The sequence below is a fragment of the Xyrauchen texanus genome, chromosome 6 (genome assembly GCF_025860055.1).
Source record: "Xyrauchen texanus isolate HMW12.3.18 chromosome 6, RBS_HiC_50CHRs, whole genome shotgun sequence".
NCBI classification, from domain to species: domain Eukaryota; kingdom Metazoa; phylum Chordata; class Actinopteri; order Cypriniformes; family Catostomidae; genus Xyrauchen; species Xyrauchen texanus.
In genome coordinates, this window is record NC_068281.1 from 32419653 (window position 1) to 32563831 (window position 144179).

Here is a 144179-nt window from a genome sequence, read left to right on the forward strand (position 1 = left end):
ATTAACCTAACATAGATAAATGTAATGAAGCCCACCTGCTCACATCACTCAAAAAACTTTTATTAAGGGGTCAAAATTAACTCTTTAAATCACACAAATTTGCTGGAAATAAAATGCCCAAATATTTAATGCCCTGCTTGGAAAGCCGTTACTAGGTAGTACACTGTCAGAGCCAAAGCTTCGGAGTGGCATATAAGCGGCCATGCCATCAGCGGAGGGGGAGAGAGAGTCATAGATCAAGAGTCCCGCTGAGTAGCTATCGTGGAGCTAATGAGTTATTGAGAAGCTGTAAGCCCAGAAAATAGGACTATTAAAAAGCCTTACCTGTGACTGGAAAAACCCGGTTCCCTGCTTCCTCCTACCCTCCAACTGTGAAGTTCGTTACAGATGCGTTTCTTGAAGAAACAACGCTATATCATATTTCTGTGTGGCTTCATTACATTTATCTATGCTTGGGAAGGTTATTAAATTATGGTATTAGAATTAATTATATTCCAAATTTCAACTACCTGCTACAGTCTCTCCCTGTAAATGTCCAAGCAATTAGTTAGCATAGAGAAGTCTACCCAAGATTATGTTTTATTATTATTCGACATTTCGCTCATCAGTTGCATAATTTTGATATTGATAATTCAGACACTTCTTTAAATGTTGCCTCAAGCATATGGCTGAACCCAAAATTACGTATTATTAAGTCCACTTTCTGCTGGTCAGAGTGGATTGTGATGGAGGTTAATACGCTTTGTGACCTACAGTACGAGTGGAGTGTTGAGATCTTTTGAAAATATGGTTCAGTATTTTAGGATTCCCAGATCTCAGTTCTTTAGGCATTTACAGCTGCGCCACCTGCTCTGTACTATTTTTGGGAGTAGCATACACCCCCCTAAAGCAGAAGATACTCTGAAAGTGGTGATTACTGCTTTTGGAAAAAGTCATGAGGCATCAGTGTGTTACTCCCTGCTAAATCAGAGTCTGGGGGACAGAACTTCAACTTCTCATGAGATTATGGGAGAAAGATTTAAACTTGTTATTGGAGGAGGGAGTGTGGGCTATGATTCAAAAAAATGTCAGGTCTACATCTAGAGATTCAAGGAAACAGCTGATGTATTTTAAGATTTTGCATCGATTCTATTGGAACCCCTCTAGATTGTATAGGCTTGGTCGTAAAGACACACCCACCTTGAGTGATGCCAGTCAGATGTTGGAGACACAACCCATGTTTTTTGGTGGTTTGATAAGATCCAAGAATTTTGGTTGACGGTTCAGAAAATTTCATTTTGCCCCAGACTCTGTATTTTGGGCAATCGGGTGGTCATCAGTATGGGGGATAAATTATAAAATGGGGTTCTGACCAGTGTGATGATGTGATGTTCCCGGCCAAATTAAGAATAGATACTAAGGATGGCTGCAAAATATGTATGCCCACAACAAGCATTGTCCTTCATAAAGTCAATGACTGAGTAAGTTATTTGTGGTTCTCATGTTGCAGCTGAGTAGGCCTGACTCACTGAACTTTCACTTGACTGTTCGAGGAACTGAGCACCTTTTTTGATTCTTTTTGTGCTGGTTCAGCCTAGCAGCTGGATATTTTTTGTGGAATAACACTCCTTCGGGACAGTTTCTGGATGAATCTGCATGTTCTTTGTGCTTATGCCTCCAATTGCCTGGAGTTTGTTTTGTGGAATATTTCTTTCAGAACATTGGAGAGATTAGGTCAGTTGTTGCACTCATGTAACAGCCGAATGGGCCTGACTCACTGAACATTCACGAGGAAGCTGAGCACCTTTTTCGTTTCTATTTTTGCTGGTTCCACCTAGCGGATGGAGTTTGTTTTGTGGAATAACACACCTTCAGGACAATTATGTGGATGAATCTGCAAAATGTCAAATATTAATATGAGTGGATTGTCTCTCTCCATGTGGAATGTGAATGGTTGGGGCACCCCCATAAAAAGAAGGAAGGTGTGGCGGAATGATCCACCCCGCCGGCTCGTCATCATCGCCCCGCCTCTTAGGGCTGCCCTTCAGCCAGGCTCATGATGGGAGTTGGCTGGGAGAGCGAGAAGAGGTGCATAATTAATAAGCCTCATTTAGTCAGCGGTGAATGAAGCACACCTGATGGAATAATGCTTCATCACCGCTGTCTTTAAAATGTAGAGTGTGCCTTTTCTCGGGGAGCCAGCTTCAAATCTCCATATGTGCACATACTGGCATCCTCGCACACCCAAACCAGAGCTGGAAAGGTTCGGAGCGGACGAGATGGTGTGCTGCCGGACCCTTTCCCCAGACCCCCGGACGCATTGATGTGTCGCCGGGGTTGAACCGCTCATGTCACCACCGAAGGGCTAGATGCCGGGTCGCCTTCCCCTCACGCTTGGCGCAGGCCTGGGAAGACAGGCCGCCAGTGATACTGCCGCCCCTCGCACAGTGGACTTTCGAGGGGAGTATGAGAGGCCGACTGGCCCAGCCCGTGCCTGGGCTATCCGATGGACACTACCCTGCCCTTTCACGGATCCCCGTTCACCATGAGAATGCCAGATTCCCTTTATTGTGAACACTATTCCCCCTTGGACATTTTATGTTTATTATTATTTAAATGCCAATAAATGCCTCTCCAAGGCTTGACGCCACACCCACTGTGTCTGTCTTTTGCTCACCCTGCCACAAATGGATATTTCTTTTCTTAAACGTAAGAAATATGATATAGTGTTTCTTCAAGAAATGCATTTTTCCCCGCAGGAAGCTGAAACATTTGGGAAGATATGGGGTGGACATGTTTTATTTAGTGCTGGCTCAAGTAAGAGCATGGGAGTCAATACATTGATAAGTAAACATCTACAATTCAAATGTCTAAAACATATTAAAGATAAATTAGTCATTATAGTTTTAGCAGACATTCAGGGGCTAAGGTTGATTTTGGCTAATATTTACGCACCTAACACTGATGATCAGGGCTTTTTTATAGATCTTGAAGGGATGTTGCAAGCCACTGGCACATCTCATGATATAATATTGGGAGGAGACTTTAATCTTTTGATGGACTCAGTACTTGATCATAGTGAAGCAAACGTTTGTAAGCCCCCTAAAGCAACACTGACGCTTCACAGGATGTGTAAACATCTTGGTCTTACAGATATTTGGAGACTTTTGAACCCATCTGGTAGGAACTATAATTTTTTTTCATCAGCCCATAAGATTTATTTTAGACTAGATTTTTTTTTATATCTAAGTCCCTCATTTCATCAGTTGTTGATCGTTCAATTGGAAACATTTTAGTCTCAGATCATGCCCTGATGAGTTTAGAGGTATTGATATATACGGAGAAAAGGAAATCATATGGTTGGCGCTTTAATATATCCCTTTTGCTAAATCCTGAATTCCAACAAATGCTAAAGTTTGAAGTCAATGTCTTGTATCTTGATCTCTATAGTTCAATGTCGTCATCTACTGATGAAGATATTAGAAACTTTGTGGAACCATTAGAACTTCCTAAACTGACGACTGAGCAAAAAAATCTATTGATTCTGAGACAACCTTGGAGGCGCTTTGCGAGGTAATTAAGGCCTTCCTTACAGGCAAGGCTCTGGGGCAAGACGGCTTTACTGCTGAATTGTTTAGATCTTATGCTACAGAACTGGCTCCACTTTTGTTAGAAGTTTATAAAGAATCATTAAAGAATGGAAAGCTTCCATCAACCATGCCGACAGAAGCGCGGATCAGACTGATTCTTAAAAAGGACAAAGATCCAAGCGAGTGTAAGAGCTGCCATCCAATTCAACTGATTCAGCTAGACGTAAAAATATTGTCAAAAATACTGGCTAACTTATTAAGTAAAGTTATGACATCTCTTATACATATAGATCAGGTCATGTTTATTCAGGGCCGTAGCTCTTCTGATAACATTAGGTGTTTCATCAATATTATGTGGTCAGTGGCGAATGATCAGCCTCTGGTCTCGGCCATCTCACTTGATGCCAAATAGGCATTTGATATGGTAGAATGGGATTATCTTTTTAAGATTTTGGAAATATATGGGTTCGGGAATACTTTTATTGGATGGATTAAGTTACTTTATAGACACCGGTAGCAGCGGTTCAAACTAATTTATTAATTTTAGATTATTTTACTCTGTATATCTGGCAATCGGCAGGGTTGCCCTCTTTTACTATTCTACTTTAATCTACTCTACTATTACTATACATTGTTCTGTCTTGCTCTGGAACCAATAGCAGCCATGATAATTAGGGAAGAGGATTATCCAGGGGTGGTGGTGTGAGGTATGGCGCATAAGCTTTTTCTTTACACTGATGATATTTTATTATTATTTGTCATGATTTGCAGGCAAATTATTTTAATGGAATGGAAGTCGGAACGAGCACCCTCATTTCCGGAGTAGTGTGCGGAGATGGGGAGGGTGGCAGCTTTCGAGGAGGTGGCAAGTAGAAGGCTGGGGTTTTGGGACTTGTTTGTTAGGAAATGGGGCAATTATTTAGCATTTTTGGGGAGAGAGAAGTTCAGATTAATTATGTATGTTTATTTTCTTTCCTTTTTTTTTGTCTGTGTGTCTGTATTATATGCAGAGTTGGGAAGATTACTTTTGAAATGTATTCCACTACAGATTACAAAATACATGCCGTAAAATGTAATTTGTAACATATTCCATTAGATTATTCTATTCTAAATACTTTTGATTAGTTCTTCAGCACTGGTAGATTTTTTAACTTTTTTGACTATTACAAATCTGCCAGTACAGTAAGACAAAATAAACCTGTTAAAAATACATTCTCTGAAATAATGAAATATCATTTGCAGTGTTATTTCTAAAACAAGATAAAACAACATTTTTTTATATTTTTACAGGAAAACGATACAAAAATCAATATCAAGAATATGATTTTTGGCCTAATACTAAAGGTCTTACTTGAGAAAAGGAAATTATGATCCAACGTGTATTTTCTTACAGAAAAAAAATATTTATCGTGCCTGGTAATATGTGCATGTAAAATGAATAGAAATAGCATTTTAACTTGGCGTAAAGCTGATAATTTACACAAGGATTATTTCTGTTTCTTCTTCACCAAACTTACTTCAAACTTACTTCTCTATCTGCTAGTATGAATGTAACACATCATAAGAAAGTGTTTCACTGTTCAAATGCACTTTGGATCACATCATTTATATGTATGTATGTTTTCGATCTGAAAGGACTAAATATTAAATTAAACAAGTAATCAAAATACTTTTTGAATGTAACTGTATTTTAATTACCAATGATTTAAATGGTAACTGTAGTGGAATACAGTTACTTATATTTTGTATTTTATCCTATTACATGCATTCCGTTACTCCCCTACACTGTGACCACAGGGGTGTCCGTTGGGGGTCAGGGTGGGGTTGGTGATTAGGGAGGGATATTAGTGGAGGTTAAATGCTGATTCGATGTATCTTTGTTGTGTTTTATGAATCAATAAAAAATGTTTACTGGAAGAAAAGCATTGTTAACTTCAGTTTTGCATTTTGCAAGACATTTGTATATTATCCTCAGCAAAATCAAAGAGAAACATAATTTTGAATTGTGTTACTTAACTGGTTTTCAAGATGTTGGCAAAACTTATCACTTTGATATCACATGTAAGAAAAGAAAGACTCATTTAATTTCACCTGAGAAATGAAGTTGTAATTAAGCTACTGCTATACTACATTTACATACCTTAACCACTGTTGATTATCCTTTAAATGATCTATTCTGTTAAAGGTTATAGTGTCATTTTTCAATGTTAAAAAGAGTCACGTTACTATGCCTACATTTCTGCAAAAGGATTTTATGTGGTTTGTTGTATGTATTGCTGCAGTTTCCTGGTGAAATACACACTAGAGGCACTACAACAATAATACTTTTTATTCACTTTCACACAAATCGTGAGTAAAACAGTTTAATATCATATCAGTTCATAAATACTTAGAATACTTTTCACCCTGTGCCTCACACAATCTCATTATATCAAAACACTTTTACTATAGTGCATGACTTAATAAATATGACTGATACATAATTGTGATACATAACCAACTACATCCACAAGCTTCTTCAAATGTGATCGAATAGCACAGAAGCTCAACTGATAAAATATTGCATTTGTGACGCAAATACCACTGTACAAATCTTGATGAGCATGCGAGTTCACTTGTGAGCTAAATGTGTCATAGAAGCACAAAAATATTATGTGGTTTCTTCAGCAATTAAGTTTTTCATAAAAAATTAGCTTTTATGACACTATCGGTTAGGTTTAGGTTTAAAGTAGGGTGGTTTTGTTGATGCGATAGAGCATGAAAAAACAAATCGGTTTGGGAGAATATTTAACTCACTTTTAGTGCCACACAGAGGACATTTCACCCCGGATCTGCTGCAAACCGTGTAATGTACAGTCAGTACAATGTACTATAAATAAATGGCCTCCTTCCATGAGTTCAACTGCCAACAGAGCACTATCTAATAAAGATTGAGCTTCATATATCACACGGGAAGCCGGCATGCTGTTTCCAAAAGTTCGGTACACTTGGATCGGCAACAGTGCCAACTTCCCATGTGATATATGAAGCTCAATCTTTCTCTTTAAATATTCTAGTCTTGCAGACTAGACTGCAGAATGTGAACGTCCTCAAATATTATGCGTTTGCTGTCTCGGTTACAAAAAATACATAAAATTGTTTCCTATCATTTAGGTGTTACCTCAGTCCTCTTTTCTAAATGCTGCCCCTCCTTATAAGTAATGCAAGTTGCTTTACTCACACCCACAAAGTTAACAACCCTTCAAAAACTATGTTTTTTGTTTGATCTTAGTTCAAACATGCCAAACCTTTAACAGATTATTTACGGACCACACATACACTCCTGGATCAGACACAGTCACTGACTGCAGCATGTTTCTTGTAGGCAATGAAGGGCTATATTCAGAACAATGCTACATAGAAGACTGCTGACAGGACAATATAACTTATACAGTACATTGCATTAATGCCATGCATTCATGTCAATTGCATTAACAGTCATAAGTAACAATGGCAGAATGTTTGGACAAAAACATGAAAATTAGATCATTAATCAAAAAAGATAATGAGATTTTAATTACAGGCAATACCTGGCTGATTCAATATTTATCGTTTGGTTTACATCAAATAATCCAATAACCCCAATAAAACAATCTGACCGTTGTGTTTCAAGTGAATTGGTTTAATAAGGTATAAGAAAATATGTTTAATGTTGCTCGTTAGTAAAAGTATGTGCCAAGGCTTCATTACGACAATTAATTTTCCAGTTCTAGTTGAATATAACTTGGATTTGCTATAAACCTTAGTTAGGGTAGACACCATATCAACACAAATGTGCAAGACTGTTTTATGGACAGCAAAATTTCTCAAAATTAAATTAATTATTAAATACATAAATAAAAACATGATAAACTATTAAAGAATAAATTGAAATTGTTTTCCTACTTGATATCACGAGAAAAAGGCAAATAAGAAAAAAAATATTAACTTCATGTCATCATGTGCCCTTCTGGAATTACTGGTAATTAACAATACATTATAAAGGGAAAAGCAGATTTTTAGTTTCAGAAGGTTAATATATTAAGTTTATCATATACTAATAAAAACAATGGCACTGCAAAATATACCGTTAAAAACCACTGTTTTAAACTGTAACATTTGCAGGTTGTTCTGTAAAGTTTTAAATTAAGGGTAACAGTTGTCCAGCATCTGCAAAGAGCATCCAAACTAGCACTTGTGCAAGAAAATGCAGTATTTTCACGAAGTTTTGTTGCATACTTTAAATTTAAATATATACATTTACGTTTAGCAAGGAAATAAATTTACAGTGCAAATTATGGTTACTCAAGGGAAGCTTGTGCATCAGCATTAGACGCTGCACTGTGAAAAAAAAAAAGAAAATCCTGTTGTTTTTACAACATCATCAACAAAAAAATGGTAGCCATGGTTGCCAGAATAATTATGTAAAAAATACAGTACAAATGTAAACAACTTTACAGAACAACCTGTAAATGTTACAGTTTAAATCTGTTGATTTTACAGTATATTTTGCAGTGCAGTACCATTGTTTATATTAGTATGATAAACTTAATATATTAACCTTCTGAAACTAAAAATCTACTTTTCTCTTTATAATGTATTGTTAATTACCAGTAATTTCAGAAGGGCACATGATGACATGAAGTTCATCAATAGTGGCCCTTCAAGGAGCAATGACCAATAGACAATTGTAGACAGTGCTCAATGTCACTCACACAAACACTAAACACCATCAGGGTATCATTGCGATTAAAATTATGCAATACACATGAACTAATTTACATCAGATATAACACAGAACACCCCAAAGTACATAAAAAAATATAAAAAATAAGAAGATAACTATTCCCATAAAATATAATGAAATGTAAATGTAATGTAATGTAATTTCCCATAAAAAAGTACATGTACTCTCTTGTTAAACATAATATACATTTTAACCGTTAATTATATGGGAAATTTAGACTTTTTACATCTAAACAATGTCATTTTTACAATTATTGTATTTTTAAATATATAAAAAATGTTAACATGTATTTTACGGTAACTACTTGTTAACCGATTTATGATTTATTTACTGTCGCATTTTTACAGTGTTTTAACATTAAAATGACTAAAAAAAATGTATAGTGTGGAAATCGTCCACCCCCTACTGAAACGGAAAATATGATTGGTTAGCAAATATTCAATTGTGTTTGAAATGAACGTTCTGATTGGTGGATCAGGTTAGTTGGACTGTCTGTCTTGCCTGTGCCATCGGTTGTGCTCCCGCAGCTTTTTGCAGGTTTAGAGAGAATCTCTGTACACTTTTAAAGATACACTATTTAACATTTTTTTTTATAAAAAAATAAAAAATAACAAAATATTATGAATGAGAGAGTGCAACAAAAATCCATCTTCTAAACCATGTCTTCACCCAAATACACTTTGATAAATCTATAATAATGATTTATATTTTAGCGCTGTCGGGATGGATTTCGTGGGAAATTGCATTGTGGGGGAGTACCGTGAAGCTCAAAGTTTGTTGTCAGGACGAATGAAACAAATTGATTATGGATTGTTCAAAATGGCAAACCTCCGGGGAATCACCAGTTTTAAAAACAAAGAAACCACGAGGCATAGTCCACACTAATACATTTTCGTTTGAAAACACATCTTTTCCTCTCCGTTTTGGCCTTCCGTCTACACTGAGACAGAGTTTTTACTCCAAGAAAACTGAGCTTTTTGAAAATGCACTCCAAAACGTATAAATTTGAAAACGCCATTTTCGCATTGTGTGGACTGTAAAAACGGATATCTGAACATGATGATGGATTTTTTTAGAATGTGATGCAGTCATGTGATCTATCCAACCAAAACAATCAAGATGGCTGCGCGTTTAGCGGCGCTGTTGTACTTGATACTCACTTTGACAGCGTAGTTAAAAAAAAATATTTTAATTTGTATAACCATCATTGCGTTCCTTCAAATGCGAAGGGAAGTTTACTCGGAATTCGTGTCCGGCGACGGAACACGAGGACAATTGCGTTTCAGACCGTACATACTACGGGGATTTTCCGCATGCGCAGTAACGTCATTTCAGCGTTTTCATACGTTTCAGTGTGAACTTTTGGAAAACGCTAGATTGGACGGAGAGCGTTTTGAAAAGAAAAAGTAGTTTTCAAAATTATCAGGATTAATATAGAAATAGCCTGAACAGGGCAGAGTCTACAAGCAAAAATGGAAAGTGACAGAGTTCGTAATAAAACCCTAAATTTTCTTTCGTTCATTGTGACAACAAACTGTGTGCTTCACGCTACTCCCCCACAATGCAATTTCCCGCGAAATCCATCCCGACGGCGCTAAAGAGACTCAGAGATCTAGACGTAACAGTTTAAGAGTTGAACAATGTTTTAGCATTTAAAAAGAAAGGTGAGGCATTATAACTGACTTCAATTGAAATGTCTACATTCTGACTTTTAAAATGTCTACAATCCAAAGTTTATCATTACATTTCAACGATGCATGCCCACATACTTTTCAAACTGTTCTGGCTCTAAAGATTACTAATCCAAATCAATGTAGCTGTAACAAGTTTTATGAAATGCTTTTTGTTAGGGACTAAGGTGTTGTCCAGTTGCATATTTACAATTAGCTGTGTCTCAAAATCCAGTGAGCTGCCAAACTAGACAGCATTTTAAGGAATCATGGAAACGCAGCGTATTTCCAAGGTTCGCTTTAACCGGACACCGGTAAAAAACGTGCAGCTAGACTTAACAAAAAATTCAAATACGCGTTCGGTGTGAATGGCCCTTAAGTAGTCAGCTCACAAAAAATTGAGACACAGCCGCTGTGCTGGCTGTCTGTAAACCTCCCACTCAAACGGTGTCGATTGGGGAGGGTGATTCCCAAATAAACCGACGCACAGCTTCACTCTCGCGGTTGTGAGGAGGTGAATTTTTACGAAAAGAGATGGACTCTAACTGCGGGGGGAAAGAAAAATGTTCGAACGATAGCATTTTAACCCGAGGCTTTTAAAGACTGTTTGGGACGGGTAATGTGAATGAAAACCGGCGAAAGGGGGATTATGCGTTTTAACTGACGGTTGTTTTACCAGGGCTTCGTTCGACAAACTAACACGGCGGTGAGTCAAAAATTAAATATAAGAATGTATGAATGTTTTTAAAGGAATAACATTTATTATAGTGCGTGTGAATGAGTCTGTGGTCCGTCTGGACTGTGTTTGTGTATGGCTCCGCTAGCCAAATGAGCGCAACTAGGCTGCTTTGCTTTAGGCCCTGAGTCCATAATCCACTGCGTTTCATCATATTCTCCTCTGAATGTATTGTGGCTTGTTTTTTCCAAGCCTGTTTTTTTCTTTCGGATTCAGATGTGTGTGATGTGACGTGTCGAAATGTATCGGTTTTGTTGTGCTTAGGGAAATAAGTCTGCCCGTTTGTTTGCCTGCGTTAAGTAAAGGGGAGGGTATACAGTTAGCCTGCTGCGCTCCCAGCCAGGCTGAGAGAAATGCAAACATCCCAGTATTTTGACGAAACCGTGACATTATCAGGCAGAAGCCTGTCCACATGCTTTTAACCAGATAAAGCATTATCTAAGATGGTCACGCTCACTGATGTAAGGCAGCTGGAATTTGAGGATCTGAATAGCCAGTGATGCAACTGAGGAATGACGACGTAACTTTGGACTAATAGGTGATTTGTATATTTACAGTTTCAGCAAAAACAATATTTCTATAAATTACGAATTAATGTCTTTGCATTAGATAACAAAACATTGAGGTGCAATTCTTTAATTAAACATTGCACATATAGACATTACGAAGCAAAACTCTTTCTTGTTGTCAAGTTTAGTGAAACATTGGTACCGTGATGCACTACTCCCCTGTTTACTCTGCTAGGACACCTTTGGGAACTGACTGGTATTATGGACCTTGGAATTGCTTTTATACATCTACTAAAGTTACAATAGCACCAGCTTGTTAAAAGCTTTGAATGGTAAGTTGGTGCACATTTAGAGAAGGTCTAGTATAATTTGTTTGCAGATGCCACTTGATTTGAAATTTTGCTATCTACTGCTACAAAATAAAATAGTGTGAAATATTGAAGGAATAGTTCACCCCAATTCTCTCATATTTTACTCACCCTCATGTCATCCCAGATGTTTATGACTTCCTTTCATCTGCAGAACACAGATGAAGGTTTTTAGAATATTTCAGCTCTGTTGGTCCATTCAATGCAAATTAATGGGTGCCAAAACTTTGAAGCTGTAAAAAGCACAAAGGCAGCATAAATGTAATCCATACGTAGGGCTGGGTGATAAGGCAAAAAATATTATCACAATATTCTTTTTCATATTATTCGATATCGATATTTATCAGGATATTGATATTTATCAGGATATTGAATCACATTTGCAAATGTTTTTGAATTTCCAAAAAAAGACGAGAAAACAAAATCCTAAATAGTCTTTACAAAACTGCGTTGGGGGCCCAGACACCACCAATGCAGTGGTGTCTGAGGGATCTTCTATGAAAATATGACAATATTTTATAGAGTTTATCAATTGAGTGCAGTTGGATATGAATGTTATAAGACCATCTGTTCATTTTGAATCATAATGACAGTGTGTGTATGTGTGTGTGTGTATATATATATATATATATATATATATATATAATATTTGTTTTATTTTTATATTTCTTTACATACAGATATCCAAGTATGGGGGCATAGAAGTCTTTGTGACTGAGGAATGATACTGTATGGGGGTTTAGGGGTATCTACAGAGAGAACATTTAAAAAATTAGAACTGAAATCTATTTATTTATTATTAAAGGCTTGGAACATGCTGATGAAAAACAAAAAAACAGGCAGAGCGCCTGTAGTCTAAAAGCGCTCTGGAAACACAGACCTAATGTTTACGCACATATGGGGAAAAGAGGATGCGGGTGTGGCCCGGGAGAGGGCATCAGTGAAGCGTGTTTCAGTGCTAGAGAAAAATATTCAAGAATACAGTGCAGAAAGATCAGATATGATGTAACCGGCGCTGTTGTTTTGTTGCGCTGCTCACTAGAGACGAGGAGAGGGCGTAACCGTCGTCTTGATGTCTTTCAGTCAAGATGGAATCAATCTGGGGTCCAGATCTGGAATGTGGTGACCTGCGTATCGGGGGCAATTGCAACTTCATACAGTCTGAGGCTGCGTTTCCACTGAAGCGGAAGAAATCCGCACAAAGACACTCGCAATGCTAAGGAACTGCTTGCCCCGCGCTGCTGTCAATTTTACAATCCACCGCGCAAGCTTGATGCTCAGCTTCCATAGGAAGGAATTGAAAGCACTCACTCACATTCACTCAGCACGCGCCAGTGGAAACATGCGGCAAGAAAGCCAAACTGCTAGTGTTTTTAGCAACACGCATGTCTAGATGTAGAACACAGGCTGAATATCAAAAGCTTATCGTCAATATCGTGGAGTTTTTTTTATCGCGATAAATATTGATATTGTTTTATCACCCAGCCCTATCCATATGACTCCAGTGGTTTAACCCATGTCTTCTAAAGTGATACAGTTGTTTTTTTGGGGAGAACAGACCAAACAGACCATTGCAGTCTCTAGACATGATCATGATTTCAAGGTTGTTTCCACTTACTAGTGCTTGATGCATGTACAGAGTGCTAGTTAGCACTAGGAAGTGTAATCAAGCTTGAAATCATGATCTCCAAGGAGACTGTAGATGTCAAGATTTATAGTGGGAAAGGAGATATTTTGGTATGTTCTCACACAAAACTAATTGTATCGCTTCAGAAGACATTACTTAAACCACTGAAGTCTTATGGATTACTTTAATGCTGCCTTAATTTTTTGGAGATTCAAAGTTTTGGTCACCATTCACGTGCATTGTGTGGACTTCAAGAGCTGAAACTTTATTCTACAAATCTTCATTTGTGTTCTACACTAGAAAGAAAGTCATACACATCTGGGATGGCATGCGTGTGAGTAAATAATGAGATAGTTCACCCAAAAATGTAAATTATTTCTTTAATGGGACTTTTCCACTGCACAGTACGGCTCAACTCGACTCTGCTCGCTTTTTGGGTGTTTTCCACTGTGGATAGTACCTGGTACTTTTTTTAGTACCACCTCAGTCGAGGTACCAAGCGAGCTGAGCCAATACTAAATGTGACATCAAAACCCTGCAGATCACTGATTGCTCAGAGAGAATCTATAAGCTAGACGGCAGGTTATCTTACCCTCATGCGTCGTCGAGCTAACACAGTGATGTCCTCGTCTGCGCTTTGATGTTTGATTTCCCAAACTTCCCTGTATATTTTAGCAGTATTTTGTCTTGCTGCGGTCAGCCTCTTTTGAAACTTAGTTTGTTGTCTTGCTGTGAAAAACAGCCACATGCCAAGAATCAAGAACACCATTCCTTCGATTTCCTCCATTGCTCCTTTGTTGTGTTAGAGGCACTTGAGCTTTATAGTAACAGTCATTATTGTTGTATGTATGGTAGCAGTATTCCCAAATAGTAGTGGTAGTAGGCTGAACTCAGTGGTGAAGCAACTCCGATTATGAGCCCATTGGCAGTTCAAACAGGAGAACAACAAAATGTAACAGGATGCAAGATTTCAAAACACACTTTTCCAAATTGAACTCCCTGCCAAATCTTTTTAAAACCCATTGCTTGGTCTATGAAACAAGAGAACAAGAAGCAACAGCCAAAGACCTCCACCTAAAGGGCTGTTCACATCGAACACTTTTGCAACCATCTATGTAAACTAGAGATGCACCGATTGCAATTTTCTTGGCCGATTCCGATTTCCGATTTTTTGCAATTGTGACCTGCTGTTACCGATTTTTTTCCAATTTTCTTTCTAAGAACTATTATTGACCGCATATACAAACAAAATCTACATTTCTTCAATGCAACATTTTATTTTCATAATAAAATAAATTATTAAACATTACAATTTCCCCCAAACTGCACTAAGTTACAGGATCTTCTCTCACTTAAACAACTCTCAAAATAAAGTGCTCTGTGACTGGAAAGATGTAGAAATAACAATTAACTGCAAATGAGTTGCTTTATATAACAGATGTCATTTTCCACTATTTTTATAAATTGACCTTTTTCTCTTTATTACTCGTCTAACAAAACAGTTCCAAAGATCTGAAAAACTGAAGTGTCCAATAGGCTCAACTTAAGTTAGATGTCCAAATATCAGTTGTAAAACTGAGCACTGCTTCGGGAACGGCTTGCATACCTGTCAACACTCCCGTTTTTCCCGGGAGTCTCCCGTTTTGTTATTTCTCCCCAAAAGAAATCCAGTAATTTGTATGGCCCAAACCACGTTATATGAATAATCACATCAATATATTATTCCAAGGTGGTCCAGTTGCCAGATCTTGAACGAAACGCATCCTACTCACACAATCGACATCATACACATTACAAATCATTTGTGACCACAATCTGGCAACCTACAACCCATTTGCGCTGTTGATATCTGCGCAGGCAGTAGACGCGGGATGTTTAATCAAGCATCACTGGTAGCAAGGAGGAGAAGACTCAGCAGGTGCTCCGGTGAAAAAAACAAAATATACATGTACATTTAACAACAGCTGGATGGAAGAATTTAATTTCATATCCCGAAGCCATATCGACAGTGCCCACACCTTTTGCAATGTGTGTCGCACTGATTTTAATATCGGACACGGTGGGAAAAAATTCTTTGAATCACAATGGCACAATTTGTATGTATTTAGCCTGCCTCTGCCATCCAGCACCCCACTTCCCCTCTCCTGGATTTGTGTACCCAAATGTTGACAGATAACAGGCTGTGTGTGTTACATGACACGAGATTAAACAACTCAGGCAACGCGACGTCGGAAAGTACCTCCTACTCTGTATCGAGGAAATTTATCCGATTTCTGATCCCGCTGTCCTCAACTATGGAGAACGGCTGGTCATCCAGGGCCATGAATTCCATCATTTTCCTCGTAATTGCTTTGGTCTTTTCGCTGCTCATTCCAAGGTATGATAGGAGAGGCTGCTGACTTGTGACTGGCTCTGAGCTCTGGCTAGCTTTAGCCGCTTTTCCTAATGTCTAATTAGGTTTGTTGTTCCGAAAGTTATTGTGGTGGTTCCCCCACAGTTTACTTTCGAACTTTATGTATTCTTCACTCACAGTGAAGATCTTCCACGCCAATGACATGTTTACATGCGGCTGTGACGTTATTGCCTGTGCCGCTGGCAACAAAACGGACCGGCTTGGAATCGGAAAGACGTGAGGCTGACCGGCTGGTCACCGGTCCGGCCGAGCATGCGGAAAATCGGCTAATTCCGGTCCCTGGCCGGTCGATCGGTGCATCTCTAATGTAAACATTTGCTAATCCAGGGGTTGGCAACCTTTTTGGCAGACGCTCCAAAGTGATTTACAGTGCCCTTATTACAGGGAAAATCCCCCCGGAGCAACCTGGAGTTAGGTGCCTTGCTTAAGGACACAATGGTGGTGGCCGTGGGGATCGAACCAACAACCTTCTGCTTAACAGTTCAGTGCTTTAGTCCACTATGCCATTACCACTCCAGACTAAATACTATTAAAGTGTGACGAGACTCGTGCTGCACGTTCAAGCCATTTGCACATCACAAGCCGATTAACTATTTAGCCCCTTTTGGAGAATCACACCTGCAAAATCATAAAACTTTATTTCCAGGATTAATTTATATTTTGAATAGATTTGAAAAGATTTTTGAACCACACAATGTGGGTTTATGTTTTCTCTTTTAATCGTTTAATGTAATTTTGAGTGTGACAATGGCTTAAGGAGGGTGTAAGGACATCTTAATGCTGGGTTTGACATCTCAAGGATCAGTTGTGGTGTTTTCCATATTACATCACATGTTGTTCTGAAAGCAAAAAGAAACAAATGAAATGTGGATTGTAGGCTGTCATCTGCGCAGCCTGTCTGAAGCAAAGAGAGCATGTTTACTTGCGCGATTAACCAAAAGTGAAGTGCTGCCAGCTCGTGATGCGCAAATGGCTGCACGCGTGCCATAGGTTGCCAACCCCTGCGCTAGAAAAACATCTTTGATTGTTTCGCCATGTTTCATTCTTAATTCAGCACCTTGAGCAGGCAGCACCTTTATTGGATGCCATTTCAGGTTACCAACCTGATACCAATTTCAATACCACAGCAAGAATATATAATATTAAATTGAGCAGACTCCTTTTAGCCTATAGTTAAATAACAATGCTAATAATAAAGTCAAACAATACCTTTTTTCCAGAGATGCACCGATCGACCGGCCAGGGACCGGAATTAGCCGATTTTCCGCATGCCCGGACCGGTGACCGGCCGGTCAGCCTAACGTCTTACCTATTCCAAGCCGGTCCATTTTGTTTGCCAGCGGCGCAGGCAATAACATCACAGCCGCATGTAAACATGTCATTGGCATGGAAGATCTTCACTGTGAGTGAAGAATACATCAAGTTCGAAATGTGTAATAACTGTTAAGGCCAAAGTAAACTGGGGGAACCACCACAATAACTTTCGGATCAACAAACCTAATTAGACATTTAAACACCATCACCCAGCTGAAAATGCCCATTTTAAAAAAGAAGCTAAAAAGTGAAAGCGGCTAAAGCTAGCCAGAGCTCAGAGCCAGTCACAAGTCAGCAGCCTCTCCTATCATTCCTTGGTATGAGCAGCGAAAAGACCAAAGCAATTATGAGGAAAATGATGGAATTCATGGCCCTGGATGACCAGCTGTTCTCCATAGTTGAGGACAGCGGGATCAGAAATCGGATAAATTTCCTCGATACAGAGTATGAGGTACTTTCCGACGTCGCGTTGCCTGAGTTGTTTAATCTCGTGTCATGTAACACACACAGCCTGTTATCTGTCAACATTTGGGTACACAAATCCGGGAGAGGGGAAGTGGGGTGCTGGATGGCAGAGGCAGGCTAAATACATACAAATTGTGCCGTTGTGATTTTAAATAATTTTTTCCCACCGTGTCCGATATTAAAATCAGTGCGACACACACATTGCAAAAGGCGTGAGCATTGTCGATATGGCTTCGGGATATGAAATTAAATTCTTCCATCCAGCTGTTGTTAAATGTACATGTATATTTTGTTTTTTTCACCGGAGCACCAGCTGAGTCTTCTCCTCCCTGCTACCAGTGATGCTTGATTAAACATCCCGCGTCTACTGCCTGCGCAGATATCAACAGCGCAAATGGGTTGTAGGTTGCCAGATTGTGGTCATAAATGATTTGTAATGTGTATGATGTCGATTGTGTGAGTAGGATGCGTTTCATTCAAGATCTGGCGACTGGACCACCTTGGAATAATATATTGATTTGATTATTCATATTACGTGGTTTGGGCCATACAAATTACGGGAGTTTATTTGGGAGAAATAACAAAACGGGAGACTCCCAGGAAAAACGGGAGTGTTGACAGGTATGCAAGCCGTTCCCAAAGCATTTCTACCCCTTTCTAGTCACAGAGCACTTTATTTTGAGAGTTGTTTAAGTGAGAGAAGATCCTGTAACTTAGTGCCTTTTTGGGGAAATTGTAATGTTTAATAATTCATTTTATTATGAAAATAAAATTTAGCATTGAAGAAAGGTAGATTTTGTTTGTATATATGGTAAATAATAGTTCTTAGAAAGAAAATCGGAATCGGAAAAAATCGGTATCGGCAGGTCACACTTGCAAAAAATCGGAAATCGAAATCGGCCAAGAAAATTGCAATCGGAGCATCTCTAGTTTTTTCCTTGTTTATCAATATAGTAAACATTGCTTCAAGTTTGTTTCAAGTAATTATTCAGGTAAACAGATGTAAACTAAACAAATAAGTTGTTTTCTTTTTAACAAAGTGTTTTTTTCTTTTCAAAATCATTGTTTGATTAATATTAGCATCAATAGACAGCCACTGCAAGGTCTAATGCGCAGATCCATATTTTGACACACACCTGATTTTTGTTACGCCTGTTTGCAATCACTAGACTATTTATATTATTACATTTGTTATGGGTACCGAATTGAGTCGTTACTACCGATACTGCAGAAACACTGATATCGTTAAATCTTTTTTAATTTTATTGTTGACTTGATTCCAAAGTACTGGTTCTTTTGACAACCATAGAGTCGATTCATTTGGATGGTTCATGTAAATTACCTAGTTCACTTAAATGATTCACTAATTTACTTGAGTGCCTTTGCAGACTTAAAGGGACAATGCCTTAAGTCACTGTCTTTTTGAAGCAAAATATGTAGTTAATTGCCTCTGTTTATCACTATACTTCGAGTTAGTTATAAAAAATGGGGTGTTTCTTAAATTGTACTTGAAGTTATAATTAACTTATATGGGAAGCTGTAGTTTCGAAGTAGATTCCCCAGCAATACTAGTTACTGCTTCTCTTTAAAATGAATGCTTCGTTACTTCAGTCTTATACTATATATTAGGGCTGGGTGAAATAGCTAAAATATATACATCTAATTTATTATATAAATTAATATACACTCACCTAAAGGATTATTAGGAACACCTGTTCAATTTCTCATTAATGCAATTATCTAGTCAACCAATCACATGGCAGTTGCTTCAATGCATTTAGGGGTGTGGTCCTGGTCAAGACAATCTCCTGAACTCCAAACTGAATGTCAGAATGGGAAAGAAAGGTGATTTAAGCAATTTTGAGCGTGGCATGGTTGTTGGTGCCAGACGGGCCGGTCTGAGTATTTCACAATCTGCTCAGTTACTGGGATTTTCACGCACAACCATTTCTAGGGTTTACAAAGAATTGTGTGAAAAGGGAAAAACATCCAGTATGCGGCAGTCCTGTGGGCGAAAATGCCTTGTTGATGCTAGAGGTCAGAGGAGAATGGGCCGACTAATTCAAGCTGATAGAAGAGCAACTTTGCCTGAAATAACCACTCGTTACAACCGAGGTATGCAGCAAAGCATTTGTGAAGCCACAACACGCACAACCTTGAGGCGGATGGGCTACAACAGCAGAAGACCCCACCGGGTACCACTCATCTCCACTACAAATAGGAAAAAGAGGCTACAATTTGCAAGAGCTCACCAAAATTGGACAGTTGAAGACTGGAAAAATGTTGCCTGGTCTGATGAGTCTCGATTTCTGTTGAGACATTCAGATGGTAGAGTCCGAATTTGGCGTAAACAGAATGAGAACATGGATCCATCATGCCTTGTTACCACTGTGCAGGCTGGTGGTGGTGGTGTAATGGTGTGGGGGATGTTTTCTTGGCACACTTTAGGCCCCTTAGTGCCAATTGGGCATCGTTTAAATGCCACGGCCTACCTGAGCATTGTTTCTGACCATGTCCATCCCTTTATGGCCACCATGTACCCATCCTCTGATGGCTACTTCCAGCAGGATAATGCACCATGTCACAAAGCTCGAATCATTTCAAATTGGTTTCTTGAACATGACAATGAGTTCACTGTAATAAAATGGCCCCCACAGTCACCAGATCTCAACCCAATAGAGCATCTTTGGGATGTGTTGGAACGGGAGCTTCGTGCCCTGGATGTGCATCCCACAAATCTCCATCAACTGCAAGATGCTATCCTATCAATATGGGCCAACATTTCTAAAGAATGCTTTCAGCACCTTGTTGAATCAATGCAACGTAGAATTAAGACAGTTCTGAAGGCGAAAGGGGGTCAAACACAGTATTAGTATGGTGTTCCTAATAATCCTTTAGGTGAGTGTATATCTTGATATTTATACTTATTTGTTTTCAATGGGCTTCAAGGCATGGTTTTGTATTTTTTTTTTTAAACGAAGTAAAATACAGTAGGGATCTCATTTAAAACCTAGTTAAAAAAGGCCTGTTTTTTCACAAAATGATTGCAGGGATATTTATAATTTAATTTATATGCACAAATATAACAAAACATCATAAATAAATTTTTACCTACATATACTATTTTTACTAAAACATTTACAGTTGAAGTCAGAAGTTTACATACACTTGGGTTACATTTACATTTATGCATTTGGCAGATGCTTTTATCCAAAGCGACTTACAGTGCATTTATTACAGGGACAATCCCCCGGAGCAACCTGGCTGTGGGGATCGAACCAGCGACCTTCTGCTTAACAGTTTAGTGCTTTAGCCCACTATGCCACTGCCACTCCTTGTGGTTGAACTCATTTTTAACCACTCCACAGATTTTATATTAGCAAACTATAGTTTTGGCAAGTTGTTTAGGACATCTACTTTGTGCATGATATGAGTAATTTTGCCAACAATTGTTTACAGACAGATTGTTTCACTTTAATTGACTAATTCATTTATATCACAATTCTAGTGGGTCAGAAGTTTCCAGAAAATTATGTCAAGCCTTTAGACAATTAGCTTCTGATAGGAGGTGTACTGAATTGGAGGTTTACCTGTGGATGTATTTTTAGGGCTCTGGGACATTTTTCTTGACATCATGAGAAAATCAAAAGAAATCAGCCAACCTCCTTAAGTCTGGTTCATCCTTGGGAGCAATTTCCAAACGCCTGTAGGTAGAGGTCGACCGATATTGTTTTTTTTCAGGCCGATGCCGATCTTTTGAAATCCGGGTCGGCCGATGGCCGATTATTGCTGCCAATTTATTTTGGGCGATATGTGCTTGTTTTTAACCTCTTATTTGAACCTTTTATTTGAAAGATAAAATGTAACACAAATAATTACTTAAGACAGACAAAATTTCTCAACAAATACATTTATTGAACACTTGACCAATCTGCACTTGTAGACTTAAAATTTAAAATGTATAATGTAAAAACATATTTTATAAATAATGTATAACAAATATATTAAATAAACAAAGCAGGTGTTACGAACTGCTCCGAGACACGAAGGTTGAGATCCAAATGCAGCTTTAATTAAGGGGCAATCCAGACACGTAATCCAATATTCAGAGCATCCAAGAGAAGCACAGGCATAACTAGGGATGGGTATCATTAAGTTTTAATGGTATTACTACTCTTACAGATACTGCTTATCGATCCGGTACTTTAACGGTATTCTTAACAGTTCTTTTTGTTTTATATATATTACACAAAGATAAACGTTATATAGGCACAGTGATTTAATTTCAGTAAGGTCTACTAACATTACTGTTCAGGTGTGGTCTAAAAAGAAATCTAATAAAGTAATCAATTGTAAAATAACACTGCATAGTTTATCATAGATAGATAGATTAATGCTCATTAATGCAGAAGTTATTCATTCAAGAGCTGTAAGTGATTTTCCCCTTGCCTTTTGTTGTTTGATTCGCAGTAATGGCTCAATCGTCAGCATGTTTATTATTAGACAGCTTCCCCTTTAAGACCGAGTCTAATAGGCTCCTGATGCAGCATATTTTCTCCCAACTATTTCCATAACTACGTCCATTTAAGACATAAACTGTGTTTAAGTGAATCTCCAAGCCGGTCGTTTTGACATTTTTGTGTATATTTGATCGTTTAGACGCGCACATGAAACCCAAAGTAGCCTATAGTTTGCTTGTCTCTTTGCGGAGTGTTTTGGAGCGCGCGCCGCCTTGGGAACAGTATCTCTTGCGCTCTTTTGATTATTAAACGCGTCCTGCAATTTAGCAACAGTAGCATTTTACAACAATCGCCGATCGTGCTGATTCTGACATTAAGTTTGAGTTACCACATTCATGAGATGAACGTAGTTTTGAGCGAAAAGGGCAAATCAATCCCAGAACAACAGCAAAGGACCTTGTGAAGATGCTGGAGGAAATGGGTATACAAGTATCTATATCCACAGTAAAATTAGTCCTATATTACATAACCTGAAAGGCTGCTCAGTAAGGAAGAAACCAGATCTCCAAAACTGGCATTAAAAAAGACATATTATCAAGTGAACAAGGGGACAAAGATACCAGCCATGAAGCATGGGGGTGGCAGCATCATGTTGTGGGGATGCTTTGCTGCTGGAAGGACTGGTGCACTTCACAAAATGATGGCATAACGAGGAAGGAAAATTATGTGGATATATTGAAGCAGTATCTCAATGACCGAAGTTAAAACTCAGTCGTAAATGGGTCTTCCAGATGGACAATAACACCAAGCATACCTTCAAAGCTGTGGCAAAATGGCTTATGGAAAACATAGTCAAGGAATTGGAGTGGCCATCACAAAGCCCTGAACTAAATCTGATAGAAAATTGTGGGTAGAAATGAAAAAGCACGTGGGAGCAAGGAGGCCTACAAACCTGACTCTTTCACCAGTTCTGTCTGGAGGAATGGGCAAAAATTCCAGCAAATTATTATGAGAAGCTTGTGGAAGGCTACCCAAACCGTTTGACCCAAGTTAAACAAATCAAAGGCAATGCTACAAAATACTAACAAATTGTGTGTAAATTTGGACCCACTGGGAATGTGATGAAAGAAATAAAAGCTGAAATAAATTATTCTCTACTATTATTCTGACATTTCACATTATTAAAATAGTGATTTTATCTGACCTAAGACAGGGAATGTTTTCTATGAGTAAATGCCAGGAATTGTTAAAAAAAAACGAGTTTAAATGGATTTGGCTAAGGTTTATGATTTACTTCTGATTTCAACAGTGTATGAAAAATCAAATGCCACACGAGGACTTCCGTAAAAAATGTTTAGTTTAATGACGTGCTTTAGGAAACTTCATGGCCGTATTATACAGTCAAGAAAAAGTATGTGAACCCTTTGGAATTACCTGCATTTATGTATTTGTCTTAAAATCTGGTTTGATCTTCATATAAGTTACAATAATGAACAAACACAATCTGTTTTAACTAATAACACACATTATTGCATTTTTCTTGTACATATCGAATACATCATTCAAACATTCACACAGTGTAGCTTTGAAAAAGTATGTGAACCCCCTAAGCTAATGACGTCAACTAAAGCTCGTTAGAGTCAGGAGTTGGCAAATCTGGCATCCAATTAATGAAATGAGATTGGAGGTGTTGGTTAGAGCTACTTTGACTTATAAAAAGCACTCAAACGTTTTAATTTTAATTTCACAAGACGCATCTGCTAACGTGGACCATGCCTTGCTAAAAAGAGATATCTGAAGACCTATGATCAAGAATTGCTGCTTTGCATAAAGCTGGTAAGGGTTACAAAGTTATCTCAAAGGAGCTTAGATATTCATCTGTCCACAGTTAGGCAAATAGACTATTTGGTACTGTGGCTACTCTCCCTAGAAGTGAGAGATTTAGAAGTTTAAACCCTAGAAGTTTCAGAATGCTTAATGAGGTAAAAAAGAATCATAGAGTGACAGCTAAAGACTTGAAGGAATCATAGGAACTGGTTAACATCTCTGATTCATGAGTCTACTATACAGAACGCATTAAACAGGCATGGTGTCCATGGTAGGACACCATGAAGGAAGTCGCTACTTTCCAACAAAACATTGCTGTGCACCTGAAGTTTGCCAAAGACCACCTTGACTCTCCACAATGCTACTGGGAAAATATTTTGTTGACTGACGAAACTAAGTTTTAATTGTTTTGGAAGAATACGTGTTTTGGCACCACATACCAACATGAAAACATCATCCCAATGGGGATTTTGCTGCTTCAGGGCTGTACTGCTTGCCATCATTGAGGGAAAAATAAATTCCCAATTTATCAAGACTACAGGATAATGTCTGGGTGGCTGTGTGCCAGTAGAAGCTCAGTAGATGTTGGGTGACCCAGCAGGACAATGACCCTAAACATCAAAGTAAATCCACTACAGAATAGCTTCAAAAAAGTAAATCCATCTTTTGGAGTGGCCCAGTCATATCCACAACCTTAACCCAATAGAGATGCTGTGGAATGACCTCAAGAAAGCAGTTCACACCACATCCTAAGAATATGGCTGAAACAGTTCTGTAAGGAAGACTGGTCCAAAATTCCTTCTGAACGTTGTGCAGGTCTAATCTGCAGCTGCCGGAAAGGCTTGGTTGAGGTTATTGCTGCCAAAGGAGGATCGGCCAGTTATTAAATCCAAGGATTCACTTACTTTCCCCACAGCACTGTGAATGTTTAATGGTTTGTGTTAAATGAAGACATGAAAGATTATAATTGTTTGTGTTTTGTTAGCTTAAGCTATTGTTTGTCTGTTTGTCTATACTTGTGAAGATGAGATCACTTTTTTTTTTATGACCAATTAATGCAGAAAACCAGCTGATTCCAAATGGTTCACACACTTTTTCTTGCTACCGTGTATTATATGTATCATCTTACTATATATATTTCAAAAATACTTGTAATTCATCTATCAAACACACATTGCTTGTGTACTTGAAGTAATAAAAAGAGTCTGTCTGCTTAACAGTATGCTGTAAATATGTGATTCACCTTCCCTTGGTCTTTCTGCTCTGATCCTAGGTGATCTAAAACATGGTACCATGTGAATGATTGAGGAACATGAAGCCTGCACACAAACTTCTGTTTGTCCTGTGTCCCATGCTGGTTTTTGGATTCATCTACTACTCTTCTGGGAAGCTCCATTCGTACGTATGGGGCCAGAAGCCACGTGAGTAATTCTCAGGCTTTTGTTGCCATCTATGTTTTAATATGAGTCAGGTGGTGACGTCACTGTACTAGGGTGCCTTTTGGTCTGTCAATATGTATGTCTGACACCGTTTGTTTGTTAGAACCTGCTTTCAGTTGAAGTATTAAGCTTAACAGTCTGCTTGCTTGCTTGCTTAACCACTGGTTTAGATCAGATCATGTCTCTGTGTTTATTGTTGTGTGGGTTTCTCTTTCACAGGTTTTGCTTTACTGTTTTCAATGAGCTCACATTTTAAATTACTTTGCTGAAAGTGAATAATTCAGTTTGACCGAAAGGGCCATATAGATTTTAATAATTGCTGAAGGCAAGGTTTTCGGATATACTTCTTTTCACTTGTCGATTGTTTGGATATAGAAATTTGCATTTCTAAATATGCACTGTTCGAATGTTTGCACACATGAGGCATTTTACTTCTGAGAGATTGTCCCTCTCAATGTTACACCACACATGTTATTGAGGGACAATCAACATAAATTCGATCAGTACTCCTCTCATTGTCTCTTCTTTTTAGATTGGATAAAGGGGAGGTATTATAATGTGTGACTAATTGGCCTGTAAGAAGGTGTGTCTGCATTCATTCATGTAATTTTAGAGTGTCTTCTGTAATGAGTCTAGGTTGGGGGAAAAATACTTATTTCACAAAAATTCTGCATCAAGCCCCAAATATTATTTATTAAAAAATTGTATTATTATTATTAATTCTGTTTATTGAAAAAATCTTATGCAGGATCAAACATTATATTCGAAGCATTTTTGGGGGATATGGTTTTACAGTGCACAGAGCCATGTTAATTCTGCAAAGGTTTGTGCTCCTATGCTGTTGCTGTAAAATTGAAATGCTATGAGAATTGTCTTGTAATTGCATCATAAATTGTTAGGTGCCTAAACATCCCACCTGTAGAAGTGAATATCTATAATATAGTCTACATTAGTAAGAAGAATAAGCAGTAGCTTATATACTCTTACCTAATGATTGACAGATGAACTAGCTTCTCTCTCCGAACCTTTATTTAAAACTTCATTAAGATATCTATTTTTTGAACAGGGTATTTTTAATTGGATTCATTGAATTTGTAAAGAGAAATTTTAGGAATAAGGATTGGGCTAGGTGAAGTTTTTCTTGACAAAAGTAATGAATTGAAAATCTCATTGTCTTCCAAATTCTCTGCAACATTTCTTCAACCACTAGAGGGAGGGAGAGCACCACAGTGGGCTCTCTTCACATGGGTGAGCGTTTGCCTCACAATCAGAGGTTCGCACAAGAAGTGAGATCTTGGCTCTTTATTTACTTGTGCGTGATAAAGAATTGAGCCCTATATTTTAATGACCATGTTAAAAAAAAAATTATCACCCACATTGATGTATTGATGAGACTATAATATCTTTAATGGTAAATATTCCGGGTTCAATAGAAGTTAAGCTCAATCAACAGCATTTGTGGTATAATGTTGATTACCACAAAATTACATTTTAACACATCGCTCCTTTTCTTTAAAAAAAATAAAAATCAAAGTTACAGTGAGGCACTTACAATGGAAGTAAATTTTTGGAGGGTTTAAAGGCAGAATTGTGAAGCTTATAATTTCATTCAAACTCATGCTGTATTTGAGCTGTAAAGTTGTTTAAATCGTCATTTTAGGATTTGTTGACCATCATGGCAAAAAGTTGTAAAATTGGACATCACTTTACACAAGAATGTGTAAGCAAAATGATCACAATAAAATCATGTTAACACACATATTGTTTACATCTTGCGGCTATACTTTAGAAATAGTGAGTATTTAAAAGTTTATGGATTGTCACCATTCACTTCCATTGCAAGTGCCTCACTGGAACCCAGAGTTTTGCTTTTTTTTAAAGAGAAGGTTAGCCTATGTGGGATAGTGGTGTGCCGTAGAATATTTAAGTCATAAAAAGTGTGTTGCAGAAAAAATGTTGGGAAATACTGCTCTAAACAGTGGTTGCTGCTTTAGCATAAAATAATATCTTAGTGGCCTTAAAGAAACAGCTTACCTAAAAAATGAAAATTATGTCATCATTTACTCACCCTTATGTCATTCCAAACCTGAATGACTGTTTAAAGAATGTTGCGATTTAGCTGATTTTCATACAATGACACTGGACGTAGCCTCACTTTAAAGCTTATAAAGCACCCAACGTGATGTTTTTATTTAGATTGCGTATCGGTGTGATCACGATCACCAAAAATGACAAAAGTTCCATAAAAGCACCATTAAAGTTGTCCATATGACCAACGTTAGCTTAGAATCTCTGTGTTTGAAAATTAAATATATAGTCTGCATGCACAGCACATTATGTGAGCACTACTCACGAACAACATTAGTGATATAGATGCTCAATAGTTCGGTTCGCCTGAAACATGCATCGAGAACGGCATCAGAGGAGCCTTGCACTAGAATTTGAATAAGCATATTCAAATACAGTGAACTAGATGTTTAGGGTGAACTCAAAAAGGCTCAAATAGGCTAGACATAGGGATGGGCATTCATCAATAATTTGGTATTTGAATATTTATGCTCCTAAAAACGAACACTCAAATATTACATTTAAATGAAGGTAATTAATGAGACGTTGTAAAATAATTTTTTTAGTCAAAGTTTGCCGCACCATTTAAAAAAACAAGCCTCTAATTATAATCAAAACAAGCTTGTATCATGTCCTGTTTTTTATTTGTTGTTGTTGAAAACATTTAAGCAAGCAATGCGTGAAAACAAAAAAAGTATAGAATGAAAGCATTTAAGCTCATGCAAAGTGAAGAAAAAGAAACCGCTAATAAAATAGACTGATGCAGTTAAGGTACAGGATGAATATAAATACTCAACATAAAAAAGTTTTGTTAATATCGTATCTCATGTCATGTTTTTGTTGAGGAAAAACAAGCATATCCACGTGCTCAATAAACTTGACTCACTAGTTGATATGATGGAATGTCCCTTACCTCAGCTAGCATAGTCTTTCTCTGATGCCATGTTTGTTGTTTACAGAAGCGTCGGGATTAGGTTGTTACGGGGATGCTGCTTTCAATTAAGCTGCACATTTACAGGAGTAAAGAGTACACTGCTTATGCAGTACATTTAAACAACAACCCAGCTTCCTCGCAGTAAGCCACATCACAATAACCTACTTTTTCGTTTCGATCTAAACATACTGACTGAATGGTTTGCTCATCAAATGTAATCAACTTGTGTCCACACTCAACAGCACCACCCAGTGCATTCTGTTATAACTGTCAGTTTTATTTTGTGTGTTCAGGATTTAACATGCATCTCACTGTATATATGGATGGCAAAGTAAAACTTTGCGAAATGTTTTGTATTTTTACTTTTCAAATAATTATTGCAGAACGAATACTTGAGTATTCGACTAAATCGTGTACATCCCTAGTTAGAGGTTTGTGTTGCTTTACATACAGCTGAAGTCAGAAGTTTACAAACCCTTAGATTGAAGTCATTAAAACAAATTTTTTAACCAATCCAGAGATTTCAGATTAGCAAACTATAGTTTTGGCAAGTCGTTTAGGACATCTACTTTGTCCATAATATGAGTAATTTTTCCAAGAATTGTTTACAGACAGATTGTTTCACTTTTAATTGACTTTATCACAATTCTAGTGGGTCAGAAGTTTACAAACACTAAGTTAACTGTGAATTTAAGCAGCTTGGAAAATTCCAGAGAATGACATCAAGCCTTTAGGCAATTAGCTTCTGATAGGAGTCGATTGGAGGTGTACCTTTGGATGTATTTTAAGGTCTACATTCAAACTAGGTGCCTCTTTGCTTGACATCATGGGAAAATCAAAAGAAATCAGCCAAGACCTCAGAAAAAACATTGTGGACCTCCACAAGTCTGGTTCATCCTTGGGAGCAATTTCCAAATGTCTGAAGGTACCACATTCATCTGTACAAACAATAGTACACAAGTATAAACACCATGGGACCACGCAGCCATCATACTGCTCAGGAAGACCTACCGCTCATTCTGTCTCCTAGAGATGAACGTAGTTTGGTGCGAAACGTGCAAATCAATACCAGATAAACAGCAAAGAACTTTGTGAAGATGCTTGGGGATACAGGTAGACAAGGATCTATATCCACAGTAAAACTATTCCTATATCGACATAACCTGAAAGGCTGCTCACCAAGGAAGAATCCACTGCTCCAAAACCACCATTAAAAAGCCACACTGCATTTTGCAAGTGCACATGGGGACAAAGATCTTATGGTTCTGAGAAATTTCCTCTGGTCTGATGAAACAATTTAACTGTTTGGCCATAATGGCCAACGTTATGTTTGGAGGAAAAAGGGTTAGGCTGGCAAGCCTATGAACACCATCCCAACCGTGAAGCAAGGGGGTGGCAGCATCATGTTGTGGGGGAGCTTTGTTGCAGGAGGGTCTGGTGCACTTCACAAAATACATGACATCATGATAAAAGAAAATTATGTGGATATATTGAAGCAACATATCAAGTCATCAGCCAGGAAGTTAAAGCTCTGTTGCAAAGTGGTCTTCCAATTGGACAAATTCTTCAAGCATACCTGTAAAGTTGTGGCAAAATGGTTTATGGGATTGGAGTGGCCATCACAAAGCCCTGACCTCAATCCGATAGAAAAATTGTGGGCAGAACTGAAAACACGTGTGAGGGCAAGGAGGTCTACAAACCTGACTCAGTTACGCCAGTTCTGTCTGAAAGAATGGGCCAAAATTCCAGCAACCTAATTTGAGAAGTTTGTGGAAGGCTACCCAAAATGTTTGACCCAAGTTAAACAATTTAAAGGCAATGCTACCAAAAACTAACAAAGTGTCTGTAAACGTCTGACCCACTGGGAATGTGATGAAAGAAATAAAAGCTCAAATATATAATTCTCTCTACTATTATTCTGACATTTCACATTCTTAAAATAAAGTAGTGATCTTAACTGATCTAAGATATGGAATGTTTTCACAAGGAATTGTGGAAAAACTGAGTTTAAATGGATTTGGCTAAGGTGTATGTAAACTTTACACTGCAGCTGTATAAAAGAGTTTTCAGGTGTCAGAATCAGATCGGTAGAGAAAAAGTGGTATTGTGTGCCCCTATTTTTGAACAATTTATTTATGATAAAATGCTTTGTGAGGGCTCAGGGATGCATTGCCCACATTTATTTAAACAAGCTCACTGCTTTTGTCCAGTTCATAGGCAGTCTTGATGCATAGGCAAACCGTTGAACGCTGGTCCCACCCTGGTCTCACTGATGGACGTGTGAGTCTTCCATTACCTGTCAGTAAACTGTAAAGAGCCCTCCTGTGTTTCACTCACCAGTGTTCTGTGGAATATCAGTGCCCTGAGAGCAGGGCTGTACAGTCTAATCTCAGTCCACACACACCACCACAGCAGGATGTTTATCATGTACAACACTAACACTGAACATACTTTAGCATGCTGCTAGAAAACGGGTTGGCCCTGGTGCAGACAGGTCAGTGCGCTCCCCATGTTCTTGATCCGCAGAGGGGCCTGAAATGTGTAAATAGTGTAAAAATGATTGATATTCTACTTGATAAAACAGAAGAAAGTGTTTTCATTCTTTGTGGGGAAAAAAGTCAGTTTCTGTGCCATGGACTGATGATGAGGCAAATAACTATTTGGTTGCTGCAATTATTTAGAAGTTTTATTGATTAATGTGTTCTCATTGGCTCTCACAAACATGGCTGATGAAATTAATTTGGCAAGTTTAATTTGTCCCCCTCCCCTTGCACATACAGTTTCCGAGATTATTTTGTATTCAGCAAATACGTTTTTCTTGGTTGTTCAATTCATGTTTTCATTTGCTGACTTTGGTATCTTTAACCTCTGTGGAAAAAGTTAGATGAATTATAAACAGCACATTTCGACAGCTGCGCCCAGTTTATTTTGGAAAATTTCATGAACCTGGGATGGGTTCCTTTGAACCTAACCCCTGTTATGAAAGGCACTTTAGGACAAATTATAAAGAGGAATCACAATAAATGGCTCTGAAAGGGTACATGGGAAGGAAACACAACCTTTTGTGATGATAAATGAAAAAGGGAGGGCAAGCATACAGTATGGTGTGGGTATGAATGTGAAGACTACGCCATAAAAGATGGTTTTGATGGAATGTCACCTGAACACATAACCCTGTATGTGACTGAAAATGTTAGGAAATGTAGCAAATTAAAAGAGTAATCTCATAAATATTTGGATTGTCTTGTGTAATGTTCCGTTTAACTCTTCTTTGCCTGTAGTCTGCTTGTGGCAAATTCATATGTTTGTTAACTTCTTATTGAGCTTCAGAGGGTTTGCAGGGAGCAATGAGAGAAACGTAGCAGGGATACAGGGATACAGTGTCATCCCTTTTATGGGAAACATCTTGCACAAAGCTTTGCCTCTTCCTAAGACAAAAAGACAAAATATAATCAGACATATTTTAAGATGAAATTTATGAATGAACTTTAACCTATTGATACTATTCATCACCAAATGTAAGATTTAATCAGTGTAGGCCTAGTTAGGAAAGGTGTTGTTTACTACAGTCTGCCATTAATTACCGTGAATAGTGTTGAGTATGATTTACTTCAATGACTAGTGCCAACTGTAATCGGAAATGCACTTGTATTATTTATTTACAAAATATTGCTTAAGACTGACTTTGAGCGTAATGTTAATGTAAATCTACATCGTTTAGTTTCATAGGTGTATATGCGCATAACGGTTTACAACTTGCAAATGCGCTGGAAAGTGGCATTGCCATACTAGCATTAGCATCTTCTCTAGGGAGTCTTCATTGAGTTTTTGTGTGAAACATGACAGATAAGGAGGCAACGACTATTCCCAGGCACTGGCTACCAACCAACAATCCGATAAAACTCACTGTAATAGTCAAAGTACTTACACTGCTGTCTTGTCGTTTTGAGGTCTGAGAGCCCCAGGATGCTTTTTTTGTTTTTTTAGATGCTTGTGTATAGCACTTGTGCTGCTGTGATAGGCCATTTCACTTTTACAAAGCATACAGAGCTCCAATTTATTAGGTCTCTGTTTAAAGAATACCTTCACTTTGGATGAGGTTCGAGCTTTTTGGGATAAAGTCTCATTTTCCGAATGCCTGGGAACTGTAGCTGCCATCATTGGGGATGAATGTAAACGGTGTGACGCATTCCATGCAAATCGACGTATTTATGTAATCGACGTCATCGATTACGTCGTTCTGACGCTACTTGCAAAGTACTGAATAAAATGTATGTAAATGAAAAATGTAATGACTGTATTGTATTTAAAACGTTCATTTGTTATTATGGTGTGTTGATTGTGTGTTGAGAGGCAATACAATATTTTGTCCACTTTGAAACATGTCTGCAGCATGAAAACTGATCTGAATTCTTTCTGTAAGCACTGTATACTAAAGTGTATGTTTTTGCTTCCCACTTAAAATGTTTTCCTTATCATAAGCGGTTTGAGTGTTACTTTGCATAAATGAAGCAGCTTTGCTAATTTTAAACCCTTTGTTTCACAGATAAAGATGTGGAGCCCACAGTAAAAGTCATTAAAGTTACTAGCCATACATCCAAATCCACTGTGAGCCAAGGTAGAAACTCTGTAACTCTCTACCACTCCTCCTTTTTTGGCAATTCTTGGGAACTGGTGAAATAATCAATGGGCTCATTGATAGGAATTACTCCATTAACTCCCAATAACTTTATTTTTATTATTTTTTTTAATTTAATTTAATTGATAACCAAAACTTTACTGTACAAGCATCCAACTTTATTAGCTTGAAATTATGGTGATGGGGATTCTAAAATTTCTACAAATGCATGTAATGCTTAAAATTTAAAACACCTCAACTTTCTAGTTCGTATTGTTTGGAATAGGTTGGGCTTTGAGATTTTGGCCTGTGGGTAATTCAACGTGACCTTAAAGTTCCCAGAAGATTGTGTCTAGGATAGAACCAGTAGGCCTAACTGATGGTCTTGTGTTTCAGAGCCGGTGGTGGATGGTGCTGTCTCCGCTGGACGAATAGTAGGCTCAGGTACAGCCTCACTGCAAAGAGTGCACTCCGGTCAACACGCGAACCCCAGCAGTTATTTTGGGAGGCCTGGTAGTCCTGAGATAATGTCCTCCATTACATTACACATTGAGATAATGTGCATGGGTCATTCTTAGGAAACGGGGACATTTGTGCCAAAAAATTCACTTATGTACTGTATGTAGTCATTTTATGTGAAAAGGTTACTGCAGCACAATTTCCCATCTCGGGCCCAAACTACCAGGACTGCAACTTCCATAGACATTGGAGGACTACAATAGGTGGATGCATCCCCTCCAATATTCAGATTAGTCATCGACAAATATGTTTTTTTCAATGGCCAATATTATCCTCAATCCTAAATGTCACAATAAGTGTAGAATTTATATACTTGTAAATTGAATAGATAACTGCGCAAATTCTGGAGGTATTTAGTTTCTGTATCCCTTTTAATAAATCACACATTATGTTTGAAAACAACATTAATTACCCACAACATATTTGTTTCAAATTGTTTTGGGGTGGAATAATTCAGGGAAGAATATTGGTGCAAAAGTGCTTTGGCTAACACATCCCACATTATTTACAGTCAGTATTTTTGTGGTTTTTGCAAAGAACAATTTTTGTTAAATCTGAAATATTACATGGAATATGATTAAATAAAAATCACTTTTATTGTTGTCATTCAACAGTTGAACCTATTGGCCTTTATGAGGCCAGTACAAGTGTAAATATAATTAAACACTGATAAAGAATAAAAGAGAAACCTCTGTTTGAAATGTGGTAAATATGTGTCAGAAAAATCAAACCATTATTTGTAGAGGTGGAAATATTAAAACACAACAGGCTTTAAGAGAAAGTACAGGGATGAAAATTTGAATGTTAAAGAAATCTGTGTAGCCCATTAAAATTATGAATGGGTAAATGCAAATTAGCTTCCATCCTGATGTAAGAGATAAAAAAGGTAAATATGAGTTTTATTAAATTATGCACTAAAGGGTTAAATCTATCAAATAATGTGACTACATTCAGTTCACAAATGACAGTGTTTTGTGAGAATGACCCACATATAACACGCTTAATGAACCAAAAATAAAAACACATCTCAGCCTTTATATCTCAGAAAAAAAGTCTTGTAATATTTTCAGCAGATGCTGTTGGTTATAAATGCGTTTTCACAGTTCATTCCACAGAGCCTTGTGTATAAGATCAAATCAGATCATCAAAGTGATTTGTTGTTGTATTTTTGTTTCTAAATGCAGTGAATAAATCGTAGGTCTTGTTGTTTTTTTCTTACCAATTTTGATTTTATATGCCTTTGCAATGATAGTCTCTACAGCAAAGATTTGAGCCATGATCTGAAAGGGTTCAGGTCTGAATTTACGAGTATACTTGCCATTCATATGGGTTTACTGATGTCCAACACTTCCTCTACTGCTACTGTGCCCCGAAGCAAAGCAGTTAAACCTTAAGACACGCTTGGAGGTCTGGCACACCAATTAGCTGACCACAAGTTTGCTTTGATTTATAGCATCTGCTAAACAATCATTTTGGTTTCAGCAGTGGTCACTTTCTAACCAGTTCCTCCTCTCCATTCTGCAGCATCTGTCTGGAAACTTGAGCCATCACTGGAGTTTTCAAACGCTTCCTTTTCCATGCCTTAGTGCCATTTGATTAGCAATGCTGTCCTCACTGATGCCTTGTTTGTGCTTTGAATGTTACAAGTGTTGCTAATGAGAAAAAGTAGCAGCTGAATTAATGTAACATGTTTTGATTCACTTTTACCTGTTCATCTGTCATTTTAATGAGCTCATTATTTCAGTCTTCTTGGTATATAGTTGATCTTTTGTTTCTAGCTGCACTGCTCTGTCTACCACACGAAGCATGCTCAGAGTTTCAAACGTGTAACTTTTCATTTATTTATCACAATGGAAAGAAATTAAGTATATTATAAGTCTGTTTTGTTGACTGCTTTTATTTTTAATTTTTTCCTTATTAAACTATTTTCTTGTTTTAAAATGTAGCTTCATTGGCACCTCATAGACACCTATGAAGCAAAGGGGATTGCATAGGTGGACAACTGCTTTTTTAACACAATTTCCCAGCTGAACTGAGGAATGTTTGGCTGGCCTAACATTGCTGCTTCTACTACATTTACACTAAACTCCTCTAGATGACTATTTGTCTGGGATCTATAAGAAATTGAATGTGACATTCTTGGTAACATCCCTTCTTAAACAGTTTGGCTTATGATGGTCTGAAAGTATGGTGCTAATAGACATCTTTCTCTTTACAGTGTTTGATAAGCAAGGGTTCTTGGTGCATCTGGATGCAAAGCTGTAAGTATTCTGTACACTCTCACAGACACAAACACATAAATATGTAATGGAAAATGTAGAATTAACCCTGTCATTATTGCAATAATAAATCCAGACAGGGTGGTCAGGACACTGTTGTGGAGCAATATTTATCAAAATAACATGGACACGAAATTGTTTATGTGAATTATGTGAGGAGACCGCGGCAGGACCTTTAGAAACCACTGAATTGAACCTGTGCTTGTGTCAGTTTGTTTGGTGATTATTTGGCAAAATGGCCAACTGACTGCTCATTATACTGCTGAATGTTTCATGTCATTATGGACATGAAATATTGATTTGAGTTGAAATTATTTTATAAGCTTATTTAGAGATCTCAGAGCGATACATTAAGTATAAAAGATGAATCACAATACCCAGGATGACTGGTGAAGTGGTACTTTATCCTTGGATGATGTGCAGTCATCATTAAAGGGTTAATTCACCCAAAAATGAAAATTATTCCATATTTACTCCTAGTTGTATATGACTTTCTTCTTTCAGCCAAACACAATCTGAGTTATATTAAGAAATATCCTGGCTCATCCAAGTTTATAATGGGAGTGAATGGTACCCTAGATTTTGAAGCCCAAAATTCCATTCATCCATCAAAAAAGTAATCCATACGGCTCCAGGGGGTTAATAAAGGCCTTCTGAAGCTAAGCGATGTGTTTTTGTAAGAAAATATCCATATTTATAACTTTATAAACTATAATCACTGGCTTCCGGTATGGCCATCCTCACGTTCACTGGCTTCCTCTATCATCTGCGCTTTAGCGTTCGTCACTTGTCACCGGAGCATACACTACGCCTACATCTCGACTCTCTCGTGAACGTGTGGACGCCCGTTACCAGAAGCCAGAAAAGGGATGACTATAACCAGTATATTGCACCAGTATTTTCCTCAGTTCTTTTTTTCATTGCACAACTAACAGGAATTGTTGGTGAGACCCCCTTCAGGTACTATAGGATGCAGAGATATTCATAAACGTCAGTGCCTTTTAACAGAGTCATATACATTAGGGTCTCTTCACTCAAGATGTTTTTTGAAAACATCTTCTGCTTACAAACTGTTTTTGTTTTTAAATGTTGGTGTGTTTCTTTTACATAAATCTAGGGTACCACCAGAATTCTCTTAAAAGCAATAAAGACTTTTGACCCCCTTCATTGCTATCGGTGTATATTTAAGCAATCTATTGCAGAGCCCTTGTGTGAGGTGTTAGGGTGTGACAAATTGCAGGTCTGTGTTTAGCTGTATGTTTATATTTAATCTTTGAAGCGCCTGAATTCTCATACTCTCACCTCCTCCTAATCTCTCAGTGTTGAGCATCAGAGAAGACATGTCCATTCACACCACGCACACATACAATAAGCAAAGCCTTCGACAGGTTTAGATTTAATTGACTGCGAGCACAACTGTCTGCGTGGTTCACTTCGTCATTCTCCTGGCCTCAATCCACCATCCACTCTGCTGTTTAAAGACTCTGAGCTGTCACGGTGGCAAAATATAACACTGTCCCATTGGGCCAACCACTTCATCAAAATGAAGGCTTAAGCAAATAAGTGTCTTGTGGCTTTAATTTTGACTGGTGAAAAGGCATTTAGTATAGGACAATGTGTCATAATGATGCCCAGGATTGTTTTACTTCACAATGTGAGGTTTGCACCCTTTTTCTTTTTATATTACAAATCCCATGGTCTTGAAAAACCTGGAAATATCAGGGAATTTAAAAATTGTCATCATTTGCTCACACTCATGGCATCTCAGATGTGTATGACTTTCTTCTGCAGAACACAAATTAAGATTTTTAGAAGAATATCTAAGCTCTGTAGGTCCAGACAGTGCTAGTGAATGGTATCCAAAAAGCACATAAAGGCAGGGTAATCCATTCGATTTCAGTGGTTAAATACTGTACATATCTTCTGAAGCAACATGATAGGTGTGGGTGAGAAACAGATCAATATTTCAATCCTTTGGATTAATGGATTATTTGTTTGCTGCCTTTATGTGCTTTTTGGCATTTCAAAGTTTTGGCAACCATTCATTGCATTGTATGGACCTACAGAGCCGAGATATTCCTCTAAAAAATCTTTGTGTCCTGCAGAAGAAAGAAAGTCAAACACATCTGGGATGGCATGAGGGTGAGTAAATAATGAATTAATTTAAAATGTTTTGGCTAACTATCCCTTTAAGCCACATTTATATCTCAGGACATTTTTATTTCTTTATGTATGTATTTATTTTTATTTGTCTTTACATTTATTTTTTGTTTTACATGTCTTTACTTTGGTTGTACAAGTATTGATAATGTGTTTTAGTGATTCCACATACCTCAATCTCATAAATGGATTTTCAAATTTTCAAGTAATCATGAATGACTGTAAAAGTCATGGAAATGAATTGGTCAAAAGTTGTGGGATCACTTGGAGAATCTTCAAACAAAGCTAACAATTACTGTAGTTTTTGAGTCTGATGAGTGAGTGAATTGGACTATTATTCAGACTCACCATTTAACAAGGTGGTCCAGCCAACATGTGTCTGATCTCACCTGCTTCCAATCTTTGGTCTGTCTCTCTGCCTGCTGGCCTCTTAGATTCAGACATGTCTCCTTATCTGTTTATTTGAACTGTTCTCATTGCGTACTTCAGAAAATTAATGATGCTGTTCAGTTTTGGTGTTAATAGCATGTTAGCTGCCCCCATCCATTCAGAGGAATTCTGAATATTTCTATATTATTACAACCTCCTGGTATATTTAATGCAGGATTTCAAAGGAATACAGTTAATACCTTTTTTTTTTTTTTTAAATACCTTTGCTATTTTTTTAATGACAAGGGAATTATGTTACTATAATTTTGTTCATGCTGCAAATTGTTGTATTTAAATTGTTTGAGTATTTTACTTAAGACCACCGAAACTGAACAAAGATTTACATAGTAATCCATCACATCCCTCTCTAGAATTAATCCATCACGTCCCACTCTAGATTCATACTGCTGTGCTATATTGCTGTCAGTTCTAACGTTTACAGTTCTGTCTAGTTAAAATTAATGCCTCCTCTTACTTCTCTCTAACAGGCCTCCAGAGTTGCTGTACAAGTATGGGAACCTCAGTGAAGGAGCCTGCAAACCTGGCTATGCAGCTGCCAAAATGACTGCTATCTATCCAAAGTATGAACTACTTTTTATGTGTAAAGAATATTAGACTTGAATTAGGGACCTTTGCAGTTTCACTTGAATTGGCACACTGCTAGTTGTGGTTGGATTTACATTTCTAAATTCAAAGGAAGGATAATTGAAGATGGCTGATGTGATTGAAATTTGGGTGAAAGAAGATTTATGGGGCTTTTCCACTGCACGGTACAACTTGACTCTGCTCGTTTTTTGGGGTTTTCCGCTGTGGATAGTACCTGATACTTTTTTTTTAGTACCACCTCGGTCGAGGTTCCAAGTGAGCCGAGCCGATACTGTGACGTCAAAACCCTGCAGATCACTGATTGGACAGGGAAAATCGTCACTACCAGCATCACTGGATTTCCGACACGCGACATCAACCTGCTAGTTTTAAAGTTAGTAAAAGCGATAGCGGTATCATTGATCACACGACTTTGGAATTGTGAAAAAAGAAATGGCCACTCCCTGGTCAATAAACAAGGTGCAGACGGTCCACTCGTTAGTGATGAGCGAAACGATATAGTCTCTCAGGAAGTGCATCAGCTGTTGGCCGCACATGGCTACCACCAGACTTACTAACAGTGTAGGGAAAAGTAAAAAAAATAAATAATTAAAAGTGACTGCAGAACTATCAAGGAAAAGTAGAAGTGGTTTGATCAAATGGACGCTATCTAAACCAGTGCGCAATGGGAGGGAGAGTGCCCTGGACTGATCCACGATGGAGGATGTTATGTTTTGTTATGTTAACTCTATACTCTGCTTGAAAGCTTCACTTTATTTAGTTGAGCAGCTACTGGAAGCTTGCTTCTAAAACAACCAGGCCAAAATCCCCATGCAACAACTTTATGCAGCACAATGAGCTAGTAGCTAACAGCTAGCGGTCGTGTTATTGTTTTAGTCAGTTTGTGTCGGGTTTAAAATTATGTCACGGCAGTAGAGGTGGCGCAACTATGACAATCAGCCTATAATCTCACCCATGTTGAGGCGGCACTAAACTGCAATGGAAATGCAAGCTCAGAAAAGTAAAGCGAGTAGAGTCGAACTGCAACATGCAGTGGAAAAGTGCCATAAAAGGCCTTGGAAGTATGTGGTGTTTTATCTGACTTATGACTTGGCAACATTGCACACTATTATCGTCACCAGAATTAAGTGAAAACTTTTAATAGGAGAAAGCTTTGTTAGGAATTTACTGGTTTAACGCTGATATACCAACCACAGCTTCAAGTTCCTCATGTGTTTGGTTCAGAGCTTTGCTTTGCCCTGGTGTCCACTCCGTGCCTTTCACCATTCGAGAGACACTATGTCATTCCTCAGCTACGAAGCCCCTGAGGCTAATCCCATAATATCTCTGATTGACCAGAAAGCAGCTCTTCTGATCCTTTAAGTCTTTGTTAATTTGTGATCTACCACAACAAACAACCACTTCCTCATGCTTTTGGGCTTCACAATGCGCCTGTTGTAACCTTTTTTTTGGAAGTGAACAGTGGTTCTGTATTTGCAGCCAGAGGAAAAAGTCCTGTCAAATAGGCGACTGTGGTAATGAGTCAACTTCCATTTGACTAAATCCTCAGCGTTCAGCAACCCTCAATGATGTCACAGAACACTCAGTGACCCTCAGTGATGTCACACACCTTTGATGGATCTCTCTCTTTTTGCCAGCATCCATATTCCATCGTTCCCTCAACTTTAGGGTAATTCTCCTGGTGGCAAACAGCCATTGTTAGCATAAGGCATTTTTCCACTACAGCATGCCCAACAAGTGATGAACATTCTGAATCACGGTTTGGTTTGTTCATGGATATTTCTCTCATCGCCATAAGATTGTTTAGAAATAGCTTTTCCACCAATCAAGCGAGATTACTTTGGAAAGGACTTCAGCAAATATCATACAATGGCAAAAACAATATTTAGTCAAAGTCATATGGCTGTCCTGGATTGATTAAACAAATACTGACAAAACAAAAATTTTAATTTCAGAAGGGAGAATAAAGAACTTTCACAACAAGAATGACTTATTCAGGTTGCAGAAATTGTATGTTGCAAAGGGTTTTGTATGTTCTATATCTTTAGAGTCAGCACAAGCACCAAGAGACTTATAAAACAGAGTGGTGACTAAATTGGTACCCTAGACATTTTAACAGTCCTCCCAATTAACAGCATATGTGTTAGCCGTGTCTACAATGTGCCTCCAATTAACACATTTGACAGATCAGGGTTCTCAGGGACTATTGTTTAACTTTGGGTGCAATTGGCACTGCTGCCACAATCATTATACAGCACAAATATTTGAGCGGTTTTAATACTAGCTGAATTATTTGTAACTATGTTTAGGATACATTGATTCAGTTTAGATATTTCCAGAGCCATGGTGATTTAATAACTGTCACAACATTGCAAGATTGTGTAATTTTTTAATGTATTGAACATAGATACGAATAAGTAACATTCAATTTGGAAATTGAATCGAAATCAGTAATAATGCCTTTGTTTTTTAGTTGGGCATTTTACCTTTTTCTTAAATAAAGATTTGGAAATGATGTCATTTATTCACTCTCGTATTGTTCATAAACCTTGATGACTTAATTTCTGCCATGGAACGCAAAAGGAGATGTAAGGAAAAATGTAAGGCACTGACAGCTTCAGACGCCAATCAATTTCATTGTATGGAAAAAGAAGATGAAGTGAAAGTGGATGGCCTTAGTCCCTAACATTCTGCCTTACATCTCCTTTTTTGGCACATTGAAGAAAGTCTGACAAGTGTGGAAGAAGGTTTGGAACAATGCAAGGTTGAGTAAATGACAGAATTTTCACTTTTGGGCAAACTGTTCCTTTGAGATAGCATCTGAGAGCACATAATTGTGTCCTTATTTTTGGTTAAAGAACAAAATCAAGAGTATTGTGTGGAAAATTCAAATTTTACTCTTACCCTTGTGGCACAGGTGTATATTTTAAGAGAAATCTGAGCCCGTATTCACAAAGATTTGATTATTACCACTGGGAGTTCTCAAAAGAGTTCCTAGCTTAGAGTTTTTGCTAAAAAAAAAAACATTCACAAAGCTGTTAAGAGCAGTAGTTTACTTAGAAATAGGGGGAAATATTAAAGGGATAGTTCACCCAAAAATAAAAATTCTCTCATTATTCACTTACCCTGATGCCATCCCAGATGTGTATGACTGTCTTCAGCAGAACACTAATGAAGATTTTTAGAAGAAGATGGAGCTCTGTCAGGTCCTTATAATGCAATTAAATGGTGCCAGCACTTTGACGGTCCAAAAGTCACATTTAAGCAGCATAAAAGTAATCCATGCAACTCCAGTAGATCAATGAATGTCTAATGAAGCAAATCGATACTTTTGTGTAAAGAAAAATCGATAATTAAAATGTTATTAACTTTTAAAAAGTGCTTTCGTCCAGCAGTTGATGCATCACATAGCTATCGCATGACGCAGGCGTGTCGGCAAGTTCACGTGAGAATTCAGAAATGCCGCTTATTTTCAACAGAAAAATGAACGTTACGCAAGAGTCAGGCCATTTCAAACGGCATCAGAGACCTGGACAGAAGCACCGATTTAAAGTTAAAAACTTTTAATTATTAATTTTTTTTCTTACATATCGATTCGCTTCAGAAGTCATCCGTTGATTGACTGGAGTCATGTGGATTACTTTTATGATGCCTATATTTGACATTTAGACTGTCAGATTTCTGGCACCCGTGCACTTGCATTATAAGTACCTGACAGAGCTCTACCTTCTAAAAATCTAAAGATTCATAAAAAGAAACAGTGGGAAGTAAGCCTATATATTAAATTATTATTGTAATTATATTATATTATAGTGCTGATTTCTCCTATTTTTGTGTATTTTTCAATCTAAATTGTTTTAGATCTCATACAAGGTATAACATATAACAAAGGCAACCTAAGTAAACACAGAATACAGTTTTCATATATATATATATATATATATATATATATATATATATATATATATATATATATATATATATATTATTGAAGCAAAAAGTTATCCAACACCTATATCACCCATGTGAAAAACTAACTGCTCTCTTAAACTTGGCTGATTGTGCCGCCTTTAGCAGCTACAACTGCAACCAAACGCTTCCGATACCTGGAGGTCAGTCTTTCACAGCACTGTGGTGGAATTTTGACCCTCTCTTCTTTACGGAACTGCTTTTGTTCTGCCACATTGGAGGGTTTTTGAGCATGAACTGCCTGTTTAAGGTCCTGCCACTGCATCTCCATCAGGTTCAAGTCAGGATACTTTGACCAGGCCACTCCAAAACTATAATTGAGCTTTTTTTGAGCCATTCAGAGGTGGACTTACTCCTATGCTTTGGATAATTGTCTTGATGCATAATCCAGTTGCGCTTGAGCTCCAACTCATGGACTGATGACCGGACATTCTCCTTTAGGATTTTCTGGTAGAGAGCAGAATTTATATTTTCCTTAATTATTGCAAGTCACACTGGCTCTGAAGCAGCAAAGCATCCCCACACCATCACACTTCCACCAACATGCTTGACCGTAGGTATGAAGTTCTTTTTGTGGAATTCTGTGTTTGATTTATGCCAGATGTAACAGGACACCTGTCTTCCAAACAGTTCTACTTTCAACTTATTAGTCCACAGAACATTCTTCCAGAAGATTTGGGGATTATGAGTGTTTTGGCAAAATTCAGATGAGCCTTAATGATCCTCTTGGTTAGCAGTGGTTTTTGCCTTGCCACTCTTCCATGGATGGCGTTTTTGGCTAGTGTCTTTCTGATAGTGGAGTCGTGAACAGTGCCATTTATTGATGTGAGAGAGGCCTGCAGTTCCTTGGATGTTGTCCTTAGCTTTTTTGTGACTTCCTGGATGTGTTGTCGCTCTGCTCTTGAAGGAATTTTGGAAGGTCGCCACTTCTGGGAAGGTTCACTACTGTGCCAAGTTTTCTCCATTTGGAGATAATGGCTCTCACTGTGGTTCTTTGGAGTCCCAGAGCCTTTGAAATAGCTTTGCAACCCTTCCCAGACTTATGTATTTCAATCATCTTTTTCTTTTGACCTCGTCATAGTGTGCTACTGGGTGAGACCCTTTAGCCAACTTCATGCTGCTTAAAAAATTCTATTTAGGTGTTGATTTGATTGAACAGGCCTGGCAGTAATCAGGCCTGGGTCTGTCTAGTCCAGCTCAAACCCATTATGGTTTTAGTATGGGATTTAGTAAGGGCAAATACTTTTTCACACAGGTCCATTTGGTATTCGAAAACTTTTTTTCTTCAGTAACATTATCATTTAAAAACTGTATTTTGTGTTCACTCAGATTGCCTTTGTTTTATGTTAGATTTAGTTTGAATGTTTGAAAAAAATGTAGTATGAAATATACACAAAAATAGAAGAAATCAGGATAGGGGCAAATACTTTTTCACAACACTGCATATTTTATTATATCATATTATTAAAAAAAAAAAGGTTTAAAGATAATAGATTTGTTTTTATTGAAACACAAATTGTACCACTTCTTCAGGATGCAAGAGTCATGTTTGAATTTTGTTTTGTTTGTTGAACACATCTTAATCCTGTGTAAGTGCAATGATTCAAGCTTGTACCCTTTCTACTGCATCAATACACAAGTAGCACAGCAATGACCATAAGCGTTGCCTTATTTCTCTGCGAGCGTGCATACAAGTGGCGTAGCCAAGTGTGGGCCAGGCCCACCCAAATTAGACCCTGGCCCACCCAGAATATTAGAGATTATTCTTTGACTTTAAATATATATTTATAAAACAGTTTAAAAAATGTATATACATTGATGAAAACACCTTTGCGATACCTTTTTAAAAGGTCAGTGTCATAATGATATCCTAATTCACACTTCAAAAATATTTTGGCTTATTTTTAAGATTTACTCATTGAAATTCCATAACTAAATTCCATCAAACTGAATTGAGTTGTGTTGGGTCTCATGTGGCAGATCCCATCAAGCCTTGCTCACTTTACATCTAGGTGTGAAATTCTGAAGGATCAAACTCTCAACTCCTATTGGTCGAAACACACGACAGAACGTGTCCCTCATCCATGATATCATAGAGAGTATAAAACCCCAGATATTCCTCCGAAGTCTTGCTTCCAGCGACAGTATTTGCCACGGATAGTTGCAGCCCTACTGCTCCCAGGTGTAGCCTCGCTGACCAAGGAAGTAATGTACATACCTGAACTTTGGCCATACAATCTCCATCTTGCTGGACCAGCCGAGATTCTCCGTGTTCCACCGAGCATGCTAACGGATCCGAAGGAGACTGCTGAGCAATCCGCGTCTCACCCTTTTGCCTGCAGAAGTGAAAAATAGCATCGAATAGAAGAATTCTCTTCGTCAACAGAGTTGATTTTTCCGCCAACCCACCGAGAATCAGCCACTGTACCGCCTGCCGTCAGAGCGAGGAAACGGCCTTCACGAGCTTCAAGGAACTGAGTCGGAGTCAAACGACAGACGAACACACATTCTACCCATCTCCTCACTCATCTCAAGTAAGAGGTTTACATCTGGGCAGAGATAGATTATTTTAGCGTTATTCTTGTGTATCAAGGTTATTGCTTGTACAGTTTACGGACCGCCGAGTCTGCTCTTTGCTGCTAATAATACTCAAGGTATTACTGTAACTTACTGTTACCACAATTGATATTTGCTGTGTTGTTGTCCAATCACGTTGATCTGTTTGTGCATTTCCGCCATCGCGGGTGAGACTGGCACACTGAGTTTATCCATTAAAGAACCAACGACAGCGGCAGACGGAAATGAGCCGTTCACCGCATCTCTGAGTGATAAAACTAACGGTTGCCGTCTCTCCCACAATCGCTAAACCGGCTTTGGTGCCATCATCCTGTTCTCTCTCTCTCTCTCTCTCTCTCTCTCTCGTACTAACTGCACACATACACGAGCCCTCACAAACATATCCGCACACACGTTTGGCTAACAGATAACTGGGCTATTGAGCCCAGCTTTGTCCCTAAATTATTGTACCAGCGGAGACACGTGTTAAACGGCAGACACGACTAACCAGTTACTCCGCCCACATTCGCAGCCGTATTCTCTGGCCGGAAACCTCGTGTGACGCACTCTCCACGAGAGCTACACCCGCCATTTTGTGCACTCCTCCTCTCCTTACACACACACATACAAACATACACCCATTCACACACACATACACACTTCTACCCTCCTTTCATGTATTGTAGGCTTATCTGTTACCATATCTAAGCATGTTACTGTTTAGTTTGTAGTTGGAAGTCGGAAGTTTATTGACCGCATTGTATTGATTATTAATTGATATTACGGCATCAATAAAATTGGTTATACTGTAAAAAGAAGTGTTCTGGCATTGTTCTGCATGCACTTGTGCCAAGGGCTGACAGAAGATGTCAGTGCTTGGATTCAAGCCTTCATTGTTCTCCTTTTGAATGTCGATGTTCTCTTGATGTCGACTTTCCTAAGAGAAGAATCCTATATTGAGAGTGCTATACTGTCTAGTTATTAGACCCTGAATTTCAGGCTGGTGCCCATCAATATTCATTTTTATTAATATTTTATTGATTTTGATAATTGATAGTTACAGTATCTCACAAAAGTGAGTACACCCCTTACATTTTTGTAAATATTAGATTATATCTTTTCATGTGACAACACTGAAGAAATGACACTTTGCTACAATGTAAAGTAGTGACTGTACAGCTTGTATAACAGTGTAAATTTGCTGTCCCCTCAAAATAACTCAACACACAGCCATTAATGTCTAAACCGCTGGCAACAAAAGTGAGTACACCCCTAAGTGAAAATGTCCAAATTGGGCTCAATTAGCCATTTTCCTTCCCCAGTGTAATGTGACTCGTAGTGTTACAAGGTCTCAGGTGTGAATGGGGAGCAGGTGTGTTAAATTTGGTGTCATCACTCTCGCACTCGTCATACTGGTCACTGGAAGTTCAACATGGCACCTCATGGCAAAGAACTCTCTGAACTCTCTTTATGTTGTTGCTCTACATAAAGATGGCCTAGGCTAGAAGAAGTTTGCCAAGACCCTGACACTATGCTGCAGCACGGTGGCCAAGACCATACAGCGGTTTAACAGGACAGGTTCCACTCAGAACAGGCCTCGCCATGGTCTACCAAAGAAGTTGAGTGCACGTGCTCGGCGTCATATCCAGAGGTTGTCTTTGGGAAATAGACGTATGAGTGCTGCCAGCATTGCTGCAGAGGTTGAAGGGGTGGGGGGTCAGCCTGTCAGTGCTCGGACCATACGCCGCACACTGCATCAAATTGGTCTGCATGGCTGTCGTTCCAGAAGGAAGCCTCTTCTAAAGATGATGCACTAGAAAGCCCACAAACAGTTTGCTGAAGACAAGCAGACTAAGGACATGAATTACTGGAACCATGTCCTGTGGTCTGATGAGACCAAGATAAACCTATTTGGTTCAGATGTTGTCAAGCGTGTGTGGAGGCAACCAGGTGAGGAGTACAAAGACAAGTGTGTCTTGCCTACAGTCAAGCATGGTGGTGGGAGTGTCATGGTCTGGGGCTGCATGAGTGCTGCTGGCACTGGGGAGCTACAGTTCATTGAGGGAACCATGAATGCCAATGACATACTGAAGCAGAGCATGATTCCCTCCCTTCGGAGACTGGGCCGCAGGGCAGTATTCCAGCATGATAACGACCCCCAAACACACCTCCAAGACGACCACTGCCTTGCTAAAGAAGCTGAGGGTGAAGGTGATGGACTGGCCAAGCATGTCTCCAGACCTACACCCTATTGAGCATTTGTGGGGCATCCTCAAACGGAAGGTGGAGGAGCACAAGCTCTCTAACATCCACCAGCTCTGTGATGTCGTCATGGAGGAGTGGAAGAGGATTCCAGTGGCAACCTGTGAAGCTCTGGTGAACTCCATGCCCAAGAGGGTTAAAGCAGTGCTGGAAAATAGTGGTGGCCTCACAAAATATTGACACTTTGGGCCCAATTTGGACATTTTCACTTAGGGGTGTACTCACTTTTGTTGCCAGCGGTTTAGACATTAATAGCTGTGTTTTTAGTTATTTTGAGGGGACAGCACATTTACACTGTTATACAAGCTGTACACTTACTACTTTACATTGTAGCAAAGTGTCATTTCTTCAGTGTTGTCACATGAAAAGTTATAATCAAATATTTACAAAAAATGTGAGGGTTGTACTCACTTTTGTGAGATACTGTATATTTGATGATGGTTGATTTGAAGGATTAATAAGCCAATGTTGATTCTAATCAATGTTCTATAGATAATTATCTTTGATAACTATTAATTATTGCTAATAACCAAACCTTACAGATTTACAAATCCCTCTTAGGGATTTAGGAGTTTAGAACTTCTAAGTTGTCTTGGGTTTAGGAACAACTTTTAGCATTATAATGCTTTATGAATTACACTTAGGTGAGTGGCACGCCTATCATTTTAAAGAGTTGCTCCTAAAATTCTGAGTTAGGGGCTACTTTTAGCTTTAAGACTTTAATGCATTTAAATTTCCAATTCTTTGCTTGTTCAAACCTTATTTGTAATGTTGTTTTCAGTCTGTTTTATTAGGGAAATCTCACTAGGGATTACCTGCATATTAGCAATTGGGCAATTCCTTATCTCTCCCTAGCAATTTTATTTTATTACGAGATCCCTGCATATATAGGAAACCACTTTAAGTGATGTGATCCCAGACCTCTATTAGTTCAGTCTTTGACTTAACTCTGGAATCCACTTTATTTTCAACACCTCCCCTTTCCCAAAACTGTTTGTATTGGACTCTTAAATCAAATGTCGTGAGTGAACCTGAGCGAGCGGTTATGAAAATACAGCCCCCAGTGAGAGATAGCCATGAGGAAATGAGCACAATGTGCACAGGCCTCCTGTTTGGGACCCCTTTATGACAAGCAGACCCCTGTCTGTCTTTGGGCCTGAAGCTCTCGCACCCAGTTATTTATAATACAAGTTAGCTCACACCCCACAAGCCACAAGTTAATTAATCACAGTTTGTTTTGGCAAGGTCTTGCTTCGTCTGCTTTAATCAGGTGATATATTGAACTGACCCATGATTAGTCTTTTAAGTTTTCTTTAGAGGACTTACATTTTTCAGCCATCTGTACCTTTCGACAAGCTCTCCTTGTTAGTCGTCCCACCAGATAATCTAGTGCAATTTGCTAACTTAAACCTTAAAGACTTGAGAGGGGGGAAGAAACCCCAGAAAAAAGTTGCAAGATCCCCAATTTTTTATATGAATAATGAGCCTGTTGAGTTGGGAGGGTCATAAAAACAGACATCCATCGTGTGGTCACACTTACAGAAGTAGCAGAGAGGCAGTATTCACAGCATGTTTGTGGGAAATACTTCTGCTCCTTGAGATTTATTGGGTTCATGTAAAATTAAATCATTAAATGAAAGGAAAACACCTGAAAGGGATGCTATATTGAAAAATGCTAGTTTGTTACTGTAGCTTCTGAAAGTGTGTATGACCTATTGGCACCTTTTAAAGGGATAAAGGATGTTAGGGTGAATGTAAGCCTTAGTCACCATTCACTTTCAATGTATGGAATAAAGATGCAATGAAAGTGAATGGTGACTGAGGCAAACATTTTGCCTAACATCTCCATTTTTGTTTCACATAAGAAAGAAAGTCATATGAGTTTGGAACAACATGAAACAACGTAAATGATGACAGAATTTCAGTTCCCTTTAACTGACTTATGTTCCACTTCCTGGAGATTTTTTATTTGTATTGCTTTAATTGTTGTAGCAATGCCCTTTAGTAGCAGGCGGAGTAGATATGACAGTGAGGATCTGCAGGTCAAAGGCACAAGCATTCATCCTTGCACTTGCACCTCCAGAAGCTGCACATCTAGCTACAAGATGGGTGTTCCCTGGGAAATGGCCTCTGGGTAGAGTATCTCCTGACTCTGCCTGAGAAAGGGTGAACCCGAGGCCTGGGTTTGTGATTTATTGGCGGCGATTTAACCACACTGTCGTGTGTCTCAACAGACTCCAAATGTTAATATTGTCAATTTATATGTTGTTGGGGCACAATACTTTTTTACTTTTGATATGAAATTGACGTGTTTGATATTGAGTCATCATTTGTATCGGGAACAATTTGCAGTCACCTGTTTAAAAACAAATTGTTATTAATCCAAGGCAGGAGTCTCAAGAGTACCAATATGTATCATATATTTTTCTTCATGTATTTTATTATGTTATATTTATTATGTTTTTGCAGGTTTAGTAAGCCAGCTACCATGTTTCTGGACCGAAACTTTAAGAGGCTTGCAAAAGTTATCAACTATTTACCTCCATTTGGATTCAGAACTCAAGGTATGCTACAGCATTTTATAATGTTATTGATCTCAAAATATTGTACTGTTGAAATGTAAATGACACTTTTGAGGGAAAATATTGTAAACTTTGTTAATAACAGTGTTCTCCATCATCTTTCTTTTGCCTCTGTTAAGAGGCTAAGGAAGTGTGTCTGATGGAGCGTTCTCTTGGGGTGCTTTCACACTAGCACTTTTGCCGCAAAGTTCAGAACCACACTCAAGTCTGGGTTGGTCTGGGGTACGGCTCATGTTTACTCCAGTATGGTTCGATGCTGATATTAACGCAATCGTACCAAATTGCAGAAGTGAACCGCTTGTGATGATGTAGAATTCGTATATTTGCAGGCTCCCATTTTAATTATTATGGTGCAATGCATTTTTCATACCTGATTGTCTCCAAATATGTCCCTTCACAGAACAGCTCACATTCTTAATTGTGAAAATAAATGTAGAGATAAACTGAATACAAAATAAATATTTTTTGAGAAAAATTGGAAATACTCATGGAACACAAGGAAATATAAAGCTTCCTTTATTTTTTAGGTTGGGTATCATTATATTTGAGGGTCCCTGGCATTGAAAAGTTGAAAATTCCTGCTCTAGATAATACATGAGTTTTCAATTATAAAAGGGTGACAAATATACAGTCAAGTGGCCAAGCACTCAAGCTCATCTCAGCCCTTTTTATTACATCATTACCCTCAATGAAACATCCGAAGACTTGCCAAAGGTTTTAGATGAAAAAAGGGCCACATACAGTACACACTGCAACTAAATATGGTTGTCACTTTTCTTCTGAGTGCCTAATCACATACCGTACACTTAGAGTTTGGTTGTTTACGGGTCAACAATTGCATTCTACACCGAAAATTCACAATTAAAAAATTTAAATCCTGCTGTTTAAGCGAAGTACAGATTCAACTGACATATGTTCAAATGACCTTGTGTAAATTGTATCTATGCGTTAGAGAGGGGGTACACGAAAGGATGTTTGAAGGGGTACGCCACTGTAAAAAGTTTGGGAACCACTGCTGTACAAGAATGGTGACACTCGCTGCTGCTCAGACTTACATTTACACTAGCAATTTGAAGCAATGTTATTGCTGACGAGAGCCACTTTAAATGCAGGTAATTCCACATGCGATATCTCTGTTTCTATTTCTCTCGCTCACACACACACACACACACACACACAACCTTGTTACTCCATTGCCGAAAAGCAGCGCATTTCATTGCCTTCTAAAGTGAACTAGCAATGAAGGCATGAGCTGTATCAAAGCTAGATACACTTGATCAATACAACAGTTTCTATATTATCTGAAATATCTGTTGTAAACACTCTCATGCTCACCCTCCCCCTTTCTTAAGCTCTCTCACACACACATACATATGTACACATTATGCACACACTTACGAGTGAAAACAAAGCCGTCATGTCAGCGCACACTTGTATCTCAGTAGGGTTGAAAACAGCTGTTAAAGTTTACATCGGAGAAGCTATATACAAAAATGGTGACACTCGCTGCTGAGATGCTAAAACATACATCTTAGCGATTTTGAAGCGAGGTTACGTCTGACGAGAGCTACAACAAAAAGGTAATCCCAGAAGTGATCTCTTTCAGTTTCTCTCTTTCAATCCCTCAAACTCACACGCACAAATGCACTACCTTATTTCTCCAGTGAGTGCTCCAGTAAAGCAGCGCAATCCTCGCTATCCACCATAGCTAGTTCTAAAGTGACGTTTTCAATCTTTTGCAACAAAGGCTCGGACTGTATCAAAGCAAGACGCTGAATCAGTGGCGGAAGAAAGTAGTTCCACTCAAAAGAACGTCTTAGGTACGAAAACCAGAAAATGTCTTGAGATAAAATCCTGAACGATGTCTTCAGTTATAGTAACCGTGGTAGAAGCGGAATAATTGACTGGCCCTGTTGAATTATTAAAATATAATGCACACATATAATGTAGCTTTAGAAGACATTAACAGCTGGTGTCGTATGGATTAAGTTTATGCTGACTGTCAGAGATATCTCCATTCACTTACATTTTAAGAACCTACTGAGCTAAGATATTTTTCTATTTTCCTTCAAATGTGTTCTGATGAAGAAAGAAAGTTATACACGCCTGGGATATCATGAGGGTGAATAAATAATGAGAGAATTTTAATTTTTGGGTGAATATTACTCTCTTGTGTAAGTACATTGTAAGTATACTGAAAGTACATATGCTGTCAAGCGCAACCATTTTTTTTTTTTTTATTCAATACCTGTTTAAGACATTTTATGGTTGCTTCAGTGATGTGGGAGATTTATTCCATTCAGCCAAGAACAGTAACTTCATTCTTCACATGCTGTGTAAATATATCAAAAAGAATGGGACCTTTTGGTAAAGATGGTAGGCTGTGTCTAGATAAGGCAACGGTTTCTTGAAACCAATTGCTTGTAAATGTAATCCACTGTTGTCTGCTTGAAGTCTTTTTCCTCTATCTGAAAAGATGATTACATCTTAGATTTCACCACATTGTCAAATGTTCTAGCACTTGAGGGCAACGTGCACATAAGAGTATACTGAATGTTACCTTTGTGTTCGGTTAAGTGCTGCCGTGTCCATACACATGAAGACTTTCAAAAGAGTAGGTCACATGTTTACATTACACCTGGTTTCTGTTTTCTGCACGTATCGTGAGCGTGGCATGACTTTGCTTTTAAGTTTATTCATTTGGATAGGTGATACGTGTGGTTCTTGAATAGAGCCTGACAAAGGTTCTTGAGTCACAGTCAAGGAAAGCATAAAAATAGATGTCTTATTTCTTCACTACCGATTTTGATACAAGTGAACCCTGTGGCCACCTACGACTTTGTGATTTCTGTCCTTGATTACGTCCCCCTCAGTTAAAAACATTCACTCAAAGCATTACAGATGTCAACCATAGGGTAATCCCAACATCCTTTAAAGAAAAAAGAAAGGCTGTTAAGGCTGTTTTGACTGGTTTGGCCTTTTAAGAGTTTTCACCTGGTATTGAGATGTGTTTTTTGGTGATCGGATCACATGTGGACAGTACTAAATACAGGTTTAAACGGGGTCTTAAACGTTTTGCAATCGGATCACATAAAACACATACATACGTATGTGGTCAAAACGCATCACATTTGATGTGTAAATGCTAATCTGTCCTGTATGTGTCCCAGCAGCAGCAAAGCACCACCACTGCTGAATAGTTGTCAGTCAAATGCTACGCTAAATCAAGAGTTTAAACATTGCCAGTTTGGAGCGGTTTAAAAGGAAATAACCGTCCGAATGGAACAATTTTAAACGCGGATATATTCACAAGCGTGAGAACTGCACAGATCTTCATCAGTGTGTCTGAAATCAACATGCAGGGACCCTTATAAGAAGCACGAACATCTGCAGTTCAGGTTAATACACCTAAACCACAACAATAACAGATAATTCTGCTTGAAATGTTGCTTTTGTGCTTAGATAAAATTTCAGCTGCATCATGGAGAAATACCGTGCCACTTTTTCCACACTTTCTTAGTTTTTCTGAATTTGTTGTGGTTTATTATCAAGCAGGAACACACTGACATAGTGATGCTGTCATAAAATGATCACAAATCCGCTCCCTCCAAATCACCGAAGACGCATTTAAATGACCAGCGATGTGTCTCACATGACTACATGTGATTGGATCACCCGAGACGCATCTTAATACCAGATGGAAACGGGGTTTTACAGTATTATGTAGCTTATTAAATGCTTCCAGTGACATGGAATGACAGCTACACGTCAAGCACTAATACTCGCTCTGAATTATGATTAGCTAGTTTTTGGGTGTGTTTGATCATTTTTTCAACAAATTTGCTTCTTGACAAACATTAATTGAAGGAAATGTGTCATTACCTAACATGCTAGAACTAATGGTCTCAAAAGTCATGCTCCAGAAATTTCTGTGACAGCGGCCTCTAGCACATTAGCCTCTCACATTCTCAACATGTCACCCAACCGTTTCCACTATATTTCAGAGCCCGATTTCCCTTTGCCAAAACAGTGTATGTTGAAGGTGAGGGGTTCATTTGTTTAAACTGCCAAGAGTGATACTTGGATGAAATGTTTATCCCATTATCTTAAAACCATTAGAACCTATTGCACTTCCCATTTTAATGAGAAACCTGCTCTTAATTTTTTTCACTTTTCGTCCCTCCCTTACTTCAGTGTGGTCCCTCCGCTGTTTATGCAGTCAGTTGTGTTGCTTGATGCAAGCTGTCAGCGCTTTGTCCAAACAATGACGGCGGCTCCCTTATGCTTTTTAATCATTAAGGTTACATTTTAGGGTTAACCCTTCACACAATAGAAATTCAAGTTCATACATTAGCTTTCACACAATACTGGCTGTCACGGTTCTACAGGGAGAATCAATTTACAGTAGGTTCTCACACGATGTAGTGTAGTAATCACAACCATTTGCTTAAAACCAAACCACAGGACGTCCTAGTACGTTTGACTCTCAATAACATAGTGTCTATGCACATTAAAAAGATAATCTCACATGTAAACTCTTTGTTGTCAGAAATTGTAATGGTAGTCATTAGGGTACATACTTTCAAACCACCGGATGAGGAAAAAAGGAAGAATTATGTACAGATGTATATTTGGCACCTCACAAGCACTGCAAAGTGCCTAGCAGACCTCCCAAAGAGGTTTGTACTCCAGATTATACCTTTAACCTCTTGATTCTTGTTCTTCAGAATAGAATTTGGGTCATTTTTGCCCTTTGACTTATCAGGCAGTCGTTAAGCTGTTTCGTCATCTTTGGCCTTCTGTAGTATGCATAGTGACACGTTTAGGGACTCTGTATGCGACAGTTACACTGTCCTTACTAGGAAATTCAGTGCCTTCAATGGTATCAGACAACATAATGTCTGGCTGCCATGAATACCGATGGGGGTATCTTAGGAATGATCACAATGACCAAACAGCACTGTAAATTTTCATTGCAAGGTTGACATACTTAGATCATCGAAGAGCATTAAATTGAAGTCTATGTCACAGGAATTTAGCTTGTTTGCGAATGACATTCCACTTTTACAGGCTACTTTTTCCAGTGTCGACAACCTATTTCCAGTTGCTAATAAAACTTCCAGGTGCCTCAGGGTGCATAACATATTCATTTTCCTCTGTCAGTTCACTAGGAGTGTAGATGTTTGATTTAATAAAACCATCTGAGTGAGAATAAAGCCTTAACTATTTTTTCATGGGTCCTTTTTTTATTCTTTTTCTCCTTTTCTACAGAAAGGATCATTGATTTTATATTAACTGCCACAAAGAATTATGGACTGGGTCCAGATTTGGATCGGTAAGACTTTTAATGCATCTGTGAAAATGTTCTTAAGTTTGTTTAAAAGCTTTGCACTGTGTCCTATCCCGGTGCGATACGACGAAAGCCATCTCTTCCATGTAAATCGGAGTGTTTGTCCATACCAACTGCGACCGTGACAAGCAACATTTTATCAGTGGCATTGCTACGGCATTGTAATTGGGTATTATATTGAAATGTCATTGGACTGAAGTCCTGCTACATATGACTGTATACTTAACACCAAACATGTTTTGATTGGCTGTGATTGTGTCACATCACACAGCAATTTCACTTAAAGTGTGGACAGACAGGTTTTTACTGAAATCTTGTTGCAGTATGCCTGGTTAGGACATGCTTACGGCAGCCTTAACTGTGGCAAATGATGTACTCTATGTAAGCTTAAATATGTTTGCTTTAAAAGCTCTTTTCCATCGTTGGGCCGAATGTTTATGAGCACTGAGTAGGGCTAAACAATTTAGACAAAAAATAGAATTGTGATTATTTTTAATTAGGGATGTCCTGATACGTGCTCATATACTAGTACTCGTACTTGTAAAAATGCTCCGATCTCCAAAAACTGATACCATCTGATGTGCGAATGTAATTGTCAACATTCAACCCACAAATTAAAATCATGCTATGTCCTAGTGAGATTATTTAACAGCAAATGTTGTGATTTAATTAGATAAATATATGGTTTGCATGTAATTCAAATGTGAGCACTTGTTAATGTGTGGAGGCAGTGTAGTGCTGATGCAGACTGCTCATACCATTTAAGGCTTCTTCAAAACTCTTATAGGGAAAACACCATCATGAGCATTGCTGTGTTTGTAGCAGATAGCAGTAAAATGAGTGCAAATTCAAATTTTTCACAAGATTGTGCTGTGAGGTTCTGTATAAAAGCACTTCATCTGATAAAAAAATTCATTGTTATATTTTCATTTAATTAAAGTTTTAATTCATTTATTTAGACACCATTTTGGATAAAATTTATATAAACTGTTGATAAGAAGAAAAAAAGTATTGGTACTTGTAATCATTATCAAAAAAATAAATGGTGTTGAGACATCCCTAATATTTAAAAATATGGTTAACTTTTTATGTATATTTCATTTTGGCCCAAAATTAACTCATGGGCAAATGTGCTCTACATCCAATTTAACTACTGTTTTAGAAAGTGTGTTCACACATGAGTCCTCTTAAAAAGGACCAGACTAAATAAATACAAAATTACAGTCAAATAGTGAAAAAACAGATTCACATTAAATCTGTTCACTGTATATCGGCTTCACAGTCCACTTTGTGATGGGATCTCAGCCCACTTTTCTTCATTATTTTTGGAACCCAATAATAAGTTATGAAGTTAAGAAATTATAATGGAAAGATATATTTGTATATTATTAATTATCATAAAACAGTACCATATTTACAGTATGTAATATTTTCTAAACTTGCATGCGGCGTAGCTATGCGGTCCGATTAAACACTTAAGCCTTTATTTTGGTGGAACACTGAAGTAGAGGTCTGCATGTGACTGGTGTTTCTATCCCGCACTCGAACGTTCTCGCTGAATTTTACTTCATGTTCACCCACTCTCTGCCCACAGTGATTTTCTTCCCAGTCGCTCCCGTTCCCACAATCCCACATTTCTTTTCCACATAGAGCAAAACTATATGACTAGACAACAAGTGAACACAAGGTATGTTTTATTTTTCTTTAATATGTGTTATCAGAAGACATGTGAAAATAATGCCAATTTGACTTGCCTGAAATTGGTTTCTCAACATTAAATTGACCGTTTTCTAGTCCAAGTTTCACATCCATTGTGGACTGTGCGCTTTGCTCTGCCATTCTTCTAAAGCCCTATTGACTACCTGCCTGATCTAAATATTAGATAATTTAATGCACAAGCTGTGTGCCCATTTATTTTACGTTCTAAAAAAAAAAGTATAATTAAAATTAAAAAAAGATATCCACATCTGATTTTTCAGGTTATTCTCTGACCGCCCACTTCCGTCCACATATCATGGAAGTACCATCAACTCCTGCCCTGAACTCATAAATGTAATCCCGTGCCGCAAGAAATCTAATCATGTCCCACGGGTCCTGCGGGAGTTCCGTGGGAATGCAGACATCTACACTGAAAGAAAACGTTTCTGTTTGTAGTAGAGTTGACAATGCCTGTTAATGCAGAGTAATGCCACTCTTCTGTATACAAAAACCCAGTGTTATTAGATTCTGATAGTAACTTTTTGCAACACAAATTACATTTATTTTTATAAACAAACTCTCTTTTCAGCGTAATCTTAAAGGGGCTCATAGGCATAGCTAAGTCTTTGGGTGTGTGCGTAGCTCTCTCTGCTTTACTGCCGTCTGGCTCACTCCTAAATCCATCTCCAACTCTCACTGCAATGACAAACAGCTGTTAGAGACAATCATTGCCAGGTGATGATCCTTACCGTTCTCATCTCCTGATCACGCTCTCCATTCACAAGCCCGTGCTCAACCACACCCCTTCCACCACAAACACGCTAAGATTATTAGCTTCATGTGTGCTTTGAATATGTGTAAATATGGTACAGAGAACAGTGCTATACGCATAGAGTGAGCAGCACATGCAGACTCTTTATTTATTTAATTAAATCGCAGCCTTTGCCGTTTGATAATCACACTACATCATATCGCAATTTCAATTTTATTTTGATTAATTGTTCAGTTTTAAGCGAAAAGGTTCCATAAGCATTTCTACTTGTGCGTGGTTTGGTACAATACGATTACAAACCGTTCCCTGCCCTTATTTCTCAGCACGGTTAGCTAGTTGTACTCAGGACAGAGAATGAATGCCTTTAGTAAGTGGAACTCACAATTGATCACGTGCTCAGTCAGTCCATTCTAATCCTGATTTCGCAGTACCACAGTGGAAAAGAAACCATAATCGTGCCAATGGGCCCAGATCGGCACAGAATGGCATGATTCAGCAATGGTAACAGATGGCCTGATGGTGGAAAAACTCTAATAATGTGTCGTCTTATTTCTTGACCTGTTTTGGAACTTTTTGGGAATTTTTTATCTTCTGGCGATCTTAATGTGCCAAATAAGATTGTATAGAAATGTATGCGGCTTTTAAATTAATGACACCTGTCTTCTCATATGTCCTCTTTTCAGTTTGAGTTGTAAAAGATGTATAATAGTAGGAAATGGCGGTGTCCTTAGCAACAAGTCGTTGGGTTCCCGCATTGACGAATATGACGTTGTGGTGAGGTAAGTGTCAACACAGTCAGCAAAGTCACCATGTGCTATTAAATACATGGATTTACAGGGAAGTAATGTACAGCCATGGCAAAAGTATTGGCAGTGTCAAAGTTTTATGCTTCAGTATTTGTAGATAATTTTTTCACATGTTTCAATGGTATACTGGAATACAATGATAAGCATTTCATAAGTTTTAAAAGCTTTTATTGGCAAAAACATTCAATATATGCAAAGATTCAATATTTACAGTGTTTCTTCATAACCTCTGCAATTCGCTCTGGCATGCTGGATATCAGCTTCTGGGCCAAATCCTGAATGATGACGATCCATTCTTGGCTTATTAGAGCTCAGAGTTTATCACAATTTGTGGGCTTCTGCTTGTCCACTTACCTTTTTAGGATTGACCACAGGTTCTCAATGGGATTAAGATCCGTGGAGTTGCCTGGCCATGGATCCACCATTTCAATGTAATGATCTCTGAGCCATTTCATTATCACTCTTGTCTTGTGACATGGTGCTCCATCATACTGGAAAACACACGGATCATCACCAAATTGCTCCTGGATCGTTGGGAGAAGTTGCTCTTGCAGGACGTTTTGATACCATTCTTTATTCATGACAGTGTTTTTGGGCAGAATTGTGAGAGAGCCTCCCTTGGATGATAAGCAACCCCACACATGGATAGTCTCAAGATGCTTCACTGTTGGCACGACACCGGACTCATGGTAGCGTTCACCTTTTCTTCTCCGGACTATCGATTTTCCAGATGTCCCAAACAGTCAGAAGGGGGTTTCATCAGAGAAAATAACTTTGCACCAGTCTTCTGCGGTCCAATCCTTGTACTTCCTGCAGAATTTCAGTCTGTCCTTGATGTTTTTCTTGGAGAGAAGTGGCTTCTTTGCTGCCCTTCTTGATACCAGGCCATGTCCAAAATTCTTCGCCTCACTGTGCATGCAAATGCACTCACACCAACCTGCTGCCAATATTGAGCAAGTTCTGCACTGGTGGTGACACGATTCTGTAGCTGACTCCTCAGGAGGAGACAGTCCTGGCACTTGCTGGACACTCTGGGACATTCTGAAGCTTTCTTCACTGCAGTTGAACCTCTCTCCTTGAAGTTCTTGATGATCCGGTAAATGGTTCTTTCAGGTGCAATATTCTTTGCAGCAATTTCCTTGCAAATGAGGCCATTTTGATGCAAAGTGATGATGGTTGTATGAATGTCTTTCTTTATAGGTAACCATTGCTAACAAGAACAAAATGATTGGAAGCACTTCTTCCCTCCTTTTTATAGCAATCAGTCTGCTCTTATAATCCAATCAGAATGATAGAGTGATTTCACCTGACTAGTACTCGTTCACACTTTCCCAGGAGCTGCTGATATGATTAGTGAAATGATGTTAGCTGGTCATTTTGTGCAAGGGCCAAAAAAGGGTTTTAGTGATAAAGTTCATTTTTTTGGCCAATGAAGCTTTTTGCAATTTTTTAAAATGCATCTGATCACTCTGCACAATAATCTAGAAACAATGTGAATCACCACCACAGCAACTGAAGCAGAAAACTTGGCGAAACACAAAATTTCTCTCACTGCCAATACTTTTGGCCACGGCTGTAGACATGAATGCAGACGATTACACGTTCATCTGATTTTTTGTCATATTTATTCTTTAGACTCAACGAAGCCCCAGTGACTGGTTACACCAGAGATGTAGGTAGCAAGACCACCCTGAGGATAACCTATCCCGAAGGGGCCATCCAGAAGACTGAGCGCTATGAGAAGGACTCCCTCTTTGTCTTCTCTGCTTTCAAACCTCTCGACTTCAAATGGTTGAGGCAGATGGTCTTAAAAGAGAAACTGGTAAGACCAAGTGCAGCAGTGCATGAACATACTTGTCTTGTTCTCATAATGCTTGATTTTTTTTTTTTAATTTTGTTAAATTATCTTTCTGTTTTTGCCTTTAAAAGTTCTCCCCTTATTAATTTGTGTTGCCAGCAGGGCATGATATTGCATGACGTGTTTACATGCCTGTTTCTAATTCAGCACTACCCTGAACTTTTCATTTTTACATTTTTCTCCCTTTTATTGTACTTGAAACCTCACATGAATTTAGAGTGCTCATTTACCACTGCCCTACAAATTCTAAAGTGTTGCATAGAATTTATTGTGATTAAAAGTTTTTGATTAGGAATAGTTGTTGAAGAAAATGCATTTATTGTTCAAGGACATTTTTCAAATTTTTGGTGAGAGGTAAAACCATCTCCTTCCAGGTTTTACTGAAGTCGTGAATTAGCCTCTTAATCAGGAGGGTCGGACCGACAGAATGAGCTCTTTCTTATCTCACATAATTTTAATGACTCTGCCTCCATCCTATTTCTTATCATACAGAGCAAGCATAAGCACTCTTAAGAGTTTCCCCCTGGAATCGGCCTCCTTTTCTACCCAAGGACATTTTTTTTTGTCCCATTTTACCAATCAACTGTCATGAAAATGTGCCTCCACTAAGTCAAGGCATGGGTCAAAATGTGGTTTTCTCCATAATCTCCTTTTTCAAAAATACTAGTCTTCCTCAGCAACACACTTGATTGTTGGTCTCTGTTGTGGAGTGGGAATCTGGCAGCAATGTGCTGGGACTTTCAGGGACCAGCACTGGAATTTTTACAGGGTGACATTTGTCAATGTGCAAGAGACGCGGCAGAGGAAGCACGGGCCCCCCCACTCCCCGGCCTCTGAGAAGGGCCAGATTTGTCTAATCGTAACAAGCTGGACAGTGGAAAGTGCTCAGAAAATTGATCTGCCCTCTGGCTTCTGATACATTGGCTTTGATCTCATGGAAGGAAGAATTTCCTTCACCAAATGAGGGGTCAAGAAAGCTCCAGCGTGTCTGCCATAATGTTAAAAAACAGCATTCAAAGAACGAAGACTGATGAAAAGTACCCTGTTGGGTTACAAAATAGCTAGAGTTTTTTTCAGTGGGTGGGTACTTGGATGTTTGAACATTGCCCGCCTACAAATATTGTGTCAAAATTTAAAGTTGTAGTGTGTAATTTCTGTGGCAGTAGTTTCCCCAAAAATCACTGTTTTCAAACAGATTCTAGAAAACGCCATCTTCCATGGTCATAAAATCGAAAATCCTATCCCAAACTCACACCATTGGTTGTGACACTGCTGGAAAATGCCGGGATGTCACTGGAAAAGATGGTGTTGGGTGGCAGTATATGTTGCTAAAAACTTTTACATATTTGTCTGCAATCATGGTGTTCTCACAGATGTGCGAGTTACCCATGCCATGGGCACTGACTCAACCCTGACTCATACAGACACTGACTTTTGGACCTGACGCTAATAAAAGTTTTGGTGGTCCTTTTCTTCTTTGGCCCGGAGAACACGACGGCTGTGTTTAAAAAAAAAAAAAACACTCTTTGGATCAAAAAACATGGTCCCATTGTTCTACTTTCCATCTAAGATGAGGCCGAGCCCAGAGAAGTCGGCAGCGCTTCTAGACAGTGTTGATGTAGGGTTTCTGCTTTGCATAGTAAAGTCTTAACTTGCATCTGTGGATGCAGCGACGAGTGGTGTTGACTAACAAAGGTTTACTAAAGTTATCCCAAGCTCATGTTCGTGATATCCATTACAGATGAATTACGTTTTTTAAGACAGTGACATCTGTGGGATCAGAGATCATGCACATTCAGAAGTGGTTTTCGTCTTGCCCTTTACACAGTGAGATTTGACCAGATTCCTTGAATCTTTTAACTATATTGTGCACTGTAGAGGGTGAAATGCCCAAAATTTGTCTTAGGGGAACATTGTTCTCAAAGTGCTGGATTATTTGCTGAAGCATCTGTTGGACAATTGACAAGTCTTGAATGATCCTTGCTCTTGAAGGACTGTTTTTGGAGGCTCCTTATACAGTATACAGTATATTATTTCACAATTGCATCACCTCTTTAATATATCCTGTTTCACATTGCCTTGTTATTTCAATTTTCTAATTGTTATTAGTCTTAATTTGCCCATCTCAACTTTTTTGCAGAGTGTTGCAATCATCTGATTTTAAATTTCTGTACATTTTCACTATAAAATTCACAAGGTAAAACATCATATTATGTGTAGTTGTGGTGCTTTCAATATAGCATTTTTCATACTGTCCCAGCTTTTACAGAATATAAAAGGATAGTAAAGATAGTAGATACTAAACATAGCATTTCACTTTAATTATTCAAAATATAAGTTGTAGTAGTTGTTAATGCAAAGGGATGTGCTATAACTTTTCTAAGCGATCATTCTTACTATTTACTTCAATAGACTTGCAATGAATGAGAGACTAGAGCCATATCTAGGGACCAGAGTATCAGCATTTTGCAACACACTAAAACACATTTACAACCTAATAGAAACACCCTATTGTGGTGGTGAGCTTAGAACAACCAAGCACTGCTCACATTTTCCTCCGATAATGTAAAAATCTAGTTCACGATCATTTTTTTCCAGCGGCAGACAGCCACAGCTTTAAAAGATGTTTATAACCATCTAGTCTACGTGACCTCTCATGTATGTAATAGGTTGTAAGAGTATCATGTTTAAAGTGGCTTTTTAACTTTGTCTCTTGACAAATGAAGCCTATCACTGCTGTGAATTTTTATGCATGAAAAATGACGTTGACTCTCGCTAAACCTCTGAGAGCCACACGCATTCCTTCGTTTCTTTCTCAAACAGTTTAACGGTTTTAAACAGTTTTTAGGGCCCGTTGAAAATCTAAGTGTTGTTAATCTAATTTGCACACTCTGTGTACCAGATGTTCGAATAATTGAAGTAATCGCAAAACAATTATAGGTAGATTTTACAACATATCTTTTAAAATATCATTGGCACAATGAAACTCCTGTTGAGTGACTTGTGGTGAAGTTGCCGCTATTTCGCCAATATATAAATCCTTTTTTTTAATGGCAGAAACCTGGTGGCAAGGCAGAAAACACTTTTTGTTTGCACAAGCAGTGACAGCAGCTATTTAGATCCATTGTGTGGCAATGTCTTTCATTCTCCTTCCCTGAACTGAGATGAACACATAAAAGCATGACTGCATTGGCAATTCACTTTAGAAAGGCATGTAGATTTAGACTTCAGCGTAATCCTCAGATAGTATTAGACTCTTCACTCACTTAATCACAAAGAGTCTGACTGGTGTAACTTTGAACAGTGGCTGCTTGCTACTTTGAAGTATTTTTCACTCTGCTGCTCTTTTGTACATTGCAAATACTCCCCGGTGGAAAGTATGCAAGCCTTTTCAGTTTGTATTGAAAGAACAGTAGATGGATGCTTTCTTAATGATGAAGAAAATTACTGTTCACCTGAATTATATATTTTTTTACTTTCTATTAATTGTTGGTTATGGTTAAAAAGTATGTTTAATAGAAGTTTTCTTTTTCTTTTAAAAGTTTTTTTTTTTTCTTCTTAAAGTTCAAAACAAGCCAAGCTTTACCAATATCATCTGTGGCATGCTGTTGATTACCACAGACAATATAAACTCCTGGCTCAGTTTGTAAAAAGGAAAATTCTGTTTACATTAATACGCTTTCGGTGGAAATCTATGGGGTAAGGCAGTCTAGAGGTGTTAAAAGCAGAGATGTGTGGAAAAGTGCTTATATTAATTCTTCACTGCAAAAATGTGTTTTTGTAGGGCTGGGCTTCAGATTTTGGGGTTCAATTCCGATTCAGAAGCTCTCGATTAGATTCCGATTCGATATTGATTCGTGTGGGTATGTTTAAGTTATAATGTCCATTTTGCTTGCGTAAGTAAGAAATACTCTTTCAACTAATTCTGCTATTTATACAGGGGACCTTCTAACTTTGAACAGTATGAAAATATTAATTTTATAGATTCTATTTTGTCATTTGTTTTTCATCATATTGGTCACAATTTAGTTTATAAATATGCAAATGTAAAAAAAAAATTACTAATAGATTAAGTTTGCCTTGAAATATATATATTGTATATACCGTTTTGTATATGTGTGTGTGTGTGTGTGTGTGTGTGTGTGTGTGTGTATATATATATATATATATATGTGTGTGTGTGTGTGTGTGTGTGTGTGTATATATATATATATATATATAGACAGATAGATAGATAGAAATTCAGCTGTTACACGTGATTTTTCAAAACTGAAGTTGAAATAATGCAGCCTGTTGGCTTTAACAGGGGCACATACCATTGATGAACTAGCTCAGAGCTCACGCTAGGTATGTCTTAAAAGGTTTTAAGTTATCGTTAAAAATAAATTCCCCTATGGAGATAATAAATTGGATTTTACCAGACTGTTGCACTCTGTTGTGGCTGTATTTACATGTTTTGTTTCGTTTATCCTGGTTCTACTCCTTGCCCTATAGATATCCATGGTAAGTGCATTACTTTAAACATACATTTTTGCATGTTTTAACAAAATAAGAGAGTCAAAATTATTTCCTGTGGTCATCAAGCTTAACTTGTTTTGAACATTCCTTTAACATTTACCAGTCAAGACAGCTCAGATGTGTTGAAACTTCAGGCTTCCCCAGAAATGTGTCATACTTTTGCTTTTGGTTTTAACCTATTTTAGTCATTCGAAAGGGATTAACAACTCAGAGGTCACTGATATAAAAACGGAATAAGGAGCGTGACTTAAAAATCGGCAGTGTGCCAGCCGTCCTATAGGCTGTGATAAGAGTGAACTGAATTAACAAGTTCTGGAGCATGTGGCTCCCACGATAATTATTTTCATTCAGAATACCATTTAATCCTTTGCCAGTCTGTCTGAATGTATTTACCCATCACTTCCTTTTTCCATATGTCCTAATCCCTTATTATTTCATCCTTACATGGTAAGAGCAAGACCAGAATGTGCCACCTATCAAATACTCCTTTAGGGTTTAGGGCTCCCACCCCTCCTGCTTTTGGTTTGTAGGAAAGGCACTTTCCATGTGGTGCCATATTGCATAGCAAACTATTGCCTGTATTTTGTGGTGTTGCCTTCGTTGACTTTATTTATATGCTAAAATTTATTTAGGTTATTTCTATGACTTTGTTTATCTTTGTTGATGCCTGCAGAGAGCATGTCTTTTTTTACTCTAGAAATCTCCAGGAAAGGTGACTCACAGTGGATTTACAAACTGTAACACAGATGTGGCATTCAACCAAAGGAGCAAGTTGCTAAATTCCATTGTGGCTTTCAGAATTTCTTTTTTAGAAGCGCATTCCTCTTCCAACAGGTTTTGTGAAACATGTTTAATTATTTGAAAAGCCTTCAAATTTTGTGTCCGTTTGACCTTTTGATTTTTGAGAGTCAGCACTTAAGATCCTTTTGTAGCTTGATTGAGAGTCAGCATTTTCAGGCCCTTTGTAGCTTTGTTTATTTAGAAACCTGTCTGATTTTGGAGTTTGATGCAGGTGTTGTCTTTCCCTTTGACCCAGTGGGGCTTCAAGCCAGGGGTTGATGAGGGGGCATGCGAATGTTTGCATCTGAACGGGCCAACAGCCATGCATTCATCCTCTAAATCAGCCAAACAGGGAGAGTCTTTCTTTCATAACTACTCAAGGATGGTACAGTTTGGCAATGAAAGGGTAAAACAAAACACATGAACAAAAAGCTAACCAGTCTGCTGATATCCCAGCTACAAATACCAGCTTAACGAGCATGCAGTTCTCATGCTGGTCTAAGCTGTTTTTTTGTTGGTTTATTCTGGTTTAGTGCTGGTGAGGCTGTTTGACCAAAATGTTTTTTTCTGGCAATGCTGGTTGACCAAGGAAATCAAGCTTTTTCCAAAGACTGCGAGATGTCAATTGACCCCATTGTCCTGTTTGCCCTCTTATGAATTGTGTAGACGCAAATCTTGTACTTGGAAATAACCCCAGTGTGTCAGGTAAGTAGATAGCCATGGCTCTAAAGGCAAAAAAAAGACGAAAATTAGCAAATACCACAGATTCCTGCTAACAAAAGGAATGCCTTCTGAGTATGGTGTAGAGTTTTGATTTCTGACCCAGTCAAGAGCAACAGGATCTAGATTACATGAACCTGACCTGCTCTGGATGAGTGCTCCACAAAACATGCACATTTCTGATGGGACCCTTGGAGTAAACCTTCAGAGGTTCATACACACACTGAAGTTCATATGAATCATGCCCATGCAGGTTTATCTTATATCTAGGTATATCTTATATCTAGTTTAACCTTTTATCTTGTTTTTGCCCCAGCTCAATCTGGCTGTGGTTGTATTAATTTGCATGTTGATATGTCACAGCCGAGCTGCAATTGCAAATTTGTTAGCCTGCCTTACACGTTTATAGGCATTCTGAGCATGGCAACTGGGGCAGCAGGGACAACATATGTCTGAAAGCGTGCCTGTGCCTCTAAAAGACTTGCTTTGATTGTGGCTCAGTTAGCTAGAGCACACACCATAAAAAACAGATCATTTCACTTTAACAGTGTACCTCCCAGGTTTATTGACCTTTTAAATATAAGCCTAAAGATAAACAGGATACTTTTCGAGAGAGCCCACAATTTCTTCTGGTTGTACTGTGTGTACAGTATTTCCTCAGCAGAAAAGCCGCAAGAGATTGAGGATTTTGAGGAGCACAACTTATTTTTTCACGAAAAACGAAGAAGCCCTTGGCTATTTTTTTACTTACGAGCACAAGTTGTATGGTCCATTGACAACCTCTGTGATCAACCTGTTGGATGCCTCTTTGGTTGCCCCTCTATTCCCATTATCCTCGTCATTTGAAATGATGAGATAAGGTTTTGTTGCACATCCTTTTTAAAAGGAAGTCGCGGTTGAGAAATATCCCCTGCCCTTTAAGTATGACCATGTCAGGAGTAAACTTGATCAAAGCAAGTATCTTCAGCTTTTTAAAGGATTAAATATAAAATTGTATATATATATATATATATACAGTTTCAAATTTTAGGAATGCAGAGGAAACTTATTTTAATCTCTGAAATATGGTTTGGTAGGTGTTTTGAAAGGCTTTTCTGTTTTCGGCCCAGATTTGTTCTAACCTAATCTTAAGGCTGTATACCTTCCAAACAACTGCCCTGCAATCCTTTGATATAAATCACATTCTGCATGCTGATTGATCAGCAGTATGCTATATTTAACCACCAGTGCTTTTGACTCCTCTCAAATTAGCCCTTTAAATTCAAGACGTCATATTTCTCCTCTCACTGTGCATTATATTTTGGCTTGTAGGATTCCTTATAATAAATTTTGGCTTTTTATATATATATATATATATATATATATATATATATATATATATATATATATATTCTTTATTTTTGACTCTTCAAGTCATAAGTTTAGCATATGGGTGAAATCAAAAGTGTTTAAAGCTGAACAACCAAATACCTTTCACACTGGGTTTCACACACCTTTGAAAATAGCATCAACTATTACATGCCCTTCCCTGAAGCTTACACTCTTAAATACATAAAGTTGAAGTCAGAAGTTTACATACACTTAGGTTGAAGTCATATAACTAATTTTTTTTAAACTCCACTCCACTAGCAAACTATAGTTTTGACAAGTCGTTTAGGGGATCTACCTTGTGCATGACACAAGTAATTTTTCCAACAATTGTTTACAGACAGATTGTTTCACTTTTAATTGACTATATCACAATTCCAGTAGGTTAGAAGTTTACAAACACTAAGTTAACTGTGCTTTTAAGCAGCTTTGAAAATTCCAGGAAATGATATCAAGCCTTTAGACAATTAGCCAGTTAGCTTCTGATAGGAGGTGTACCTGTGGATGTATTTTAAGGCCTTCCTTCAAACTCAGTGCCTCTTTGCTTGACACCATGGGAAAATTAAAAGATATCAGCCAAGACCTCAGAAAAAAAATTGTGGACCTCCACAAGTGTGGTTCATCCTTGGAAGCAATTTCCAAACATTTATCTGTACAAACAATAGTAAGCAAGTATAAACACCATGGGAACACGTAGCAATCATACCGCTCAGGAAGGAGACGCATTCTGTCTCCAAGAGATAATGTAGTTTGGTGCAAATCAATCCCAGAACGACAGCAAAGGACCTTGTGAAGATGCTGGAGGAAACAGGTAGACAAGTATCTACATCCACAGTAAAATGTGCCCTAAATTGACATGGTCTGATGAAACTCAAATTTAACTGTTTAGCAATAATGACCATTGTTTGGAAGAACACCATCCCAACCGTGAACCATGGGGGTGGCAGTATCATGTTGTGGGGGTGCTTTGCTGCAGGAAGGACTGGTGAACTTCTCAAAATAGATGGCATCATTAGGAAGGACAATGACGTGGATATATCGAAGCAACATCTCAAGACATCAGCCAGGAAGTTTAAGCTTGGTCGCAAATGGGTCTTCCAAATGCACAATGACCCCAAGCATACCTCCTCAGTTGTGGCAAAATGACTTTAGGACAATAAAGTCAAGATATTGGAGTGACCATCAGAAAAGCCCTGACCTCAATCCAATAGAACATTTGTGGGCAGAACTGAAAAAGCATGTGTAGCATGTGTGCGAGTAAGGAGGCCTACAAACCTGACTCGGTTACACCAGTTCTGTCTGGAGGAATGGGACAAAATTCCAGCTACTTCTTGTGGGAAGCTTGTGGAAGGCTACCCAAAGTTTGACCTAAGTTAAACAATTTGGCAATGCTACCAAATACTAACAAAGTGTATGTAAACTTCTGACCCACTGGTAATGTGATGAAAGAAAAGCTGATAAAAACTGAAATAAATAATTCTCTGTGCTATTATTCTGACTTTTCACATTCTTAAAATAGTGATCCTCACTGACCCAAGACAAGGAATGTTTTCTATGTTTAAATGTCAGTAATTGTGAAAAACTGAGTTTAAATATATTTGGCTAAGGTGTATGTAAACTTCTGACTTCAACTGTAAACATTTCGTTTAGCATTTCATTGTCCTGAAGTATTTTTTTCCAAGTATTAATTTTAAAGGAATTTTTCACCCAAAAATGAGAAAATTCTCTCATGATTTACTCAAGCGATATGATAGGTGTGGGTGAGAAACAGATCAATATTTAAGTCCTTTTTCCTTCATTTTCTTGTTCTACCTATTCTGTTTTTGGTGATTCACCAATATTCATATTGTCCCCGACTGGACATGGAGGAGGATTTATGACAAAAAATGACTTCAATATTGATCTGTTTCATATCATTTCATATCATATGTTGGAACAAATGGATTTAACCACTGGAGTCATATGAATTTTTGCCCAGTTTTTGTATGCATTAAGAATGTGTATCACCAAAAACACAAAGAAGAAGAATGTGAAAGTTAAAAAGCAGCTTGACTGGGCAGGGAGGAGAATGTATAGTAAAAATGGACTTAAATATTGATCTGTTTCTTACCCATGCCTATCATATCACTTCTGGGGACATTGATTTAACCACTGAGTCATATGGATTACTTTTATGCTGACTGTGATATTTGGAGCTTCAAAATTTTGGCACCCATTCACTTGCATTGTATGGACCAAAAGAGCTGAGAAATTCTTCTAAAAATCTTAATTTGTGTTCAGCAGAAGAAAGTAAGTCACACACATCTGGGGTGGAGAATTTACATTTTTGAGTGAACTATTCCTTCAAACTAAAAATGTCAAACATTTTTGACAAACATAATTTAATTTGTAAGTCTCTGTTAAGACAATAATTAAAGTTTAAATGTCATAGACTCTGACAAAGAATACAAATAGCATCAATGGCTCTGTAGCGACCCATGAGATGACCCCCAAAATATATTCACTTTTATGAATAGTATAAAAATACTACAACAGAACTGTGATCCAGCAGTTGTCTATAATGTCTGACATTTCAACATCAATCTTAAACAGTATGTGTTTGTAAATGCCATTTTGTGATTCAGCTTGATACCTATTCTATGAGAGATGCTAGACATTTGACACATGAGAATCCAAATTTTCAACAGCAAATTTGTAGGAGGCATTTCTTTGTAGCATATCTGGCATTTAAATTTAGCAAGCAAGCCTTTAGACTTTACAAAGAGGTTGTTTTTGCATTTACAATGCAAATTTTTTTAGGTTCCAGAGTGTTCCTGGGAAGATTCTTCACATTGCACATCTGCAGTCAGGAGCGGGTTTTCCTAGTCACTGCTGAACACTCACCCTGACCTCTTTTTTCCAGCAGCTGATGGAGAGAGAGGCCGGCGATGTGGCCTGTGATTTTTATGGAGTGATTAAATACTCTGTGGCCATGCTGGAAGCTTGTTAAGGGTGTGCTGGAGCTATGCTTGGGAATTGAGAGGCCTCTCATACCTGCTGCTTTATTGGATGGATCAGTTACAGGGTCCATCCTGTTTGACAAGAGTGTGGTGGCGCTGCAAACAACTTGTGGTTTTGAGGGCTTGGAGATGCGATCAATCAGGGTATTGCTCACTCACTTTCTTGTCACTTCCAGTCTGCAATTCCCCAGTTAAATGCCAATGAGAGGTCTGGAGGAAAGCCAGACAGAACCAATGGTGAAGACATCAAGAATAGTGCAATGTTTAGAATGTCCTTTCCATAACTTGTGGTTAGGTGGTGTGATCATAATGCAATCCAGAATCAGGTCAATGTATTGCTTTGAAAATAGAAGTGTAGTAGTTTTGTTTGTTGAAAGTGACGGGCAAATTCTTACATTTCCTAATTTCACATTAATGTTGAATAATAGCCTTAAAGTAACTGAGGAGATGTTAGAGAGACGATGAGCTGTGCATGTACTTCCAGCATGTTATGTAGCGCTCATGTATGGTTGACCCAAGATCGAAAATATCTGTGCTTTTAAATGTTACAAAAACTCCTCAAAATAATATAACTTAATAAAATAAATAAATTATAGACTGATACGTGTAAAGGCTTAAAGGAATAGTTCACCCAAAAATGAAAATTTGCTGATAATTTACTCACTTTTTATCTTTTTTTAGGAATTTTTCATTTCAAGTCTTCTCCTTTAAACAATGCAAACGAATGTACTCCAGTTTGACTGTCCAAAATGCATATTTAGTGTGCACCAAAATAATCCACACGACTTCAGTCGACAAATGAAGTTCTTCTGAACCCAAACGATTTGATTATTTTTAGAAACAAAACAATACTAATATACTTTTTAACTACAAATGTTCGCTTCTGTACATCTCTGTGAAGCACGCTCATGAGAGGGATGAAGTAAGCTTGTTGGTAAGGTTACGCGTCACATGGAGGAGGAGGGAGTAGGAGGAGGCCTGAAATGAAATCCTAAAACTCTTAAATTCTGTTTTGATGAAGAAAGAAATTCTGATACATCTTGGATAGCCTGATGGTGAATAAATTATCAGCAATTTTTCATTTTTGGGTGAACTATTCCTTTAACTTTCTGTCAGTAGATTAGCTCTCAGGTTGGGCTTGTTTAAATGCTTTGATATTACCTTAGTATGTGCTTTGTAGTTTCAGTTATGATGGCCTCAATGTATACCCACAATTTTTGCTGGCTGTTCATTGAGTCAAGCAAATCAATACATCATTCACTGTTATTTGAAAGTATTTTGAGTAATCAAGTAGTCAGTTGGTTGTCTGAATGGTGTGTGTGTGTGTGTGTGTGTGTGTGTGTGTGTGTGTGTGTGTGTGTGTGTGTGTGTGTGTGTGAGCGTGTATTTATCACTTTGTGGGGACCAAATGTCCCCATAAGGATAGTAAAACCCGAAATGTTTGACCTTGTGGGGACATTTTGTCGGTCCCCATGAGGAAAACAGCTTATAAATCATACTAAATTATGTTTTTTGAAAAGGTAAAAATACAGAAAGTTTTCTGTGAGGGTTAGGTTTAGGGGATAGAATATAAAGTTTGTACAGTATAAAAACCATTATGTCTATGGAAAGTCCCCATAAAACATGGAAACACAACAAGTGTGTGTGTGTGTGTGTGTGTGTGTGTGTGTGTGTGTGTGTGTGTGTGTGTGTGTGTGTGTGTGTGTGTGTGTGTGTGTGTGTGTGTGTGTGCAGTGCATCCTGAAAGTATTCACAGCGCTTCACTTTTTCCACATGTTGTTATGTTACAGCCTTATTCCAAAATTGATTAAATTCATTATTTCCTCAAAGTTCTACAAACAATACCCCATAATGACAACGTGAAAGAAGTTTGTTTGAAATCTTTGCAAATTAATAAAAAACGAACATGTACATAATTATTCACAGCCTTTGTCATGACACTCAAAATTGAGCTCAGGTGCATCCTGTTTCCACTGATCATCCTTGAGATGTTTCTACAACTTGATTGGAGTCCACCTGTGGTAAATTCAGTTGATTGGACATGATTTGGAAAGGCACACACACCTGTCTATATAAGGTACCACATTTAAAATGTCAGAGCACAAACCAAGCCATGAAGTCCAAGGAATTGTCTGTAGACCTCCGAGACAGGATTGTATTGAGGCACAGATCTGGGGAAGGGTACAGAAACATTTCTGCAGCATTGAAGGTCCCAATAAGCACTGTGGCCTCCATCATCCATAAATGGAAGAAGTTTGGAACCACCAGGACTCTTCTTAGAACTGGCCGCCCGGCCAAACTGAGCAATCGGGTGAGAAGGGCCTTAGTCAGGGAGGTGACCAAGAACCTGATGGTCACTCTGACAGAGCTCCAGTGTTTCTCTGTGGAGAGAGGAGAACCTTCCAGAAGAACAAACATCTCTGCAGCACTCCACCAATAAGGCCTGTATTGTAGAGTGTCCAGACGGAAGCCACTCCTCAGTAAAAGGCACATGACAGCCTGCCTGGAGTTTGCCAAAAGGCACCTGAAAGACTTTTAGACCATGAGAAACAAAATTCTCTGGTCTGATCAAACAAAGATTGAACTCTTTGGCCTGAATGGCAAGAGTCATGTCTGGAGGAAACCAGGCACCGCTCATCACCTGGCCAATACCATCCCTATAGTGAAGTATGGTGGTGGCAGCATCATGCTGTGGGGATGTTTTTCAGTGGCAGGAACTGGGAGATTAGTCAGGATCGAGGGAAAGATGAATGCAGGAATGTACAGAGACATCCTTGATGATAACCTGCTCCAGAGCGCTCTGGACCTCAGACTGGGGTGAAGGTTCATCTTCCAACAGGACTACGACCCTAAGCACACAGCCAAGATAACAAAGGAGTGGCTACGGGACAACTCTGTGAATGTCCTTGAGTTGTCCAGCCAGAACCTGATTGAACATGTCTGAAGAGATCTGAAAACGGCTGTGCACCGTCGCTCCCCATCCAACCTGATGGAGCTTGAGAGGTCCTGCAAAGAAGAATGGGAGAAACTGCCCCAAAAATAGGTGTGCCAAGCGTGTAGCATCATACTCAAAAAGACTTGAGGCTGTAATTGGTGCCAAAGGTGCTTCAATAAAGTATTGAGCAAAGGCTGTGAATACTTATGTACATGTGATTTTTTTTTTTTATTTTTAATACATTTGCAAAGATTTCAAACAAACTTCTTTCACATTGTCATTATGGGGTATAGTTTGTAGAATTTTGAGGAAAATAATGAATTTAATGAATTTTGGAATAAGGCTGTAACATAAAATGTGGAAAAAGTAAAGTGCTGTGAATACTTTCTGGATGCACTGTATATATACATACATACATAAACATATATCAGTGGGGATTTCTTTAAGACTGCAAGGGAAGCTCAGCTTCCCCTATAATGTCAAAAAAATAATGGTCAAATATGTACTATTGTGTAAACAATTTATTGACTAAAAATGCATTAGAACACGTTCATCTCGAAGACGAGTTCGTTCAGAATCAGCTACATTACATATAGCAGGTCGGCTGACTCGTTTTACTTCTCATACATTCCCGTAGCGTCAGTGCATTTCCCTGTTGAAGCCGAGCGTCCATTGACTTCAATGGGGCTGCTCTGAACAGTTTTTTTCAGTGCTCGAAAATAGACGGTCATTGGATAAATGCTGCGATTATGTCCCGCCCACGGACGCTCAGCGTCTCTGGGGGTGAATGAGGAGTGGGCTGGCCCGGACTCGGGCTTCCGCGTGATGATTGGAGGATCTGTCGAAAGACTGCATCTCCTTTTGATTGACAGCTGAATCTGTACTATAAGAAGTCACTGAAGCTATTTCACGCTCAGTCCCATCGCGGATTTCTCAAGTGTAGTCGAAAGACAAACTGCTGCAACCTATTTCTTTATATTTGTTTGGCGAAATTGCTAGTCGATTTGCATAATACATTTCACACAATTATACACCACATTCCTTGTTTCAGTTTTACCAAGTTTAATATATTTTGTTTTAGAGCTGTTCGTTCATTCATTCATTCATTCATTCATTCATACAGTAGGCTAGGCTAGCGTCGTACGGGTGAAACTGCGCACGATGGCAGACGGTGCTAATATTGTCGACCTGATTTTGGCGAAACCATTTGAAAGTCTTCCTTACGAGGAAAAAATTAGAATTAAACAGCAGGGCAGATCAACGCCTAAGATTGATTTAGTGCAAAAAATAGGGTAAATAAGTTTATAATGTAGGCCGAAAATGAGCTTCCCCTCTTTGAAAGACCAGCAGCCGCCACTGACATATATATACACCCTAGATATACTGTAAATAAAAAAATCTAGACAAACTAGTCAACATCACTGTTCTCAACATTATTGTTGACTAGACATTTGTAGAATGACTAGTCGACTAACCAGACCTATCCCTAGACACTGAGTGATATTGATGAAAGATTGATCCTTAAAGTTTCAACATCACTATTCACCACTGGGCCAGGCATTGTCATTGTCTTTCCATAGTCATTCTGTGTCATAGTCATATGGTTATGTAACTCTTATGATTAACTTATCTACAGTATTAGACCTTCATGGATGAAACGGCTATTTCTATCTCTGCAAGACTGCCTTGTTCAGCGGAAGGAATGTACATGCTTACAAAGGCATCCTCACTTCTGCTAAGTGATTGTCAATCAGAGGCTTCATGTTTTATTTTGTCTTCAAACAACCCATCACTGTTATAACATCGGATTTCAGATGCCAGTGCATTCCCTGTGCTCATACTCTAGAATAACTTCTGAATTGCCCATTACATTCTGGAAGGAGGCATGCTTCAGCTTGGCAAAGGATTCAGTATGTACTGCTTACTGTTTTGAGAATGGTGTGTATAGTGTGTCAGTGGTTTTGTAGGTATGTACCAGTTCATTTACTGTTGTTGAGTTTTCTTCTGTTTACACCTGCTTGTGGTTGTGGCGTTCCCCTCAGACTTACTGGTTCTGTTAAGAGAAAACCCACTGTTGACAGGAGAGATGATGTTTTCTTGCCATGGCTTGTTGTGGGCTCAGGGGCCTCCAAAACTGGTTCAAAGCCATTTGCTTAGCTCAATGGCTGCTCCTATTGTTGGGTTATATCAAAGACAGAGTCTGCTTATTTGAACAGGTGACTCCCATTAAGTTCGCTGACCTGGCTGGCTGTTTGCCAGCAGTGCTGCTGTGGCTTTGCAGAACTCGTCTAGTCAGGACACTAATACCTGATGATCTCAATGCCAGGTTGCAGATTGAATAATTGCTGAGCTGTGGTGCTCGACAAGTCTCCTGAGTAATTGGTATGGGAGAAGCTGGGGGCTGCTGCTCCCTGAACACTCGAGGAGGTCAGGATTTCATTTGTGCACTTCCTGTGGGCTTGTCCAACCTGGACGCCCTACTTCACTTTTAATGAAAGCCGTCTACACTACCACCTCTGGTTATTTTTCTCAGCACTATCAGTATGCAGTGATGGCACCTTAATAGGCTTTGTGCCTGAACTCATGACTATGGAAAAGATTGTTTCTTTGCATTTGGGATTTGCACCCTTGATCTGCTGTAAGATGATATTGAAATATTCTATGCGTTTTTCATGACAAGTTTACTTTTGATGATCAAACTAGAATGTGCTAATTAGTTAATCCTACCCTATACTGACTGTACATTTTTTGTTTTTCCATTAGCAAGGGACTGAGGGCTTCTGGAAGTCTGTAGCACGCAACGTGCCCCGGGATCCCTCAGAAATACGGATCCTCAACCCTTATTTCATACAGGAGGCTGCCTTCCAGTTTATTGGCCTTCCACAGAACAACGGCCTTATGGGTAAAGGGGTAAGCATTGTGCTTCTGCAGTATATATTGCGCTAACATCCTTTTCTTCAAATGTTTACATACTTTTCAGAATGCTGTTAACATTAACCTTTGCTTGACTACAAATCTTCAATATTTGTACAATATATTTGTATTTTGCTTGACTACAAATCTTCAAGAAAATTTGACCCAGCTTGAATCACTAGCTCTGTGAGTGGATTTTGGACTGCTTGGTTTTATTGAACCAAAAATGTCAGGCAATGCCTTAAGTCAATTTTATGTAAATAGGGTCACAGGAAGCCTTAGGCACGTGTTTCCTCACTTAGCCTTTAATTACCACAGAGATCACCTTAGGTCAAAGAAGGCATGACTAATCCAATGGGTGGGGAGAGCTTATACCATTAATTTTGTCCAAACCTAGACAAAGCAGTATTTTAAAAATGTCCTATCCAGTGATTTTTATTATAATTAAAAAAAAATTATATTTTAAATTAGTCAGTTATGTCTTGTCCAATTATAACATACCAACATGTATCAAACACATTAAAGATTTACAAATATTAAAGACTTATCAACAAACTTCTACATGAGAAAACCTTAAACGCCTGAAATAATTGGAAATAATAAATATACACAAGTATTAAAGGGATAGTTAATCCAAAAGTGAAAATTCTCTCCTGGCATCCCAGATGTGTATGACTTTCTGTCTTCTGTTGGTCACTACAATGCAATTGAATGGGTTCCAAAAGTTTGAATCTCCAAAATCCACATAAAGGGAGCATAAAAGTAATTCATATGACTACAGTGGTTACATCCATTTGTTCAGACATGATATGATAGGTGTGGGTGAGAAGCAGATTAATATTTATGTAATTTTGTCGTAATTCTCCTCCATGTCTAGTCAGGGGCAATATGCACGAAGAATGTGAATCACCAAAAACAGAAGAAGGAGAAAGTGAAAATGAAGGAAAAAGGACTTAAATATTGATCTGTTTCTCACCCACACCTATCATATTGCTTCAGAAGAGATGGATTTAACCACCTGAGTTTCAAAATTTTGGCACCCATTCACTTGCATTGTATGGACGTACACAGCTGAGATATTCTTCCAAAAATTATCATTTGTTTTCAGCTATAGAAAGAAAGTCATACACATCTGGGATGCATGGATCTTTCAGCGCAAACTGGGAAATCCCAAACATACTATTACATGATTATTTGAATTTATTCTTTGTATACAAATGCTTTCTTCCTTTTTTTGAAACATTTCTAGTGTATTGTTAAAATCTTGCAGTATAATTTTTTTCAATCATATTTTTATCAACAGTATGTTTTTATTAAAATCTTTTAATTATCATCATCTTTTTCCATCTTGTTTTTATTACCGTTGACGAAAACCAAGATCTCTTCATCAACTAATATTTTTCATCAGTATTTACATTGACGGGATTAACAGTGCCAGTGCCTACCTTAAAATTTATTTAAACATTGATATAATACCTCAAAGCAATGCTATATGTGAAACTCTAGCAAAGTTGAGTCAGATATCCATGCACAAAAGTGTCAGTATGAATTGCAAAGGCTTTTAAACATACAAGTTGATATCTAAATTCCACTAGTAAAATGCATCATGAAAGTTCTGGGAAAGCATTTCTGAAAGTTATCATATGGTCTGCTCTCTGGCCACACTCAGAAAACCTCCTCCCCAGTAGCAAACATGCATATTATTCAGACCTGTGTAGTGTGCCGTAGCCTGTGGCGAGATCAACAAATCGTAGGCCTACAGCGCCATCATAAAGAAGTGTGAGTGACATGCCTCAGACCTCAAATATAAAGCGGCTTTAACAAAGAGTCATTGCCTACTGGGAACTCGTAATCAAGACAACCCCTGCTTATCCTTCCATTACAGGAAATTGGACTTCAGAAATTTGGAAGAAACGTGACAGTCTTTTCTAACATAAAACATGCTTACCATGTTTTCAACTGGCAGTAGCATCATAGCTTGGTGATGCTCTCATCTTATGGGCCTTTGTGTGAGCTTGACCACCTTATGAAACTCTGACCCCCTTTGAATTGTGGAACATGTGCAGTGCACATGGAGCAGAGCTCAGGCCTCTAAGGTTTGTGGAGGTGGGGGGCAAACTGTCCCATACGGTACTGATCAAGATGGGATACGCTTTGACACATCCTTCCCCTTTGAGCACCCCAAACACCCACCTGCTTAGTGCTGGGTACACTGCCCCAATCTTACTACTAATTATGTGTGTGTGAGTGAGCTGTACCCTAGGCCACTGCAAACTAATGATTTAGAATGGTTGACTTCCCCTGGGAGATGAGGAAGTGAAGGTCTGCCTCCTGAAATTGGTGTGTCAAGGGTGGGGGTCTGTTTAAGCAAATTGTTAATCACATGCAGCTCAAGACGAGTTAACAATTGCGGGCCAGACCTAAGCCAGTGCTCATGCAAACTTGAGAGAGGGTTCCAGAGGAGTTGGACCAAAAAGCAGACTACAGACAGTGATGTTAAATTGATTAAAATATAGCACTGCAAGCATTGATTATTTATTCTTGGTTTGGGATTTTATACATGCTGACATTTGATGAGACATTTTATTAGATCTGATAGAGCCTTTGTTTAGTACATGATTATGATTTTGGAGAATGATTGATAACTATAATTGGTCCTGTAATGCATATTTGTTTAATGATTATTAAAACCCTTGGTTACAACAAAAGCTTTTGAGAATTTGTTAGTACACATTTCATATAAACATCCAATCAGCAAGCGAGTCAGATGTTAAGTTCCATACTCTGATGAATTCAGTGTATAATTTTTGATTCAAACTGATTCAAAACGATACCATCAGTCTTTTTGACTGATTAATTAAGGAATTGTCTCAAGAAGTGGCTTCTACGGGACTCATCAGTGTCGCCCAATCAATTGATCTCTATGGAGTAAAGCGTCAGCGTTGTCCACAGTGCCGCATTGCACTTCTGTTTAGCATTGCAACGCAGTGCTCAAAGTTCAAACAATTTCAACCCCGTTGCCATTGACCTTTCAAAGAGCCAGCCAATTTGACAACTGGCATGTTGCAGAGTCTATCTTACCAGTTCCAACTTAACACCGTAGTGATTTTTACATGTTTTTGTTCCTCAATAATGTGATTTAGCGTACAATGCAATATACAAGAAATATTTAAAAACTATTGAACTTTATGAATAGGTACTAAATGTTTTGTAATTTTTTTTATCCATAAATATTTATCTTATTATTTTCGAGCATCCAGAGACTGCATTTATTTAACTAAATTAAATCCAAGTCCTCTTATTACTTTCTGCAATTAATGTATCAAAGAAATTCCAAGGATATTGTTCACTTCTCCAAATGCATGTTTTCAGTGTTTACTGTGCTTTTTTTCTCTTTTTTTTTTTTGGGTGTGTGTGTGTGTCTCACGCTTTCGTGAAAAAGTAAAGTTGCGTCTCATCGCATTCAGTGCAGACTTTAAACTATTTTTGCTGTGGTGCTGTAGATGTGATTGGATTACTTATGGTATGTTAGCATTTGGGTTTCAAGGGCTATTAAACAAGCAATAAATTATAATTCCTTGTTTATTATAAAAAAATATGATTTGCATCAATATTTGGTCATGTTACTAATAATAAACAAGTGCAAGATATTGTATTAAGGCTGAGGTCATAGAATAAAGAAAACAAAAGGATTTTTTTTTTCATGAATCTGTAAAACAGTGCAGTTCACTGGATGTAAATATTTTATTTTCCAGTGGTCCAGTCAACAACTTGCGTGCTAAGAAACTGATGGCACAACATTTAAATTGCTTCATAATTTTCTCAATGTAGAACCTCAGTGATGAACTCTGCTCTTTTCATAGAACATTCCAACATTGGGCACCGTCGCCATTACAATGGCCCTGCATAACTGTGATGAGGTCGCTGTTGCTGGATTTGGCTACGACATGAACATGCCTCATGCACCCTTACACTACTACGAAACAGTCAAAATGTCTGCCATTAAAGAGGTATACGTTTTATATGTTTGTTTGTTTTATTGGCAAAGTGTCAGATGAATTTCAAGATAGAAATGTTCTTGGTTCTTGGAAGACTAATGTGAACTAATGTTTTTTTTTTTACATGTTAGATTTTAAAGCAAGGACAAATAAGTGTGTGCTCCTGTTTGTTCAATTTATGGAAAATTACAATGGCACAATGTCATAAGCAGAATGTCCTGGGCTCATTGCTGTCCTGTTTGTTTTTGTTCAGTCCTCTTGAAGATAACTTTGTTGTTATGTTTTTTCAATTACTCTCTGCCCACATTTACCATGGCTGTAAAAGCACAATCATAAAGCAGAGCTGTTAATGCACAGTTAGCTCCTGACTGCTCTGGCACCCATCCTTGTCAAATCACAGTCAGGTACTGGTGATGCACTACACAGTCACTTCCTCCTGACTAAGACCTGTGAGTTGGGTAATGTTTATCCGAATGGGATTTAAGCTGTTGGGCTTGTACAGTGAGTGGTTTACACGTACTGTGACAGAATAGGCTATTTGTCTGAAGATTTTGACAGGAGTACACAGTCTTCAGCCCAATTGTGATGTGAGGGATTCATTCCAACGGCAGTTACATTAAGTGGTAAATGCCAGGATTAGGGTAATAGGTTGTTCTACCAGCTTGTTGGAAATTATTATATAGGTCATTTAAAGACCTTTCTAAAACCTTTCTGGGTAGTTTTGTATACATTTTGTTTGTAGATCACTCAATCACATCTCCGACCTTGTGGTTTGTGCATATGCTCTGACAATTGAGCCATGGTGAGCATTGCATGCCGCTCAAGTTTGAGTTTGGCACGCAACAGTTTACCAGTCCAATTCTGCCCCTTAGTGCTGGGTATCGATGCAGACTGCCAGATTCCATTCGATTTCAGTTCACAAGCTCTCGATTCAATTGGATTTGATTGTCAATTTTGCTTACATATGAAAGCAGTTTGACGATTCTCAATACCATTTTTGATACCGTAACAAAGTACTATCTAATTTGAGTAAACAGTATTTCAATTTTTTTAGTAATTAATTAAAACAAGTACATGGTCAGTAATAAATTGTGAACCAATAAACAAATTACAAGCAATAGAACAAATGAAAACAAAAGAACAAAGATACTAAATTAAGAAAACTGTACTCAAATTAAAGGTTAAAAAGTAATGAAATGTAACAACACTACTTAAATTACTTGTTTTCACTGTATGATTCTAAAACATTAATACTTTTTAAAGCTACTCAAGTGATTAAGAGCAGTGAGTGGTTTTCTCTTTTTCTTGTTGTTGTTTAATGAATATTCAAGACATGCTAGTAAACAGAATTTTAAGGTGTATTTGTGTATTTTATTGCAGTACCGCAACTCTGCGAGCGATCTCCGGGCACACTCGCACATAAGTCGCCTGTCAGTATGTCAAACAGTGCAGGAGTTACCAAAATTATGTCTTTAAGATTCTCTTTATTTGTGTAGTTTCTCTCTCTACTCTCTTTTCCTTTTGGCCTATTAACAATATTAACCAATGGTTGTCTTGTTAAACGCAATGGGCCCTGCTAGAATGGAGTAAAAGATCAATCTTGTAATATAAAGAATCAATATTTGGATCATTCAATTGAAAATCACGATTAATGGGGAAAAAGGACTTTTACCAAGTCCTACTGTCCTAATTACCCCATAATGTCCTGTCCTCTTATCACTACTCTATTACTAAATGTGAAGGTAGAAACAAACAATACAAATATGAAAAAATACTGTATTGGTAATGTATTTAGCCTCACTGTTTCTGTTCATTTGTCCACTCCATGTGAAGAACTGTTTCTCTAAGCATAGAAACATAAGGAAGAGATTGTTTCAGGTCTTCTCTCCCTAAGGCAGATAGGCCCGAGGAGACTCTTAACCCACCATTCATTTTGGCCTGTGCCCTTTTCTCTCTTATGAAAACTGAAACTTTACTCCTGGATCTGCTGGACTGTTTGTGAATGTGATCCGTCACACAGGCTGAAGCAGACAGCCCAGAGACTCAGGCAAGAGGCTTGGCCCAGTATCCTGGCCCCAGCGGGCCCAGAACCTTCTGTCAGGGAACCACCCATTCAGACCCAGGGCTTCTCACAGGATTCTGAAGCTCTGGTTTCATCCTAAATTACCAGTCCCGTAGTTCCTCTGTGGTGAAGTTCAGCGAAGCACTTGGGCTGTATCTGAAAATCACATTGAAGAAAAATAGTATATTAAAAGAAAGCTGGAAAAGATGGTTTTCACAGGAGTCGGTAGAGTTCCAGGTCTCTGATCCCAGACCACACTCGGCTCCGTCTCTTGTCACTCTGTGCTTCAGTTATTGTTGTAATAAAAGATAGTAGAAGATTTGAAGTGCTGTAGATGTGAGAATTAATGTAGCTTCACTCATTTTGACCTCTTTGTGCTCCCTCATGGTGAATATTTGCATAAAACAAGAAAGATTGCCATAGCTTGTTTTGGAGAACCAGCAGATGTTTTGTGCGTGGAAGGAGACTAAACAGCTTTTGAATGTACCCCAAATGTGTCCTGAAATGAACTGGTTCTCTGTGACTTCATGCTGTTTATGTTCATCAGTAATACATCACATCAATCACATAGTGTCAAACATATGCCAAAAAAATCAGAATTGTAGAGCTTTAGCTGGCAGTGTAAACATAATTGTAAATGCAACATTAGCCCAATTCCACTGGAAATGACAGTTTTCTATTTATGTCTCCCCCCCCTCCCCACAGTCATGGACTCACAACATCTCAAAGGAGAAGGAGTTTCTTCGCAAGTTGGTAAAGTCCAACGTCATCACAGACTTGACAAATGGGATTTGAACCTCCCTAGGTGGGTGCCTTTCCCAGAGGACTAGATACAGAAAAGTCTTGGGAGACCCAACATGAGGACCAGTGTGGGAGCGTTGCCTCAGTTATGATGCACACATGCCTTCTAACCGGCAGGTTTCCTCTGAGCGGCACACTGAAGGGTTCTTGAATGTCTCGCGAGACAATCTTTGTTCCTGTCTGTCCCGTTCTTGAACAGAAGATATCAAAGTTGTTGAGGTGACAAACAGTGCTTGAGGAGCCAATCGCAACATTAACTGATTGTGCCAAATGTACCTAGAGGAGGAGATGGCTCTTCTTTCCTGCCTGAATGTATTAACGATGTAAATATCAAAGATTTTTACAGTGCATTTTAATGAACTGCAACGACCCCCAGGGGTTCTGCCTTCACATGTGATTTTCCGTCCAGGTCACTCAGTGCATATCCTGCCCCTGTGTGTGGAGGGGCAGAAGCATGTCTTAAATTCAGCCCTTCTCCTAAGCCAGTGTTTCCCAACCTTATTTCTGCCACGGCACACTTTTTACGACAAAAATCCCACATAGGCTAACTATCGTCAATATTTTTCCTTTTCAAGAATGTGTCCATGTTTTCTGCCCGTCTTAGTAGCGTGTTTACTTGTAATATTTGAAATTCGGCAATGCAAAAAAAACAAGTCACATACAGTGCTTGCGATAGACTTTCTCATCATCCATCATTTTGACGGACAGGGTTGTAAAAATTCCATCATAATCTGTTATTACCGTCATTTTAATTTTCAAATTTTAATGATAGTGAGACATTTAATAGCTTTTATTTTTCTTCACATTTTCATTTTTAATCATGAACTTACAGGACGAGCATATAGCAGATTATGCATTTATTTGCTTATGAAGAGAACCGATGAACAACAGACGAAGCAGATTTTTTCCCCTGCAGTGACCACGGAGGCCACTAAAACACGACAGATGAACAACGTAATATTACAAAAAACAAATATAATACTACAAAAAATAAATATGATTAAAATGTGAAACACGTAAAAAATGAACTGAACAGAACTCAATCGACAACTCAACTTCCATCTGGTCTGCACTGACTTCAAACACATCAAGGGAGACTGATGCTGAGGTAATTGTCATTAGATTTTGCGATTTTGTCTCGGACAGACGACTTCTCGTGGCAGTTTTAATTTGGTTCTGGAGGCTGAACACTGCATCAAGTGCCGCATTGCCCTCCACATGACAAGAGTTGCAGAACGCGACACAGAGGGGCGATTTTACGAGTTTGCCACATAAAAAAGTGGGAGGTGTGCACAGTAAACATTGAAAACATGTATTTGGAAGAGAGAAAAAAGCTTGCAGTTGCTTTGATAGCAGGAAGTAATAAAAATACTTGTTTATGTTTAGGTCGAAGCGTTTTCTTGGTGAATTTAAATTAGTTCAATAACTGGGGTCTCTGATATTCGTAAAGGATAAGGTAATATTTAATTAAAACAAATTATGAGACTGTAAAAGGATCAATGGAAAGGAGGAGGCGAGAACCGGCTTGACGATATAAATAATAGTTTAATGGTAAACTTAAAAGACAACATAAACACACATGACGGACATGTCCGCTAACGATCTCTCTCTCCCGCACGACACCCTGCAATCGACCTTTATCCCTCGGAGGCTTGATTAGCCTAATACGACCCGGCCCCGCCCTCTGCCCTGCCACAGATACATTCAATGTCTCTTCACAAATTTGGACAGTTTTTAAATATTTCTTGTTGCTTAGAACTCTTAAAGACATTATTGGTGAAGCAAACACGTGTGTGTGAAAAACGTCACTTCATAGACTTCAATGTTTTCTGCTGCGCTGATGAGAGTCATGTCAAAGACCCTTAACGCGGATAAATATCAGTCACTTCTGCACATTAATCATTGCTTTCCACAATCCCAAAAATGACCTATTATGGTTTCAAAATGGCGAATTTCTCCAAAAGGTGAGGCGTTTGGATCCCTGAAATTATTATTGGTTTTCATGTATTTATTTATTTATTTTTGGAATTTGATAATTTTCCACGGCACACCTGACAATCTTCTAGTGTGCCATGGCACAGTGGTTGGGAAACACTGTCCTAAGCATGAGAGGCTCTTTATCTCCTGAAGAAGCATGTCTTCAATTCAGCCCTTCTCCTAAGCACAGGAGGCTTTTTATCTCCTGAATGTCAAGTTATTACGTTACAACTTCTTTTATGTTGGAAAGGAGCGAAATCTCTTTAATTATTTTGGTACAGAGTTGAAGGCCTTTGTTTCTTCGGAAACATATTCACCCCTTTCCAAAATTGCTTGTGTTATAAATCCACACCACAATTCAGTACCTTTTCAGACCTCAAAATCACTTGACATTGTGGTACACTGCCATTCTGTATCCTGCCTCTGTACTTTTAGAAGCAGCATTTTGAGACATTTACTGTACACCAAGCAGAAAAATGTTTACCTCTGTTTTACTTTTCTTTTCTTTTTTTATTACTTTTACATGTTAGATCGCCTTTATTTCCAAAAACTAATTGATTTTTTTTTTTTTTTTTTTTTTTTCTTCATTTTTAAGGAGGTACCGGACATTTTAAGCAGTGCTTGTTTTAGGTAATAATATGTGAGCTTTCAGAGAAAAGCCACTACATTGCTGGAGGTACTGGAAACATACTTGTGTTAAACATATTACACTGCACAACAGAGATGTTTACTACACCAGGTACTAGCTCATCAGATTACCAACACAGGAAGCAGTCATAATTCTGATTGATTGAAACACAAATATAAAATAAAAATACATTTAAAAGAGTAATTTGCCCTTGTAGAATGGTGAAATTATACTGTGCAGTATACCACCAATCAGCATTGTTATGATGATAATTTCAAAATAAAATAAAGCATTATTGTTTCATATATATATATATATATATATATATATATATATATATATATATATATATATATATATATATATATATCTTGAAGTTGTAGTAAAATAAATGTGTTGGGCAGTTTTGCCTAAATTGGAATCCTGCGTGTCTGATCTTTATCTCTTTACTATACTCGAGAACAGGACATTGAATCCTGTTTTGAAGGTCTTTGTCCCATTTTCAGGAAGCAGTGATTTTTTACTTAAGCATTAAAAAAAACTTCCAATGATGTCATTGTTATTGTTTCATTTAAAAAAGTTTTTGTTGGGCTTTCAAGAAATTACAGTTTCCCATTACCTGGGCAGAAACCTCAGAAGACGTTGAGGGGGACATATCCTCCAATATTGAGATTAGAGTCCAATTAATATGGGGTTTTCTAAGGACGACTCTTAAATTATTAATTTAGCTATACAAATTGGCTGTTGTTAAGTGAAACAAAAATTTTAAAATAAATGTTATGTTTATTTATTTGCATCACACACTAAACAGAGTTAAATCTGTGATGTTAAGTAGTGTCTGATTTATATTTATTGTTTATTTTTATTTTCCTTTTCTTGTTATCATTAGTGAGTCATGGGAATTCAAAGGGGGCAATATTTCCTGAGAATCTGCCTAGTTTCTTTGTTATGAGTATCTTCTGCTTGTGCTAAAAGTGCTCTCTACACACATTTTGGCTGTCTAATTGAACACAAACCTCCTAATATATATATATATATATATTTACACACAGTTGAAGTCTGACGTTTACATACAACTTAGCCAAATACATTTAAACTTAGTTTTTCACAATTTCTGACATTTTTTTTGTAGAAAACATTCCCTGTCTTAGGTCGGTTAGGATCACTACTTTATTTTAAGAATGTGAAATGTCAGAATAATAGTACAGAGAATTATTTATTTCAGCTTTTATTTCTTTTACCAGAAGTGGGTCAGAAGTTTACATACACTTTGTTAGTGTTTAATAGCATTGCCTTTAATTTGTTTAACTTGGGTCAAACTTTTTGGGTATCCTTCCACAATCTTCTCACAATAAGTTGCTGGATTTTTGGCCCATTCCTCCAGACAGAACTGGTGTAACCGAGTCAGGTTTATAGGCCTCCTTGCTCACATGCTTTTATACCTTATACCTCCTATACCTTGACTTTGTTGTCCTTAAGCCATTTTGTCACAACTTTGGGGGTATGCTTGGAGTTACTGTCCATTTGGAAGACCCATTTGTGACACAGCTTTAACGTCCTGGCTGATGTCTTGAGATGTTGCTTAAATATATACACAAACTTTCCTTCCTAATGATGTCATCTAATTTGTGAAGTGCATCAATCCCTCCAACAGCAAAGCACCACCACAAAATGATGCTGCCACCCCCATTCTTCATGGTATGGATGGTGTTCTTTGGCCTGCAAGCCTCACACTTTTTCCTTCAAACATAATGATGGTCATTATGGCCAAAAATTTAACAGGTACACCTCCAATTCAGTACACCACCTATCAGAATCTAATTAGCTAATTGTCTAAAGGTTTGACATAATTGTCTGCAATTTTCCAAGCTGCTTAAATTCACAGTTAACTTAGTGTTTGTAAATGTCTGACCCACTAGAATTGGGATATAATCAATTAAATGTGAAACAATTTGTCTGTAAACAATTGTTGGAAAACATTACTCGTGTCATGCACAAAGTAGATGTCCTAAACGACTTGCCAAAACTATATTTTGCTAATATGAAATCTGTGGAGTTGTTAAAAATTTGTTTGAATTACTTCAACCTTATTTTATGTAAACTTCTGACTTCAACTGTATGTGTCTGTGTGTGTATATATATATATATATATATATATATTGATTAATCACTGTATTATTGGTAGTGACTGGTGCGTTGACATGTGTCTTTGGTGGTTAGTTGCCCTTATGATGATGGATTGGGATTTTCCAGAGGGAATGTAGATGTCCAGAGCTCAGCGTAGCATCATGATGCAGCTGCACTCAGTGACCTGCTGTCAAAACCACAGCCAGATCACCAGTCAACAAGTATGCACTCAGTGTTGTCTGATCTGATTCATAATTGTTTTCACAAGCTTAGCACTGAAAACAATTTTTTTTATTCTGAATACATTTTGGGCTAACCTGTTTTGGAAGTAAGAAACACATTCAGCAATCAAAGATTCAGACTCCTAGCATCATATCATCAAAGTATTTGGACCTTAGGACCTTAGAATGCTATACTTCATTGTGTTAGCATTCTAGTTACTGAGTAAGTTGGTGTGTGATTTGATTATAGCTGAATTTATGTAAAATTGTGATCCAAAAGACATCATGAGAGACCCAAAATAAATCAGAATTGGAAACTTACGTGCAATGATCTAAACATGGGTTGTGGAATGTCAGGCCTCATGTCTGGATAAGGCCCTCGAGATCATTTCAGAATTAATTTGAAAAGCAAAAAAATGGTCTTGATTCAATTAACTGAAAAAGATTAAATTAAAACAATGATTAGAAATCATTTTAAATTATAACAACGTAAAACATTGTTTAATAGACAAACCTTTCAGTGTTTTTGTATTGGTGCATGAGCATATAACGCCAAGCACACTAATTTTAACCTACTATCAGAAACCGCAAGCAATTGTATGGCCTGTGAATAATTTAGTAAATACTCAAATGGCCCTTAATTGGAAAAAGGTTCCCAACCCCTGATCTAAACCCAAGAGTTTGGCCTCTTAATTATATTTAGTTGATCATTGTCTAGGTCAGTCTTCAAAAACTCTCTATTTTTAATTGATCATTACTCTTTTTGTTTAGTTGGATGTTTGATAGTGTTTTTTTTTTTAACAAATTAAGTGTCAGTTACAATTCAGATCCATCAGGGCCTTCTGGAAATGGCAATCAGGAGGATATGCAATCAGTTCTTCCTTACCCTACCCACATAGAAGGACTGTGTGAAAGTAAATAGTGTGAAAATGAGAAAGAAAAAATATGCTGTGTGTGTGTGTATGTATGTGTATATATATATATATATAAAATACACTTTTTCCTCTCCTTTTTCTTGTTACACTCAAGTTGAATTTTGACAAGGATCTCGTTTCATTTGAGTGGCTCTGGAAGCTCCGCTGAAACAGTGGGACATGATCGCAGCTGGGCTTGAGGCAGGAAGAGCACAGCGGCACAGCTGCTGGATGTTATAACTGTATTGTGATAGGGTGACACTCAGGCCCTTTAAAGTGGCTGCGGTAACGCATGTCCTGCTGTAAATATGTATGCCAGTAATATAACCTTCCACATTTTGGCATCAAAACTCAATCCCGTTGTATTTTGGCAGCTCTGCTTGAGATGACTTAACAGTCCCATAGCAATCGCAAAGTCTTGAAAACATGTTCACACACATTTGTCCACATTTGGAAGTCTTTGTCCCAAGACTCACTGTTGGAGCTCAATAGCTCACTCAGATATTGCTATTAAACTGCAAGCCACCCTAGAGAACATGCTCCCATGATTTGATGGTGTGTTTATTTGTGTGGACAGACATATTGTTCCCTCTTAGAAAAGGAATCCTACCCATGATCTTCTAGCTGATACCTCACTGCCTCATAAACTCAGAAAGGTGAGAGAAGCAGCCCATAAATTGTCCACCCAAAATCACGTCAAGCAAAGAACGTCATCTGATCGGCAATTACATTGACTGAAGGGTCCGTTCATTTAACATGACACATGAGAGTAGTGTAAATTGCTTGTCAGCCTGAAATCACTCAAAAAGAAAACACTAGCTGGAGTTATGGTGACCTCATGCTAAATATCCTAATTATCATGCTGCAGTCTAAGCCCAAACATTGTGGGCACTCTGAAACGATTAATCACACTGTGAATTCGTCAACAGTAGGTCAAAGTTCTGCTGCTGAAATCGGTCTTTGCTCACTGAAATTTTAAACACTGCCCCACTGTGGCCGAAGCTGCAAGTTGTTAAACATATGTGCATGTGTGCACTCTAGTTTTTGGGTGAAATGTCCACAGAGATACGCCAAAACAAGTTGTATTTGTAGTTCTAATGATGTAATACAATCAACCGGAATGCATGTTTTTTTAACCATACCAGCTAACCCAAACGCCAACCTTAAACTGTACTGTCAGTTAAGTACAAATTATTTTTTTGAGAGCGAAAATAAAACTTAGGAATCACGCTCCCCAATGTTTCTTTGAATGTGATTACTTCCTGGATTCAATGTGTCTCATCTAGGAGTAGTGCTAGTGGGAAATATGATCACACTTGAACTGATGCAAAAATGTCTTATGGGACATGGTGCTCGTCAGTAATTTGGCAGAATGGGGTAGAATTCAGGGTACATTAACTTTTTTGGAAGCAACGTGTTGATTTCCGTGTGATCATGTTGCTTTGAAGCAATACAGGTTCCTTCCTCTGGATAGCGAGAAAGCTACCTCATTCAGAGTTTTCTGCAGTTCACAATCAAACGTTCATGCTGCTGTTCTTATAATCTCCTTATATGACTCATTGCTCTTTTTATTGGAACTTGTTACCTTTTACGTGTCAAATTCTTTTGGTTTGAGTGTCTCAGTAGTCTGCAAAAAGTTTAAAAAAAAATACCTTTTCAGTTTGTCTGCACAGTGAGCAAGTGTGTAAAGAAGAGGAGATCAGGACATAAACCAAGATGCAAGACTTTTAACTGACCTACACATCTGGAATCATGTTCCTTGTATTATGCTCTTGAGAATTAGCTAAACAACTTTTGTGATAAATTGGAATGAGCCTAATGGTTCATATTGTAAAAGGGTTTCTTTCACTGCTGGATTAATAACTTAAAGAATAATAATACCCAGACGTGCACGTGATGATGAGCGTTTTTTAACAGGCGTATTAATTGAGCTATCCTTTTCTCCCACTATTAATGTAAAAAATGTTATGTGAATTCTTGTTTTTTACAACATAATTAGAATAATCATGGTGCGGTTGAGTAAATAGATGGGTTAAAAAAAGTTTTATGGTTAGAAAGCCCCATGTGCTCACCACTGTTGTGGACAAATGCTTGCTGCTCTGGTTTGTTTTTGCTTTGGTATGCTGCTTCTGTTAGATGTGGCTACAAACAACTCCTAAGTTTTTTACCCTCACCCCCTTCATGACATTTAAAACTTCAAATTGGGACTGCATGTTCTTACAATGCTTTGAGGGCTTAACACAAATACACACAAACAAACAAGGGAAGACTGAGAGAATCAATGCATTTTTGTCTGCTATTCTGTATTTCTCGTACACATTGTTGATTAAGGGCTAAAAACAAAGTGTTTTTAATTTTAGTTTGTTCTGAGCTGAAACTATTTATTTATTTATTTATTTTTTTTTTTTGTTCCTGTTCCGGCATTCTGCTGCCTTGTTTCCTATAGGTAACTGTTTTTTCCTTAACCAAAATTTGTGGAAATATGCAATTCAGTTTGTTTTCCATGTGGGTAATTATCAGCATAGAAGTCAAAACTAGCCAAGTATACAGTAGCCTATATAAAATAACGTCTCTTCAGTTAATTTATTCTTGATATTATATATATCCCCCAAAATATTTAAACATTTTAAAAATGACATCTGGCCATTTTAAATAAATCAATTGCCAAAATCTTTCTCTCTTGCACGCATGCACACACTGCTTGGGAGAGTTTGGGCTCAACGTCATTTTATGTGGGCCAAATTATTTTATTTTAAACTTTTAATAATTATAATTGTTTTTTTAATTATTTGTTTTAATGGGGGGGCCTGGGTAGCTCGGTGAGATCTAATGCTGACTACCACCCCTGGAGTTGCGAGTTCGAATCCAGGGCGTGCTGAGTGACTCCAGCCAGGTGTCCTAAGCAACCAAATTGACCCAGTTGCTAGGGAGGGTTGAGTCACATGAGGTAACATCCTTATGGTCACGATTAGTGGTTCTCGCTCTCAATGGGGCGTGTGGTAAGTTGTGCATGGGTTGTGAAGAGTAGTATGAGCCTCCACATGCTGAGAGTCTCCGTGGTGTCATGTACAATGTGCCATGTGATAAGATGTGCAGATTGATGGTCTCAGAATTGGAGGCAACTGAGACTTGTCCTCCACCATCCGGATTGAGGTGAGTAACCGCGCCACCATGAGGACCTACTAAGTAGTGGGAATTGGGCATTCCAAATTGGGAGAAAATGGATATAAATTTATTTTTTTTTAATTACAAATCTTTCTACAAAAAAGAAGAGCCTAATCTTTTGGACAACAGGAAGTTATGTAATTTTGAGAATTTACTGTGATAAACCCTTTAGACTTTGGTTTCATTAAAAAATGATCTAAACAGAATGAATTAGTTATTAACCAGTTCCCAACATTTAAAATAACGTTTTCACTCAGGAACAATTGAATGGGACTTTGTTCCCATTTTCAGTTACGTTTTGCACGGTTTACAGATTTAAATGTTTCAGTCCTTGGGTCCCACTTTATATTAGGTGGCCTTAACCACTATGTACTTAGCCCTTTAATACAATGCACTTATTATGTACAGACATTTTGTTGCATTGTAATTACATTTAAAGTACTTGCATTTAATTACATTTGTAGTTACACTGTTAACTTTACCCCTAACCCAACCCTTACCTTAAAACTCTAACCCCTAATCCTAACACTAACCCTACTCTTATTCCTAAACCTATCCATACCTCAACCTCTGTAGCAGCAAATGTGGGAATTTTGCAGAAAAAACATAGTTACACTGTAAATACAGTCTTGTATGTATTTGATTTTAGTACATAGTAGTTAAGGCCACCTAATATTAAGTGTGACCAGTCCTTGTTGTAGATTTCAGTCTTTTTTAAAGGTATTTTCTGGGTTTCAATACAAGTTAAGATAAGGAAGTGGCATACAGTTCCTGTAACATTTTACAGGTACTCCATTTTTCATGGAGAAAATTACACAAGTAACGCATATCTTTAAGTTAATCCACAAAATAGTAGTCCGACCACTAAAAAGGGTGATTTAGACAACTTTGCTGCTCAAACAAGAAGGAAGAAGTTATATAAGTATTTTAACAAATATAAGAGTTGCACATTTTTACTTTTAAAGCCACCGGAATGTATTGCTGTATAGATTTCCATTGTGACTTCCAAAGTGCGTTTCTGTAAACATGATTTTTGTTTGTTTTAACAAACAGAGGTACAATTCAAAAATGTTGTCTTTGGTAATCATTTGCATGCCTCAGATGCTGTCAATAAAGCTTAACTTGGTTTGAACCCAAAGTGTTCCTTTGATAATTAATATAAAATTAGTTGATGAAATGTACTGTAGATTGGATTATTGGGATTTTTGCTATGCTTGAAGTGGCTTGCAGATATGCTTCAAGAGGAAGTTTGGCTGGTGAACCTTCCAGTGTGGTGTTTTGACTGCTGTGATCCAAGTGCTAAAAACTGTGAGGTAAACAAACTGAGAGGGTTACTTGCATAGCATTGACACTGTTGGGAGGAGATGCATGACAAGTGTCTGTTGTATTTGTCATGTATTAATCTCCCTTGATGGTTCGTTTACTGGGTGTCTGTATCAGTTGTTCATGTGCTCACAGGCTTAGCCAAGATTACACACTGGACGTGTTCTTCAACCCTGCACAATAGTGCAAGTATACATTCATCACTTAAGTCGACAGCCACATATTATGTCAGAGAATGTGTGTGGTTATGGATCTTCTTATGAAAATCAATAAGCAATTTATCCATATTATTTTACTGAGGTATTTTTTACTTTTTCTTTCCGAGTTGCAAATTTGAGGGCTCACTTGATGTGCATGTTTCCTTTTATCAAGATATCTTGACATTTGGTGTACTCAAGCTATTTAACAGCTGATCACCCCTGTAATCAGCTATTAAAGTATATAAGATTGTCAGTAAGAAATCTTTAAAATCCAAATATTAAACTACAGCTGAGCTGTGCCTCAGGACATTAGCAAAATGCAAACATTCTAGCTTGGAAAATACCTAGAGTGCACCTGGTGATACCCTGTGTGGGACATGCTGGGGTGCTCCTGAAAAGGAGCTTGAAAATCATGACGGCTATATGTGATTTTTATCTGTTTAAATCAAATTGCAATCCATTGTGGCTTAAGCAGGGTTAACTAAGGAGAAAGGCTGTTCAGAATGAAACATTTCCCAATCAAACTTTTTGATCTTGAACTTTACACTTTGTTTATGGATCCTCTGTAGTACCATTGGTAAAGCTTGATTCACAATCCTCCATCCCTCACACACATGCATGTTTTGTTGGTTTGATCTATAAATAGGTCTCGGGGAGCCTCCCAGAATTTCACTTTGTGTTTTGTGAAAGCCCAAAATGAGCAAGGCCCTGTTTGCTCAGTCTTTGTGCTTCAAGCCCGGTGTTTGTCGTGGAAGGCGTGCCAAAGTTAGCGCATGTCTGTAGTTGGGAACTCCACTGAAGAGTAAATGGAAGTTTGAGGAGGAGAGGGCAGGCTAAAGAGATCCGTAGAACAAGGGCCAGGGCATTCTTCATCTCAGAAGAATACTCTGTGAAAAATTGGAAGTCACTGGGAAAGCCATCTATGCAGAAATATTAACTGTAAACAGCAGCAGTGTCTACTTTTAGAAATGCATTTTATTTAAACTTGTGAATGCTTGAATTTGACTATGAAATTTTGTTTAAATAGTTAATAAGCACATGAAACATACTGTAGGTATTAAGGCTTGGTTGCATTTGCCCTTGCACTGCGAATTTCAGCAAGAGAAGAAGAGTGTGTGTGAACCCGCACAAACTAAAAAGAAGTCCCTTTTTATGCTCTTTTCTGCTTTAGATCCTGGGAGAGTGAAGTAAAGAAACATGTCACAAACATGATTTCCTCACCCATTGTGAATATTCAGCATAGCTATGTGTGAAGCACTGCCCACACAGAGGTCAATGCCAAACCAAGCAACTTCTTATTGGTCAACACTGCAAATTTGCATGTCGAAGTAAACCAGACTTGAATCCCATGCAAAATTTTCTTAGGGAAATTACCAGAGTCCTTGGCGGTCCCATAGACATTCTACTGTATGGGCGGTACACTGGTGAAGAGACAAGAGACTGTTTTTGAATGGATGTATATGGAGGGGATGCTTCCGTGTGCTGAATAATCTGCTTTTATGACAAAACACTGACAATTTTGCGACAGGTAGGTGTCAGTTTACGGATCTCCATTCATTTGTATGGTATCCGCAAATGGTTACTTACTGCCGTAACATGCTAACTGACCTTTACGCTCTCTCCTACAAAAGCATGGAGGTTGTTATCTCAGTTTAGAAGATCTCTGAAATTACTTCACCATCAGAAGTCCATCAGGCACAATCCCTGAGCCTTAAAATTGCACTCAGTAACTTTTTGTTTGTGTCATCTTGGACTTACTGTGACACCTGGTGGTGTGGATGCAGCAACATTCAAAATCAATAGCTTTCAGTTAAAGATGCCATTGTAGAAATTCACTATTCACAATCAGTTATGAATAATTTAATCCAAGAATGAAAGTGTCCAATAATTGTGCGGCTAATGAGATTAAGCATAGTAGTTGGTCATGTGATTCTAAAATGGCAGCCCCCATGAGGGCACCCCTGCCCCATGTAAAATAAAACTTAACATTTTTTTGTATAATTTTATATTTATTATTAAAATAAAAGCTTTTATAAGGCTACTGATATGACGAGTTCTTTTTCATGTGAGTGGACATTATTTTATACATATGTCTCAAAATTACATTTAATTTCTTTAGGAGTAAAACTTTTTTAATGGGAAAAAAGTGTGCACCTTAAAATGTAGCTATTTATTTTAAATTGTATTTAAATTATTTTAAATGTTCCAAATACTACTACTACTACTACTACTACTAGAACATTTCAATTTAAACTTTTTTTAAACAAAAATGTTTTACTTTTATCTGAGAACGTCGGAACCTGGCTAGCCTACCTATTCAGTAGTTGCATATGCTGTTTTGGTTCATGATTCAATGTATTTTGCAAACATTTGTGTGTCATGGAATTGTGTTCGCGTTGTTATTGTGAGTTTTGATTATTTATCTAATCTCATATTTGGCGAGAAATGTTTTAATGACTTTCCATCGATTATGGGATGTTCTATGTCTCGTTAATAAATGGCATATTTGGGGTTAAAAAAAAAACATGGGTTTAAAAAAATAAAGCTTTTCGGATACATTGTGCCACACTGATCACAGACGCAGAGCAAGAAAGTGTCGAAGTGCCGATGTAATGCAGGGTGAATCTGTCCAGGAGAAGAGGAGACCGCTTACATCTCACATTCACTCTGAGTTTCACTCTACAGAAGCATATGAATACAGCACCAGATATAAAGCAATTGTGATTTTAATAAATCCCACTGAGTCTATATTTTCCGACGGAACCACTACTTTTTATTGTCATTATAATAATTAGTTAATGGTAAACGGGCGTTTAATTTTTCCACCTTCGCTCTTTACGGTAAGTCAATAAAGTCGGAATTGAATTCAGTGGCTGGCAAATGGTAAGTTAGTGTTCAATCCAGTATTTAGATTTTTTCTATGGTATTACAGTATTTAATAGGGATGTGAATCGATATTTAAACTGTATTGCTTAACGAAACCCATACGTTTTAAATATAGCCTATATGTGTGTTTAAAACACACATTCTAATGATATGAGTAATATTTATTATTGTTATCGCTGTTGTTGCCATTATTATTTTCATAATTACCATTATTATAACTACCTCAGGTGCTAAGCCGGTTATGATCAATGACTTTGATTTCCATTCCTCTCAGGATAATGTAACGAGGTGCACAAAATGAAGAAGAGAAAGGCTTGGCCACAGAGGGAGGCGCCTCTCCGTCTTTCTCGTCTTTGAAGAGTTTGTTCTCTCACTTTCAGAAGAGGACATACGCGTGAGAAAGTCAATTGCTCGAGAATTATGCTGCTTTAAAGAAGCGCGTGTGGATTTTACCCGCCAATACACTCTCAGCTACCTTCGTGAAGCGCGAGGCGGTGAGGATTTGGCGCGCTCGCACTCAACCAGTCGACCTGGGAACGTACGGTAAGGCGCGAAACTTCATGTCATAAACATATTTAGATATTGTCAGCTGAGTTTGAAATTATAGCGTTCTAGAATGGTTTAACGGTGTTTGGTTCTAATTCAGACCTCTACAATATGTACCCCCTCAGGCAATAAATATTAGACGGTTGGTGTGTAATTGAAACTTTTACAAGGCTTGTGCCATCTGGTGTGATTGGTGGAGACAATGTAACCTACCTGTCATTCTGTTCTCACAACAAAGATTAGCATAGTGAAATGCAGAGCCTGCTGGAGGTATTGTCTCAAATAAACACAGTTTAGTTTATCCATTCGTTATTTAGTGTGGAAATTGATAAGAAAGTGGGGTCAGTTATTGTAAATGGAGAAGTCGAAATTGGATGTTCTTGCAAACCCATTATACTCTATATAATGTGTAAGTATAACTTGCATGATATCGTTCTGGTTTAAGTGAAATTTGTCTTCACTCTAAAGCTGTTTTGAGCATTAACTGTGTTTAAAGTAAAGCAAGCACCATTGCCTGAGCACAGGGACTCAAATTGTATTAATATTTTCCTTTTTTCTAAACATGGATGAGAATTATATATGAATGAGAAAATAATTTGTCTTAAAAACTCTTAACAAACTTCAACATTTCCATGTTGATGTTGCTGATGATTTTAGCACATAGACTTACACACACATAGTTTAACAGATTTTTATTTTATTTGTATTATTTTACAATTAACATGTCAGAAAATCCTGAAGTACAGTAAAACGCTTGTTCCACATGTAAGCTGAGGTATGACCTCGTGAACTCAGTTTATTTAAATTATTGCAAATTTCAGATTCCACTGAGGGCTTGATTTTATTTCTATTTGTCTTGATTTCCATTTTTAGGGTTGGCATTCTGGATGCTTTGCTTTCTTATAAGCCCTAGTGTCTTGTTGGACTACCACAGCTATCGACACCTACCACCATTACACGTCCATGTGTGTGTGTTTTTACATGCTTACATGATGTTGTTTTTTCCAGTTTGCTTCACAATAACACTGGCAGTCAAAAGAGAAGCATACTTTCATCTGTTCTTACAGACAATACTATGGGTGACTTGAGGGACAGGATTTTCTTTTTCTTTCAAATTCTTTTTATGCGAACAGGTCAGTCTTGTGCTGGCTGGCCTAGCTCTCACCTCCCTGGGCTTTACTTCTTTATGTCATACTATGATCTTTTAAACCCTCTGTGTGAATGTAGATGTGGCTCTTTCAGCCTTCTGTTTTCATGTGCTCATTCAAGGTGAAGGACAGGGCTTAAATGAAAAATTCACACACGTGACAGTGCTACTAGCCTCCAGCACATGATCAAACCAATCAGAAGCAAAGATATTTAATTGACATGTACAGTGAACCAGATGGGTTTAGAAAGTGTGTTCGTAGGTATGTGGAGATATCTCACAGTGTCCTGCAACTCCATCACAGGGTCCACTTCCCTTGCCCTTAGCTGCCCTGAACTGCCCTGAACTCCCCTGAACTCCATTCTCTCTAAGGGTCAGTGCAATTATCTGTACTCCATCTGAATTGGACCTCTGTGTCACTTTCTTGAAAATGCATAATGGTGCCAACAGGTCTGCTGTACTACACTGCACTGGACTGTCATCGATGTGATTATTGCTGTTGCAAAATATAAAAAACTGTTTTTGTATGTTGACTCATAGCCGGGTCTAAGGGGGCTCTAGGGTAGGCATTGCCCTCCTTGATTTTCCTTGATCCGGCTTTACCCAACATTCTGGAACGCCTTCCACACATTTTACTCCTTACAAAATAATAGATTTTATAATGCATTTTATAATCTATACCCATAAATTGTGTTTTTAATTATGTCCTTTAGACAGAGCCTGTTAATTGCCCTTGAATGTGGCAATGAAAAAAACAGATCTTGTGATTGTTTAAATTTTGACCCAAGAACTCTTTTTAGAAATTTTTTCATTCAGTAAATCAAAATGTACAAATGCATGCATTTTTTTTTTTTTTTGTACCAAGACTGACCCATGGTTGCTTGTACTTGGCTTTCACTTAATTGTTGGTGTTAGTTGTTTTGCCAGATGAAATCCATGTACGCTCAAGAGCATTCCTACTTTGCGAGGTTCATGACACTGATGAAGGACATTACCTTTTTCTCTTTATCTGAACATCTCTTACCAAACTTTTGATAGCAAAGAATGTTAAATGGACTTATTGTACACCCATGTTTGTGGCTGAAAGCAGTCTTTAATACAATAAGCTGTATTCTCCCGAAATTGCCAGGTCAGATACATTAATCATGGTGGCGTCGGTGCCTTTGAAAGAGCAGGCCAGGTCATTACTTGAAGCCTGTCTGTGGCTGAACTGGGCGACATGGAAACGCTTTGAATGTCGTTAGTTCATCCAGACACACTAATGGCTTGCTCCCCCCCCACCCCTCCGTAAGCTTAATTTGAACAAATGAGATGTGAGCTACAGTATAAAGGCCTGTGAGGATTGGCTGGCCTCTGTCTGAGTGCTGCCCCGATTGAAATAATTACCTGAGGATTCATTAGGATACTGGGTAGATGTGAAAGCAACATGAACACACAAGAAATCGACATGTTGCTTCCGAAAGTTCATGTACACTGAAATCAACTCCTGAACAACTGACAAGCAACATCCCCCATCAGACATTTTTGCATCAGTACAAGAATGAATACTTTCCCCTTTAGCGCTACTGAGACACAGGTTCTGGTCCCATGGAAACCATTAAATAGTCACAAATAAACAATAGTGAGTGTGTTTCAGTGGTTTCATTTTCGCTCTAAAATAAAAAAAAAATTGTCCACCGATGGTTAGGTTTTGGGTTTGGGTAAGGGGGTCGAGTTAGTACAATACGCATCCCAGTTGACTATTATCATTTCAAACTAAAAATACAACTTGCTTTTGCCGCCACTCTGGCCCCGTTTATGCCTTGCATTAAAATGTTTTTTTTTTTTTCTGTGATCAGATCGCTATTGCATAGCACTTGACCACATTCAATGATGGGTGTAAAAACACCCAAGACATATTGTGATCGGATCATGTTTGGATAATTGAATCCAGGAACAGATTCCTAACACATTCAAAGAAAATGTAAATATGAATGTGTTTTTGTTATTCGGCTACAACTGCATAAGTAATTAATAATGTGATGAGGTTACACTACAGTTATCCTATGTTAAAGCGCTGTGCTGCTGTTTTTATCTTTTTCTGTTTATTTGCAATCATAATGTGAAGAGCACATCAGACAGCTGCCATCTTGCAATCTTGTCACCCGAACAATTAACAAAATCCCATGAATTATACCATTGGAATACACTTGGAATGTCTTGTCTCTCTCCTCATCTCCCTACTTGCTCACATCTCTCTCCTGTTTACTAATCACTATTCTGCTCCAGACTTCACTCATGCGTTTCAGATGAGAAGCATATTAAGCACCTACAAAGCACCAAACGTGAGCAACGAACATCATTAAATTTGCTATGGCAACCCGAAATGTAGCTTTGGCTCTCGGCAAAACATTTTCAATGAAGGAAAAACCCTGACAGTCAAAGCAATGGAAAACATTTGAATTATCCATTAATGTTTTTCAAATTCACTAAAAAACTGAGAATTTTCAGTAAGCACAGCCTCTGGTGTAATTTGTATGTAGCGTTTTACATATTGCCAAGCTAACTTTGATAATTGCACAGGAAGATGTAATCACCTGCTGGGCATTGCTGCCTGTCGCACCTCCTCCAGTGCCCATGGGTCAGCTGCAGGGTCATCAGCCAGAAACCACCATTCACCGACGTTTCGCTCCTTTAATTCTGGAACGTCTCCTGGTGGCGGAGCAGTGACAGGGACGTCTCCCTGTCACCCCCTGCAGCTGATAGCTGTTCTCCCTGCTGCTGTAATCTGGGGTTAGATGTTCTTCCCCCAACTCCTATCTTTCCTCCTCAGCCAAAGCCAAAAGCTACCTTTCTCTGCCTCCTCTGCCAGATCCTTTGTTGCCCTCCTTAGCCTCCCTCCGGTCACTCCTGCTTCCCTCAAGAGGCGTATGGTTGATACCCCAAGGAAACCTCGGCATCCGACCTCCACTGGGTGGATGGTCGTCTTCCAGCCAGCCTCCCGGCATTCGGCAGCGAGCTCTGAGTACTTGGCCTTCTTCCGTTCAAAGGCGGCCTCGATCTCCTCCTCCAGTGGTACAGTGAGCTCGATGAGGTGCGTCGATCTCGCCTTGGTTGACCACACCACTATGTCTGGCCGGAGAGATGTGGTGGTTATCTCCATGGGGAACCGGAGCTGCCTATCCAGGTCCACCCTCATGTCCCACTCCTGGTTGGGGGAGAAGGGCCTTGCTGTTTCTCTTGATCTGGTGCTTCTCCTTACCCCTCCTTCCTACATGAAGATGGTGGGGTCCTCTACTGATGGTGGTTGTTTACTACCCTGTCGACACTCCTCAAGTACTTCGGCTAGCTTTCTCAGGACCTGATCGTGGCGCCATCTGTAGCGTCCTTGTGAGAGAGCGATCTTACAGCCTGCCAAGATGTGCTGGAGACTTGCGTTGGGAGCATTGCAGAGTACGCAGGATTCTTCATTTCCAAACCACTGGTGAAGGTTCCGAGGGCAGGGAAGCGTGTCGTAGGTTGAACGAATAAGGAAACTAAGTCTTGCCTGTGGGATTGCCTGTGGGACTATCTGAGACGCATTTGACTACAAAGTGTAAATGCAATCCAGCTAAAGAATATCCAGATATTATCCAGATATTAACTGCATGTTAATGCAAGTTGTAAATGGGGCCTCTGTGGAAATTTTTACTAAGAAACTGGAGTGCACACCCAGAAACTGGAGCGCACACATGTCCATACGTTCAACAGAACTTCCGTTTTCAGCCACTGGGGAGCAGTTATTTAAATTTTAGTAAGCTCAGACTGTTTTCAGCAGCACAACTTTTGAACAACTGCTGCCAAATGCACAGTGCGATCAGTCTGGTGAAAGTGGACTTTAACTTGATCCTTTGGCCTGGTGAACTTTAATACTAGACTACTTTAGAGTGTCCTGGTCTTCCTCAGTGCAGAGTGCATGGGGTAGCTGAAGACTACCTGTTTTTTATGTTAAAGCAATATTAGTGATTAAGCTACTCTGTTTTCAGTGGAAAATCAAGTGTAACTCCTCTGGCTTCCTTTTATAGAATATTTGGTAGCTTAGTGCATCTCCGTCTTTCTCTCTCTTTAGAGGTCGCTGTGACTATTCAGGCTATGCATAAGGAGTGAAATACTATCTTCACCATTACCCTCTTGCCTAATTTATTCCCATTTAAGGACATGTTCATCCAAGTGTTCTTTCTCTGTCATTCCGTTTTAAAATGTATTTAATCTTTCTGTATTTGGTAACAAAGCAAAAGGCAAGACATTTTAACGAAGAGGAGTGAAGGTAAAGCTGTTTGTCCAGGATGGAATTCAGAGAGGAAAGGACATTAACTACAGATTCTGAATTACTCAACAAAGAGTTTAGCTTACATTAATCTGTAAGACTATACACTATAAAGTATATAGCCTAATAATAATCCTACAGCTCAAATGGATGTATTAGTGCCACTGTAAGCTGTCTACTCTAAGCCTTTTCAGAGTTTCCTAATGCTGACCCTTTCTTAGACTGGTCCTTTGTGTTTTCACAAAAATCTGGCAGTTGGCAGTCCTGGGGAATTAATGTTTTTCTATAGATCAAGAGAAACATGAATAACATTTTTTGGTAATTTGTAAAGGGAATGGAGTGAATGTGTAAGACTGCTGATTATAAAACTGATTATAATGACAAAAACAGACCCTGATCTTCATTGAGAAAGACATATTATTTCTGATCATCAATGTGGAGGACGGACATAATGAGTGAGAAAAACTGACATTATACATTGCTAGTCATCTATGAGGAAATGTTCAATCATCACAAATCATAAATTAGGAAAATAATGATTTATTATTAATGAGGCCAACAGATACTATCATAGATCATTACCCCAAAGTGGGTGTAATGCTGAGCAGGTGAAGGCAGACGAGGGGCGAGGATCTAAATGCAGTGTTTTTTTATTTAAACAAGAATGACAACACGACAAACAGGAACAAAGGAAATATCCACAATGGGAAAAAAAACAAAAAAAACACGGAAGACATTCACTGGGAAAACAGGCAAAACAAGCATCCACAAACATCAACGACCGACAGCGGAATGGAGAAACAGTGCTGGCAGTGATGAGATCCGGGAATTGTGGGAAGTGTAGTTTTAGACAAAGACAAGTGAAACACAGGGCAGACAACAAGGGAATCGTGACAGTGGGTATGTACACATTTACTTCACCATCACAAAAATTCCTCTTATTTATTTAGCAAAATATTCAAATAATTAAATAGAAGCTTCAAAGAAAGATTAAATTATTTGAGAGAAGTTCAATCACATTATATGGAGTCCCACCAAACTACATGAGATTGTTGATAGTAAGAGGCTGAATGATTTTATCAGTGAGGCATAAATGTAGTCCATCCCCACCAGGTTTTCAAAGAAGTTTTTGTTATTTGAAGTGGTACAATAAAGATACAAAATAATTGAAATAGGCTTAATCGCAGCTTCATATAGTGTAATGGGTGTGTGTGCATTTGCATGTTTGCACAATTGTCATGCGCAAGCTGTTTGTGTGGTCCAAACAGGCCTGTGACTCGGTTGAGGGTATAAAGGGAAGGGAAGTGTTCTCGTGGTCTGTCCAACAGGCTCGTGAGGCAGCCATGTGGTGTGGAATGCAAACAGTGGCCACTGCATTTGCGTAGCAAAAATAAAGCCTGCTAACCAACGTGCCCCTTTGGTCATGGCTCACGGCCTCTAACCTGAACACAGCTGATTTCATTCCTGATGTACCGTAAACTCAGGCGTTTACTCCCGTAAGAAGTCAAAATTGATTGATCCGGGACGTGGGCACATCAGTGATTTTGATATGACTGCGTCATTAGTGTTGACAAATCCTCTTATTTCAGATGGACCTGATTACGTGAGAACCAACAAACAGTATCAGTATTTTCTGACCTACTCTTTGAATATATTGGGGCAATCCGTATGGAGGTACCCAAATTGGGCCTCAGTAATTTAATGTATTACATGCATCTTCTGTATTTGCTGCTCAGGTTTGTACTTTAAGGACATGCAACAGTCTATTACTATGAATTATGTCTATGAACATAAGGGTCTAATTAACTTTTTTATTATTATTCTTAGAGAGAGATTGAAGCCAGCAGAAACCTGAATTGGATGGATCTTTGCAATTAATGAGAAGTTGTTTTTGCTATCATATCCACTCAATGACACGAATGGTGGTCTGAAAACCACAACATGTGTTCACAATCCAATAATCAGCACTTTTTCTTCTTGGACACTGTAGCAAAAGAGTCAATTTCAAACTGTTAATACTGGTTTTCTTGGCAGCATACACTCTCTCTTCACCTCTTCAGTGGCTGGACTCTGACAGTAATGAGAACGTGCCTTTTGCCAGAGAAGGATTATTGAATTATATGCTTGGATGTCACACACTCAGACATACTGCTATTGATCCCAAGTTCTGGAGCATAAGCACATTAAACTATAATAAAACCAGTGTTTGAATGTCTGCAAATAGCTTAAATGCACATTGTGTACGTTTCAGTAGGTTACAATATATACCAGTGCAGAAATACCTAAAAACCTGAAGGGCATGCACAGTTCTTGAGAAGACAGGCTTTGCTCTTTGCATGTGTCAATTGTGGTTTGGAGGTTGAGGGTGAAGAAGTTTAGAAAGCTAGAAGAAACACTGATAGATATATTACATGCACCTTATGGCTGAAGTTCACACCCCCAGATAAAAGGATGTCTGGCAATGATCAAGCAGGCCAGGCTTATGGAGTGTACTTTGCATCTCCACTTTCGCCAGGTGTCTTTTATTGGCTGGCTGATTTAGTGTGGCCTATCCTACACCACTGCACCTCATCATTAATTACAGGTAGACCTGGCACATCAAACACCTCTAATGGTTCTGTCTGAGATGGAAGGGGGGGAACAACCTGGGAAGAATGGGCGCTGAAATGATACAGGGGTCTCTCTTGAGAGTTATGCTTGATGTGGCATGTCTACTCCAGTACAGATAGGTTAAGGCTGAACCTCCAAGCATTATCAAACTAGGGGTGTGCGATAGATATCGTCTACGATAATATTGCAATTGTTGTTTTAAAGATATGCGAAATCACATTATCGAGTATGTCACTCAGTTTCAAAAAACTTATTGAGCCGTATTTAGTGTCCACGAATTCACTACGTGCTGCAGCAAAGTAGTATATACTACTGCACATGCGCATTCAGATCGTGATGTTGCACATTAGATTGCGGTGTGTATGACAGACGTTAAAAATTAGCGAAGGAACGGCAAGAGGAGAAGATCATCAAACATCAACAACCTTGCAACCCACGCTTATTAAATTGCTAGACGTTGTTCGTCGCCAATAGCATGGAGGTGGTTTGGTTTTGAAAGGTTAGATGCTATTCAAAAGACGGCAATCTGCAAACTGTGCCAAAAATCGGTTACAGTCAAAAGCAGCTCGACGACCAACCTGTTTCACAATCTTCGAACTACCCACCGCACTGAATACCAGGAACATGAAAAGCTTTGCGAGTCAACTGAACACAACATGCCTGCAGCTGACAGGGTAAAAGCAAAAACACACACTCAACAAACTTTGGCCGAATCGTTTAACAAAAAAGTTCCTCACGACAAAAAAAGCAACAGATGGCAAGATATAACAAACGCTGTCACCAATTACATCGCAAAAGACATGGTGCAAATTCAAGCGGTTGAGAGAGATGGTTTTAAACAACTTTTGCTTCTTGCTTTTATGCTGCACAGTTAACCTTTCAGCTGAGCAGTGTTTTGTATAGTTCTTACTTGAATGATTCAGTTTAAAATAATAAAGATCTCTTTTCCTTCAATATATTGTTTTGATTAATAATATCAACAATCAATATTATCATGTTATGCTATTAATATATTGTAAGAGGGAACTAGTACAATATAAGCCTTCAACTAATTTTTTTTTTTTTAAAGATGCAAAATATTGTCTGTTTATCGTTATCGGCAAAATCCCAGAAAATATCGAGATATAATCTTTTGTCAATATCGCACACCCCTATATCAAACCTGTTGAAAATATAAGCTTATGTTTTGGATGCTGGTGTTCTGGTGTCCCTACCAGATTTCGTAACAAGCTTAAAAAGCAAACTGGTCTTTTTACTACCTGATCTCATAGAATCACATTCCTATACCTAAATTTTTTGCTAAATAATTTGTACATTGCTTGTTGTATTTATCATGGCAATTTCCTAGTGAAATGAACACTAGAGGCACTAAAACAACTTTTATTCCCATTCAAAAAATCATGAGTGCAACGTTTGGTTATCAGTTCTTAAAGATGTTCTTTTTGCACTTTTTCTCACAAAATGCTATCTAAAAGAGTTGGGGTACTCAAGTTCGAGTCCGGTCTCATCACAGACGCTGATAATTTTTTTTATTTGAACTTGAATCGGACTTGAACCTTTTTCAGTTGGTATTTTCAAAATCATGGCATACATGGCATTTGTGACACATTTGAAAAAGAATGTAAGCAAAAATAAAATAACGAAAACCAGAAAATAATAAACGCATTTCTGTCTGCATGCACCCCCTGATGTTGTAGCCTGAATTTGTTTCACTGTGTTAAGCACACAGCACACTTATCAGTCAGCCAATACGCTTGAATGGCTACTAGGGAGAATAATGCATAACATCGATTACGATGTGGCTGGCAGGACTGCCAATGTACATCAAAATGTGGAAAGAAAACATAATGTAGCCCATCATACTATAAACTAAAATGCAGTTTAACACGGGACCCAACAAGTGGTAAAATCGCACGCAGCTACTACTTTCCATTTTGGTACAAGCGTTTGTGCAGTCAATTCGATGTTCGCGTTTCAAGAGCGGAAGGTGTCATTGTTACAATCAAGAGCTTCACTGAGCCAAGTCACCCACATCTCAATATTTACAGAACAACATAGCCTGTTGCTAAATAAAAGTAGCAAAAATGGTATTCATATTAGGCTACTAAGTCTTTAGGTGGAATCTACACACACCTGTAGACTTTTATTTTTACATTATTTTTAAGTCCACGCAATGTTGCCAGCTTGAACTTTAAGCCCCATCTCGGAGGTCCATAATCTTAAAGGGATATTCCAGGTTAAGTGAAATTTAAGCTTAATTAACAGCATTTGTGGTATAATGTTGATTGCCACAAAAATGTATTTTGACTCATCCATCCTTTATCTTAAAAAAAGCAGAAATCTGGGTTACAGTGAGGCACTTACAGCGGAAGTGAATGGGGCCAATCCTTAAAATTTAAAATACTCACTGTTTCATAAGTATATTCACAAGACTTAAACAATATGAGTGTTACGTGATTTTAGTGTAAAATCCAATTGTACAACATTATTGCCATGACGATGTAACACCAGAACCATTTAATCCTGGTAAATGACCGTTTAGACAACTTTACTGCTCAAACAACACACTTTTAACAGAGAAATTAATGCAAGCACTTTTATAAAATTATAAGCTTCACATTTCTGAGTTTAAACCCTTCAAAAATTGGCCCCATTCACTAGCATTGCAAGTACCTCACTGTAACCTTTCTCCCCTTTTCTCCCCAATTTGGAATGCCCAATGCGCTCTTAGTCCTTGTGGTGGTGTAGTGACATGACTAAATCAGGGTGGCGGAGTACAAATCTCAGTTGCCTCTGCATCTGAGAACGTCAATCAGCACATTTTATCATGTGGCTTGTTGAGCACGTTATTGCGGAGATGTAGCGCATGTGGAGGCTCATGTTATTCTCCGCGGCATCCACGCACAACTCACCTTGTGCCCCACTGAGAGCGAGAACCACATTATAGGGACCACTAGGAGATTACCCCAATGTGACTCTACCCACCCTAGCAACCAGGCCAATTGGTTGCTTAGGAAGCCTGACTGGAGTCACTCAGCATGCCTTGGATTTGAACTTGTGACTCCAGGTTTGGTAGTCAGCGTGTTTACATGCTGAGCTACCCAGGCCCCCTTTATTTTTATTTTTAAAGAAAAGAGGGATACCACTTATTGCTGTGGTAATCAATAATATGCCACAAATGTTGTCGATTGAGCTTAGCTTGTGTTAAACCTGGAATATTCCTTTAATTAATTGACTGTTTAACTTCTTTAATAGTCTGTAAATCATTATTGCTAAAGCAGACAGCAGCTCTAAACAGATTAAATAAAAAGCAGCACCTATTTTTTTATTGATTGACTATAACTTCAACACATTGATAAGCTGCTTACAATAACTCCTATTCCAGCATTTTAAAACTTTTCATTCAACCATGCACAATAAAATATAAAAATGTATGGGGGGAGCGAAATGTTGTGCTTTTAAATTAATTATAGACTATGAAATGTATTATTCAATGGCAGAGGATGTTTATGGAGCTAAACTTCATGTAACGAGTTGCATTTAATTGTTTTTTTCTTCATTTTATTTATTTTATAATGGGGCGGGGCGGGGGGTCTGAGTTTAAGTTTATGGTTTATGGTTGGGATGTAGGTTTTGTTGATTTAAAACTCAATAGAGCATTAACCTTAACCACATCTGTTTGGGAGAAAATGTAACTTGCTTTTAGCTTCACAAGAGCAGAAGGAAGCAAGTTTTCTTCCAGGATATCCTTGTACGTGGCTTGATTCATGTATCCTTCACAAAGACGAATCTGCCTGATTCCAGCCTTGCTGAAGCACCCCAGATCATCACCGATGCTTCACCAAATTTCACAGTGGGTGTGAGATACTGTGGCTTGAAGGCCTCTCCAGCTCTCCATCTAACCATTAGATGACCAGGTGAAGGATTGGTGATGATCTGGGAGTGCTTCAGCAAGGCTGGAATCAGGCAGATTTGTCTTTGTGAAGGACGCATGAATCAAGCCACGTTCAAGGTTATCCTGCAAGATATGTGAAAGGAACCATGTAGTATAATTTATAAAAATGTTGCCACAGTACTGTACAGTCAAATACCTTTTTAGCAGGGATGGCTCACCATGAAACTCACCATTAGAATAAACACACCATCTATTTTTGTATTTTTTGTGGCAGATTTCCAAACATGACAAGAAAATCAGTATGTACACACCCTTGACAGTGCACAATAACAGCCGGTCCCTCATTAGCATTCCATGTAATGACTGAGTAGGTTGCATCCATGTTATTCACAATGACGCCAATGTGATACTCTCCTATTCTTTAATGGTGGCATGTATGTGCCTTAGGGCAGGTTGCTCTGCTTTTGAAGCATGCCTTTAATCAATGAGTCCAAGCACTGAGGTCGTCAGCACCGCTCTGCCTCTTGCTCTGCAGTTCCTCAAGAATGCCGCCGCATGGTCCTGTCCCTCAGGCACCCTCAGCTTGCATGTTAACAGCCATGTTGCAGGACACGCAGAGCGACTGGCCAACACAGACACTGCTCAGGGCACTTAAACACAACCAGCTGCCCCACTGGAGGTGAACAAGAGAAAAGTTTGAGATATTAAGATTTGCATGTGGTTTGTGTTGTGGCCTTTTTACTTTTCTCTCCACACTCCTCTGCTCGTTTGGTTAATGGGATATCACTGTGACTTCCCCGTGTGTGCTTCCTCACAGGACTTGCTCGACCCTGTGACCAGACAAAGTTGGAACATGTGGGTTTCCCTACCCAAATATGAAATCAAATGAAGAGGGTTCTCATGTTTCAGTTGCATTTACATAAATTTAAGTAAGCCTTTAAGCAAATCAGATTCTCTGTTTGAGGCCATTTTATTTAGATATAAAGGCTGCTAATTACATTCACTGATTTTTTTCCCCCCATAGATTGTTTCCAGAGTGTATGCAAAGCCAGTCTTAAGACTGATCTGTTCACTGATTTGGGATGAATAACATTTCCAAGAAAGTTTTTTTTACATTTATCTGAAGAAAATTTGTATGGTGCTTGCTCATGCAGAACTCACTGCCACAATGCTAGGATGATCTGGGTGGTTCTGGGTGGTTGCTAAGTTGTTCATTTCATACAACTTTATTATCCCTGCAGGGGCAATTCAGTTTGGGCACAAAACAAAACCAACAGACAAGCCAAATAATAACAGCTATATCATTTAGTGATGTGATTAATTGACAATTTGTACGTATTATGAAAAAATTGCAATACTTTCTATATTAAGGATCCATGTAATGGGTAAAATGGATTAAAAAACAAATTGTAAATACGTGACCTTTCCCAAATAAAACAGTTCTCAATTCCACATGGCTATTACAAAATTCAATTTAAATTTGGCTCGGTACAGGCCTACTGATTTACCTTATTTAATAAACGGATAGCCCCCGGAACAAAAAATGCTCTATACTGGTTTGTAGAGCATCTTGGTACCTGTAGCATATGCTTAAGAGGAAGCAACTAAATCTGATGATGGAGTACATGGGAGCTATATACTGTATAATAATCCTGAGCCTTTTTCCTCATCAGTAATTCATAAAGAGAAGATTGACTACGTAGACCTAAACCCGTGATTTTGGAACTATTGATTGGATGTAGTTTCTGTTTTTTGTTTTTGTCATTAGTGATGTGAACCAGCACACAATAAAAAAAAATACTCTTCATATAGGAACTATAAAATGAATGTAAGATACATTTCTTTACACCAAACTAATTACATTTCCTTAAGAAATATTGTCGTTGATGTTCTTTCTTAATAATGGCTTCAGTTTTCTGCTAAAATTTCAGTGAATCATCAAAAATGGTACTTAAATATTTGTACTGGTCTACAATCTCCACCTCCTCACTATGGATACTCATGGGATAATTCAACGGAGCCTTTTTTCTCAAATCTAAAATCTACTTAGTCTTGGTTCAATTCCAGCTGATCACTATCACACCTCTCAATGAACCTAAGAGCATGGCCATGCTCTTGCTCAGACGCTGACTCTGAGAGGGTTGTTAATGAGTTGCTTTGTGGTTGCTAGGGTGTTTTTGATGGCTGCTAGGTGCTTGCTTCCTGCAAAACTCACTGCCGCAGTGCTAGGGTGGTCTGGGCTTGCTATGCCTTTGCTAAGGTGTTCTGTGGCTACTAGATGATTGATTCCAGAATCCAGGCACAGTTCAAAACAGGTGAACAAGTCATAATGATACACTGGTGCCTTCTTCAAAATCTTTTGGATTTATTTATTTTTGCCATTTTAATGTTGGCCAGGTGTGAATCTGATCACTTAGAACAGTAATGGCACCTCTCCTCAACAGAGCACAATACTGGTTCTGGAAGTAAAAACCCATTCATTTTCTCCATTTACAAATTGATTTTTAAACAAAAGCTTATACATCTTCAATGATCAACCTACTGTGAGCTCCGATGTTCTTTATTGGTCAATGTACTGTTGAAAGCCATCAGTCTGTTATTTCAACCTAATTTTTTAAATATGTGTTTAAAAGCAGAGAATGATCCACAAATCATAGAATCGTGGCATACAAAGCAAAAGAGCTCTGCTGTGACTGCCCACTCCCATGACACATGGGAATGCTGCTGTCGAGTCGGTCTCCCTACACTCAAACTATATATATTAATATATATCTGAATATTTTGCAGTACATTTAAAACATATTATTTATACTTATAATCAACGTAGTCAATATCTCCATTGTTTTTAATTTGATTATTTCATTCGCAGTGCTTTATGGGATTGTATTTCATTTACTCATTAAAGACGTAAAGTAACCAGGCTTCTGCTTTTGACTTTTTGTCTGATTTTCAAATACTTCCCTGCTCTCTGTTCAAAGTTTGTAAAGTTGTGATTCATCTCAGAGCTGGCTGGTTTGGTTCATGGCTTAGAAGTCTTTATGAAGGATTTTATGAAATCTCTATGGAAAAATACTTTCAGAAGCAAGACCGCTTAAAAAAGTGTGCAGGCGCTGTTGCTCTCCCTAAGCTGCATGATTTTAGGTATTATTCATGTATGCAGCACAAATGGTGTGGTACAGGTTATTTTTTAATACATTTAGAACAAACACATAACCCCAAATATGAGCAATAGTAGTAGTGATTGTTGCATTACAAGCATCCCTAATTAATAATTCACTTAGTAAGTGTGAAATATTGTATTATAAACCATTTTGATAGCTGGTAACGTTCTTAAAGCCTGCTGTGTGTTTGAGAGGCAGGTAGTGCTCTTATCATAACCTCTGGCCTAAACCCCCAGCATGCCAGCTCAGCTTACAGGAAGCAGTGAGGTGGGGGGTCGTCAGGGAACGAGAGGCCAAAGGGCTTATTTAGAAACTGACAGCACAAAATTAGCTGCACAGAGCCAAAATGCTGGCCAACCTATTAGCCAGATTGCACTTCCATAGCCTATAATAGTTTTCCACATTCTTGTGGTGGAGCTGGTTTTGTTTTTCAGTTGGTATTTTCAGTCTGATATTGATTTGTTTCGTACGGTCAGTCTGTTTTTTCTGCAATAGGTTTATACATTTTGCTGGATAGGGGCTGAAGAGTGAAAGAGGGCATCCTGCCAGACTGTAAGAATGATTCTTGTGATCAGGAACACAGATGTGTACAGTCCCATTCATAACACGGATACACATGCACAACTTATAAACAAACAATCACACATTTGCAGCTCAGGGCGTATGGTTTTATGTCACTCATGATCAAAGCAATTATGAAGTTTAGATTAAATGCCACATATTTAAAGAAATTCAGAAATGTATACATTTAGAATTAGAAAATCATCAGAATGCAATAAATCTTTGCAGATAAACATTTCAATTTTAAATACAACACATGCAGGAGTTGTAGGGTGGAAGACACAGTTAAATAGGACTCCATGCTGTAAACCCTCTTCACAGAATGTCCACATTCATCTCTGGTCATATGTGGTCTCTGTCATCTGAACCCATCCTTCAGAGTTGCCATAAATATGTCTTGAAGCTGATGAAACCAGGCTCATATTTATTTGGCTGGATTTAGCAGACATAAATTAAAAATTTGCCTTAAGCAGCCAATAAACCATGATGACTGAAGATCTTAAGATCCAGCATTAGACATTTTTAATGTACACATTTAATGTACACATGAGATAATGTTTTTTTTTAATTTTTTTTGGCCATAAAGAATTATTTAGCATATCGTTCAAGAGTGCTTGGGTCCGGTGAACTTAAGAATAGATCAGGAGTTGTGGCCCAATGGTGTTGGATCCATAGTCTGACGCCTCCTACTGCATGAGCAAAGCATAGCAAAACATCATTGACCCTGAGTTGATCCAGAATGAAAAGAGCTGAAAAAGTGTGTTGTCAGTCTCCAACTAAAAGGCAACTAAAAACAAATGTAATTTGAAATAAAAAAATAAATAAAAAAAAACTTAACCCAAGACCATTTCTCTAGAACTGAAGTGTGAACTAGAGGTCGACTGTTATATAATTTTGCTTATTAATCGTCACTTATAGCAGCTTTTGGAACAATAGGATATTGTGAAGAATGAGGGATGATAGTTTTTTCAGCAGTGCTTGTGGCTTCTGAAGTACGACTGCAGCAGTTGGAGGTGAAGTAAGAATCCCTGACTATTTGTGGGGATTTGCTGTGTCTAAATACACTCACTGAGCACTTTATTAGGAACACTATGGTCCTAATAAAGTTCCTGACATGTTCTGCTTTTGTAGCCCATCCACTTCAAGGTTCAACGTATTGTGCATTCTGAGATGCTATAACTTTACAATTTTTTTAGTTTTTTGCACCATTCTGAGTAAACGCGAGATTGTTGTGCGTGAAAAGCCCAGGAGATCAGCAGTTACAGAAATATTGAAACTAGCACAACTTGCAATGGTCGAAATCACTGAGATCATATTTGTTCCCTATTCTGATGGTTGATGTGAATATTAACTGAAGCTCCTGACCCGTATCTTTATGATTTTATGCATTGCACGGCTGCCACACAATTGGCTAATTAGATAATCACATGAATAAGTTGGCGTAGGTGTTCCTAATAAAGTGCTCGTTGAGTGTATGTTGTCTTCATTTTCAACATATCCATATTTTTATACTCATTATATTGCATATTTTGTTATTGTGATTAGATTGTCAAGTCAATACAATTTTATTTGTATAGCGCTGTTCCCAACACACATCGTTTCAAAGCAGCTTTACAGAAGATCAGGCATTAACAGAAGATAAAACAGTAATGTCAATGAGTCATCATTGTATAATTAGAAAAAAATACGATTGTTAATCATGTATAAAAATAAGTAATTAAATAATAATTGTATTAATAATAACCCCAGTGAGCAAGGCGACTGTGGCAAGGAACACAAAACTCCATAAGAAAAATAACCTTGGGAGAAACCAGACTCACTGTGGGGGCCAGTTCCCCTCTGGATAACATCATGAATATAATGTCAATATTACTTATGTACTGTATAGTTAAAGTCATGGTTTAAAATGATAAAACTAAGTAAGTGTTAAGGGTCAGTGTTTAAACATAGATTTTGTATGAACTGTAAGATTAATGACTAATGTCTTTGAAGTCCATCCTGGATTAACTGCAGAAGTTCACATAGATGCAATTGTCCTTAATTGGCTGATGAAGGCTTTTGTTGGCAATTGTGAAATGTATTCCATTTCAAGAGTGTAGTCCATCAATAGACCGAGGTGATGCAGGCAGTGATCAGTGAGGTGCATCGCAGTTCAACCTGGCTGGTAATTTTGGATAATCATGAAGTGTTCTAAATTGAAGCAAGGGCATGCTAAAATATGTATTATTCCAATGAATCAAACTTCCTTTTTCTTAGCCCCTGTTTGCACCTGGTGTAGATCTAATTCACAGCAGCAAAATATTAGATTTTTGAGGTGAATGAAAACAAGGCTTTGAGGATCAGACTTACAATCTCTTCAATTGCATCCACTGTTACCCCCAGTCAGATGCCCCTGATATTTGTTCACTGCGACCACATTCACAGACAACACTGTAAAAGTGTAGTGTAAAAGCTCATCCGGTCAAATGCATTCAAACAGCAGTGAAGCACCACCTACTCACCTGTCTATCAATCACTGCACTAAAACAAGAATTTTAAACTTGCCGGTTACGTGTACTTTTGAAAGGAAATACCTGTCTAATCTAAACAAAATTGTATATATTATTATATATTGTATATTACAATCCAGATGTAAACAGGGCCTTAGAAACTAATTTCAGGTTTGTTAGAAAAAATAGCTAAGATGAACCTGTGTCTAACAACATCCCGTAACCATGCTAAAATCACTGTAATGCACAGTCTCTTGTAGCTTAGGCTTCAATTTTTGCCTTTTTTGTTAATTTTTGTGAATTAGATAAATTGATTGTGCCATCGAGTTCAGTTTCTTTTTAAACAGACCTCTCAGAGGTGAGCAAGAGAAAGGATTCCATCCTCAGTTAATTCCACACAACTGGAACACAATAAAAAATGTCTAAATACAGAAACGGCACGATCTGCTGTGTTGCTTGCTATTGCTTCTCCCCTAGCAAATAATTGGCCTGTCCTCATCAATCATTTTTGCGTTGCCATGTTTGACTGAGTCCTGCTGTTTGAATGGTGTTAACTGAGACGCGGTGCCCCGTTCCTGACCCTGATATAAATCAGAGCCCCCAGCACAGGTTACACAGTCACAAATTGCAGTGAGTCAATAAACATCTGCATTGCTCAGAGCCCTTATCACCCTCTCTGTATCTCCGTGGCTTGTAAGACCCCTTGAGAGCAACAAAGCTTCTTCTACACATTCTAATCTAATCACGTCAAGAATGCTTTTGACAGCATTTACTTCAAGGCTGTTTATTTTATGGACAACAGCTTTTTTTTAACACTGTAGCTTTGTCCGCTGGCAAGTCAGCACTGGCTGCTCTCAGAGATTGCTCCAGTCTCTGCCTTTGACAACAATAACAGTGGTTTCAAAAGGCATTATGTCCATGATGAATGGGATACCTTTGATTATAAGTTTGTATGTATGTGTACGTGTCACCCGCATGTTGCTCCCTCGAGTTTACATTACCTTCCTTGGTATGTTCTTGTAAGACTGCAAGTCGGTTTATAATAGAGCCATCCCTTGTTATTTTTATGCAGGTGGGAGTTGGTGGCCAAGGAATCGGATCAGAGCAATGTCTGCTATACCATCAGTCACCGATGCACCATGTCACAGGAAAAGCTGGCAGGTGTGTAGAAATTGGCCAATTCTTTGCTTGGACATCTGTTGATTCAAGTAACTAGCTGTCTGAAGATGCTCTAATTACTGTGAAAAACTGCCCTTACATTCATTTACCCATCAACCTCTGTTTTGTTTGCTCAGGTGTTTGTATGGGTTGTGATATCTCTGCTGCCCCTCGTGGCAGGTGGCAGGTCAGGTTTCCAAGCAGAATCCGAAGCTGCAGTGGGACTACTTAGTGCTGGAGTGGAGGAGCCGCCTTTAGAGACTCTTCCAGACATTGAGGATGAAATAAAAGAGGACAGTGACTCTCCATGGCATGATCTGTTTGGTAAGTAGGGTGTCTGGCAATGATTTCTCAATGAATGAATCAACAATTAATTATTCAACCCTGAAAAGAAGAAAGGTGGTAGATCTTACTCTCTCCGTTTCTCTTTATCCATTTCCGTCCCTCCTGTAGAACCATCTGTGTTTGTCGAGGAGGACCAGCAGCCAGCACGATGGGAACGTTCACCCCGCTCACCAGACACCACTGACATACAGACCAAAGGAGCTCGCAAGAAAAAGAAGAAAAAGGAGAAGGAAGAAAAGAAAAAGAAAGACAAGAACAACAGGCAACGGCACAGCAGCCGGGATTGCCGTGTGGAAAAACAGGAGATGCGTGTTCGAGACCTGGGCATGGGCTTTGACTCAGACGAGATCATCCTCTTCAAGTTCTGTGTCGGTTCCTGCCAAAGGTCACGTGGGAACTACGACGTGGCTCTGCGTGCTCTGCTGACAAATGGCAGCCTGCCCAAGCGCACTGCCAGAAAGATTAGCGCACACCCTTGCTGCCGTCCAACGAGTTATGAACCAGTTTCCTTCATGGATGCTACCACAACCTGGAGAACCATCAAGTCCCTCTCAGCTGCCAACTGTGAGTGCATAGGATGAGGCTGGAAGAGGGAGCATGACCTAAACAAAAGGTGCAACGGTCAAAGAAAGGAGGAAGCAGGAAGCCTCCTGGGCCATGGCTACGAAACAAGGTCAGGCAGTGTTGGCCCTGTTTGAAAAGCTGTGAGGGAATTAGGTCTTTGGGGGCTGTGAGTGATTCATACAGCCTATGTATACAAACTTTTATCAAACCAAACCTCAGCAGAAAGAATTGGATGGGATTAGACCGAGTCAGAGAAGAGGAGAGACTCTGGAGCAACATCATTGAGGATGCAAGAACAGCTACTTTGGATTGTCCAATTGAGGTGCTCTATAAACAGAAAACTACATGTTATAACTTAACGAGATTTTGCTTACCAGGAGTTTCATCAGACATCGATACAGCACGAAACCCTGATTCATTTGTTAGACTCATTTGTTGATCCTGGATGTCAGTGCCCTTTTTCATGGCCTTCCATCTGGCATGTAATATTTCAGCCAGATTAGCAAAGTTTGGATCACTCATTATCAACAGAACATTATTGTTGTAATTACAATGTAATTGCACAAGCATATGTGCAGTATTATTAAAAGTTTAGCCCATAGAAAACACATAGGCCAGTTAGTATTACCCTTTTAGCTGGAAGCACTGAAGGTTGATTGTATTTGCCGTATGTCTTTCATTTCTCAGGATCTTACCAGACTGATATAAACTCTTTTTCTGGTACATTTTAATGTTTATTTAAACTTATCCCATTCCATGAGGTTGGTTTTTATGATTCAAATTGTTAAGTATGTTGATGACAGATATATAAGTGAAAATAGGTAAATATATAATAAAAAACTAGTATTTGATGCTTTACTGTAGGGACTGTCTAGAGCCGGTTATAGGACAATGCAATATCTTTCCTTTGAATTAATTGATGCTGGTGCATCAAATATTAATGTACAAAGTACATATGATGTTAAAAAATATTAACATTAAATACATTAGGTAAGCATTGTATATGTCTAAATTAAATAAAAATATTCTTAGAAGTTAGAAGACCAAACGAAAAGTCAAGCCCTGGTTCATCTTGCTTGACATTGTAAAATTATTAATGTACTACTTAAGTAATAAAAAATGTGCAAGTGATAGTGGTTGCACCCTAGTTGTTCATTTGTACAGGGCTTTCCCCATTATAATTTTATAAATATAGCATTATTTAATTGGGTCCAACTGACAGTGCTTATCCAGACACATTTGTGTTTTCTTTTTTCAACACAGATGATGACCACAATGTATTTGTCATTGTTTATCTTATTGTCACCAGATGGATGCCATGCATCCCTTAACACTTACTGTACACCTAACAGATATCATATTTATTTTTTCATGTAAGTTATTTATTTATTTATTGCTATGTCTACAGATGTGTCTTTTGGATGTTTATATTTATTCGTGTTTGTAACTTGGCCTCTGTTCTGCAATCCCTGTCATTTCATAATGAACCAGCATGAATAGCAACAAGGCTTTGAACGGGTCAGCTGCAAAATATCACAGTTGGGGTAAAAAACTGAGATATGTATTCCAAATATTTTGATGGGATGAGAAGGACTTGTATATTTCTCCTGTCAGATAATGACAAATGCTTCATTGGATTCTTCTTTTCTTTTCTTTTTTGAGTCCTTCAGGAGTTATAAAACTCTCAGAACACCTACAGGGAAGTCTCAGCTTCAATTTATGAAAAGGAAATTAAAATAGTTTTCTTCCAAAACTCTACGGATGAGGGGGAGACGGATATAGTTCTGATTAGGCCATCTGTCTGCCAAACTTGCTGACCTTAATAGCCTTGATGTTATATTCAGTTTCAACATTTGAAAGCTGCTCCAAAAAGACTTTTAAAAATATAAACTTCTCAATAACAGTAAATTGATTAGCTTCAGTATTTTACATGTTTTAGTTATCTATTATTGTTGTTGTCATTGACAAAGTTACTCTTTATTTTTGTATTTCATATTTACTATATAGGAATAAAGCTGTTTATACAAAATGTGAATTAAGATTCTTGTCCTTGAAATTTAATCTAGAGGTAGCAACAAATAGAGTAGATGGTATGCAACATCTTTCTCTGGCAACCATCTTTTTAAATTACAAGCATTAATGAAACATTGCCATGTCTCGCATTTTAGGTCTGAAGAAAATTTAAAAACAAATGAAAATGAGGAATAAGTATTTGTACATTAAACACTTTTAAATTGTAAAAAATTGAATCTGCAGCTCAAGAGCTTTTTCCTCCATTGACCTCTTGTCTCAGTTCAGCTAATGACAATCATCAGGTAGTCAGGTAGACTGCTTGGAGACATGTATGTGCATTATAGCACCATTAGGCCCTAGGTGAACCTCTCATCTGCTAAAGTGCAAAGAACGTTTCCATCTGTTGTTGGGCTGCTAATGAGCACACCCCTCACGGACCAGCCTGGTTGTGGCTCAGGGGCCTCTGTGCAGTGTGTTTGCACCTCTCACACAGTGGGTGAACTTAATTAACAGGAGATTGGAGCCTCTTCTACATTTTAAAGGGATAACTGCACTACTAGGACCAGATGCCTATGAGGACATTATTACAATGTTTAGTACTTTTCAGTGGCCTAGCTAAAGGGTTAGTTCACCAAAAAAAGGAAAATTCTGTTATTTACACACCCTCATGTAATTCCAAACCGATGTGATGAACACAAAAGGTGAATTTAAGTTGGGAGATGTAAACTTTCAACATGGCAGGGGAGAATATGGTTTCTTTAGTGAATGATAGCTTCTATTCATTTTTCTAGATACAGCTAGTTGTTTACACTTGCTGTTTTGGATATATTCTGTACGTTTATGTATATAGGCAACAACTTGATGCATATTGTACATTTTTACACCAAGAAAATAGCATGTTTATGCCCAAAATACAATTCTTGTCAGCAAGCTGCATGAGTAATGCTTATTAGGCTGGCAACCATGTTTCCTGTTCTTTCCGACAACAAAACACTTGAATGTGACATACTCGTAATTACCACTTAAGAAGTGGGAAGTGGGATACTTTCGATAGCACATGAATGCAGCATTAGGATAATTCCTGCACTCAGTGGTCTCGGCTTGCCCTGCATGGCAGAAGGGGCAGTGCCAGGGCTCGAGTTGAGGGGGAGAGAGGATGCCATCCCTCATTACCATCCCCTTTAGATCAACTCTGTCATGGATTACTTAGAAAATAAATATTATTCTCTACGCATGATAGAATAACACACTTTAACCTCTTCAGCGCTGTGGACCCAGTGGGCGGGGCCAGGAGCTTTTATGATTACTCTGCAGGCACAGAGTTAACTGATCAGCGGGAGAGTGAGATAGAGGGGAGCTGGAGGGGGCAATTAGAGAGACAGAGAGAGACGCACGTGGCCGCTGTGTGTGTGTGTCTTGTGTTTATGTTGGTTTAAGTTGAGTTTGTCATTAAAGGTTTTGTTGACTGCTCAGCCGGTTCCCGCCTCCTCCTTGCCCATCCAATACTCGTTACAATATGAAATTAAAATTATGCAATAAACATGAACTAAACTACATCAACTATAACAGAACACCCCAAAGTACATAACTGATATTAAAAATAAGAAACATAACTATTCCCATAAAATATAATGATATGTAATGGGTGATGCAGGGAATTTTGGGAATGCTCAATTACTGTTTTTACTGTCATTTTAAAAATGATTTACCCTCAAATATACATGTACCCTCTTGTTAAACAAAATATACATTTTAACCATTAATTATAGGGGAAAATCAAATTTTTTACATACATTTTACCCTAAAATTAGATGTATTGTCTTTTTAAATATATTACAATTTATTTACGTGTATTTCACAGTAAATACTTGTTAACCAATTCATGTTTTTTTTTTACATTAAATTTAAGGAAATTTTTTACAGTGTGTGATAACAAAAAAAAGTCCCTGGATACACATCTCACTCATGTGTGGTACCATTTGAAAGCTTAGAATCTGACATTTTCATAAAATGCCATTACTTTTGCATTTATGTAACATAAAATAAGATAAGACCTGAAAACCTTTGTGTCACAAATGAGCAAAGAAATGAAAATATGAAAGTGTTTAATATATCACTCAAATAGACATGTCATAAATCAATCAAAGCTCTCAGTCACATGTGACTATGTGTTTTTTGTTGTTGTCCTTACTCCACAGTTTTAATTGTTCATCAAAAGAATCACAACATTAAATATGAATCTCTGTAAGACATAAAAGATAAACGTCTCAAATCTGCCCTTATCACTGCTTCTGTAAGCCCTAAATAGCAACATGCTCTATATCTACTCTTACCTTAAGCTGTTTTATGTAAAATTAGCCATTGTTTACTTCTCTGTGAGCTTGTTTGGGTAAATTACTCAATCTTATGTCTGAGAAGTTCAGAACAAAATATGAAGTCCAGTTGCATAATAACTGGATAAAATGATCAAATGTATGATAAACAAATCATCAGCAGAATAGGTTTATGATTAAATGTTGTACATAATCAAAACTGAGTATCTCAACTTTTCAACTACCCTTAGATTGTGCTTCTAGTCAACTCAGCAGCCGAGAAATTTGATGAAACAGTGAGGAAGATCTATGCAATCTAAATATACACTTGTTGTCTATGGACGAGCGCATATGTGAGTGCTCAGCTGCATTAGGGTGATAAAGCAAACCAAACCAGAATTACATGCTTATGAAGTTAGGACAAAAACAGTTGTCAGTTTTTAATTATGTTCATCATCGGATTGTAAAAATATACATGATTATTTATGAATTATTGGAATTTTTTGTATGTGTGTAATGTGAGTTATTACATTTGGATCAAAATGGAATATTCCCATCTTTACACTGCAAAGTTGGAACAGAAGCAGCATCAAAAGTGGCATTTAGGTGCATTTACACAGACTGTTTAATGCTTCTCAGAGCAGGCATAAGTGTATTTACACAGCAATAACTAATGTTATGAGATTAATGTATTAAATATTAAATTATGAAAACAGAAATATAAAACAACTGAATATATTAAGTTATTCTTTCTAATATGAATCTAAATTATAAATATATGCTTTATCATAACAAACAAAAGTTTAAGTCTACCCTGATTCTGCATTTCATTTACACAGAATTGAAACAGCCTCAGAACTGCCTTGGATTCTAGGAGCTGAGGTGGATCAGTGCAGGCTTAATTTGTCTGGCTGTTGCATCTTTACGCAGAATTTTCAGCAGGCTCAGAGCAGGCTTAACTCTGCAGTGTAAAGACACCTATGTAGATTTAACATGTTTGGGGTTGTCAGGTATCAAGAGATGTAATATCCCAATCAGAGCTTTAGCCTACACTTTTACAGTCTGGAAATGTTCAGCCAGTTTTTCCACTTAATTTGCACAATCTGGCAAACACAGGCTTGCACGCTCGCTCTCCACTGCCAAAAAGCACCTTCAAAAGTGGTCAAGGGAATATTTTGGACATTATTTAAAAAGAAGAGAATGGAAGGTAAGATATTGCTATGACTAGTATTTCAGAACATTTCCAGTGACTTAATAACGCTTTCTTTCGCCATTGCTTCAGCATCCTGCGTAGAAACAACCTCCATTAATTTGGTAACTGGAATAGAAAAGATCAATAAAAGATCAAAAGAAAACAAACTTCATAATAAAATACAATAGCAGAGGATAACAGGTGAATATTATGACCACCTTTACTGCAGAATTTAGCTTTGCATTAGTGCCATGAATAAAACATTTTAAGATTATAAAAGTCTAAGGCACATTATATTTTTCACAAAAACATTTGTCTTCAAACAATTATTTTAAATATTCTGCTTTTAGTGAGACAGCCTAAATAGATAGAAGATCTGTGGTGAGTTATCCAAGAAGCTTGGAACATCCTATCTGCCAACAACCAAGAAAAACAGTGTCCAGGTGTACCTACATAGGAAAATTGGGGCTGTTTTAAAGGCAAAGGTTGTCGCACCAAATATTGATTTAGTTTTTTTTGTTTACTGGACTTAGCATGCTGTTAATAGATAAATAAAAACTGTTTAAGGCATTAATTAGGAAGATATCCTCACTATGCAATATTTTTTCACAAGTGCCTAAACATTTTGCACAGTAGGTTACATAGGTATACATCACTTTAAATAATTATTGAGTGGTTATAAAATAATAAGGGCTCTCAACAAATTCTTCTCTTGTCAGTATAGTGTACTTGGCTGTTACAAGACACAGTTGATGCATTGCAAGCTGTTTCCTGTTTTGAAGGGTGTGTTGGTAAACTGCAATCTATAGAAATATGTTTCTTTTATCTATACTCTCTGTCCTAAGAACTAACGTATTTCATATCAAACATGTATGTCATGTCCAGATAAGGTAAAGAATGTTTCTATTGGAATGTTGTTTTGCTGGACCATGTGGAAGAAGGATTTGATAGCATTGGTTCTCTGTGTCATTTCTTTCTTCCGTCAGCTGAGCCGCACCGAGACTGGGATTGCAGATCAAGAAAATTAAATACACTGAATGACAAAATTATCTAACAGTTGTTATGACAGCTTCTTTTACTGATCATGAATTCCATTTATAGAATGGAGCAGAAAGCAGATTTTTGTTTTATAGCTACAGTTTAAGCAACGTAGAGCAAATGACAGCTGACAGTATTTTCCATAATGCTTTTCAATAGTAAATACATAAATATTCTGACAAACCATATGTGTCCCTAATCATTTCCTTATTTACTACATGTTCCATCAGTCAAAACATAATAATTATTTTTTTTTTTTACATTTAACATGAAGGTTTTAAGGATAGTATAGTTTTATGTCATTGTATGCAGAGGCATACATGATGTAATAACTTCTTCTAATGTACATTTTTGCATTAACAAATCATATTCCAATTCTATATAGGCCTATGTTAACATGCAATTTGAGACTATAGCGATTTAGTCTTTCAGATTGCATAATTTAGTGTAAAAGAACATTAATAAAAATACTTGTATTAATGTAAATAAATTTTAAATGAACAAATTACACATCAATATTTCTCTGAATGTGAAAACTTTTCTGTTAAATGTTGAACTGGGTTTGGCTAACATGCTAAAGCTAGCAGCAATGCATCACATGCGTTTGAGACGACACTTCATTCGGCAAAAAACGGCAAATACTTCCATGTAATATATATGGGATGGTATTGGCTCATGAATTGGACTTCGTTTCATCAACACTTCAAAGGGATCTATAAATGTCATTTTTGGCAAATTTTAACTAACTACATTCATATTTATCAGTGTTATTTTGTGTAATGTAATTTCTGCATGAATAGAAGTGTCTGCTCGTGGCTTTTCTTACCCTAAATGGTGCTAAATTTAACAGTTTAATTAAGTAACTTTAATTGACTTTTAGCCAGCTCAGTAGGGAACCTAAACTAATTTACAATTTATTTTTCGAAGTGTTCAAAATAATAACTGTGTGATATTGACATCTGCTGGTCGATATAAGCTAAGGCAATGCTTGATGTTCAAGAGAGTTTAGTCTCTGTGCACCTCTAAGGTAATTATTGCATTTGAACAGGGCTGCAAAATTAGTTCAAGACAATTCAACATTTACCTGATGAACTGCCAACCAACCCTTTCAATGTTTTTAACATTAAAAGTATTTTCTGCTGTTATTGTTATCCTTCTATTTTCTTTATTAGTGTCTACAATATACTCTACATATCAGAAAACAAATCCAAGGTTTCCCCTCAAGAGGACAAGTAATCTCAATAGCCTGTGTGACTTTCAGCTTTGACTATTTTTGTGCCTCATATTAGATGGTTATTCCACAAGATAGACTTACCTTGAGAGATGTGTTTGATCACATGGTAGGTCTGAAATCAATAGACTATTCAGATCCAAGGCCTCCTACTGTAATGTGAATGAATGTCTGGACCTATAGCGTGAGAGTACAACATGATATTTATGAGGGTAGATATTTGACTCCAGAAGTCTTTGAACAAGTTTGTGCCGATAACTATTTAGAGAAATAATTTTTATAAATAATAATATTTGTATATTTATCATAATATCTCCTGTGGTGTGACAATATATAGTATGTATAGACTTCTGAACAATTTTGTATGTATTCATGTGAGAAGAGAAGACTAGAGAACAAGAGGGTCGTCTAGGCGTGCTAGTTCCATGAGTATATTGTGTAAACATCCCTTAGATAAGACACACTAATGGAAATTCAATAGTACCAAAGGGTCATTTCACACCTTGTTGGTATTTATTCAAACGCATTTCATTTTAGTTGTTATACCGTTAAAATATTTAAGAATTGATGAGCTTAATTTGTACAGTGGCAGTTACATTTATGTCAAGATAAATTTGTTTTACTCTGCCCTCTGCTGGCTTGTGACAACCTCAGCGTGAAATAGTCGAGATCTCTAGATTTATTTAGATTGTCTTGTAGACTGACTCTCTCTCTCTCTCTCTCTCTCTCTCTCTCTCTCTCTCTCTCTCTCTATATATATATCTGTAATATATATGCATACAGACTATGCATATTATGTATACATTCTGTATATGTATGTACCCGAATACAGTCTACAACTCAATCTAATAAAAGTTTGGATATAATTTGGATAGAAGTATTGTGTGTGTGTAATGTCTTTGTCACAGAAAGAGTAGGATATATATATATATTTTTTTATTTATTTTTTTATTTTTATAATGCGAGCAGTCATTGTTTAGTTCTGTAGTATTTGCTGGTCAATTGTACTCTTTAATATTCTAATGAAAACTGCACCTTTAATAAATTATTCACAGTTTTACAAGTCACAGTCAAGTACAGCCCAACATGCAAAATGGCACATAATCCGAAAAATGTATAATTCCAGGTCAAAATTAAGCAAATTTGCAGAATTATTTGTGGAAATAAACTGTCACTGAAAAGGGAAAATGTTAAGAGGTAGTCCCAAACCGCACGCTTCTGCACTATTCTACCTCAAGTAGTGTGAGCAGTGGGTTAATACTGAAGGTGCAACAAAAAGAAGTGTACTATAAGTACCCGGATAATGCACTTTTTCGACCATGAAAATGGAGTGTGGAATCTTGGACACTGTGCACTTATCGCTCTCGACTTCCCATACTTAATGGAAGGGACGAAGTTACCATGCTGCATTGCTGGTCTGACAAACAATTGTAAATAATGGAGAATGTACAAACTAGTGAATCTTCAGTGAAGACAGCACCTTATAAATGTAAGATGAATGCTTTACCATCATTCCACTCTGTTTGAATATGTACTTTGTTTGAGATAGAAGTGTTGAACTGAGGCTGACTAGTGCTAGCGTTTAACGCGCTAAAGCTAGCTGCAACCTATCCATAGTTTCCCTGAGGAACCATTGTGTGGCGCCATGATGATTCTAATGGCCTGTTTTCTGTTTCTGATCTGGAGAAGCAGTGTAAAAACTAGCCAAAACGAGCATAAGTTGGAGAGAAAATTTATTTCTGGCTCAACTTGTGCAGTTGTTGGCGATCATAACAACTTAAAAGAGTTAATGCTATCAACTTAACTAACCTCTGACCACTGCTTCATGTCATATTACTTAATGCACTGTCAAAAAAACTAAATCCCAGTTATTTTGACTTCCTGAAGTATCGGCATTATAGAGCAACTTGATTTTTATCATATGTAATATTTTAAACATCACATTACCCGTTAAGAATATAGACGAGTGAAAAAACTGGAGTCCGGAAACTGAAAACAGGCATATCGTGGAACACATCTGCGCTCAGGAAAAAGGTGGATTTCATGGGTTTGAAACATTAAATGTTAAATGGCGAATGCCTTATGTAGTAAAAAAAGTTACGTGTTCCATTTGGGGAGATACTACACTTTTAAAATTCATACACTACATGTCTGAGTGCATAGTGTATATTTTTAGAGTATAGTGCGTCAATTGGGACACAGCTAATTAATTTTTCTCACAATGCAAAGTTAAGAAGGTCTGAAAAAAATAGCATGGGATCACATAGAATCACAAACTGTCATGGTTGTGCCATATAATGTAAAAACAAAAAATGTATGCCTAAACTCTTTAGGTCACTGTCTCATGTCCTTTTCTGATACACATGAGCTTGGTGTACTAAAGGTGCAGGTCACTATTTCAGCTTTATTCTCTAATATTGTAGCAGCTGGTAGCCCCTTGCATCCAACTGTTCTGGCGAGGTCCAGTTTGGAGTCTGATGTTCCATCTTCATCAAAACCCATGATACTGTTCTGCTCGATGCTGAAAGGATGAAAGTTAGCCAGGGCTGTATCAAAGTCCCATGCCTGACGAAGTGTCAAGCCCACATAGGATTTATTGATCCTGCAGGTTTGTTTCACAGCCTCGTTTCTACAGGTGGCTGTGTGCAACGACGCGTAACTTGTGTAATTACTGTGCGCAAATGATGGAGGTGAGTGCCGACTATCCATCCAACCAAAAACACGACTATGATCCCCGTTCCTCAGACCAATCGTGCGTTTGAGTTGCGCACATCCCTTAATCAATAGGTTTTTCCTACACAAAATATAAACCCATGGATCCAAGATGGGGTTGAAGGAGGCGAATCGGATGGCCAAGAGATCACTGCGGTAATCTGGATTTCCACCTGATGATATGTATGCAGGACCATATAGCTGGTTTACAAAGATACGCACCTGTTAAATTGAACAAAACAAACTAAATCAAAATAGAACAAATCACAATAATAATTATCATATGTCAATGATGTGATGCTATTTCTTCTTTAGTTTTTTGCTAGTTATTCAAAATACATGAAAAATGCAATTCATACAAAACAATTACTTGAATAGGCTACAACTCTTCTATGATGAAAATCTTTTTACTTTCAGATTTCAAAGTAATTTTGATATTTTTTAATGGGCCTAAATATGGAGTCATTTTTATATCACAAGAACTTGACAATACAAATCTGGGCTCCATCTATATACTTATATATACTTGCTTATTTATATATACATTTATACTTACTTGTAGTGTTCATTACGCGAGTCATTTAACCTTAAATTACAGTCTTTTTTCCACACATTTTAAGTATTAACACAAACAGACATAATACAGAGGCCTGGGGGGCCTGAGTAGCTCAGCGAGTATTGACACTGACTATCACTAGTCACGAGTTCAAATCCAGGGTGTCCTGAGTGACTCTTGCCAGGTCTCCTAAGCAACCAAATTGGCCCGGTTGCTAGGGAGGGTTGAGTCACATGGGGTAACCTCCTTGTGGTCACTATTAGTGGTTCTCGCTCTCAAGGGGGTGCATGGTACATTGTGCATGGATCGCAGAGAGTAGCATGAGCTTCCACATGCTAGGAGTCTCCGTGGTGTCATGTACAATGTGCCATGTGATAAGATAAGAGAACTGACTGTCTCAGAAGCGGAGGCAAGTCCTCCGCCACTCGGATTGAGGTGAGTAACCGCGCCACCACGAGGACCTACTAAGTCGTAGGAATTGGGCATTCCAAATTGGGAGAAAAGGGGACAAAATAAATAAATAATACAGTGGCCTGTAAAGTATATATATATATATTTATTTATTTATTTTTGGCATTTCCTGTAGATATTATTAATCGGTATTATTATATTAATTTCCTTTATAAGACACTCAATTCGTACATTATACCAAAAAAGTTATAATAATAATAATTCACGGTAATGTATGAGCAAATTGACCTGTTTCATTTGACATCACTGTATGACCATTCTGGGAATCATGTTATCATGTAGGCTATATGGGCACGTGAATAATTTTACTTGCCTTTTCAGCAGATTTAGAAAATACGTAATAATAATAATGTGCAAAACGTCTTTTCTTTGCTCCTTGGCAATTCTTTGTTATAGGCTATATACTGATGGTGTGTGTGTGTGTGTGTGTGTGTGTGTGTGTGTGTGTGTGTGTGTGTATATATATATATATATATATATATATATATATATATATATATATATATATATATTAGGGCTGTCGATTTAACACGTTAATTAAGTGCGATCAATTTTATTAAAAATAACACGTAAAAAAACTAAAGCAATTAATCGCAATGCCCACGGACTATATATTATAATAAGGAAGGTTCCTGAGCAATGCAAGCTTGTAGTACCACTTGTTTACTCCAGACGGCAGTAAGTGAAACTTCATCTGCATGGCAATGCGTAGTTTATACAGTGAACAAAACAACCCTTCAGCAGGCAGCATATTGAGCACAATACAAACATGCGTTATGTTCTTGCATTCAAAATACTTGATCGAGCTAAATCAGCACAATCAGCACAATCAGTGCTGATTTAGGGCCATATAGCGCGATTGTGATATTGCTTATGTACAACAGTCATTAACAGCTAGAATTCTTGAAAAAAGTTTGAAATCAAATTAATTATAATTTATTTAAAAATCAAGGGGTGAAACCATTTTGTTATAAATATTACAAATATTTGAAATAAAAAAAATTCTCTCCATCAAATCAAAGTCAATTGATGTATAGGCTATAGTGACAAGATGAAAAAACTTACCACTAAAGGGATGGAGCATATCAGGAACACGATAGTCATAAATATTAACAGCCAGAACATCTGAATCTCTGCCGCAGATGTGACGGTTGTTAAAGTCGGGAACCTGCGTCTGGACCCTGTGTGTCCGGAGACTTCTGTCCTGACCATGCGAGTCATCTTACTCATCCCAACCAGCGAACGACACACGGCGAAATTACACAGCACCGTAACGGCGATCAAAACCAACATAAACCCTCCGTATAGAAATGTATACGAGGCACCAACTGAGTCCATGGCGCGCCAGTCTAAGAAGCACCAAGTTCCCGGAAAGTGTCTCTTATGCTTTCCAAAACCAAAACTAGGCATCATGCACAGCACGATATTCGCCAGATAAGTAACCATCAACGCAAACCGTGCCATGGTCCTGTCCACATGTTGAGAGTAAAAGTATGCGTGGTTTATGGCCAGATATCGCTCTACTGACATGGCGCACAGAATAGACATCCCAGCTGAGCCGAAGAAGAGCATGGAGAAGGAGAAGAAATGGCATAAAAGCTCTCCACCCAGCCACCTGCCCGCAATGTATGTGGCGATGACCACTGGACTGGTGAAACAGGTGCCGAGCAAGTCCGTGATGGCCATTCCGCACACCAGGGTGTAGAAGGTGGTCTCTTTCTGCTCCTTCTTGGAGATGCAAAGCACCACGATCGCTACGAGGTTTCCGAGGACTCCGACGCCGAACATTGTGGCTGAAGTGATGAGAGAGCGATAGTTGAGGCTCAAGGCACGCGAAGAGCTGTTGGTGAAAGGCACAATAACTTCTGACATATTGAAGTCCACGTTCAAAAACGAATCATTCATATCTGACAGGTTGAAAAGTTTAAGTGAGTTCAAAAACGGAGAGTCTACGCTCAATTTATCCATAGGAACGCAATAGGTGCTGTTTGTTTGTTTGTTTGTTTGTTTGCATCCACTTGACATTAAGTGAGGGTGAGTAAAGTTAACAAACGAGACAGAGAACAAAGCTTTTACCTCTTAAATTTGCTTGCATCCCTCTGTGTTGTGGCCTCGATTGGACTCATAGGAGTCACTGCTTGTATAGGATCACACAGCTTCTCTTCCGACCTTGTGATGCCAGCAGTGAGAATGACGCCACAGTCGATATCCCCAACCTGAGCTGATGCACACGCAACCAAATATCATTTGAAACGCAGGTGTGTGTGGCAGTAATAGTCAAATTCATTGAGGAATTGCAATAGTGTCAAGCTTTATAGCAATCCCAACTCATTGTAATGTCTTTCTTTTGCAGAGCTTCATCTTTCTATGCCTTTCTCTGTTGCTCACTTTTATTGTGATTGTACATTTATCTGCATATTATGTCTTTTATATTGTTGAGAATTTGTTGGTTTAGGCGTAGGGGTGGGGTTAGGTGCTCAAACATATCTATTTAATAGTGTAAAAACTATTGTGACTGTAAATGAATCTGCCCGTTACATGTTTTATACTGTTGAAAAGGGGATAAATATTGATATGATATTTATAGTTTAAAAAAAATAAAAATAAAATATGAATGCTGTATGGCAATGCTGTGCTACAATGGAACTGCACTAAAATGTATTTTCTAATTAGAAATGTATTTATTATTTAGAAATGTTAATACCATAATGTAATTGCAGCTATGCATAGATAACATATCCACAATTTGTATTTTTATGAAAGGGCAAGAAGAATGCACAGTTCGTTTCTCTGATTGACAACAGTGAGAATGGCTTAAGTGACAGTGAAAATGCGATTGATAATAAACAATATTTCTGAATTATTATGATTCACTCAGTTTTAGTTTCCAAGTGTATAAATACATAAATTCATTCAATAAATATTCATTTAAATAAAGGAGAGATTGATCATTTATATATATAAATACTAGTTTTTGGACCATTTTCCATTGTGTAACAGAGTTGCCATATGGCAACAATTCCCAATTACATTTTTTCAAAACTATCTTGTAATTTTTATTATTAGAGATATTTTATGTCAGAAAATCAAATGGGAAAAATTGTTTACTGTCAGAACCTAATGTGTACCGTACAGGGATAAATATATAAAAAAAAACGCAATAATATCCGTAGATTGCTGAGCCTGCGAGCATGTGATGGAATTGTTCGAATAGAGGTTAGAATGAAATGACTTATGTTTTCACAGTTCTGGCAAAATGTCACTTCAGTGATGCTTCTCTCATGAGCCTGCCCTGTTTTCTAATGTGTGAAGGGAAAACGTGGTATTTACTTCTATTCGAATTGTATTTGCTATGCAATGATTTGATTACATCACCTATTCAGATTTTATTCTGTGTAGATCTGTGGCTTGGAAATCAGGTGAAGTAAAATTATCCCCTTCATCAGTTGGCTTTGTGAGATTTAACAGTTATTTTTTATTTGTATTCGCATTATTAATGTAGTACACTGCCTGGCTCAAAAAAAGTTGCATACTCTAATATTTTTTTGGACCGCCTTTAACTTTGATTATGGAGCACATTCGTCATGGCATTGTTTCAACAACCTTATGCATCGTCACAACATTTATTTCCAACCAGAGTTGCATTCATCTTTGTCCGAGATCTTGTATTGATTAGAGTCTAACCACTCCGTAAAGTCTTCTCCAGCACATCCCAAAGACTTTCAATGGGGTTAAGGTCAGGACTCTGCGGTGGCCAATTCATTTGTGAAAATTATTCCTCATGCTCCCTAAACCACAATTTGAGCCTAATGAATCTTGGCATTGTCATCCTGGAATATGCCCGTGCCGTCAGGAAATAAAAAATCAATTGATGGATTAACCTGGTCATTCACTACATTCAGGTAAACAGCTGACTTCATTTTATTCCCGCATAACGTTGCTGAACCTAGACCTGACCAACTGAAGCAACCCCAGATCATAACACTGCCTCCCAAGGCTTGTTCAGTGGGCACTATGTATGATGGGGACATCCCTTCATGCGCTTCCCTTCTTACCCTGACGCGCCCATCGCTTTGGAATGGTGTAAATCTAGACTCATCAGACCACGTGACCTTTTTCCATTGCTCCACAGTCCAATCTTTATGCTCCCTAGCAAGTCGCTTTTTCCAATTAGCCTCACTAACAATTGGCATTCTTGTGGCCACACAGCTGTTTAGTACCAATTCTGTAAGTTCTTGTTACATTGTGTATGTGGAACTGCTCTTACTTTCACTATTAAACATAGCCGTGAGTTTTACTTTTGATTTTTTACAATGTGACTTCACCATACGTTTTAGTGATCTCCGAACATTCAAGATTGTTCCCGACCAAATTTCTTCCATGAAGCTGACGGTTTACCACAATCCTTCCAGGTTTTAAAAATGTGTTAGACGGTTCTAAACCCAATTCCAGTGATTTCATAAATCATCCTCAGATGTTTTCTTTGTTTGATGCAGGCCAATACTTTGCTCCTTCTGAAACACAGTAACATCTTTTCCACAACCACAAGGTACATCGTCCGACATGGTTGTGTAAGAAATGAGAAGCTACCCACTGCATCAGTTAGGGTTTAAAGAATTGTTCCAGCTGAAACATATTCATCACTGCAATAATGATACAATCATGTGCTCTTATGTATTTGGTTATTTAAATTCAAAGGGCAATTTTTTTTTTCAGGCAGTGCATACAACTAGTGTCAGATGATCAGGAAATAAAGGTTCGGATTTGGATCTTCTCAGGGTCAAGGTGTTTTGTCAAACAGATGTATTGTCTGTCCCTGTCATCTCTTTTGTTTTTTCCCCATCATTGAATGCCTTAAATTAATTATGAATCTCTTTGATAACTCCCTGATTGTTTGAAAATGGCACAAAAGACAATGCCGTTGTTTTAATATGACATCCATCACTGCACCTGTATATGTTTATGCAGTACTAAAACAGACTTCATTGTTTGTGCAAACCAAAATCTAATCATTTTAGAAGCTGACAAGAAAATGTTCTTTAATCAATGATGATTTCAATTTTTAGGCCAACATAAACACTGCTCATCCTGAGCTGACGTATAAGTAGTAGAGACTAGAGAGATATTGATCTCTGCTTTCTTTAGACAGGGAAAATCTTGGCAGCCGTCTTTTAGTCCATATGGGAGTATTTAGGCACAGGAAGGGTTATGAATCTGCAGAAATCTTTATGAAGGGAGGATGTAAGATGACATGTGGAACCTTGCTATCACGATTTCTCTCAGAACAGAATCTCATTAAAGCTCTCACTCTCTCCACCACAGGTATTTGAGAGCAGTCATGAGCACAGGGGTTAAAATCTAATTTGAGATAATGAAAGAATTCATCATCCCTTGGGTGTTCAGAAGCGATGCTATCGTGTGTAGTGGTGGATCTGCTCAGCCCCTGTCTTTGTAAATAGATTCTACTTTAATGCAGGCTGGATTCAGTGGTGAGTGCCAGCACCCCAGGTGACCATCTCACTCATAGTGTTATACAATAACCTTTTGGCCAGAGACACCAATACTCTCACGCCCACATCGATTGTGGGCGTGAGAGGGGAAGCTTTTTTTAACCCTGCTTTTCTGTGCTTGTGTGTGTGTGTGTGTGTGTGTGTGTGTGTGTGTGTGTGTGTGTTACGCATATATCTACATTTGAAGTCAGAAGTTTACATACACTTGGGTTGAAATCATTAAAAAAAATGTAACCACTCCATAGATTTCATATTTGCAAATTATAGTTTTGGCAAGTCGTTTAGGACATTAATCTCTCGTGCATGACACAAGTAATTTTTCCAACAATTGTTTACAGACAGATTGTTTCACTTTTAATTGATTATATCACAATTCCAGTGGGTCAGAAGTTTACATATACCAACGTAACTATGCCTATCACCTTGGAAAATTCCAGAAAATAAGGCCAAACCTTAATGAAATTAGCCAGTTAGCTTCTAATAAGCTAATTGGCTAACTGGAAACAATTGGAGGTGTACCTGTGGATGCATTTTAAGGCCTACCTTCAACCTCTGTGCCTCTTTGCTTGACATCATGGGAAAATCAAAAGAAATCAGCCAAGAACAAAAATTGTCTGAAAAAGTCTGGTTCATCCTTGGGATCAATTAACAAAGGCCTGAAGGTACCATGTTCATCTGTACAAACAATAGTATGCAAGTATAAACACCATGGGACCATGCAGCCATCATACCGCTCAGGCAGGAGATGCATTCTGTCTCCTAGAGATGAATGTAGTTTGGGGCTAAAAGTGTGAATCAATCCCAGAACAACAGTAAAGGACCTTGTGAAGATACCGGTAGACAAGTATCTATATCCAGAGTAAAACAAGTCCTATATCGACATAACCTTATTGGCTGCTCAGCAAAGAAGATGCCACTGCTCCAAAACCGCCTTTAAAAAGCCAGACTACAGTTTGCAAGTGCAGATGGGGACAAAGTTAGAGAAATGTTCTCTGGTCTGATGAAAAAAAACTTTAACTGTTTGGCTATAATGACTATCATTATATTTGGAGGACAAAGGGTGAGGCTTGCAAGCTGAAGAACACCATCCCAACTGTGAAACATGGGGTGGCAGCATCATGTTGTGGTGCACTTCACAAAATAGTTGGCATCATGAAGAAGGAAAATTATGTGGATATATTGAAGCAAAATCTCAAGACATCAGACAGGAAGTTAAAGCTCGGTCGCAAATGGGTCTTCCAAATGGACAATGACCCCAAGCATACCTCCAAAGTTGTGGCAAAATGACTTAAGGACAACAAAGTCAAGGTATTGGAGTGGCCATCACAAAGCCCTGACCTAAATCCAATAGAAAATATGTGGGCAGAACTGAAAAAGCAAGTGACTCTGTTACACCAGTTCTGTCTGGAGGAATGGGGCAAAATTCCAGCAACTTATTGCGAGAAGCTTGTTGAAGGCTACCCAAGGTTTGACCTAAGTTAAACAATTTAAAGGTAATGCAACCAAATACTAACAAAGAGTTTGTAAACATTTGACCCACTGGGAATGTGATGAAAGAAATAAAAGCTGAAATAAATAATTCTCTCTACTATTATTCTGATATTTCACTTTCTTAAAATGTAGTAGTGATCTTAACTGACCTAAGACAGGGAATGTTTTCTATGATTAAATGTCAGTAATTGTGAAAAACTGAGTTTAAATGTATTTAGCTAAGGTGTATGTAAACTTCTGACTTCACTCTTCTAATCACCCAATTACTTGATTCAAGTAAGAGTGTGAGGTCAAACAGGAAGCTGTTTTATTATTTTAATAGTTATTATATTTACAAACAGTATCGTAAGAACAGGATCTTTGACTGGATTTGTGTGACTGATGGCATTTGATGGCATTTTTACGAGGGAAAATAAAATTAAATCTTTAATCTTTTAAATGGTCCATGTCAGGTCAATTATTATTGCTCTTAACACCTCTCAATCGCCCCCCCTGTTTGTGATGGCACTCCCTTGAGAGAGAAAAAAACATAAGGGATCATTACACACAATCAATGAAAAATCGATTGGAAATAAATGGCACTTTTCAATAAATTACAAGTTTAGCTGTTATTATAGAAATGTAACACAAACAGTTGAGCCTGGTTGCATTTTTTACTGTTACTCAATATAGTTTCTATGATACTCAAAGGACCATGGCTGAAATTAAGATGACCTCTGACTGAGTTATGACACATGTATCTGTATAGCTATTCCCACCCTAACAGCCACTTATACGTCTTATTTCTTTCCACTAAAAGTGGGCTTCCTAATATGTTCCCATGTGCACTGAAACCCAGCAACATCAGAAAACATTATGCCCTACAGTGTAAACTGTATTACATTTTATAAAATGTATTTCTGCATACTTTACTACTTCTTATATACATTGTGTGCTTAAGGCTCAGATGTGTCTGTGTATTTTATTTTCTATATGATCAAAATTAAGTGTGTATCATAACTTCAGTGTGTGGGTTGGAGATACTTCCGCCCTAGTGGGCTGCTACCCATATTAGCTTATTAAGTGGCTCTCGTGCACATCACATCAGTTATTGGGTGTGCTGTGCTAGAGTGCACCACTCCACATTTGTTTACCTCAAACACTACAGAGTGATGAGTGATGTCTCTAGTGGCCAATGATCTTGATGTATTTGCCTCATGATGAACCTTCAATATTGTGAACCTTCTTCATTAATTGTGCCATATATCTCTGTGGCGGATGGACATTTTTCTAAAGTAACAATTGCTTTATTTTGTGTACCAGTGAAATGGTGTTTCAGTGATTAACTGCTGGGAGTCCATTTCTAATTAAAACACATACAGGTTTGCACAACTGCTTTAGATATTGACTGTAGTTTAAAACCTTCAGCTGTTGTATTGTTCTCATAATGTTAACTTGGATTTAGAGATTTAGGATTATGATAAACAATACCGGTCAAAAGTTTGAACACACCTAATTGAATTTATGTTTCTTGTCTTAAAAACATTTCGATCTAAAGGCTTATGCATAAATACTTTAAATGTGTTATTTAGACAAATATGAACTTATAAACAAATATAAACTACATTGACAACATGATCATACAGGATATTGTCATGCTTCAGAATGTTCGTGTCCTGAAATCGACCCTATACTACCGAATACTCACAAGTATTTGCATCAATTTAATCGTGATCACCTTTCCCTGTGGTTTTACAGTACCTGAGACATGGGTCCCATGGAAACCAGGAGGTAATCACGTTCACATAAACAATCGTGAATGCGTTTCAGAGGTTGCATTTTCACACTAAAATAAAATTGTTACTCCATTGATGTTTAGGATTAGGGTGTAGATTAGGGCATAGGATTATTAAAATATGCATTCCTGTTGACTGCATGACTTTTGTTATTTACTAGAGATGTGCACAGTAACATTTGTTATATATTCATGAACAGTTATTCATTTATTCGTCAGGAGTTGGGACTCGGGTATTAAGATTGTTAATTGGAATGGATATGTATCAAACACGGCCCTGCGATGGACTGGCGACCTGTCCAGGGTGTCCCCCGCCTTTCGCCCAATGTTAGCTGGGATAGGCTCCAGCCCCCCGCGACCCTGTACACAGGATAAGCGGTTGACGATGGATGGATGGATGGATGTATCAAACACTCCTCAAAATAGCAGGGAATAAAGTCCACAGTGAGCTATGTGCCTAAATAGCAAAATACATAGATTTTCAAATAATAAAATCACACATTAAAGTCAAATAGAGTTTTATAAACAAGGTTCGGGAGGAGCAAGGTAATTTAATCCGACCAATCTCATCACCTGAGTAAAAGTATATAAACAGCCGCTTACCTCTACATGGCATCAAGTTTTCTGGGATTACGCCCCACCCATACTTGAAGATGTCTCAGGAACTTGACCTGATCCCCTTGGATGATGAATTGTCCATCGCTCCGGACTCCCCACAACAGCTTGTTGAAACCAAGATCATCTCTGCTTCCCCCATTGCCATTCCTCAACCTCCAACAGCGAATCAAGGCTGCCAAACCTCAAGCTCGGAGACCTCTTCTCCCAGATGATGCCACAGGATTATAAATTCTCCCCATCCTGGTAGCAGTATCCCTCTTGAGGTCGGGACAGATGTCTAAAAGCATCCTGGTCCACTGCGATAATCAAGCCACTGTCCAGTTCATTAATTAAGGCAGATACCGTTCTCCAGAATTGTTATCCCTTTTTAGGCACCTAACCTGGATTTTCATCCATAACCTATTTATTATTAAAGCCGAGCACATTTCAGACTAAAAGGAAAACAGATCGCTGACTCCCTCTCTCATTTTCTCTTTTAGAAATTCAGAGCCTTGTCCCCAGAACCAAACCCTATACCAACAACAGTTCCTCCCTGTTCAGTACTAAAATTCCCTTATACCATCATCTCAGACTCCTCCATAACGCTTGCCTGGACTCCATTCTCCAAGTTTCCCCCTGAATCCTACACACATACCAGACAGCCTGAAAATATTTCAAAGATTTCCATCTGATTTATAACCTGCCATTTCCTGATTTTTCTCTCCTCTCTGTATCCTCCTTTGCCTCACACCTCAACAAAAACAAAAGCTTCCATCCCTAAGTCACATGGCGCCATGCAAGGTTCGGATGTGTAAACGGCGAGTTCTGCTCTCTTTGCTAGTTTTAATACTTTTTATGTAGATCTTGTGTCACATAAGGTGAGGAGTAAAGGAAGGAACCACAATATTTTATAGTTCCCAGACTTTGCAAATTCGACAAATCGATTCAAGGTATGCAAGAAACTCTTACATCAACGGAAGGTCGCTTTTGCACTGATGTTCCCGGCCAAATTGAGAATAGATGCTAAGGATGTTTACCTGTCCCCAACAAGCGATGTCCTTCATAAAGTCAATGGAAAGATTAAGTCATTGTGTGATTCTCACATTGCAGCCAAATGGGCCTTTTGGGGTTGTGCTGGTTCCGCCTAGCGGCTAGAGTTTGTTTTGTGTAGTAACACATCTTCAAGAAACTCTTGCATTGATGGAGGGTCGCTTTTGCACTGATGTTCCCGACCAGGTTGAGAATAGATGCTAAGGATGGCTGTAAAGTATTTATATGTCCCCATCAAGCATTGTCCTTCATAAAGTCAATGTAATGAGTAAGTCTTTGTCTGGTGCTCGTGTTGCAGCCAATTGGGCCTGACTCACTGAACGTTCCCTTGACCGTCCGAGGAACTGGGCGCATTTTTTGTTTCTTTTTTTGCTAGTTCTGCCTAGCGGCTGGAGTTGGTTTTGTGTAGTAACACTCCTTTGGGACAGTGTTGTGGATGAATCTGCACGTTCTCTGTTCTTATGCCTCCTATTAGCTGGATTATTTTTGATGGAGTATTTTTTGCAGGGCATTGGAGGGATTAGGTCATCTGCTGCACTCATGAACATTTGTTTGTCTGCCCGAGGAAACTGAACGTCCTTATTATATTTGTATTTGTATTTTATTTTTTGTACTGTTCCCGCTAGTGGCTGAAGCTTGTTTTGAGGAGGGACACACCTTCGGGACAGTTATGTGGATGAATCTACATGCTCTTTGTGTTTATTCTGCCTATTGGCTTGAGTTTGTTTTATAGATTTTTTCTGTTATGTAATTCTGTCTCACAAAATATGTATAGAAACACCAGACTTGAGCAATCCAACAGCAAAGTTGTCATGGGGGTTCTCATAGACGTACATGGACTGTTTGAGTTTAGAGGCATAGATGCCAGTTGGCACTGTCATGCGCAGAGTTAATGCGCACATTTTTCTTTTTCTGTTTGTTTGGTTCTGGAGGAAGTTCGGGGTTTGATTGTTGCACTAATGTTGGAATGTGGTCTTTATAATTGTGTTTTTGACACACAGTCTTTTTTCTAATATGTCAATGTCAAATGTTAATATGAGTGGAATGTCTCTCTCCATGTGGAATGTGAATGGGTTGGGGCACCCCATAAAAAGAAGGAAGGTTATTTCTTTTCTTAAACGTAAAAAATAAGAAATAGTGTTTCTTCAAGAAACGGATCTTTTCCCTCAAGAAGCTGAAAAATTTGGGAAGATATGGAGTGAGCATGTTTTCTTTAGTGTTGGCTCAAGTAAGAGCAGGGGAGTCATTATGTTGATAAGTAAATATCTACTATTCAAATGTCTCAAACAGAGTAAATATCAATAAGGAAGAGTCATTATTGTTTTAGCAGAAATTCAGGGGCAAAGGTTGATTTTGGCTAATATTTACACACCTAACGATGATGATCAGTTTTCAGAATTCCTCGGTTACATCTGTACCAACCATCTTCATATCATTAAGGCCCATCAAGCCCTGATTAACTAGCCACAAGTTCTAATCCAGAGTCAGGGGGACGTTTGCTTTATCGTCAAATTCCGAAAAGGCCGGCCAAACCATTCAGACACTGTCCAGGATGGGCCCCATCCTGGACAGTCTGGAAGTCCCCCGTCTCAAAACACAGGATGGGCCTGCCTATAGCACTCATGTTATCTCACGTTTATTTGTAATGTGAGCTCCTCCGTTCGAAGTGCAGCGAGCACTCCCCCGTTTGAATGCTGTGAGGAACCCCATTGCCAGAAGGAGAGGCTGTGGTCATTCCGAGCACCTAGGATCCACTCCTATACTCAGGGTGACATGCCCTAGCAGCTAGGATTCCCACCTCCGCTTGGGCAGGCCTGACTCACCCTGTGCAATCCACAAGGGCTTTCCCATTCAAACTGCAGCGAGGGTTCTTCCATTCAGAATGCCAAGTGAGATATTCATGTTTATTTGTATCATGGGCTCTCCAGTTCGAAGCTTGGAGGACTCTACCGGTCGAATGCAGTGAGAGCCCCCATTCAATCGCAGGTTGGGCTCGCCTCCTCGAGGAGCTGTCGGGCCCTTTCCCCCGGGGTTCGCCCATACACTGCATGGGCCCATCCGTTAAACTCACCAAGCCTGGAGGGAGACTTAAGGTTGGTCCGAGTGGCATTTCTATGCAGCCATTTCTATGCAGCCACAACCTCCACTGTCTCTTCATTGCATCTGCCTAATTTTCATTCTCCATCAACTACCTATTCTATACCTTACAGTTTCCTATCCCCCGAGCAGACCCTAATTACCCTGATGATGTGATATTGGTAGGAGTATGACGCAATCTCTGCTCTGCAGCGAGGGAGGAGCAGTTCGCTCATCACCTCATACCTTGACGTAAATGTTGTTGTAATGATATAACGACCTGTCAGAGCGCTTGGGTCTTAATGGAGGGCAGAAGTGTTTTTCTCTTTCTCTCTTGTCTGTCGTTTGCCTTCCCGCAGCTCATTAAGCCTCTTTCTGTCTTTCACCCTTACGTGCTTTCCATGCTCTGACTCTCTCTCTCTATTCTTTTCTCCCCATCCTACTGTTGCTGTTGAGATGCAACAATCACAATACAACATCTTTGTCTCAAAGATTACATTAGAGCACAAGAGAGTGAAAATGAAAGACAGATAATGTTTCCCAGTACAGTGCAGTATTTGGATCGTGTGTTGTGTGCGATTTGTGATGGATGAGCTTTAGTGCAGTTTCTTGTGTTATCTGAGGTCTGAACACGATTTTGTGCTCTTTTCAGGAGCTCAACAGAAAAGTATTCATTGAAAGTGGTAAAAAAGGGCACAGGTGTTCATGGACTTTATTTCTGTCAGCTCACTTGATTCACCCACATAGTTTCTGTATTTTCTTTATTTGATAAAGGGCAAAGTGAACATTGGGGCAACCCACACTCTTAACCGCCTAGTATGAAATATGCTAGCCTTCCTTGACCTTAGCTCAAGGAATAGGACTGTATCTAATTTGAGCACCAGTACACAAAGCCATTCTGTCTTTATTAATCTGTATTGGTCTAGACTACCTCTCACAGTAGCAAAGCATTACTATATTCAAAACAATACAGTATATCTCTACTTTTGTATCCTTCTATTGTCTCTTGGCCACTATTAGGTGAATCTTTAATTTAGAAATGGCATGAATTATTTAAAGATGTGTTGTGAATAATGGGTTTGGGTGACTAACAACATGCTTGTAGCAATATTGCTCCTCTAAGGAATGTGTGGTTTTGTTAGAATCTGGTCAGAAGGAGATATTAGAATTGTTCATCTTCTGCCTCAGCTGGCTAGATTGAGGAATAATATTATATACCCAAAAGGATTGCCATTTTAGAGTCCTAGGGACAGGGAGAGAATTTATTTTCTGAAATAATTTGCATTCTCTCGAGATTTGTTTTACATACCCTCGCAATAGTTTGCATTCCTCACAATAAAAAAACTTGAATGGCAGCTGCAAATCTGGCACCAACTCTTATGGATGTTGAGGATGCCTCAAGCACAGTTCAATACCTGAAAGGGATTTTCGCAATGAAAAAGACCAATTGCTTGATCGTGTCATGTGAGATTAACTTGCTCAAGCCAGATATCAGCATTAATCCTCCCTCTAATTTGAAGAAACATATCGAGGTACATTTCATATTTCTGCTTACTAGATTCTGTGTGTCTATAATGTAGCCTGTAATTTAACTATCTATCACTGAGATTATTGGGTTGATGTGAGAGATTAAGGCAATGTTATCAATAGAGCTGGGCGATAAAACATCTTGATGTTTATCTGAAAAATACAAAAAAAGAGAGATTGATATCGATGATAAACTTTTGAGTAATTTTCTATACTTAGCCTCTGTTCTACATCTAGAACATGGGTGTTCATTACATCAATCACGATAGCAAGACAACCACTGGTTAGTTGATCTAGATAAAATATAAAAGATTGACTTTTTATTTCCTGACTTCTGTAGCCGCACGCTGTTTGATTGACAGGTGGCTAATGTTTGAGCGCTATTGCGCCTAATTGAACAAATACACTTTATAATTCCGCCATTGTCCTTTGTCTTGGTGAGGCATTAATGTAAACGCAGTCAGTTTGGTCTAAAGTGAGCGTAAACAGTGGGACAAAAAGCGTAATTGCATCAAAATGTTGGACTTGAAGTGTACATGTAACCGAATTGAGCACTGTCTAGTAGGCTGTGTCATATAAAGTCTATGAATCAAACAACATTAACAAGGAAATGAGAAAACCACTCACTACTTTTGGCTGAATAACTTGAGTAGCTTTAAAAGTATTAATGTAATAGAATAAATCAGTGACATTTTTTTATAATATT

General features: G+C 38.2%; 3 protein-coding genes across 8 annotated transcripts; 2 read left to right on the forward strand and 1 right to left on the reverse strand.

Annotated features, from left to right (window-relative positions):
- Positions 1 to 10466: 10466 nt before the first annotated feature.
- Positions 10467 to 86611, forward strand: st3gal3b (ST3 beta-galactoside alpha-2,3-sialyltransferase 3b). Of its 6 annotated transcripts, XM_052128286.1 has the most exons (14): positions 11140 to 11278; positions 11438 to 11581; positions 24997 to 25144; positions 32710 to 32781; positions 33178 to 33294; positions 35519 to 35561; positions 38657 to 38749; positions 50031 to 50125; positions 55415 to 55478; positions 58647 to 58742; positions 60405 to 60591; positions 76711 to 76857; positions 80724 to 80870; positions 83626 to 86611. In XM_052128286.1, the coding sequence occupies exons 3-14, from the start codon at positions 25036 to 25038 to the stop codon at positions 83713 to 83715; spliced, it is 1260 nt and encodes a 419-aa protein (XP_051984246.1). In that variant the 5' UTR covers positions 11140 to 11278; positions 11438 to 11581; positions 24997 to 25035; the 3' UTR covers positions 83716 to 86611. The 6 variants fall into 6 exon arrangements, with proteins under 6 accessions (XP_051984245.1, XP_051984248.1, XP_051984249.1 ...); XM_052128285.1 differs by lacking the exons at positions 11140 to 11278; positions 11438 to 11581 and adding an exon at positions 10467 to 10710; XM_052128288.1 differs by lacking the exons at positions 11140 to 11278; positions 11438 to 11581 and adding an exon at positions 10467 to 10710 and having other exon boundaries at positions 33178 to 33225.
- Positions 86612 to 93985: 7374 nt separating this feature from the next.
- On the forward strand, positions 93986 to 119915 carry LOC127645704 (artemin-like). Its single transcript, XM_052129375.1, has 5 exons — positions 93986 to 94066; positions 97579 to 97705; positions 116929 to 117017; positions 117152 to 117338; positions 117468 to 119915. The coding sequence occupies exons 1-5, from the start codon at positions 93986 to 93988 to the stop codon at positions 117938 to 117940; spliced, it is 957 nt and encodes a 318-aa protein (XP_051985335.1). The 3' UTR covers positions 117941 to 119915.
- Positions 119916 to 128043: 8128 nt separating this feature from the next.
- Positions 128044 to 131416, reverse strand: LOC127645705 (prostaglandin E2 receptor EP4 subtype-like). The gene is made up of 2 exons (XM_052129376.1): positions 130514 to 131416; positions 128044 to 128643 (listed from the first exon to the last, which is right to left on the reverse strand). Exons 1-2 carry the CDS (start codon positions 131414 to 131416, stop codon positions 128044 to 128046), a joined length of 1503 nt encoding a protein of 500 aa, XP_051985336.1.
- Between the last annotated feature and the right edge of the window lie 12763 nt (positions 131417 to 144179).

Excerpts from the sequence above, each read along its gene's own strand:
- st3gal3b (XM_052128285.1), top strand. The coding sequence starts at position 25,036 with ATGAAGCCTGCACACAAACTTCTGTTTGTCCTGTGTCCCATGCTGGTT. Across the intron at positions 25,145-32,709 it reads CGTATGGGGCCAGAAGCCAC|ATAAAGATGTGGAGCCCACA; the intron begins GTGAGTAATTCT and ends TTTGTTTCACAG. Across the intron at positions 58,743-60,404 it reads GAATATGACGTTGTGGTGAG|ACTCAACGAAGCCCCAGTGA; the intron begins GTAAGTGTCAAC and ends TTTATTCTTTAG.
- LOC127645705 (XM_052129376.1), bottom strand. The coding sequence starts at position 131,416 with ATGGATAAATTGAGCGTAGACTCTCCGTTTTTGAACTCACTTAAACTT. Across the intron at positions 128,644-130,513 it reads TATGCTCCATCCCTTTAGTG|GTGCGTATCTTTGTAAACCA; the intron begins GTAAGTTTTTTC and ends TCAATTTAACAG.
- LOC127645704 (XM_052129375.1), top strand. The coding sequence starts at position 93,986 with ATGCTTCAAGAGGAAGTTTGGCTGGTGAACCTTCCAGTGTGGTGTTTT. Across the intron at positions 94,067-97,578 it reads CAAGTGCTAAAAACTGTGAG|AATTATGCTGCTTTAAAGAA; the intron begins GTAAACAAACTG and ends CAATTGCTCGAG. Across the intron at positions 97,706-116,928 it reads AGTCGACCTGGGAACGTACG|GTGGGAGTTGGTGGCCAAGG; the intron begins GTAAGGCGCGAA and ends ATTTTTATGCAG.